The sequence below is a fragment of the Tachyglossus aculeatus genome, chromosome 27 (genome assembly GCF_015852505.1).
Source record: "Tachyglossus aculeatus isolate mTacAcu1 chromosome 27, mTacAcu1.pri, whole genome shotgun sequence".
Classification (NCBI taxonomy): Eukaryota; Metazoa; Chordata; class Mammalia; order Monotremata; family Tachyglossidae; genus Tachyglossus; species Tachyglossus aculeatus.
The window spans coordinates 1-124,045 of NC_052092.1; the positions used below are offsets into that span (position 1 = coordinate 1).

General features: G+C 46.8%; 2 protein-coding genes across 3 annotated transcripts; both read right to left on the reverse strand.

Moving 5' to 3' along the window:
* Positions 1-30,706: 30,706 nt before the first annotated feature.
* LOC119946558 lies at positions 30,707-64,500 on the reverse strand. Its single transcript, XM_038767948.1, is given in 15 exon segments — positions 30,707-30,880; positions 36,997-37,022; positions 37,564-37,665; positions 38,063-38,173; positions 38,496-38,566; positions 40,913-41,052; positions 47,891-48,011; positions 51,850-51,886; positions 53,057-53,186; positions 53,188-53,303; positions 55,245-55,346; positions 60,591-60,701; positions 62,920-62,993; positions 63,825-63,964; positions 64,405-64,500. Coding segments are annotated over 15 exon segments (1,380 nt in total). The 3' UTR covers positions 30,707-30,877.
* Positions 64,501-85,187: 20,687 nt separating this feature from the next.
* LOC119946639 (lipocalin-15-like) lies at positions 85,188-102,143 on the reverse strand. 2 transcript variants are annotated; one of them, XM_038768064.1, is made up of 7 exons: positions 102,007-102,143; positions 92,360-92,499; positions 89,612-89,685; positions 88,898-89,008; positions 85,927-86,028; positions 85,750-85,775; positions 85,310-85,351 (listed from the first exon to the last, which is right to left on the reverse strand). In XM_038768064.1, exons 1-6 carry the CDS (start codon positions 102,100-102,102, stop codon positions 85,750-85,752), a joined length of 549 nt encoding a protein of 182 aa, XP_038623992.1. In that variant the 5' UTR covers positions 102,103-102,143; the 3' UTR covers positions 85,310-85,351. The 2 variants fall into 2 exon arrangements, with proteins under 2 accessions (XP_038623991.1, XP_038623992.1); XM_038768063.1 differs by lacking the exon at positions 85,750-85,775 and having other exon boundaries at positions 85,188-85,351.
* Between the last annotated feature and the right edge of the window lie 21,902 nt (positions 102,144-124,045).

The following is a 124,045-nucleotide window of genomic DNA, read 5'->3' on the forward strand; positions in this document are numbered from 1 at the left end:
CAAACCATATATTCATTCTGTCACCAAATCTTGATTGTTCAACCTTCACAACATCACTAAAATCCATCCTTTCCTCCATCCAAACTACCCCCTCATTAATCCTATCCTATCCCTCCCTTGATTACTGCATCAGCCTCCTTGCTGACCTTCCATCCTCCTGTCTCTCCCCACTCCAGTCCATACGTGACTCTGCTGTCCAGATCATTCTCTACAAAACCGTTCTGGCCAGTTTCCACACACCTCAAGAACCTCCAGTGGCTGCCCATCCACCTCTGCATCAAACAGGAACTCTACACCATTGGCTTTTAAGCATGCAGTAACCTAGCCCCATCCTACCTCACCCCACTACTCTCCTACTACAACTCAGCCCACATACTTCTTTTTTTAATGGCATTTATTAAGCGCTTACTATGTGTAAAGCACTGTTCTAAGCGCTGGGGAGGTTACAAGATGATCAGGTTGTCCCACGTGGGGCTCACAGTCTTCATCCCCATTTTACAGATGAGGGAACTGAGGTCCAGGGAAGTTAAGGGACTTGCCCAAAGTCACACAGCTGACAATTGTTGGAGCTAGGTTACTTCAACCTAGTAACTGCACTTGAGTCTCATCTCATCACCAAACCCTCGTCTATGTCCTGTCTCTGGCCTGGAACTCCCTGTTCCTTCACATCTGACCAGTGATTACTTTTCCCACCTTCAAAGCCTTATTAAAAGCACGTCTCCTCCAAGAGGCCTTCCTCAACTAAGCCCTCATTTCCTCTTCTCCCACTCCCTTCTGCATCACCCTTGCATGTAGACTCACATCCTCTACTCACCCCACCCTCAGTGTATCCATAATTTATTTACTCATTAATGTCTGTCTCCCCCTCTAGACTGTAAGCTCCTTGTGGTCAGGGAACATGTCTACCAACTCTGTTATATTGTACTCTCCCAAGTGCTTAGTGCAGTGCTCTGCACACAGTAAGGGCTCAATAAATATGATTGATCGATTGACTACTGCTTTCCTTTTTCAAGACTTTCCACCCACTCACCCACAGCTCAGCTCATTGCCCAGCCTGCCAAGAGCTGGCCCAGGCCACCACATGGGACAGCCTCAAGGGCTTCTCATGCACCTGTGATATCCCAGAGCACCTGAGATTTCTGTCTCCCCATTGGAACCTCTCTCCTTTCTGGCACCAGCCCCATCTCCTGCCTAGTTTCCCAGGAGTTATTATGTTATGCAAGTAGGAAGCAGCAGCCGGCAGAATTGCAAATGAATTTCCTTACAAGACTTAAAATCAATATTATAGTCAGCTTGGAAATCTCTTTCAGATTTATCAAAAACTTTATGGGAATCACTGAAGCAACTAAGCAATCAAGTATAACTGGCACCGTAGGGGGTTCAGTACTATACTAAGCACTTGGCAGAGTGAAAAAGTAGCAAAAAAAATTCCCTGACCCTGAAGAGTTCACATTCTAATGAGGGAGACAGACAAAAATTATTTATCGATAGTGAAAGCTGGAGGAAGAACAATTATGAGTGGTAGGTAGACCGAGCACATCAGGAAAAAAACACCAAAGAAATAATTGAATGTACAGTTTCATACATAAATAAAGCTTTTTATTAGTAGTAGTAGTTGTGTAAGTTCTATAAGAACTGTAAGCTCATTGTGGGCAGGGAATGTGTTTACTGTGGTGTTGTACTCTCCAAAGCATTTAATACAGTAAGCACTCAACAAAAATGACTGAATTAATAATTATTTTATTCATTAAGTGCTGGGTTAGGTACAAGTTTATCAGGTTGGACACAGGTATCGAATCTCCATTTTACAAATAAGGAAATATAGGCACAGAGAAGTTAACTGATTTGCCCAACATCACACAGCAAGCAATTGGCAGAGCCAGGATTAGAATGAAGGTCCTATGACTCTCAGGCCCATGCTCTTTCTGATATGTCATGCTAGTTCTTCCATTTGTATATTTATATCACATATACCCAAAAGCAGAGGAAAGAAGAAATACACAGTGGGAGTTCCAGGCTGGGGAGAAGCATGAGTGAAGAGAGAATCAGTGCATCAAGAGTTAGAAGGAACAGTTTAGAAGGTGAGCTTGGGAGAAGTGAAGAGGGGAGAATATGGGAGTGTTCCATAATGTGTTGGCACATTTTGATCTATGAACATTATTCAAGTTAAATCTTTCAAAATCAAATGGACATTTGACATTTGACAAATGGACAAATGGACATTTTTTACTGTGCACTAATTGATCCATTTCATAGTTTGAATTGCTAGGTCACCTGATAGTCCAAGGAGGAGGAGGCTCTGGGGAAAAGGGAGGCAGAACTTTCCGTGAAGTTCCAGAGAAGGAAGGAACTAGTGTACGGAATGAACAGACTGGGGAAAGGAGTGCAGAGTTTCCTCCGAAATCTAAGCATGTGTAGGTGAACCCGGAGCTGACCCCTGTGGCAGGGCAGTGGGGATTCCTGGGGCTCTCCCAGCCAATCGTGGGGAGCTGCAGCTGCTACAACCACCACTGCCAGTCTATGGGTTGAGGGGACACAGCCTCACTTGGTTTTCACTGCTGGATCCGAAGATAGAGAAGCTGCTCCAGCAAGAGCAGGGCAGGGGCCTGGCTCCTGAGTTGTCAGCCTGGAATCTGGAATGGAGAAGTCCTTTTCCCTCTTCTCAAAGCAGGAAAGTGGAGCAAACTAAAGTAACTCCATCCCAGATCCACAGGAGGGGCCATGCTGCCTGAGATCCATCTCCCCATTTGTCTCGGAGCTTCCTCTCCAGATCCTGGACCTTCTGACCCTGGCCACAGACCAGGTGGAGAAGATGAAATGAGAAGCCTCATGTTTAATTTCTTTTTATTTAAAAAACTAACAAACAATAAATCCCCCTGGGCCAGCAGCAGTCTGAGGCACGTGACCCCAGACTGGGGAGCACTACAGCTACTGGCCGGCCCAGTGTGGTTGCGTGAGGTGGATAGGCACTAGGCTGGTCTCAGATAACATCATATGACTAGCAGGGGGAGGCGGTGCCATGTTTGATCGCAGTTCAACCCCTTTGTCTCAGGATTGGTAGAATCGATAGATCACCCAGACAAATTTTCTTGTGCAAACTGCACCTCCATCACAGACCTGGCAGATGAAGAGAGCCTAGAGGTCGATGGTCAGGGGTTTCTGCTCAATGCAGTTATAACACAAATGGTAGAGTCTGTCACTCCAGGGCAAACATGGCTATACAAAGTGGTCACACCTCCCTCCCTCCCACTCTTCCCTGGCCCCCATTCTGCCTTAGGCATATGTTCATGCCATCTGTTGCCTCCAATGAGCTAAGCTCCCTGAGAGCAGGGCTAAATCTTTACTTTCCTGTAAGTCTCCCAAGCACCTAGCTCGCCAGTCTGTGCAACTTGGCTTCTTGGGACCTCCTGCTGATGGAGCAATAACGAAGAAGATGATGTTGAGAGCCCAGCTGGACCCCATGCCACCTGTGTGCAGGTCCTCATAAGTGGCCATATTTGAAGGCTCACCTCCTCCAGGAGGCCTTCCCAAACTAAGCCCACCTTTTCCTCAACTCCCCCTCCCCTCCCCATTGTCCTAACTCGCTCCCTTTGCTCTACCCCCCCCAGCCCCACAGAATGTGTGTATATATATATATATATATATATATATATATGTACATATCTATAATTCTATTTACTTATATTAATGCCTGTTGACTCATTTTGATGCATATGCATCTGTAATTCTATTTATTTATATTGATCCTATTGATGACTGTTTGTTTGTTTTGATGTTGGTCTCCCCCCTTCTAGACTGTGAGCCTGCTGTGGGCAGGGATTGTCTCTCTTTATTGCTGACTTCTACTTTCCAAGCACTTAGTACAGTGCTCTGAACACAGTAAGTGCTCAGTAAATACGATGAATGAATGAATGAATGAAAACCAAAAAAATCAGTCCTGAATTTCACTATGGATAAGCAGATCATTCATTCATTCATTCAATCATATTTTTTGAGTGCTTACTTTGTGCAGAGCACTGTACTAAGCGCTTGGGAAGTACAAGTTGGCAACATATAGAGATGGTCCCTACTCAACAACGGGCTCACAGTCTAGAAGGGGGAGACAGACAACAAAACAAAACATGTGGACAGGTGTCAAGTCATCAGAATAAATAGAGATAAAGCTAGATGCACATCATTAACAAAATAAATAGAATAGTAAATATGTACAAGTAAAATGAATATAGTAATAAATCTGTACAAACATATATACAGGTAGGGCAGGGGGGGTGGGGAGGGGAAGAGGAAGGAGTGGGCTCAGTCTGGGAAGGCCTCCATCCACTTAGCAATCTGACAGCCCACTCACCTGAAACACCTGGGTGCTGGTCAAAGACTGGCTACACTGGAATGGGACCCTGAGGGTTTGTGGGACACTCAGCCTCTTAATTTCCAGCTAGGCCAGTCCATTCTTGGCCTTTCCACTCACCACCAGGAGAGATACACCCTGCCATCTATTCTTGGGCCTCAGTCAATCAGTCAGATCAATGGTATTTATTGAGCACTATAGCAATCACTTGGAAGAGTGCAACAGAGCTGGTAAACACACCCTCTTTCCATAAGGAACTTAGAGTCTAGGCATTACTTTTTCATTTTTAATTCCCCTTTAGATAAACATTCAGGCCATGTTTCTCCACTCCTCTAGAAACTCCAGTGGTTGCCCATCCACCTCCACATCAAACAAAGAGTCATCATAGGCTTTAAAGCACTAAATCACCTTGCCCACTTCTACCTTTGCCTAGCTAGTCTCCTATTAGAACACATTTCACTTGTCTAATGCTAACATTCTCACTGTACCTCCATCTCATCTATCTCACCACTGACCTCTCGCCCCCATCCTGCCTCTGGCCTGGAGTGCCCTCCTGCTTCATATCTGACAGACAAGAACTCTCCCACCACTTCAAAGCCTTATTGAGGGCACATCTCCTCCAAGAGGCCTTCCCTGACTAAACCCTCCTTTCCTCTTCTCCTACTCCCTTCTGCATTGACCTGATTTCTCCCAGTACTCATCCCCCCTCCCAGTCCCACAGCACTTATGTACATATTTATAATTTATTTATTTATATTAGTGTCTTCCCTTCCCCTAGACTGTTAGCTCTCTGTGGGCATGATATGTGCTTGTTTATTGATACATTGTACTTTCCCAAGTGCTTAATACAGAGCTTTGCACACAGGAAGAACTAAATAATTATGATAGACTGACTGACTAGATTGGTAGCTCCTTTTGGGCAGGAAACATGTCTACCAACTCTGTTGTACTGTACTCTCCCAAGTGATTACTATAGTTAGCTGCACATAATAAATGCTCAATAAATACCATTGACTGATTGATTGATTGATCGACCAATATTAAAACAAATTAGGGATATGTCCATAAGTGCTGGGGAGCTGAGGGTGGGGCTTAAGTGCTTAAAGTTACAGATCCACGTGTATATGTGACACAGAAGGGAGGGAAAGTAGGGATAATGAGGGATGTAGAACTATTTCTATACCAGAAAAAGACAGATGCTATTCCAACCACTACCCTTCCAATTTTTTAGTGGTATTTATTAAGTGCTTACTACGTGCTAAGTACTGTGAGAAGCACTGGGTAGATATTTGGTAATCAGATTGGACAAAGTCCGTGTCCCTCATGGGGATCACAGTCTAAGCAGGAGACTTTAATCCCCATATTTTTACAAATAAGAAATCTAAAGCACAGAAAAGTGAAGTGACTTGCCCAAGGTCATTCAGCAGACAAGTGACAGCCAGGATTACAACTCAGGTCCTCTGACTCCCAGGCTTGTGCTCTTTCCACTAGGCCACACTGCTCCTCAACAACAACTTCTGAACAATACTCACCTGGCTCAGCTCCTTGGCCTGTGAAGCCCAAGATTAAGCTTTCAACAGGGCAGGGAATATGTCTGTTATACTGTACTTTTCCAAGCACTTGGTCATTCGTCTGCTAAGTGACCTTGGGCAAGTCACTTCACTTCTCTGGGCCTCAGTTCCCTCATCTGCAAAATGGGAGTTAAGACTGTGAGCCCCATGTGGGACAGGGACTGTGTCCACCCCGATTTACTTGTATCTACCCCAGCATTTAGTACAGTGCCTGGCACATAGCAAGCACTTAACAAATACCGTAATTATCATAATTATTATTATTACAGGGCTCTGCACAAAGTAAGTGATCAATCAATCAATCAATCAATCAATCGTATTTATTGAGCGCTTACTATGTGCAGAGCACTGTACTAAGCGCTTGGGAAGTACAAATTGGCATCACATAGAGACAGTCCCTACCCGATAGTGGGCTCACAGTCTAAAAGGGGGAGACAGAGAACAGAACCAAACATACCAACAAAATAAAATAAGTAGGATAGAAATGTACAAGTAAAATAAATAAATAAATAAATAAACAGAGTAATAAATATGTACAACCATATATACATATATACAGGTGCTGTGGGGAGGGGAAGGCGGTAAGGCGGGGGGATGGAGGGGGGAGAGGGAGAGGAAGGAGGGGCTCAGTCTGGGAAAGCCTCCTGGAGGAGGTGAGCTCTCAGCAGGGCCTTGAAGGGAGGAAGAGAGCTAGCTTGGCGGATGGGCAGAGGGAGGGCATTCCAGGCCCGGGGGATGACGTGGGCCGGGGGTCGATGGCGGGACAGGCGAGAGCGAGGTACAGTGAGGAGATTAGTGGTGGAGGAGCGGAGGGTGCGGGCTGGGCAGTAGAAGGAGAGAAGGGAGGTGAGGTAGGAGGGGGCAAGGTGATGGACAGCCTTGAAGCCCAGGGTGAGGAGATTCTGCCTGATGCGCAGATTGATCGGTAGCCATTGGAGGTTTTTGAGGAGGGGAGTGATATGTCCAGAGCGTTTCTGGACAAAGATAATCCGGGCAGCAGCATGAAGTATGGATTGAAGTGGAGAGAGACACGAGGATGGGAGATCAGAGAGAAGGCTAGTGCAGTAGTCCAGACGGGATAGGATGAGAGCTTGAATTAGCAGGGTAGCGGTTTGGATGGAGAGGAAAGGGCGGATCTTGGCAATGTTGCGGAGCTGAGACCGGCAGGTTTTGGTGACGCCTTGGATGTGAGGGGTGAATGAGAGAGCGGAGTCGAGGATGACACCAAGGTTGCGGGCTTGTGAGACGGGAAGGATGGTAGTGCCGTCAACAGAGATGGGAAAGTCAGGGAGAGGACAAGGTTTGGGAGGGAAGACAAGGAGCTCAGTTTTCGACATATTGAGCTTCAGGTGGCGGGCGGCATCAATAAATGCAATTGATTGACTGAAGGCCTACAGGATCCTGGGAGTAACCATGGGCTAGGTGTCCAGCTGGGGACCACCTTCAGTATTAGGAATAGATCATTCAATACCACCAACTCTTCCCCCTCTATTCCCAATTCTCCTCCATGTAACTGAGCAGGGACCTTATAACATATCTATCTCTACCATCCCCAACCCTGAGTATCCCTTCAATTCCCCAGCATAAACCATCCAACATTCTGTCTCCATCCCCTATTCCACCCCCCTGGACCAGCACACACCATCCAATGCCCCTTTGCTCTCTGATTCTCTCCTCCCCCCATGCCCCTCCAAGTGATCCATCATAGACCATGGAATTATCCAAGTCCCCGTGGGACTTGCTGAGGTATTTCTGGACATACAACTTCCTAGGGGAATAGATTTGCAGTGCATATTTCCTGCTGGGGGAAGAAAGGTTTCTTGCTATTTGTACTGAATCCTCACCCCTCCAGCTCTAGTGGGGACCCCTTGCCTTAGTGGGGTGGGATTCAAGAAACAGCAATTCCATCTTTGACCTGTCCACATCCCCCCCTAGCTCTGAAAACTTCAATGCTCCCCCCACCTCTCAGTCTGTGTCTGTCCAGGCTCTGGTGAATTGGCCCAGGCCTTCTCCAGACTAGCAAGAAACTTTTCATTCATTCAATAATATTTATTGAGTGCGTATTGTGTGCAGAGCACTGTACTAGTAATTGGGAGAGTACATTATAACAATAAGCAGAACTATTCCCTGCCCACAACAAGCTTACAGTCTAGAGGAAGCTGTTGGAAGTGGTCTGGAATTCCTAGTTGCAAGTCGCAGAGCTACATAGTACCCGGGGGTTCTGACTCCAGGACTCAGTGGCTCCTCTCACTCACCATGACCAGACAAAAACTCCTTCATAAAGCTGTCTTTTCTTCAAGTAAATCTCTATACTGGGCACCTACAGTGTCATGACCACTGAACCAGGTGTCCACTGTTTGGAGGACACTGTATTGGACATCTACTGAGTGCAGAGCCCTCTACATGGTGTCTAGTGAAAAGATTGCTAGGCTGGACCCTGGAGAGAAGCAGCACTGCCTAGTGGGTAGATCTGGATTCTAATCCCAGCTCCATCATGCATCTGCTGTGTGAGCTTGGGCAATTCACTTCCCTTCTCTGTGCCTCAGTTCCCTCATCTGTAAAATGGGGATGAAGACCATGAGCTCCTCATGGGACAGGAACTGTGTCCAACCCAATTTGCTTGTATCCACCCCCAGCGTTTAGTACAGTGCCTTAATAATAATAATGATGGCATTTACTAAGCACTTACTATGTGCAAAGTGCTGTTATAAGCTCTGGAGAGGTTACAAGGTGATTGGGTTGTCCCACGGGGGGATCACAGTCTTAATCCCATTTTACAGATGAGGTAACTGAGGCACAGAGAAGTTAAGTGACTTGCCCAAAGTCACACAGCTGACAATTGGCAGAGCTGGGATTTGAACCCTTGACCTCTGCCTCCAAAGCCCGTGATCTTTCCACTGAGCCATGCTGCTTCTCTGAAAAGAGAAGCACGCCTTCCACATAGTAAGCACTTAACAAATACCACGATTATTATTATTACTATTATTGAGAGAGTAGAAATGGAGGGAGAAGACACAACTCCGGCTGAATCAATCAATCAATCAATCAATCGTATTTATTGAGCGCTTACTATGTGCAGAGCACTGTACTAAGCGCTTGGGAAGTACAAATTGGCAACAAATAGAGACAGTCCCTACCCAACAGTGGGCTCACAGTCTAAAAGGAGGAGACAGAGAACAGAACCAAACATACCAACAAAATAAAATAAATAGGATAGAAATGTACAAGTAAAATAAATAAATAAATAAATGAATGAATAAATAGAGTAATAAATATGTACAACCATATATACATATATACAGGTGCTGTGGGGAAGGGAAGGAGGTAAGATGGGGGGATGGAGAGGGGGACGAGGGGGACAGGAAAGAAGGGGCTCAGTCTGGGAAGGCCTCCTGGAGGAGGTGAGCTCTCAGCAGGGCCTTGAAGGGAGGAAGAGAGCTAGCTTGGCGGATGGGCAGAGGGAGGGCATTCCAGGCCCGGGGGATGACGTGGGCTGGGGGTCGATGGCGGGACAGGCGAGAACGAGGTACAGTGAGGAGATTAGTGGTGGAGGAGCGGAGGGTGCGGGCTGGGCAGTAGAAGGAGAGAAGGGAGGTGAAGTAGGAGGGGGCGAGGTGATGGAGAGCCTTGAAGCCCAGGGTGAGGAGATTCTGCCTGATGCGCAGATTGATCGGTAGCCATTGGAGGTTTTTGAGGAGGGGAGTAATATGCCCAGAGCGTTTCTGGACAAAGATAATCCGGGCAGCAGCATGAAGTATGGATTGAAGTGGAGAGAGACACGAGGATGGGAGATCAGAGAGAAGGCTGGTACAGTAGTCCAGACGGGATAGGATGAGAGCTTGAATGAGCAGGGTAGCAGTTTGGATGGAGAGGAAAGGGCGGATCTTGGCAATGTTGCGGAGCTGAGACCGGCAGGTTTTGGTCACGGCTTGGATGTGAGGGGTGAATGAGAGAGCGGAGTCGAGGATGACACCAAGGTTGCGGGCTTGTGAGACGGGAAGGATGGTAGTGCCGTCAACAGAGATGGGAAAGTTAGGGAGAGAACAAGGTTTGGGAGGGAAGACAAGGAGCTCAGTTTTCGACATGTTGAGCTTTAGGTGGCGGGCAGACATCCAGATGGAGATGTCCTGAAGGCAGGAGGAGATGCGAGCCTGGAGGGAGGGGGAGAGAGCAGGGGCAGAGATGTAGATCTGGGTGTCATCAGCGTAAGAGATGATAGTTGAAGCCGTGGGAGCGAATGAGGTCACCAAGGGAGTGAGTGTAGATTGAGAACAGAAGGGGACCAAGCACTGAACCTTGGGGAACCCCCGCAGTAAGAGGATGGGAGGGGGAGGAGGAGCCTGCAAAAGAGACTGAGAAAGAACGACCGGAGAGATAAGAGGAGAACCAGGAGAGGACGGAGTCTGTGAAGCCAAGGTCAGATAGCGTGTTGAGGAGAAGGGGGTGGTCCACAGTGTCAAAGGCAGCTGAGAGGTCGAGGAGGATTAGGACAGAGTATGAGCCATTGGATTTGGCAAGCAGGAGGTCATTGGTGACCTTTGAGAGCGCAGTTTCCGTGGAATGAAGGGGACGGAAGCCAGACTGGAGGGGGTCGAGGAGAGAGTTGTTGTTGAGGAATTCTAGGCAGCGCGTGTAGACAACTCGTTCAAGGAGTTTGGAAAGGAATGGTAGGAGGGATATGGGATGATAACTAGAAGGTGAGGTGGGGTCAAGAGAGGGTTTTTTTAGGATGGGAGAGACATGGGCATGTTTGAAGGCAGAGGGGAAGGAACCAGTGGAGAGTGAGTGGTTGAAGATGGAAGTTAAGGAGGGGAGAAGGGATGGGGCGAGAGATTTCATAAGATGAGAGGGAATGGGGTCAGAAGCACAGGTGGCCGGAGTAGCACTTGAGAGGAGGGAGGAGAGTTCCTCTGAGGATACCGCTGGGAAGGATGGGAGAGTAGCAGAGAGTGTTGAGAGCCGGGGGGTTGGAGAAAGGGGGGAAGAGACTTTGGGGAGGTCGGACCTGATGGATTTAATTTTGTTAATGAAGTAGGAGGCCAGATCGTTGGGGGTGAGGGAAGGAGGAGGGGGAGGAACCAGGGGCCTGAGAAGGGAGTTGAATGTACGGAAGAGCTGGCGGGGGTGATGGGCATGGGTGTCAATAACTAATTGACTCGTACCCACCCCAGCACTTAGAGCAGTTTTGATACTTAACAACCACCTAATAAGCAACATTAAATGAAGAAATGCAACTCCAGCCCCAGCTGCAAGCTACCTCATTTCTGTCATTCTGGAGCAGTTGATTAATCCAGTGCTTAGCAAAGAGCTCGGCACAGAGTAAATGTTTAACAGATACCACAATTATATTAGGCATTCATTCAATCGTATTTATTAAGAGCTTACTGTGTGCAGAGCACTGTACTAATTGACTTAACTCACTGCCACCAACTTCTCCCCAGTCCTCTAGCCCTGCACCCAAAGGCCTAATCCATTGTCTGGCTTCCTTTTCTCCTCCAGCTGAAGCAAGAACTTCCAGCCTGGCCCTCAATGCCCCGGGCAATGGCCTCCGGTCAGCTGCCATCTTTCCACCCTTGTTTCTGGCTCCTTATCTTCTCAGCCTCCAGTTATGACCTCTGAACCTTGCCCAAGCTTTGCCCAATCTAATAATCTTCTACTGTATCTACCCCTGAGTTCAGCTCAGTCTTTGAGACATGATAAGCACTTAAAAAAATACTGTAACTAACTCTACACAGTAGCTGCTCGATTCAGCATCCTGCACACAATAGGTGACTTGTACAAGGGTTCATGCATAGAAGGATCTACATTCAGTAGGCATCCAGTATGGTATTTTGCACCCAGCAGGCACCAAGTAGAGACATCGCCAAGGTCTGCCCTTTCCTCTCCATCCAAACCGCTTCTTTGCTGGTTCAATCTCTCATTTTATCCCAACTGGATTACTGCATCTGCCTCCTTTCTGATCTCCCATCCTCCTGTCTCTCCGCACTTCAGTCTATACTTCACTCTGCTGCCCAGATTATCTTTGTACAGAAACGATCTGGGCATCAATCAATCAATCAATCAATCGTATTTATTGAGCGCTTACTGTGTGCAGAGCACTGTACTAAGCGCTTGGGAAGTACAAGTTGGCAACATAGGGCATGTCACTCCCCTCCTCAAAAATCTCCAGTGGGTGCCTGTCAACCTTTGAATCAAGCAAAAACTCCTCACTCTTGGCTTCAAGGCTCTGCATCACCTCTCCCGCTCCTACCTCACCACCATTCTCTCCTTCTGCAGACCAGCCTGCACACTCTGCTCCTCTGCCTCTAACCTCCTCACTGCACCTCCGTCTTTCCTGTTCCACTATCAACCCCTGGCCCACATCCTATCTCTGGCCTGGAATGCCCTCCCTCCACACATCGGCCAAACTAGCTCTCTTCCTCTCTTCAAAGCCCTACTGAGAGGTCACCTCCTCCAGGAGGCCTTCCCAGACTGAGCCCCCCCTTTTTTCCTCTCCTCCTCCTCCCCTACCCATCGCCCCCCACCCTACCACCATCCCCACCCAACAGCACTTGTATATAATTGTACATATTTATTACTCTATTTATTTTATTTGTATATATTTACTACTCTATTTATTTTACTAATGATGTGTATATAGCTATAATTTTATTTATTCTGATGGTACTGACACCTGTCTACTTGGTTTTTTTGTTTTGTTTTGTTTTTTGTCTGTCTCCCCCTTCTGGACTGTGAGCCCATTGTTGGATAGGGGCCATCCCTAAATGTTGTTGATTTGTACTTCCCAAGCGCTTAGTACATTGATCTGCACACAGTAAGCGCTCAATAAATATGAATGAATGAATGAATGAATGAATGAATGAATGATTAAATCCTTCTGGATGCCCACCTCCTCACTTTCTACCTCTGGCCTGAAACTCCCTCCCCCTTCATGTTTGACAGACCACCACTCTCTCCACCTTCAAATCCTACTAAAATCACATCTCCTCTAAGAAGCCTTCCCTGACTATGCCAGTTGGCCCTACCTTCTGCATAACCAATGCACTTGGGGCTTTAACCCTTTAACCCTGCCTGTTCACTTGTTTTGATGTCTGTCTCCCCCCTTCTAGACTGTGAGCCCACTGTGGGCAGAGATTGTCTCTATTGGTTGCTAAACTGTACTTTTCAAGCACTTAGTACAGTGTTCTGCACACAGTAAGTGCTCAATCAATGTGACTGACTGAATGAATGAAACATTTTGATCTTCACCCACCCCACAACACTCACGTACTCATTCATTTTTAATTAATTTCAATGTCTCTCCCTCTAGTCTGTAAGCTCTTTGGGACAGGGAGCATATCTACCAACTCTATTGTATTGTACTCTCCTAAGTACTTAGTATGGTGTTCTGCACACAGTAAGGGCTCAACAAATACCATTGATTGATTGATTGATTGATTGAACATAAGGTCTAGAGGTGGCTGGTGGATTTATATGCCTTGGGATGCTAGGAATTAATTGAGGAAGGCATGTTGGAGCAGGTGGATTTTCAGGAGGGCCTTGAACATAGAGAGGACTATGATCTGTTGGATTTGGGGTAGAAGAATTTCTGAAGCAGAGGAATAGATTAGAAGAATATTAGAAACAGCGTGGTCTAGTGGAGGGGGCACGGGCCCAGGAATCAGAGGACCTGGGTTCTAATCCCAGCTTTGCACATTTCTGCTGGGTGACCTTAGGTGAGTCATTTAACTTCTTTGTGCCTCGGTTACCTTATCTTTAAAATGGAGCTTAAGACAGTGAGCTCTATGCGGGACAGGGGCTGTGTCCAACCCAATTATCTTGCGTCCACCCATAACTTAGTACAGTGCCTGACACATAGTAAATGCTTAACAAATGCCATACAAAGTAGAGTAAGCGAGGGGGTGGAGGTGGGAGAGTCGAGAGTGAGGTACAGCTAGAAGTTTGGCTGGCAAAAATGAAGACAGTGTGTTGGGGAGTGTTGGTGACAGCCACCCTCCAACCAGAACGTATCAGAGTCCTGGTAATAGAACTCCCGCCCAAAGCAACCATGGCTCCACTGCCCCAGCATCCTAACATAGTTACCCAAAGAGCAAGGCAATATGTCAGTAAACAGCCATTTATCGGAGATAGGTCTAAACCATGAATATTGTGCACTGAGCTGTGGCCAGTGAGCCCTCAACCTGGGGAAAGCAGGGAGATCAGCAACCCAGCACTGTCACCCAAGTCCCCCTTCTACCCTCACCAATGTCCCACACCCCTCCCCTGTTCCATCCCTGAAGGTGAGGCTCCTTGCCTCCAACATCATTTCCTGGAGGGTCCAGGGCATTTCTGTCATATCCTGTCGTGGGTCTGAATTATTTGCATTGTTCCTGGCTAAAGGGTGACATATAGTTGTCTGTCAAATCCTACAGACAATTACTCTCCCCTACTTCAAAGAGAGGACTTCCCTGACTAAGCCCTCTTTTCCTCTTCTCCCACTCCCTTTTGGGTCTCCCTGACTTGCTCCCTGTATTCATTCCCCTCCCAGCCCTACAGCACTTAGGTACAAATCTGTATTTTATTTCTTTCTATTAATGTCTGTCTCCCCTTCTAGACTGTAAACTCATTGTGTCCAGGAAAGTTGTCTGTTTATTGTTATATTGTACTTTCCCAAGAGCTTAGTAATAATAATAGTAAAGGCTTCAAGGCTCTCCATCACCTCGCCCCCTCCTACCTCACCTCCCTTCTCTTCTTCTACTGCCCAGCCCGCACCCTCCGCTCCTCCAACACTAATCTCCTCACTGTACCTCGCTCTCGCCTGTCCCGCCATCGACCCCCGGCCCACGTCATCCCCCGGGCCTGGAATGCCCTCCCTCTGCCCATCCGCCAAGCTAGCTCTCTTCCTCCCTTCAAGGCCCTGCTGAGAGCTCACCTCCTCCAGGAGGCCTTCCCAGACTGAGCCCCTTCTTTCCTCTCCCCCTCGTCCCCCTCTCCATCCCCCCGTCTTACCTCCTTCCCTTCCCCACAGCACCTGTATATATGTATATATGTTTGTACGTATTTGTTACTCTATTTATTTTACTTGTACCTATCTATTCTATTTATTTTATTTTGTTGGTATGTTTGGTTCTGTTCTCTGTCTCCCCCTTTTAGACTGTGAGCCCACTGTTGGGTAGGGACTGTCTCTATGTGATGCCAATTTGTACTTCCCAAGCGCTTAGTACAGTGCTCTGCACATAGTAAGCGCTCAATAAATACGATTGATTGATTGATTAATAGTAAGTGATAATTTTGGTGCTTGCTAAAGAGCTTACTATGGACTGTTTGAAGCACTGGGATAGACACAAAATACTCAGGTTGGACACTGTCCCTGTCCTACCCAGGGCTCACACTCTTAATCCCCAATTTACAGATGAGGTAACTGAGGCCCAGAGAAGTGTAGTGACTGCCCAAGATCACACAGCAGACATGTGGTTGAGCCAGGATTAGTACACGCAGGCCCATGCTATAGTCACTGAGCCGTGCTGCTTCCCTAATTTTACAGTGCTCCTTTAGAGTACAGTGCTCTGCCCACAGTAAGCACTCAATAAATATGAATGAATGCATAAATGAATAATAATAATAATGATGGCATTTATTAAATGCTTACTATGTGCAAAGCTCTGTTCTAAGCACTGGGGAGGTTGCAAGGTGATCAGGTTGTCCCACGGGGGGCTGATAGTCTTAATCCCTATTTTACAGATGAGGGAACTGAGGCCCAGAGAAGTGAAGTGACTTGCCCAAAGTCACACAGCTGACAATTGGCGGAGCCGGGATTTGAAACCCTGACCTCTGACTCCAAAACCCGTGCTCTTTCCACTGAGCCACGCTGCTTCTCATATATGAATGAATATAGGGGGGTGGAGAAGTGACCTCATACCCACCCCTTCTATATTCATTCATTCATTCATCTTGACCTGCCCCCATCCAGGTAAATTGTATACTGCTCTTCCCAAAGTTTGCCATTTGTTCAGCTGTCATGTGTGCAGGGACTCTTCTTACTTCAGCAACCAGGATGGGGTCAGGGCTTTCCCTGTCCTTCAGCTTCTTCACTGTCACTACTGTCACTAATCTCCGTTGTTTAAAGGTCACTCCTCACTGACTCTTTTGTGACTGAGATCCTGTTCAATTTCTTGAAGACACTTTAGGTGGCTCTGCCTTTCTTTGGCTCACAGTCTATTTTTCCCAGAAGCTAATCTCCTCTTCTTCCTTCACTGCTGACAGGAGCCCTCCCACCCCATCCTTCCTGTTCATCTTATATTTTGCTTCCTCTGAACATTAGAAAGAAACTACTACAACATCCCCTCATGCTTTCTTCTAGTTCTGACTTAGATAATCTCACTGAAGCAGCATGGCTCAGTGGAAAGAGCCCGGGCTTTGGAGTCAGAGGTTGTGGGTTCGAATCCCGCTCCGCCACATGTCCGCTGTGTGACCTTGGGCAAGTCACTTCACTTCTCTGAGCCTCAGTTACCTCATCTGTAAAATGGGGATTAAGACTGTGAGCCCCACGTGGGACAACTTGATCACCTTGTATCCCCCCCAGCGCTTAGAACAGTGCTTTCCACATAGTAAGTGCTTAACAAATGCCATCAACATCAACATCATTGATAGTTTCTAGTTCTTGGACTGTTAGACATTGACACAAACATTAACCCAGAAGGCCCACACACTAAGATGTCCAATCCCCTACATTCCATGGAATCTGCCCTCTCAAAGGTCACCAATGATCTCCTGCTTGCCAAATCCAACATCTTCTACTCTATCCGAATCCTCCTCGACCTCTCAGCTGCCTTCGACACTGTGGACCACCCCCTTCTCCTCAGCGCACTATCCAACCTTGGCTTCACAGATTCCTTCCTCTCCTGGTTCTCCTCTTATCTCTCCGGCCGTTCATTCTCAGTCTCTTTTGCAGGCTCCTCCTCCCCCTCCCATCCCCTTACTGTAGGGGTTCCTCAAGGTTCATTTCTTGGTCCCCTTCTGTTCTCGATCTACACTCACTCCCTTGGTGACCTCATTTGCTCCCACGGCTTCAACTATCATCTCTACACTGATGACACCCAAATCTACATCTCTGCCCCTGCTCTCTCTCCCTCCCTCCAGGCTCGCATCTCCTCCTTCCTTCGGAACATCTCCATCTGGATGTCTACCTGCCTCCTAAAACTCAACATGTCCAAGACTGAACTCGTTGTCTTCCCTCCCAAACCCTGCCCCCTTCCTGACTTTCCCGTCACTGTTGATGGCACTACCATCCTTCCCGTCTCACAAGCCCCCACCCTTGGTGTCATCCTCGACTCCGCTCTCTATTTCACCCCTCACATCCAAGCCGTCACCAAAACCTGCCGGTCTCACCTCCGCAACATTGCCAAGATCCGCCCTTTCCTCTCCATCCAAACTGCTACCCTGCTCATTCAAGCTCTCATCCTATCCCGTCTGGATTACTGTATCAGCCTCCTCTCCAATCTCCCATCCTCCTGTCTCTCCCCACTTCAATCCATACTTCACACCGCTCTCGGATTGTCTTTGTCCCGAAATGCTCTGGGCATGTTACTCTCCTCAAAAATCTCCAGTGGCTACCAATCAACCTACGGTTCAGGCAGAGAATTTTCACTCTTGGCTTCAAGGCTCTCCACCACCTCGCCCCGTCCTACCTCACCTCCCTTCTCTCCTTCTACAGCCCAGCCCACACCCTCTGCTCTTCTGCCACTAATCTCCTCACCGGGCCTCGTTCTTGCCTGTCCCACCATCGACCCCCAGCCCACGTCATCCCCCTGGCCTGGAATGCCCTCCCTCTCCCCATCCGCCAAGCTAGCTCTCTTCCTCCCTTCAAGGCCCTACTGAGAGCTCACCTCCTCCAGGAGGCCTTCCCAGACTGAGCCCCCTCCTTCCTCTCCCCCTTCTCCCCCCCCCTATCCCCCGCCTTACCTTCTTCCCCTCCCCACATCACCTGTATATATGTATATATGTTTGTACGTCTTTATTACTCTATTTATTTATTTATTTTATTTGTACATGTTTATTCTATTTATTTTATTTTGTTAATATGTTTGGTTTTGTTCTCTGTCTCCCCCTTCTAGACTGTGAGCCCACTGGTGGGTAGGGGCCATCTCTATATGTTGCCAACTTGTACTTCCCAAGTGCTTAGTACAGTGCTCTGCACACAGTAAGCGCTCAATAAATAGGACTGATTGAATGAATGAAAGAGTGAATCCCCACACATTCTGTCCGCAACCTCAGCCACTCTATTAACAATATTGCCAGTGATTTCCCCCAACTCTCAGGTGCAGAGTTGACCATGGGGCCTGCCCCAGCATTCCATGCCTGACTTCACCTGGGAGACTAAATTTCTGATTGCTAATCATAGTGGTATGTGTTAAGTGCTTAATCTGTGTCAAAAACAGCATTAAGGACTGGGGTTTATAATCAGTTCAGACACAGTCCCTGCCTGATATTGGACTCACCATCCCTGTAGGAAGGAGAACAGTTATTGAATCCCCATTTTACAGATGAGGAAATGGTGGTACAGAGAAGTCAGGTGAATTGTCCAAGATTCACTCAACAGGTATGTGGTGGAGCCGAAATTAGAATCCAGGGCTTCTTACTCCCAAGCCTGTGTTCTTTCCACTCAGCCACATGGCTACTGTGACTGTGGGTTTTTCCTTGAAATATCTGCTGTGTCCCCCCCAGCCTCCTCCTTCTGAGTAAAACACCCCTGCACTCCCACCACCCATGGAGGGGGTGGGGGGAAGGGGACAAGGTAGACATTAATATTGGTGCCAATCAACCATCCACCCCCTTGCTCTTCAGCTCAGTGACCCTTATCATTTTAAGAATTTTCTATTATCTGTCTAGTGAGTCCCCTCTCAGGATCGCACCTGGAGAGTTTCCAGTACTCTACCAGTCTCGGGTAATAATAATAATAATAATAATGGTATTTGTTAAGTACTTACTATGTGCAAAGCACTGTTCTAAACGCTGGGGAGGCTACAAGGTGATCAGGTTGTCCCACGGGGGCTCACAATTTTAATCCCCATTTTACAGATGAGGTAACTGAGGCCCAGAGAAGTTAAGTGACTTGCCCAGAGTCACACAGCTGACAGTTGGCAGAGCCGGAATTTGAACCCATGACCTCTGACTCCAAAGCCCGGGCTCTTTCCAATGAGCCACGCTGCTTCTCCAAGCAGGATATGGGAGGGAGAGTCAAACAGAGGCATACCCACTCCATTTCTAGCTTGGGCAGTGGCTAACAAGTGGGAAAGCAATCTGCTATGAGTCAAAACTCACCTGTGCTGGGCAGCAGTGGCATGGGAGAGAGTCGAGGGTGGAGACTCAAGTTTACTGTGCGGAAGGAGGCAGTGGCAAACCACTTCGGTATTTTTACCAAGAAAACCGTATAGCTATGCTACCAGAACGATTGCAGATGGAAGTGGGGCATTCTGGGAGAGATGTGTCCATGGAGTCGCTATGTTGGCAGAATAAGACAACGTTAGACTAATGAGTGGAAGGAAGAAAGATTAGGGCATTCTGTTCTCCTCTGAGCCATCTTGTGGAACAGCACTGGTTTAAATGTTTGAAATGTTCATGAGAACTTGCTTCTTGACTTGTCCCATCACAGTTAGTCAACTGTACCATCTTCTTCACTCATCTTCCTGCCTCCAGTTTCTCCCCTCTCCAGTCGATCCTTCTCTCTTTTCCAAGATCATTTTGCTAAAATGCACATCTCCCCACTCCTTAAAAATCTCTGATGTTCACCCATTTCCCACCCCATCAGGCAGAAACTCCTCACCTGTGGCTCTAAAGCAGTCAGGTCTCTTCCAGCTTAGTGGAAAATGCATGGGCTTGGGAGTCAGAGGATGAGGGCGTTAATCCTGGCTATGCCACTTGTCTGCTGGGTGACCTTGGCCAAGCCACTTAACTTCTCTGTGCCTCAGTTACCTCATCTGTAAAAGGGGGATTGAAACTGTGAGCCCCACGTGGGACAACCTGGTTACCTTGTATATAAAGGCCTGGTTACATCACAGTTAGTCCCTGGTTACCTTGTATATAAAGGCCTGTATATACAAGGCCTTTAATTTAGGTACAAGGTAATAATAATAATAATAATAATGGCATTTGTTAAGCACTTACTATGTGCAAAGCACAGTTCTAAGCACAGGGGGAATACAAGGTGATCAGGAAGTCCCACGTAGGTCTCACAGTCTTAATCCCCATTTTACAGATAAGGTAACTGAGGCTCAGAGAAGTTAAGTTAAGGTCACACAGCAGGTATGTGGCGGGGCTGGGTTTCGAACCCATGACCTTTGACTCCAAAGTCCGTGCTCTTTCCACTGAGCCACGCTGCTCTCTGTAGACTGGTGCTTGGCACATAGTAAGTGCTTAACAAATACCATTATTATTATTACTTATCCTTACTCCTTTCCCACTACAAATCAGCCCACACTCTTCATTCCTCTCAAGCTACTCACTGAGCCCCGATCTCGTCTCGCTTGCTGCCAATCTCTTGCTTATGTCCTCCCCTCTGCCTGAAAGTCCTTCCCCCTTCACATCCATCAGATCATAACTCTCCTCATCTTCAAAGCCCTACTAAAATCACATCTCTTTCCCTGATTAATTTCTTATCATGCCACTTTATATTCTCCAACTGCAGAATCCACATTTATGTACTACCTAAGCACTCAAGTACTAACAACGCCCAATAGCACCTAAGTACATATCAATCAATCAACCAATGGTATTTATAGAGCACTTATTATGTGCAGAGCACTGTACCAAGTGTTTGGGAGAAACACTTTATCAGGCAGAATCAGGCAGAAACTCCTTAACAGGCAGAAACTCCTCACCCTCGGCTTCAAGGTTGTCCATCACCTCGCCCCCTCCTACCTCACCTCCCTTCTCTCCTTCTACAGCCCAGCCCACACTCTCTGCTCCTCTGCCGCTAATCTCCTCACCGTGCCTTGTTCTCGCCTGTCCCGCCGTCGACCCCCAGCCCATGTCATCCCCCTGGCCTGGAATGCCCACCCTCTGCCCATCCACCAAGCTAGCTCTCTTCCTCCCTTCAAGGCCCTACTGAGAGCTCACTTCCTCCAGGAGGCTTTCCCAGAGTGAGCCCCCTTCTTCCTCTCTCCCTCCTCCCCCTCTCCATCCCCCCTGCCTTACCTCCTTCCTTTCCCCACAGCACCTGTATATATGTATATATGTTTGTACATATTTATTACTCTATTTATTTATTTTACTTGTACATATCTATTCTACTTAATTTATTTTGTTAATATGTTTTGTTTTGTTCTCTGTCTCCCCCTTCTAGACTGTGAGCCCACTGTTGGGTAAGGACTGTCTCTATATGTTGCCAACTTGTACTTCCCAAGTGCTTAGTACAGTGCTCTGCACATAGTAAGCGCTATATAAATATGATTGATTGATTGATTGATTGATTGATTGATTGGGAAAGCACAATGCAACAAAATTAGCAGAAACATTCACTGTCCATTTCAAGCTTACAATGTACCATCTATGCTATTACTTTCTCCTATGTAATTCAATTTTGTGTCTATCACCCAGATAGCCTGTGAGCTCACTGAAGGCAGAGATCATGTCTACTAACTTTATTGTACTCTCCCAGTGCTTAGCACAGTATTCTGCTCACAGTAAGTGCTCAATAAATGCTACTGATTGATTTTGTCCGTTTTTCCTGATATATTGTAAGTTACTTGAGGGCAGGGATCATGTCTACTAATTCTATTGTACTCTCTGGAGCACTGAGTGTAGTTCTCTACACACAGTAGGTGTTAATTACATACCGCTGATGAATTGATTGACTTATGAACTCTTCGTGGGAGAGACAGGCCTTTAATTTATTTTTATGTACTCTTCTATTCCCAAGCACCAAGCACAAAATTGCATCCACTAAATGATTTTGAAAAAGATGTATATTTTTTGGCATTTATTAAGCACTTACTATGTGCCAGGCACTGTTCTAAGCACTGGGGTAGATCGGTCAGACCCCACATGGGGCTTGCAGCCTTAATCCCCATTTTACGGAAAAGGTAACCGAAGCACAGAGAAGTGAAGTCACTTGCCCAAGGACACAGCAAACAAGTAGCAGAGCTAGGACTAGAATCCAGGTTCTTTGGATTACCAGGCCCATGTTCTGCTAGACCTTGCTGCTTCTCGTGCATATATGCTCATTATACTTATAATACTTATATTTCACATGATGATAGCCCAGTGTATGGGAATACATTAACAAAGCTAGTAAAAGGGGAGCAGATGAAGTTCTATGCATTAACAAAGCTTATAATGTACACTGAGCTTAAGGGGGAGTCAATATTCCAGCATCCTGTAAGGCTCCAATGAAGGACTATGGGCTTATAGTAGAAGGAAGGAGTGGCAGAATAGAACCTGTTGGCTTGTTTGAAACTTGCGGTGGCAATAAATAAGTGACCTTGTCTCAAGGCAGAAGTCAAGATGGGGAAGCAACACCCACTGGACTAAGGGAAAGGATCGGACACAAGGAAAGTGCAACGAACCAATTCATCATGGAAGGATACAGACGGCGTAGAGAACCAAGAGCAAATACCCCCAATCAATGAAGCTGAGGAAGGGTGGATGTAAGCAGGTAGATTGTAATTCTCAGGGGGACTTTTTGGCTTATGTTGTCCCTGAAGGAGCTCACCTATCGGATGGTGATCACTGTGACTCCCCTTCTTGATATATGAAAGAAATAAAGTTGCAGCCGGGTACCTTCTCTATGTGGTTTTGCAGCAAAAATTCTTGGGGGATAACATTTCACAGAGCCAACAGGTCAGACAAGCATGAAGCGAGGCAGCAGAGACAGAGTTAGAGAAAAAACTGAGGAACAGAGAAGTTAAGTGACTTACCCTAGGTTACCAGCAGGGAAGTGGCAGCGATGAGATTAAAACACAGGGCTCCTGACTCTGAGGTACCTGCTCTTTCTCCTAGGCCATGTTGCTTCTCCCGGTAATGAGCTACAGTTCTTTTTGTGGAAGCAGTGGTGGTGCTGCTGGTAATGGTGGTAATGGAGGTCTCTTTATATGTGTGTCTATTGCACTCCTAACCCCACAATTTTAGTCTATGTGGACACTGAAGGACCTCATTTGAATGGATATCTTGCAGTTCAGCTTCCACTCGCTCCATTCCGTGGACAAGGCTTCTACCAACCCTGGTGAAGGGAATATTATTCACTCATTCATTCATGCAATTGTATTTATTGAGCGCTTACTGTGTGCAAAGCACCATACTGTTTGGGAGAGTACAATATAACAACAAAAGGACGCATTGCCTGCCCACATCGAGCTCACAGTCTAGTGATTATTGCCATGCCGTGGCCCCTGGTCCCCTATGGCGAAGAAGAAGGAGCCTGGAACAGCATAGTGGCAGCTCATTTCCATTGGGCTGGCCACCCTACCTTCCGTAGGGTCTCCAAAGACTGTCATGAGATCATGCATGGATACATTTCCAGTTTTCCCAGCTCACCTCTCCTCCCAACCCTCCTTGGTCTGCAGCTCTCATCAAACCAGGGAGAAAGACAAAGGTCACCCCCAACTCTCTGTTCGAGAAAAGTATCCTTATGAAACCCTCTCGACTGTAATGTCATTGTGGGCAGGGAATATGTCTGCTAACTCTGTTTTACTCCCCCAAGTGCTTAGCATAGTACTCTGCATATAGTCAATGTTCAACAAATACCTTGGATTGACTGATTGATCCCATCAGAGTCTGAGGATACCCGTTGTGACCATGGATGGCCTCTGGAAGTTCAGGAAACATGGGAAGAAAGAGAATAAGGGAGACAGAACAGGACTTCAGTTCTCTCTTCTACAGAATGGGAATTCAATGCCTGTTGTCCCTCCTACTTAGACTATGAGCCCCATGTAGGATCTAACACTCATTCATTCAAACGTGTTTATTGAGTGCTTACTGTTTGTTAATAATATTTACTGAGCGCTTACTGTGTGCAGAGCTCTGGACTAGGCGCTTGGAAAGTACAATTTAGCAACAGCCCACAACGGGCTTAAGGTCTAGAAATGGGGAGACAGACAACAAAAGCAGTAAACAGGTATTAATGTAAATAAATAGAATTATATTTTTGTACCTATGTACACAAGTTCTGGGAGGTGGAGGTGTAGAGCAAAGGGAGCTAGCGAAGGGAGTATTGTGTGCAGCACTCATTGCGGTGCTTGACACACAATAAACACATAACAAATATGCCAATTATTATCTACCCCAGAGTTCAGTACAGTGCTTGGCACATAGTAAGTATTTAACAAATACAATTTTTTTTTAAATCTCTTTGAGAAAGAGAAGATACTGGTGGGGCTGGGTCAGGTAATTTTCCATATGATCACGAGGTGGCAGAAAAGGCACATTTTTCCAGGCCATGGCAGAAGTTTCTGTGTGACCCTGTTTCCTTCCAGGATGTTCCCAGTGTGCTTTGCCCCCGTTTTCTCCCCATATGCTTCTCGCCCCTCTCGCGGGGTTCATTTCAACTGTCATCTGTTCACCCCGGCAACTAAATCAGCAAACTTTCTGTTACCGTCTACGCCTCCGTAGAGAAGCATCTTGGCCTTGCGGAAAGAGCACTGGCCTGGGAGTCCGAGGACCTGGGTCCTAATCCCAGCTCCGCAACTGGTCTACTGTGGGACCTTGGGTGAGTCATCAAACTTCTCTGTGCCTCAGTAACCTCATCTGTAAAATGAGGGTTAAGACTGTGAGCCCAGCATGGACAGGAACTGTGTCCAACCCAATTTGCTTGTATCCACCCCTTTGCTTAGTATAGTGCCTGGCACATAGTAAGCAGTTAACAAATGCAATTATTATTATTAATAATAATATCAGATTCAAATTAATCAGATTGGACACCGTCCCTGTTCCAAAGGGGAAAGAAGCGTGGTTCAGTAGATGGAGAACAGCCCTGGGAGTCAGAAGGACCTGAGGTAGTCATTTATTTATTCATTCAATCAATCATATTTATGGAGCGCTTACTGTGTGCAGAGCACTGTACTAAGAGATTGGGAAGTAGAAGTTGGCAACATATAGAGATGGTCCCTACCCAACAATGGGCTCACAGTCTAGAAGGGGGAGACAGACAACAAAACAAAACATGTGATCAGGTGTCAAGTCATCAGGATAAATAGAAGTAAAGCTAGATGCACATCATTGACAAAATAAACAGAATAGTAAATATGTACAAGTAAAATGAATAGAGTAACAAATCTATACAAACATATATACAGGTGCTGTGGGGAGGGGAAGGAGGTAGGTTGGGGGGATGGGGAGGGGGAGAGGAAGGAGGGGGCTCAGTCTGGGAGGGCCTCCTGGGGGAGGTGAGCTCTCAGTAGCGCTTTGAAGGGAGGAAGAGAGCTAGCTTGGCAGATGTGTGGAGAGAGGGCATTACAGGCCAGGGGGAGGACGTGGGCTGGGGGTCGATGGCGGGACAGATGAGAACGAGGCAAAGTGAGGCGGTTAGAGGAGCGGAGGGTGTAGGCTGGGCTGTAGAAGGAAAGAAGGGAGGTGTGGTAGGAGGGGGCAAGGTGATGGAGAGCCTTCAAGCCGAGAGTGAGGAGTTTTTGCATGATGTGTAGGTTAACTGGTAGCCACTGGAGATTTTTGAGGAGGGGAGTAACATGCCCAGGGTGTTTCTGCACAAAGATGATTCGGGCAGCAGCGTGAAGTATAGACTGAAGTGGGAAGAGACAGGAGGATGGAAGATCCGAGAGGAGGCTGACGCAGTAATCCTGTTGGGATAGGATGAGAGATTGAATCAGCAGGGTAGCGGTTAGGATGGAGAGGAAAGGGCTGATCTTGGCGATGTTGCGGAGGTGAGACTGGCAGTTTTTGGTGACAGATTGGATGTGAGGGGTGAACGAGAGTGGAGTTGAGGATGACACCAAGTTTGCAGGCTTGTGAGACGGGAAGGATGGTAGTGACGTCAACAGTGATGGGAAAGTCAGGGAGAGGGCAGGGTTTGGGAGGGAAGATAAGGAGTTCAGTCCTGGACATGTTGAGTTTTAGATGGTGAGCAGACATCCAGATGGAGATGTCCTGAAGGCAGGAGGAGATATGATCCTGGAGGGAGGGAGGGAGAGCAGGGGCAGAGATGTAGATTTGGGTGTCATCAGCATAGAGATGATAGTTGAAGCCATGGGAGCAAATGAGTTCATCAAGGGAGTTAGTGTAGATAGAGAACAGAAGGGGACCAAGAACTGACCCTTGAGGAACCCCTACAGTAAGGGGATGGGAGGGGGAGGAGGAGCCTGCAAAGGAGACTGAGAATGAATGGCCCGAGAGATAAGAGGAGAACCAGGAGAGGATGGAGTCTGTGAAGCCAAAGTTGGATAGTGTGTTGAGGAGAAGGGGGTGATCCACAGTGTCAAAGGCAGCTGAGAGGTCGAGGAGGATTAGGAGAGAGTAGGAGCCATTGGAATTAGAGTTCTAATTCTGGCTCTGTCACTTGTATGCTGGTGACCATGGGCAAGCCACTTAACTGCTCTGTGCCTCAGTTACCTCATCTGTAAAATTGGGATTAAGAGTGTGAGCCCCATGTGGGTTGGACTGTGTCCAACCTGATTAACTTGCATCTACCCCAGTGCTTAGAAATTACTATTTCTCCCTCTCCTTCTCTTCCTCAGCCCCTTTACTTACAGTTTCTTCATGTGAAGTGATCATTCATGAAAAATCTAGAATTCCCATCCTCGCTTTTCATTGTGATGCCACAGGCATCTTCTGTAGTGAAGCGGATCAGGTTTGGGGAGAGCAAAGCCAGAGCTGAGTGAGGGGGCTATTAGGAGGTGAGGACCTAGGGACAAAGTGAGCCCTCAATAAATGCCACTGATAGTAACACTCCCTCCCCTTTTATTCTGATTCACTGCTGACTCCCTCTTAATTTTTCCTGCAGTTTCCTGTGACCCTTTGTGCAACCTCATCAGGAGCCTGCCCATAGTGGGTCAGAAACAGTCAATCGATCGATGTCACCACTATTGATTAAACATTTACTGTGTGCACAGCACTGTACTATTAATAAATGTGGTATTTGTTAAGAATTTCTACATAGTGGGCACTGTACTAAGTGCTGGAGTGGATGCAAGCTAATCAGGTTGGACATATTCCCTGTACCACATAGGAGTCAACTCCCACCTACTTAGACTTGACGAACAAATGAGGAAACTGAATCCCAGAGTAGTAAAATGACTTGCCCAAGATCACAGAGCCAGAAGGTGGCAAAGCTGGAATGAGAACCAAGTCCTTGGAATCCCAGGACCATGCTCTTTCCACTAGGCCAGGCTGCTTCATGGTACTAAGAGTTTGGGAGAGTACAATACTGGGGATAAGGCGTAAGGGACCTAGCAACAGCTTGGAGAGGATCCATTATGGTGCAGGTCCTATGGTTCTGACACCTTGAGTTTTCCGGTCACTCAAGAGAACTTGGGGTACAATACACACCTTAAGGGGATGCTCATCCTGTCATGCAGCCCAGCACTCCTGCAGCAGTCATATGATTGAATTCAAGGATGCTGCTTATCAGGGTTAAAGAGAATGTGACCTCACCCCCACCTCCCAATCTCTTATAGGTAACAAAAGATGATATTCAGGATTTTCCTGCCCAATGAGGGATCCTCACAAGACCCCAATATACTACCAATCACCCTAGTCCACGGGACACTGTCTAGATGCTTTAAGACTTTCTGCCCCCTGGGGATTCTTCATCAGCATATCCAGTCCAGTCTTATAGGTAAACCCATAAACTGAGCCTCCCCAATTAGAGAGACTGAAACCGTAGAGCCCAAAGGGGGTTCACTCCAAAACTAACATAAGAAAAAGCATCACAGTGGGGCTGAGGTGGCTGAGGAAGCCAGGCATAAATGGTGGAACCCAGAGCCAAAACTAATATGGGAAAGAGCATCACAACACGGGCAGAGAAAACCAGGCATAAAAGGCAGGATGCAGACCCATTTGGTGTCAATCTGTCAGGGGGAGGCAAGCTGTCGCAACATTTGTGCATGGTGCTGTGAGTCAGAGCCTTATTACCAGTTGAAAGCTTGGTGATAGGCCCTAATAAACATTTGTTATAATTTAATCCTGTGACCCTGATTCATTATTATTAGGTGTGGCACCTGCTCAGCTGGGCAACATATAATAAAACAGAATTGGTAGACCTGTGCCCTGGCCACAAGGAGCTGACAGTCTACAAGCAGCATTGTCTAGTGGATAGAGCATGGGTCTGGGGGGGTCAGAAGGACCTGTGTTCTAATACTGGATCTGCTGCTTGTCTGCTGTGTGAACTTGGGCAAGTCACTTCACTTCTCTGGGCCTCAGTTACCTCATCTGTAAAATGGGGATTAAGATTGTGAGCCCCATGTGGGACAGGGACTGTGTCCACCCTGATTAGCTTGGACCAACCCAGACCTTAGAACAGTGTTTGACACATAGTAAGCTCTTAATAAATACCATCATCATCAGTATTATTGTTATTATTATTACTATTATTATAGAAGCACTCGCTGAACTAGTCTTGAGTATGTCACCTTCTGTGCAGAGTGGAAGTGGTGTTAGTGTCCTTAGTGCCTGCACAAGAGCTCTGCCAGCCAAGCTCCTGTTTCTGTCCAGGGTAAATGGGTTCCAGAAAAGCTCAGGCCCAGGATGTCACACTTCAGACCTAGAGGGGGTTGAAATAGGTATTCCCACCTGGCCATCCACTGCCCAATCAATCAATCAATCAATCAGTGCTATTTATTGAGTGCTTACTGTGTGCGGAGTACAATACTAAGTGTTGGGAAAGTTCAGAGAACCAGAATGAGGCTCTGACCTCCTGCTTGTCCTTGGCCTAGACATGGATGTCTTCCCCTCGGGTAGTACCACGCCAAACTTCCACACCTCTATGCTTCCAGCCATTTCCCCAAGTCAGGTTTTCAGGCAACCACATGGCTGAAAACCTTAGTGTCTGATTTCTGTTAATCAGCTTGTTAACTTGGCCCTTGCAGCTTTGAACTTCAGCGTTGCTAAATATTATCCTACAAACCTCGGCTTTGATATTTTCTTTCATTATCTCGCCCGGTTAGTGGTGCTGATTAAATCCGGACTTGGGTCATTATCTGTTTTGGAAATCTGGTTCAGCCAAGAGTCTCTGGGGTTTTCACAGAGCTCTCAGCTGAGTCCTGGCTGGGGCTTTTAATTTGATATTTTTTTCCTTGGATCACCTTGAACATGGGATAAACAGGAAGTTTAGTCCTAATTTGATGATATATTTGTCAAGCAAATGTTTCTAATTCTAATAGGCTGTGGGCAGGGTTATCAGCCACAGTGGCTTTAATCCCCAAGAAGGTAGATGAGGCTAAGGAAACTGCAAATCACACCTGAAATCACAGTGTCCTATGGAGGTTGGCCCTCTCCTCCAGCAGGAAATGATCAGTGAGCTTGATAGGGCCAGGAAAGTATGGCCTGTACCCTGAAGTCTAGCGGACAATCACTTTCCCGAGCCTGATGAGATACAAATCAATTGAAATGAAGGTAGATGAGATCGAAGTACAGTGAGTAGGTTGGCACTAGAAGAGTATTAGTAGGCTGTAGACTGTAATCTCATTATGGGCAGGGAATGTGACTGCTAATTCTGTTGAGTTGTAGTCTCCTAAGAGCTTTGTAAAATGCTCTACATATAGTAAGCGCTCAATAAATACCACTGATTGAGGGACTGAGGTTATTGGGTGATTGGAAGTCATTGCTAAGAAGTGTTCGGGGTCACGTAACACAGAGTAATCAGTCAATCAACCACTGGTATATTTTGAGTGCTTACTGTGAGCAGAGACTACTCTACTAAGTGCTTGGAAGAATCCAAGAATCATTTCCTTTTTTCCCACTCCCTTCAGAATCACCCTGATTTTCTCCCTTCATTCACCCTCAGCCCCAAGATACTCATATATACATTCATAATTCATTTATTTATATTAACGTCTATCATCCCCTCTAAACTGTAAGCTCATTGTGGACAGGGAATGTGTCTGTTATAATGTTATACTGTACTCTTCCAAGGGCTTAATATAGTGTTCTGCTTCCAACAAATAAGCACTCAATAAATATGACTGATTAATTAATCCAATACAATAAAGTTGATAGATGTGATCCCTGCCCCTCAAGGAGCTTACAGTTTAGGGAGAAGCATCATGGTCTAGTAGATAGAGCAGGGGACTGAGAGTCAGAATACCAGCTCCGTCACTTGTCTGGGTGACCTTGGGCAAGTCACTTAACTTCTCTGTGCCTCAGTTACCTCATCTGTAAAATGGAGAGTAATCCTGCAAGCCCTATGTGGAACAGAGCTCAGTTGTGTCCAACTCAATTATCTTGTATCTACTCCAGTGCTTAGTACAGTGTCTGACACGTTGTAAGTACTTAACAAATACCATAAAAAAGAGGATCTAACAATCCAGTGGGGGATCCTACAATCTAGTAGCACTATATCAAATCCAGCTGACTTTGCCTGAACCTCCACATATAGAGTGGCACCCCTGATCTGGCCCTTTGCACCAGACATGATGCATCCCTCTCCTTGGTCCCTTTGATCGCAAGTGCTTCTAGCAGAGGGAGGCTGACCTTAACACAGATCTTTCAGTGCCTGTTCCGCAGTGCATTCTGCATTCCAAATCAGCCAGCTTTCCACAAACACTGACTCTTTGTGACTCAGCATTCAGGAGTCCATTTTCATTTGGAATGTGGCCCAGACCCTCTCCACTGGAGGGTTTCACCCACACAAGCAAATGAGGCAGAGAAAGGCATTGAATCTATTTATTGAGCACAAAAAAGAGGAAAGCAGGGAGGCCCAAAGTGTCCCCAGACCTATGAAACAGGATGGAGAGCTGTGTGGGGAGCAGAAGCCAAGCTGGGTGTCTGGTTCTCTGGTCCTGGTGTAGGAGAGTCTCCCTGGGGCACAGATGATCTGCTGTCACTGGAAAACAAACACAATGCAAGGACTTAGACAGGGATGCACTGGCTGATGACAGAACAGTGTCATGTGATGGGACATTAGCCACCAGTGATGAAAGCAGATTCCTCATGGGCAAACTCAAGGGGCTGTTTCCAAAATGGGCCTGATAATACGAAGATAAGGCCCAGGCATAAGGTCTGGCGAAGACAGCAGAGTGGGTGATGGTTTCCCCAGTCCACCCCAGATCTGAGCAGCTCCTGTTCCCAAGTCAGCCTAAAATTGTCCCTGACCTCCCCAGGGCTCCAGATCTGGGCCAATCACATATTCTGGAGGCCTTCATGAATAATCTCTCATCTCTCTATGTCCACGCCGACCAAAGTCCTTGTTTGCTCATTCCCACCCCACACACTCCCTAGTAGCACTTTATGTGCAGATCTTTAAACTCTTTTCTTCTCCCACCTGTAATTTATTTTAGTGTCTGCCTCCCTCATTACGCTGTGAGAACCTTGTGGACAGGATTTATGCCTATTACCACTATTGTACTCTCTCAAGTACTTAGTATAGAGCTCAGCACAGAATAAGTGCTCCATCCATACTCTTGATTTATTGACAATTCAGGCATATCTGTTGCTCCTAGGCACTGACACCCCATGTACACATAGAAACACACATGCACACTCACACACATTTTCCTGTCACCAGAAGAGCAATGGTGACTGAGTCTTTTGTCTTCCATTTCTGGCCTATTCCAAGTCTAACACTGACACCCCTGACTGGGACCGGATTGGTGTGGCTTGGGGAGAACGCTTCCTGATTCAATCCATCAATCAGGCTCACGGGTCCCTTCTGAATAACGTGGTCCTTAGATGAGCTTAGGGAAGCAGCGTGGCTCAGCGGAAAGAGCCCGGGCTTTGAAGTCACGGGTCATTGGTTCAAATCCCGGCTCTGCCACTTCATCATCATCATCAATCGTATTTATTGAGTGCTTACTGTGTGCAGCTGTGTGACTTTGGGCAAGTCACTTCACTTCTCTGGGCCTGAGTTACCTCCTCTGTAAAATGGGGATTAAGACTGTGAGCCCCGCGTGGGACAACCTGATCACCTTGTAAATTCCCCAGTGCTTAGAACAGTGCTTTGCACATAGTAAGCACTTAATAAATGCCATCATTATTATTATTATGAGCTGAGCATTGCTACTTTATTCCAACGTGGTCTTTCTTGCAGGGATTTTCCTTGTTTCTTTGGCAGCCTGGAATGAGCCATGTTTGTACAGATCTTATGCTGAGCCCACGCACGCCTTTGTTTCTACTCAGTAAAGCAAAGGGGAGGGATATGAGGTGGGTCTGATTGAGACCAGGGGGTTCGGGAGCTTGGCTCTCTGTGGGCAGTAATGGTGTCTACCAATTCTATTGTAATTCTACTTTGTCAAGCGTTTAGTACACACAGCAAGGGCTCAATAAATACCACTGACTGATTAATTGAATGAAACCCTGTGGCTGTGTCATATTTTTCATCCTTAACTTTTTTTTTCTTATTTCTTTAGAACGAAAATCGTGGTATTTTTTAAGTGCTTACTATGTGTCAAGCACAGACTAAGCTCTGAAGTAGTTACAAGATCATCTGCCTGGTATAAGGGAAGCAGCCAGGTATAGTGCATAGAGCATGGGCTTGGGAGTCAGCAGGTCATGGGTTCTAATCCCAGCTCTGCCACTTGTCTGCTGTGTGACCTGGACAAATCACTTTACTTCTCTGTGCCTCATGTCCCTCATCTGTAAAATGGGAACTGTGAACCCAATGTGGGACAGGGACTGTATCCAACCCGATTTGACTGTATCTACCCCTGTGCTTACTACAGTGTCTGGCATATAGAGGGCACTTAACAAATACCATTATTATTATTATTATTATTATTATTATTATTATTATTATTATTATTATTATTATTATTATCAAGTCCAGCATGGAGCTCACAGTTTAGATAGAAGGGGGCAAAGGTACAGAATCCCCACTTTGCAGATGAGGGAGCTGAGGCACAGAGAAACTAAGTGACTGCCTTAGGCCTCCAAACTGACAAGTGGTAGAGCCAGGATTAGAACCCAGGTCCTCTGACTCCGAAGCCCCTGCCCTTTCTACTAGGCCATGCTGCTTCGCTATTCATTCAATCATATTTATTGAGCGCTTATAGTGTGCAGAGCAGAGAAGCAGCATGGCTCAGTGAGAAGAGCCCGGGCTTGGGAGTTAGAGGTCATGGGTTCTAATCCCAGCCCCGCCACTTGTCAGCTATGTGACTTTGGGCAAGTCACTTCACTTCTCTGGGCCTCAGTGACCTCATCTGGAAAATGGGGATTAAAAGTGTGACCCCATGTGGGACAACCTGACTACCTTGTACCCCGCCCCCCTCCGCCAGTGCTCCGAACAGTGCTTGGCACATAGTAAGTGCTTCACAAATGTCATCATCATCATAATCCGCACTGTACTAATCACTTGGGAAGTATACAGGTCGGCAACATATAGAGATGGTCCCTGTCCAACAACGGGATCACAGTCTCAAAGGGGGAGACAAAAAAAAAACCCAAAACATGTAGACAGGTGTCAAAATCGTCAGAACAAATAGAATTAAAGCTATATGCATTTCACTAACAAAATAAATAGAATAGTAAATATGTACAAGTAAAATAGAGTAGTAAATCTGTACAAATATATACAAGTGCTGAGGGGAAAGGAAGGAGGTAGGGTGGGGGAATAGGGAGGAGGAGAGGAAAAAGGGGGCTTAATCTGGGAAGGCCTCCTGGAGGAGGTGAGCTCTCAGTAAGTCTTTGAAGGGAGGAAGAGAGCTAGCTTGGCGGATGTGCAGAGGGAGAGCATTCCAGGCCAGGGGGAGGACGTAGGCTGGGGGTTGACAGCAGGACAGGCGAGAACAAGGCACAGTGAGGAGGTTAGCGGCAGAGGAGCGGAGGGTGCGGGCTGAGCAATATAGAAGGAAAGAAGGGAGGTGAGGTAGGAGGGGGCGAGGTGATGGAGAGCCTTGAAACCGAGAGTGAGGAGTTTTTGCTTGATTCATAGGTTGACAGGCAGCCACTGGAGATTTTTGAGGAGGGGAGTAACATGCCCAGAGCATTTCTGTACAAAGATAATCCGGACAGCAGAGTGAAGTATAGACTGAAGTCGGGAGAGACAGGAGGATGGGAGATCTGAGAGGAGGCTGATGCAGTAATCCAGTCGGGATAGGATGAGAGATTGAAACAGCAAGGTAGTGGTTTGGATGGAGAGGAAAGAGTGGATTTTGGCGATGTTGTGGAGGTAAGACCAGCAGGTTTTAGTGACCGATTGGATGTGTGGGGTGAACGAGAGAGCGGGGTCGAGGATGACACCAAGGTTGCGGGCTTGTGAGACGGGAAGGATGGTAGTGCCATCTACAGTGATGGGAAAGTAAGGGAGAGGACAGGGTTTGGGAGGGAAGATAAGGAGCTCAGTCTTGGACATGTTGAGTTTTATATAGTGGGCAGACATCCATATGGAGATGTTCTGAAGGCAAGGAGAGATGAGCCTGGAGGGAGGTAGAGAGAACAGGGGTGGAGATGTAGATTTGGGTGTCATCAATGTAGAGATGATAGTTGAAGATGTGGGAGTGAATGAGTTCACGAAGGGAGTGAGTATAGATAGAGAACTGAAGGGGGCCAAGAACTGACCCTTGAGAAACCCCTACTGTAAGGGGATGGGAGGGGGAGGAGGAGCCCACAGAAGAGACTGAGAATGAATGGCTGGAGAGATAAGAGGAGAACCGGGAGAGGACAGCATCTGTGAAGCCAAGGTTGGATAGCGTGTTGAGGAGAAGGGGGTGATCCATTCATTCATTCATTCAATCGTATTTATTGAGTGCTTACTGTGTGCAGAGTACTGTACTAAGCGCTTGGAACGTACAAGTTGGCAACATATAGAGATGGTCCCTACCCAACAACGGGCTCACAGTCTAGAGGGGGGAGACAGGCAACAAAACAAAACATGTGGGCAGATGTCAAGTCATCAGGATAAATAGAAATAAAGCTAGATGCACATCATTAACAAAATAAATAGAATAGAAAATATGTACAAGTAAAATAAATAGAGTAATAAATCTGTACAAACATATATACAAGTGCTGTGGGGAGGGGAAGGAGGTAGGGCAGGGGGAGGAGAGGAGGAGAGGAAAAAGGAGGCTCAGTCTAGGAAGGCCTCCTGGAGGAGGTGAGCTCTCAGTAGGGCTTTGAAGGGAGGAAGAGAGCTAGCTTGGCGGATGTGTGGAGGGAGGGCATTCCAGGCCAGGGGGAAGACGTGGGCCAGGGTTCGACGGGGGATGGGCGAGAACAAGGCACAGTGAGGAGATTAGCAGTAGAGGAGCGGAGGGTCCGGGCTGGGCTGTAGAAGGAGAGAAGGGAGGTGAGGTAGGAGGGGGCAAGGTGATAGAGAGCCTTGAAGCCAAGAGTGAGTAGTTTTTGCTTGATACATAGGTTGACTGGCTGCCATTGAAGATTTTTGAGGAGGGGAGTAACATGCCCAGAGCGTTTCTGCACAAAGAAACTCTCTCCCTACTGGAGGACTGTGCCACCCATGGCTCTATCTTGACCGCAGGGCAGGTCTGGGCGTTGTCCTCTTTCCACATTAGAAAGATGAGCTTCAAGGTTGGAGAGATTCATTGAGCAGTTTTTTTTAAATGAGTAGTAGTTAGATTCTGCCCTCGGCCATTCTGCCCTGAGCTGTGTGATGCCAGGGGGCTGTGGCTGTAGGGCTTCGAGCAGAGTGGACATGCAATTGTGGGAGCGGGGGTCCTCAGGACACACTCAGGCCTCCTCTGGGGATGGACAGAAGAACCTTGGTGTCATAGGAGCAAAGTGGCACTGGAGCTTTTCCTCTGGTCCCAGGCCATGGACATTTAGAGCTCTGGACTCTCTTCAGGTTTTGAGGTACCTAAATTAGCGATCCTAAGGGTCCAATCGGGACACCCACGTCAGAAGTGTTTCAAAGGAGTATGGCCCCCCTCAGCATGCCATCCTGGTTCAAGTCTTAGGTGATACACAGTGTTGAAGGCAGGCGAGAAGTCGAGGAGGATTGATAGCGTAGGAGCCACTGGATTTGGCAAAAAGGAAGTCATTGGTGACCCTTGAGAGGGCAGTTTCGGTGGAGTGTAGGATGCAAGCCAGATTGGAGGGGGTCAAGGAGAGAGTTGGCGTTGAGGAATTCGAGGCAGCGAGTGTAGACGACTCATTCTAGGAGTTTGGAAAGGAAGGGTAGGAGGGAGATAGGGAGATAACTAGAAGGGGAGGTGGGATCAAGAGAGGGGTTTTTGCGACTGGGGAGACATGGGCATGTTTGAAGGCAGAGGGGAAGGAACCAGTAGAGAGTGAGCGGTTGAAGATGGAAGTTAAGGAGGGGAGGTGGTCGAGATATTTCATAAGATGAGAGGGAATGGGGTCTGAAGCAACTGATGGATGGGGGAGCACTTGAGAGGATGGAGGAGATCTTATCTGAAGATACTGCTGGGAAGGATGGGAGAGTAGTGGAGAGGGTTGAGAGTGGGAGGGATGGAGAAGGGGGAGGGGTGACTTTGGGGAGCTCAGACCTGTTGGGGTTAATTTTACTAATGAACTGGGAGGCCAGATCGTTGGAGGTGAGGGATGGAGGAGGGGGAGGAACAGGGGGCCTGAGAAGGGAGTTAAATGTACGGAACAGCTGATGGGGATGATGGGCATGGGTGTCAATAAGGAAGGGAGAAATAGTTTTGCCTGGCAGAGGAGAGGGCAGCGTTAAGACAGGAAAGGGTAAACTATGTGTTTGTTGCTATATGTTTGTCACTAACCCCTTTCGCCCTCCTTACTCTTAGACTGTGAGCTCACCAATGTACTTCTTTCCCAGCACTTAGTGCAGTGCTTTGCACATGGTTGGCACTGAATAACTACTATTACTCCTGCTGCTGCCACTAAGTGGCTAGGAAACATATACTCCTCCTGGCACTAAGATTTCCCTCTCCCTCATCCTATCTCCAATTTGGGGGCCTCATTGCAGTCTGTTCTTTGCCACCTCTGGGGTCCAGTTACATTCCTTGGTCACCAGAAGAAGGGGGTGATGGGTGCAAAGGTTGACACCACGAAGTATGGACTCACCTCTAAAAGTTCTTTGCCACAAGCATCTGTGGAAAGAAATCAATACATCAATCAGTGGTTTTTACTGAGTTCTTGCTCTGCGCAGAGCACTGGACTATGTGCTTGGGAGGGCACAATATAACAGAGTGGGTTGACACATTCCCTGCCCATGACAAGATCGCAGTATAGAAGGGGAGATAGACATTAATATAAATGAATGAATTATCGAACTGGACTGAAGTGTCCTAGGGTGGAAGGAAGGGTGAATAAAGGGTTCAAATCCAAGTGCAAGGGTGATGCAGAAAAGAGAGGGAGAAGAAGGGAGCCTGAGGTACTCCCCTTCTTTGAGAAAATCTTCATCTTGGTGTGGTGCGTTACAGGGGTGACCTTGCATGGAGACAGAGGGCTGGCCAAAATGACTTCCCAGGGTCCCTTCCCACCCCATTATTCCCGAGAGCTGGGAGATAACCCTGGGGCCTCGGAAAGAATGAGCTGTCTGAGCAACATGGACCCGATTCATCAATGATGGCTGCCCTTCTCAGCTCCTGATTGGAAAGGGGCAGTCACAGTCAGGATTGGGCCACAGACCTGATTTGGGAAGCATGACCATCATGTCATCGCTGAGCCCCACGGTGGGGTAGAATTCTTTGAATTTCTTCAGACCTTCGGGGCTCACATCTTGCGTCCGACCTGCAGGCAGAAGGAAGGTTGACCTTGGGCAGTGACTTATCATTTCTACTTTCATCAGAGGGAGCAGGTACAGGCCTGGGACAGAAAGTAGCAGGGAACAGGGAGAGAAAAGGCAGGATGGCCTCCTCCCTTGCAGGGGAGGTTGGGGTTCACGCCACATCCAACTGTATCCCACCCCCAGCCCCTCTTCCCAGCAGTTTGCATGAATTTCTGGGCCTTGAGGTCTTCAAAGACCAAGCAGTGACTCCTACCAAGTGTGAATCAGCTACCTACCAGGAAATTCAGGCTTCCCCCAATACACTTTGGCCTCGGTTAGCCAGAAATATCAGGCAAGGGGCTACCGGGGCCCAGTTCCCGAGTCTCAACCCTCACACGTTGATCTCCACTCCCCACTTACTGTACAGTTGGATATTGGTGCTGGTAATGCCTTTCACATCGCTGAAAGCATAGAGAATACTGAAGTTCACATAGTCAGTCGCTACTACCCTCACGTCCTTCTGGGCCAGGGCTGGAAGGAAAAACAGAGGAGTCCTCAATCAGTCAGTGGTATTGAGTGCTTACTGATGCAGACAGCACTGGACTAAATACTTGGGAGAGCAGGACACAGTAGAGTTGGTAGACATGATTCCTGCCCTCAACTAATTTACGATCTAGAGGGTGCTTGGAGCCCAAACTTTCATCATCCCAAAGCACGGAGTTGGTCCACTCTGGTCCCACCCTATACCTCCATAAGGAGACACAACCAGTATGTGCTGAAACTGATCCCCCAGCCTCTGCTCCTCATTGTTCTTTGTTCCCACCTAGAATCAAAGCACCGAAAGCAAACTCACCGAGATTCGAGTAATGACCGTCTTGGGACTCCTTGATTAAGGTCGCCTCCATTTTTTTACATCCTTCTGGCCTGGAAGAGCAGCAAAACCCATCACCCCCTGCTTGCTGACTCTGCCAACACTCCCAACCAGGGAAAACAAATCTTCAGTGTGGAAGGAGCCTTGGCTCTACCGAAGCATCATTCTGGCTTCTGGCTGGCTCCACCTTCAGAAAGATCTAGGAGCTTAGTCCAGTAGACCAGATGTGCTTCCCTGGAGCTCTAACCCAAACCCCCTATTCTGGGATTCCAGATCAGTTTTCACCCCCTGCCCTTCCCCAGCCTCCAGTCCCCATGGAATCCTGGCCTGACCCTTTTACCAATTTTCCCATCCACAGGCAGATGTCTTTTTCTTTCTTCTCTGGCTTTCTCTGTCAGTAGATTCCCACTCTTCTCCTTTGGGATCCCATAAAACCCAACTATACCAACCTCATTAATAATAGTGTTGGTATTTATTAAGTGCTTACTATGTGCCAAGAACTGTTCAAAATGCTGGGGGAGATACAAGGTAATCAAGGTTGCCCACATGGGGCTCACAGTCTTAGAGAAGCAGCATGGCTCAGTGGAAAGAGCCTGGGCTTTGGAGTCAGAGGTCATAGGTTCAAACCCCGGCTCCACCAATTGTCAGCTGTGTGACTTTGGGCAAATCACTTAACTTCTCTGGGCCTCAGCTACCTCATCTGTAAAATGGGGATTAAGACTGTGAGCCCCCCGTGGGACAACCTGATCACCTTGTAACCTCCCCAGTGCTTAGAACTGTGCTTTGCACATAGCAAGTGCTTAATAAATGCTATTATTATTATTATTAATCCCCATTTTTTACAGATGGGGGAACCGAGGCCCAGAGAAGTGGAGTGACTTCCCAAAGTCACACAGCTGACAAGTGGCAGAACCAGGATTAGAACCCACGACCCCTGTCTCCCAAGCCCGTAACGCTGCTTCTCTTCTCATTCCATTTCTGCCCACACCAGGATCAGGTTGCAGCTTCCAGGGTGACCTTTCACCTGTGTCCCCAACTCAAATGCCAAGATGGATCAGAGAAGTACAGTGAACTGTATTGCATGAATTCATTGGTTTATCTGGGCACCCTTGGACTTAGGACGTAGTGACTGTGAGCCCCGTATGGGACAGGGAACCATGTCCAGCTTGATTATCATTTATCTACCACAATGCCTAGTGTATTACTTGGCACACAATGAGCATTTAGCAAATACCACGGTTTTTATGATTTTACTGAACTTTCTATGCCAGGTGCTTAGTTCAGTGCCTGGCACATTGGAAGTGCTTAACAAATACCATAATTATTACTATGAATATATAAATAGTATTAAATTAGTGGGTCACATCGAGAAAGCAGTGTGGCTTGATGGAAAGACCACTGGCTTGGGAGTCAGAGCATGTGGGTTCTAATCCCAGCTCTGCACTTGTTTGCTGTGTGACCTTGGGCAAGCCACTTAACTTCTCTGTACCTCAGTTACCTCATCTGTAAAATGGGGATTATGACTGTGAGTCCCACGTGGGACAACCTGATTAGCTTGTATCTACCCCAGCAGTTAGAACAGTGCTTGGCACATAGGAAGCCCTTAACAAATAGATTAATTATTACTATTATCATTAACAATGCACTGTAGCCCAATGACTTGCCCAAAGTCATGAAGTAGGCAAATGGCAGTACAGGGATAAGAACCCAGGTCCTCTGACCTGCAGGCCTGTGCTTCTTTTGTTTTTTGTTTGTTTTTTAAATGGCATTTGTTAAGCGCTTACTATGTGCCAGAAAGTGTTTTAAGCACTGGGGTCGATATAAGATAATCAGGTTGGATAAAGTCCCTGTTCCACATAGGGCTCCCAGTCTTAATCCCCATTTTACAGATAAGGTAACTGAGACACAGAGAAGTTAAGTGACTTGCCCAAGGTGACACAACAGACAAGTGAAGGAGCCAAGATTAGAACCCAGATCCACTGACCCCCAGGACTATCCTCTTTCTATTGGGCTTCCACTTTTCCTCTCCCCAGACGAGTTCTGGGACCCTCTGGGAGGTAGGGTCAATGGTGACCCTTGCTTGGCACATAGTAATTATAATGTTGGTAGTTGTTAAGCGCTTATTATGTGCCAAGCACCGTTCTAAGCACTGGGGGAGATACAAGGTAATCAGGTTGTCCCACGTGGGGCTCACGGTCTTCATCCCCATTTGACAGATGAGGTCACTTGAGGTACTGAGAAATTAAGTGACTTGCCCAAGGTCACATGGCAGACAAGTGGAGGAGCCAGGATTAGAACCCACGACCTCTGACTCCCAAGTCCGGGCTCTTGCCATAACACTTAACAAATACCATAATTATTATTATTATGTTCAGTCCACTCTGAGGTGTCACACTTACCCAAGTAAACTCATTTTGATATTCAGGTTCCCACCATCCAGAGCCTTGATGACAGCAATTGACATCTTCAGCATGTCCTTGGTGCTCAGAAAGTGCTTTTCGTCTGATACCACGGCCACCAAGTACCAGTACCCTGAATACTGGAGAGAGTATCCTCTAAGTGGGTCTCTTGATTCTTTTCCCTCTACCAGCATCTAAGGCCAGGCCACCTATAAGTTCTCCATCCTCCATTTACCGTGAGCCCCATGCAGGGCAGGGACTGTGTCTAACAATTCATTTGTACCTTCCCCAGTGTTTAAAAAAGCATTTGACACATAGCAAGCGTTTAAACAAACCTTCTTCATATGCTGTCAAGTCATTTCAGAGTCATAGCTGCTCTATGGACATACCCTCTTCAGAACGTACCATCTTCTACGGCAGTTCTGGCTTGGGAGTCAGAGCTCATGGGTTCTAATCCTGACATTTGTTCATTCTCCTGGGGGTTTGGTAGTGTCCGGCCGCCTCACTGGGCCCACGGACTGGGCCTGAGGCTGTTCTTGGAGGAAAAGAAGCCACGTGGCCTATTTGATAGCCCGTTGTTAGGTAGGGACCGTCTCTATATGTTGCCAACTTGTACTTCCCAACCGCTTAGTACAGTGCTCTGCACACAGTAAGCACTCAATAAATATAATTGAATGAATGAATGAATGAATGACTCTGCCGCTTGACTGCTGTGTGACCTCGGGCAGGTTATTTAACTTCTTTGTGCTTCAGTTACCTCATCTGTAAAGTGGGGATCAGGACTGTGAGCCCCATGAGGGACAACGACTGTGTCCAACCTGATTTCCTTGTATCTACTCCAGCACTTAGTTACTTGGCACATAGTTACTGCTTAACAAATACTCCAATCATTCTGGTGTGTGTATCTGTGGAGTTTCTCAGTAACAATACAGAATTGGTTTATCATTGCCTTCTTCTGCACAGTAAAAACTTGAATCTCTGCTATTGTCTTTAATCAATGTTTTGATCACTTGGTCATCCTCCTTTGAATCTTTCCCATGCCGCTGCTGCCCAGCACAGGTGAATCAACGTCGTCTGATGCTTTGGCTTAGATCTTTCCATTATGAGTAGCACTATATGACATAGCTCTAAGCTTCATCAGTGTATGCAAACTCTCTGCCATGATAAGATGTCGATTTAAAATATCTTCTCTCTGTCTGTGTCTACAGAATACTGGGGTTACCAGGATAGCTGTGTTGACACCCCCGATCTCTGTTCTTTCTCCTGTATCCAACATCGCCTTCATTGTGAACAACTCCCACAAGAAACTCCCAAGTCATTTCTAGGGCACATAATCTGATGTCACAATTCTGCTCCTTTTAGCCACAAGCTATGATTACTCCCTCTGTCCCAATTGCCACTGCTTCCAGATTTAATAACCCCTTGCCTGGACCACTGCAGGCTTTCCTTCAATGCCCACTTCTCCCTGCCCTCTACTGCCTTCTGTACCGTTCATTCGTTCATTCATTCAATTGCATTTATTGAGCGCTTACTGTGTGCAGAGCACTGTACTAAGCGCTTTGCTGGCCCTATCCCAGCCAGCCCCAATTTCTACTTCTACACCTTCTCCTACGTCTGCAACAAATATCTGAGATGCTATTCTGTAGACTGCCAAGCTCTCACCTGTCCTTTAATTAAATAACCCCAGAAAACCTTCCCCCCCTCTTCCAGGAAGGCTCCCTTGATTAGTTGAAAGAGAAATGCCAGTCTTTACCCCTACCATCTCACCCAGCCTCTCTGTGCAATTTAGTCATGCAAATTCCCTCTAAAATCACCCCATTAAATAGATTTCACCTCTGAGAGGCAGGACCTTAAGAGAGTAAGGCATGCAACTCTACTGAATTTCAGAAAAAGAGTCATTTGGGGAAGGAGTCTCTCTCTTTCTCTCTCTCTGTCTCTTTCTGAGGGAGCACCTCTGAGGGAGCAGAAGCCACAGGCCCTCAGGAGTAGAGGCAGGTCATTGCTTGTGCTGTGGCCCAGTATGGTCCTTAGGGTACCAGGACTTCACCATGAATACCCCTACCTGACCCTCTACTCACCACTTCCTGGCCTTCTTTCTCAGCGCCCTCCTCAAACCTCCCATCACACCCAGGATTGCATCCCATCAGCTCACTTCCAACCAACCCATCCCCTCTCCAGTTCCCCACCCCAGTGAGCCCTGTGGAAGCCCCGCTCTGTCAGGGGCAAAGTCACCTTCATCCTCGATCTGTTCCTGGCCAAGTCACTGCTCCTCCTAATAATGAATAATAATTTGTTAAGCTCTTTCTATGTGCCAGACACTGTACTAAGCTCTGGGATGGATACAAGCAAATCAGGTTAGACACAGTCCCTGTCCCACATGGGGCTCACAGTCTTAATCCCCCCTTTTACAGATGAGGTAACTGAGGCACAGAGAAGTGAAGTGACTTGCCCAAGGTCACACAGTAGACAAGTGGTGGAGCCGGGATTAGAACCCATGACCTTTGGACTTCCAGGTTTGTGCTCTATCCTCTAGATCATGCTGCTTCTTAAGACACACAGCAGGCAAGTGGCGGGGCTGTGACTGGAACCTATGATCTTCTGATTTCCAGGCTCCTCGCTGTCATGGGGGCCTGGCTCACTCCAGAAGAAATTCTCTCCATTGCTGCTCTCTTTCCCAAGGGGGATTGTTATTGTTAGTAATGTTATCATCATCATCATCATCATCATCATCATTATTATTGTATTTGAAAGCCCTGTTTTAAGTGCTGGGCTAGACACAAGTTAATCAGACTGGACAGAGACATTGTCCCATATGGGGCTCTGAATCTAAGTAGAAGGGAGAACAGGTATTCACTTTTCCCCACCCCCCAGGGCTCAAGAGGAAAGTAAGAGGAGCTGCCCAGCTTCTTGTCACCCACTGCTGCTTTCACAACATCCCACACCCTCCATTCCCCCCTTTCTCTTGCTGTAAAACCCTGACATCCCTCTCAATTGCCAATCACTGCAATTACTAGTTACCATCAGTTATCACCTCTACTTCCCTACTTCCAATATCCTGAATTTTAATACTTTTCTCACCTTCCTTCTCTCATCATCCACCCCTATATTTATCCTTAGGGGCTTCAATATCCCTGTAGAATTTCCTGAGGATCCCCCAGATGCCCGTTTCCTCTCATTCCTCAACCTCAGCGACCTCCTACTCCACCCCACCTCACCCTTTCACCAACTCAGACCAAGAAGCATCACTAGTTCTGACTCAGCCACCTGCCGGCTGTGTGACCTTGGCCAAGTCATGTAACTTCTCTGTGACTCAGTTTCTTCAGCTAAAGTAATGGGGATAAAACACCTGTGCTCCTGCCCTCTTACACTGTGGGGACCATGTGGGACAGGCACTGTGCCTGTTCTGATTGTAGTGTTTTCACACCCGTCTTAGTACAGTGTTTGGCACATGGTAAGCACTAAACAAATAATAATGCTATTACTATTATCAGTATTAGAAGCAGCATAGCCTAGTTGAAAGAACACAGGACTGGGAGTCAGGAGACATGGGTTCTAATCCTGGCTCTACCACTTGCTTACTGAGTGATCTTTTAACCTCTTTGTGCCTCAGTTTCCTCATCTGTTAAATGGGGATTAAATACCTGGTCTCCCTCCCTTTTAAGGTACTAGCCCCAGGTGGGATAGCAACTGTGTCTGATCTGATTGCTTTGTGCCAGGAACTGAACTAACCACTGGGGTAGATACAAGCTAATCAGTTTGGACACAGTCGATGTCCCATATGGGATTGAGAGTCTTAATCCTCATTTTACAGTTGAGAGAACTGAGGACCAGTGAAGGAAAGTGACTTGCCCAAGATCACACACAGCAAATGTAGGCAGAGTCAGGATTAGAACCCAGGTCCTTCTGATTCCCAGGCCCATGTTCTACCCAGTAGGTTAAGCTGCTTCACTTAGTAGAGTTCTCTGCACACAGTAAGCACTCGGTTTATGCCGCTGATTGATTGATTGAGGAAGGCACATTCAAGTTCATCACAATGATGGAATCTGGGATTACATATGTTCCGTGGGAGGATTTGAGGTAGTTCCATCCTTCAAAGAAATTCCAGGTGAGGTGACTGGAAAGGATCAAAGAACGAGTCTGGAGAAGACACTCCAGTGACAGAGTGTGGGTAGGACAGTTGGCAACAAGGGATTTCGAAAAACGCAGCACTAGAAGTCCCTGCTAAAATGCATCTGGCTGCTTTGGTTACCAGTTCCTGACACCGCAGTGCAGACCAAAAACTGATAGACTAGCTATCAGCCAAGATAATTAATCAGTAGTATTTCTTGTGTGTCTCCTCTGGATTCAGAAGCTGTACTAAGTATTTGGGAGACTTAAAATAGACGGAAAAGATAAGATCCCTTGGCCTGTGTCTATGGTCTAAAGGAAAGACAGACACTCAGTAATTTACAGATAGGAGGAAGAAGTGTTTATGGAACTAATGTGTACAAAAGTGTCATAGGAGGTGTGAGTGTGGAAGTGCTAAGTTGGTACAAAAAGGCTGAGATGATAGTTGAGGGGACGTAACTTGGGGAAAAGAAAAGTTAAATGAGGAAAGCCTTCTGGAGGAGGTGGGGTTTCAGAAGGCTTTTGAAGATGGGTAGAGGTGTAGTTTGTTGGATTTGAAAGGAAAGGGATTCCAAGCAGGAGGAAGAGTGAGAGACTGGGGTCTGAGGTGGGAAAGTTGAGAATGATTCACAGTGCGCTAGGTGAGCTTGGGAGGAACTGCGAGAGTGAGGTGGGGTGTAGTGGGAAAAGAATGGATAGGTAAGAGGGACAAAGTTATTGCACTGTCTTAAAGCCGATGGTCAGGAGTTTCAGCTTGTTGTGGAGAGGAATAGGTAAGATGGGGAGATTTTAAAGTAGTGGGGAGACTTGTACAGAATGGAATTTTGAAGCGATGATCCAAGCAGACGATAGAAGTAAAAATGGGAAAAGGTAGAGGCTGAAGACAGGGAGACCAGTGAGGAGGCTGATTCTGTAGATTAGGTGAGATATAACAAGGGCCTTAGATTAGAGTAGTGTCCGTTTGGATAGAAACGAAGGGGTCGATCTGAGAAATGTTGTGGATGAAAAACCAAAAGGAGATCACATCCTGAGTCAATCGATCAGTCAATCAGTGGTACCTATTGAGCACTTACTGTAATAGTCACTTGGTAAATACAGTGCTCTGCACATAGTAAGCGCTCAATAAATATGATTGATTGATCCCCGATATCAAGGAGCTTACAGTCTAATGGAGGATCTGACTGAATGTAAGAGTTGAAAGAGAGCCAGGAGTCAAGAACAGGGCCAGGGTATGGCTTCTGGAGGCAGGGAGGATGTTTGGTAGTTGACTAATAATTAAAAACTTAATACTCTTTTACTTAACTTGAAAAGACTTTCCTATCACTTTCTCCCACGATCAGAGCTGCTGAGCTCCAGGTTCATCTGGGATCATCTGAGTTTCCTCAGCGTTGGAACCAATAATCTCTGGCAGCCCAGCTCTGAAAGTAGGTGATATGAGCTAAATAGGCCCATCTTCTCTTCCTGGAGCCTGGAGTCCAGCAAGGGAACATGTTAAGCTTGTGGCGGTTATAGGCCAGTAGAGGATTCTGGGAGCAGTAAGTGGTGTGGCAGCAACAAGGTCATGGTTGGTGACTTGGGAAATACTATAGGATAGACGTAAGGAACACTTTCAGGAATGAAGGGAAGTGGCTTAGTGGAAAGAGCCTTGGGCCTGGGAGTCATACCATGCCGCTACCTTGCTGGTTCAGTCTCTCATCTTATCCCGACCGGATTACAGCATTAGGCTCCTCTCTGATCTCCCATCCTCCTGTCTCTCCCCACTTCAGTCCATACTGCATGCTGCTGCCTGGATCATCTTTGTGCAGAAACGCTCTGGGCATGTTATTCCCCTCCTCAAAAATCTCCAGTGGCTGCCAGTCAACCTACGCATCGAGCGAAACCTCCTCACTCTCGGCTTCAAGGCTCTCCATCACGTCGCCCCCTCCTACCTCACCTCCCTTCTCTCCTTCTTCAGCCCAGCCCGCACCCCCCACTCCTCTGCCACTAACCTCCTCACCGTACCTCGCTCTCACCTGTCCTGCCGTCGACCCCCGGCCCACGTCCTCCCCCTGGCCTGGAATGCCCTCCCTCCACACACCCACCAAGCTAGCTCTCTTCCTTCAAAGCCCTACTGAGAGCTCTCCTCCAAGAGGCCTTCCCAGACTGAGCCCCCTTTTTCCTCTCCTCCTCCCCATCCCCCACGCCCTACCTCCTTCCCCTCCCCACAGCACCTGTATATATGTTTGTACAGATTTATTGCTCTATTTATTTTACTTGTACATATTTACTATTCTATTTATTTTATTAATGATGTGTATGTAGCTATAATTCTATTTATTCTGATGGTATTGACACCTGTCTACTTGTTTTGCTAAGTTGTTTGTCTCCCCCCTTCTAGACTATGAGCCCGTTGTTGGGTAGGGACGGTCTCTACATATTGCCAACTTGTACTTCCCAAGCGCTTAGTACAGTTCTCTGCACACAGGAAGTGCTCAATAAATACAATTGAATGAATGAGTCAGAAGACCTGGGTTCTAATCCTACTCTGCCACTGGTCTGCTATGTGACCTTGGGCAAGTCACCTCATTTCTCTGTGCCTCAGTACCACATCTGTAAAATGGAGATTAATAATGATTATAATAAGCACTGTTCTAAGGCCTAGGGTAGATTCAAGGTAATCCCCATGTAGGACATGGCCTGTGGCTAACCTGATCACTTTGTATCTACCCCCAGCACTTGTTTTGTGCCTGACACATAGAAAGTGTTTTTTAAAAATCTCCTGCCCTCAATCTTGGAAGTTTCTCTTTCTCTGTGGACAGTTCTCCACCCTTTAAGCTCACTACCCTGTGCCAAACCACCAGAGCCATATCAATGAAGAATCTTGAGTCATACCTGTTTCACATCAAGTCCAGGTTGCACAGGGACCTCTGCCTGGGCCCGGAGACCCCAGACCAGCCCCAGAACAGCACTCAACAACACAAGCTTCATCTTCCCAGTTATCTGTACCGTACACCTTCAGACAACAGTGTCAGCTCAGAGCGGAAGATGGTCCCAGCCACTTCACAACCTGTGTATTTATATCCTCCCACACTATCCGGGAGGTGATAGCCTGTCAGTGAAAATGACAACAAAATCTCCCATTCATCTGGCTTTTCTTTATGTAATCAGTTGCACAAGAGCTGAAGAGCCTGTTTGGGGTATAAATTGGAGGTTGGTGTCAAGGTTTCTCCAGATGTGGCACATGATAAAGTGTTTCCCAAGAGCACGGGAGAAGAGGTGTTTTGTCTCTTGAGGAAACACAAGTGTTGGATTTCAGAGGACTGGGAGGCTCAATTGTATTTGTTACGGCATGTGTTAAGCTCTATGTGCCAGGTACTGTGCAAAGCACTGGGGTAAATGCAAGATAATCAGATTAGATACAATCCCTGTCCCACATGGAGCTCACAGTCTTAATCCAGATTTTACAGATGAGTTAACTGAGGCAAAGAGAAGTAAAGTGACTTACCCAAGGTCACACAGCAGACAAGTTGTGGAGCCGGATTTAGAATTCAGGTCCTCCTACTCCCAGGCCCGTGCTCTTTCCTCTAGGCCATGCTGCTTCCCTATTAAGGGAGAGATAAGAGTTTACATCTCCTCTTGGAGTTTTGAGGGTGATGTGGCAAGGATCCTATAGAGACATCTTTTCATTTCTTAAGTTACATCTTTGGTAACATTCTTCTATTTTATTCACTACACTGGAAATGGACAGCTTTATGGGCAAATATAGGAAGGCCACTTGAAATAGGCCCGACTTTTCCACTCTCCTAAGCCCTGGCTGAGGGCCCTCAAGATGAGGCAAACATTAGGGAAGTCCCTCCATACCTCTACCCAGAGGGTAAAACACAGTTGATGTTTGTGATCATGGAGATGGAAATAAGGGTAGAGATGATGGTGAGGGAGACTGGAGTTGATGATGATGATTTTAGAATTTGATTCCCTTGAGGACCAGGAACCATGTCTAATTCTGACCCTTTTATTCTTTCTCAGCACTTAGTGCAGTGCTCAACTTACTGCACACATTTAAATACTATTATTAATAATGATAATAATTGTGGTATTTGTTAAGCACTTACCTTGTTCCAGGCACTTTACTGAGCTCTGGAGCAAATTGGGTTGGACACCGTCCCTGTCTCACATAGGGCTCACCATCTCAATCCCTCTTTTACGGGTGAGGTAACTGAGTCCCAAAGAAGTGAAGTGACTTGTTCAAGGTCACACAGCAGACACGGGGTGAAGTCAGGATTAGAATCCATGACCTTCTGACTCCCAGGCCTGTGGTCTATCCACTACACGATGCTGCTGCTATTGAAAATAATAATGACAATAATAATGGTACTTTTTACATGCTTAATATGTGTCAGGCATTGTTCTAAGCACTGGGAGTAGATACAGGCTAATCAGGTTGGACACAGTCCACGTCCCACATGGGGCTGACAGTCTTAGTCCCCATTTTACAGACGAGGTAACTGAGGTCCAGAGAAGTGAAGTGATTTGCCCAAGGTCACACAGCAGACATGTGGCTGAGCCAGGATTAGGACCCAGATCCTCCTGATTCCCAGACCCGTGCTCTATCCACTAAACCACGCTGCTGCTGCTGCTCCTGCGACTGCTAATACTATTACTACGACTACAATAATGACAATTAGGCTGGGTTGAGTGATAGCAATGAAAATGCTGATAGCGGGGAGGGTGATGATGATTATGGTTATGATAATTTTATTTGTTAAGTGCTTACTATGTGTCAAGCATTGTTGTAAGTGCTAGGATAGATCAGCAGGTAGGACACAGTCCCTTGGAGTTTTGAGCAGCTGTCTCTGCTTCTTCCTGTCCCATTCTCCTGCCCTCAGAGAGTTGACCCTTCCTCATTTTTTGTGGTATTTATTAAGTGCTTACTAAATGCCAGACACTGTTCTAAGCACTGGGAGTAAATACAGGCTAGTCAGGTTGAACACAGTCCATGTCCCACAAGAGAAGCAGCATGGCTCAGTGGAAAGGGCCTGGGCTCTGGAGTCGGGGTCGTGGGTTCAAATCCCGGCTCTGCCAATTGTCAGCTGTGTGACTTTGGTCACGTCACTTTACTTCTCTGTGCCTCAGTTCCCTCATCTGTAAAATGGGGACTAAGACTGTGTGCCCCCCCCGTGGGACAACCTGATCTCCTTGTAACCTCCCCAGTGCTTAGAACAGTGCTTTGCAATCAATCAATCAATCAATCAATCATATTTATTGAGCGCTTATTGTGTGCAGAACACTGTACTAAGCGCTTGGGAAGTACAAGTCGGCAACACATAGAGACAGTCCCTACGCAACAGCGGGCTCACAGTTTAGAAGGGGGAGACAGAGAACAAAACCAAACATACTAACAAAATAAAATAAATAGAATAGATATATACAAGATAAATAAATAGAGTAATGAATATGTACAAACATATATCCATATATACAGGTGCTGTGGGCAAGGGAAGGAGGTAAGATGGGGGGAGGGAGACGGAGACGAGGGGGAGAGGAAGGAAGGGGCTCAGTCTGGAAAGGCCTCCTGGAGGAGGTGAGCTCTCAGTAGGGCCTTGAAGGGAGGAAGAAAGCTAGCTTGGCGGATGGGCAGAGGGAGGGCATTCCAGGCCCCGGGGATGACGTGGGCCAGGGGTCGATGGCGGGACAGGCGAGAACGAGGCATGGTGAGGAGATTAGCGGCGGAGGAGCGGAGGGTGCGGGCTGGGCTGGAGAAGGAGAGAAGGGAGGTGAGGTAGGAGGGGGCGAGGTGATGGGGAGCCTTGAAGCCGAGGGTGAAGAGTTTCTGCCTGATGCACAGATTGATTGGTAGCCACTGGAGATTTTTGAGGAGGGGAGTAACATGCCCAGAGCATTTCTAGACAAAGACAATCCGGGCAGCAGCATGAAGTATGGATTGAAGTGGAGAGAGACACAAGGAGTAAGCGCTTAATAAATGCCATTATTATTGTTATGGGGCTCACACTCAATCCCCATTTTACAGATGAGGAAACTGAGGTCCAGAAAAGTGAAGCTCAAGGTCACACAGCAGACATGTAGCAGAGCCAGGATTAGAATCTGGGTCCTTCTAACTCCTAGGTCCATCCTCTGTCCACTAAGCCATGCTGCTTCTCTGATTCTCCCAATTATTATATGGATGAATCTGTTCAGAGCCCACAATATTTTTGAAAGGGTGTTTCAAGTGGAAATAGCTACTTAATATCCAAAACTGATTGCCAGAAAAACCAGTAATCCACCTCTCCAACGAGGCTCAGTGGAAAGAGCCCGGGCTTTGGAGTCAGAGGTCATGGGTTCGAATCCTCGCTCCACCACGTGTCTGCTGTGTGACCTTGGGCAAGTCACTTAACTTCTTGGAGCCTCAGTTACCTCATCTGCAAAATGGGGGTGATAACTGTGAGCCCCATGCGGGACAACCGGATCACCTTGTATCCCCCCCAGGGCTTAGAACAGTGCTTTGCACATAGTAAGTGCTTAATAAATGCCATTATTATTATTATTATTATTATTATTATTATTATTATTATTATTACCCCCTCAGGCAAAGATTTGAAACCATGTAGTCCTAGTGCAATGGAGTTAAAGTAGTAGCAGGATTTATTAGGTAGTGGGAATTAGAAATGGTCCCTGTTCAATGAAGAGCTCACAACCTACGTGCCCCAAGTCCTGTCTCTAATCTTGCCTCTATGTACTCAGATTTTACCCAACTCCTTGCTATAAAGCAGAATTTCCTCCTCACCCCAGCCTTGTCTTATTTCTCTACATCCACGAGGAGGCCTTCCCTCTCCCTAGCAGGCTCCGGCACTTACATGGCTGTAATTTCAAAATTATAAATCCTCACTAATGCTTTAAAGATAAGGAAAGGACGTGGCTGAAACTTAACACCGGAGCCTTCTAGATGATCGCTGAGTATCACCAGTGTCTCTGGGCAGCAACAGTGTAGACTCCGATTTCATTGTTCACCTCCTCCAGGAGGCCTTACCAGACTAATCCCCTTTTTCCTCTTTTCCCCCCCATCTCCCCGGCCCTACCTCCTTCCCCTCCCCACAGCACTTGTATATATATTTGCACAGATTTATTACTCTATTCATTTTCCTTGTACATATTTATTATTCTATTTATTTTGTTAATGATGTGCATCTAGCTTTAATTCTATTTAATTCTATTTGTTCTGACGACTTTGACACGTGTCTACATGATTTGTTTTGTTGTCTGTCTCCCCCTTGTAGACTATGAGCCCGTTTTTGGGTAGGGACCATCTTTATATGTTGCCAACTTGTACTTCCCAATCGCTTAGTATAGTGCTGTGCACACAGTAAGCGCTCAATAAATACGATTGAATGAATGAATGGAGTGATTTAAAAAAAAAAACACTTTCAGCTGGTCTTTATTAAATGGGTAATTCTGATAAAACTCCCATGATGAATCTCCCAATGTCAATGATATGCAAGAATGTTCCTTTTAGGGTACAAGTTGATTTGGGAATCTTTTTGCAAAGAGACATTTGCTTTTACAGATTGGGATGGGTGTAGAAAACCGCAAATTTTCTGGCACTCTAGAGTGTAAGCTTGTTGTGGGCAGGGAACATGTCTATCAACTCTGTTATATTGTTCTATTGTACTCTCCCAAGGGCTTAGTACAGTGCTCTGCATACAGTAAGCACTCAATAAATACAGTTGATTGGTTGATTGATTGATTGATTGATTCAGAAATAGCATGAGATGGTGGATAAGTTTGTGATTAGGGATGCTTACCCAAGGAGATAGACCGAATAACCCCTTCTAAGATCATTATGGTCAGGGAACCTACCTACCAACTCTCTTGTATTGTCCTCTCCCAAGTACTTAGTACAGTGCTCGGCACATGGTAATAATTAGCACTGATTGATTTGTTGATAACAACCTTCTGTCCTCATTATCTTGGTCATAGCTGTCAATATCATAATGATCCATAGACTCATAATTATCCCGTGTTCATTGGGGCCCTGAGGCCGATTCACCCTGCCCAGCCACTGACCTCCCCACTTCTGAAGGGGACATTCCCCAAAATGATCCAGAGTCCAGTGAGGAGCTTCGAGCCTGGGTTTATTTCCCCTTGAGAGGGCAATTCCAAAAGAAAGCAGGCAGGATCCCAAACCCCGGGGTGGAGAGAGAACTGGGCTGGGGAGGGGGCGGAGATCCAGAAGGAGACGAGGAGAGAAGCCAGGGTTGATTCTGGCAGGATCCATCAGCGGTTTCCAGGAGAGAGATGAAGGTGACCATCACTGCAAAACAGGAAAGGGCCAGTCACTGACTAGAAATCCACATAGATGGCCACTTGGCTGGCACCAGAAATCCTGGGTTGCCTTGTGGCAAAGGGCATCTGCCTGTGAAGTAACCACTGAGTCATCACTCAGTCATATTTATTGAGTGCTTACTGTACGCAGAGCACTGTACTAAGCCCTTGGGAGAGTACAATGTAACAATAAACACATACAGTCCCTGCCCACAATGAGCTTACAGTCTAGAGGGGGAGAGACCATTTGTCTGACAATGATGAGGATGATGCTCGTACTTGTTAAGTGCTTACTATGTGCCAAGCACTGTTCAGATTGTCCCACTTGGGGCTCACGGTCTTAATTCCCATCTACAGATGAGGTAACTGGGGCACAGAGAAGTTAAGTGACTTGCCCAAAGTCACACAGCTGACAAGTGGTGGAATCAGGATTAGAACTCATGACCTCTGACTCCCAAGCCCGTTCTCTTTCCACTAAGATATGCTGCTCCTATTCAGTCTGGTTTATACTGGACAGTCTGGCTTTAAGCCAGCCTGTCTCCTGTTCTACGTAGGGCACCTTTATGTCTGACACAACTCTTTTAAGCTCCCAGTTTCCTTCCACCTCTCTCCTGATAATAATAATTAATAACTGTGGTATTTGTTAAGTGTTAACTATGTGCCAAACACTTCACTAAGCCCTGGGGTAAGTACAAGGCATTCAGGTCAGACACAGTCCCTGTCCTAACCAGTGCTCACATTCTAAGTAGGAGGGAGAACAAGATATTGAATCTCCACTTTACAGAAGAAAACTGAAGCACAGAAAAGTTAAGTGACTTGCCCGGGGCCATACAGGAGACATAAGGTGGAGCTGGGATTAGAACCCAGGTCCTCTGACTTCCAGGATTGTGTTCTTTTCTCTAGGCCATGCTGCTTCTTTGTAGCTGAGCCCTGCAGCTCTAGAGCAAATGTGAGGGATTAGGGGCTTTCCCAAACACTTTGGGTTTGGACAGACTTCCGTTAAATAGCATATAACATTATTTCGCTAAACACATGTTCAGCTTAGTGCTCATAGAGTCAAGTGCATCTGGTCATGGGCCACCCTAGCTTTCTGGCATCCCATGGCTCTCGGGTCTGGCTGGAAGCCCGGACTGGGTGGCCAGAGCCACTGAGGAAGGTATATCCAAAGACAAGAGTTTGGAGAAATAGTGACCTCGGCCAGGTCTGAAGGGAACACGAGGCCAGTTCTCCCCCGACCAGATCCCCACATCCAAAATCAGGGGCAGAACTGGAGCCATTTTCTGGGTAACTATGGCCAACACTCCTTGCCCCTACTATCATTCATTCATTCAATCATATTTATTGAGCGCTTACTGTGTGCAGAGCACTGTACTAAGCACTTAGGAAGTACAAGTTGGCAACATATAGAGACGGTCCCTACCCAACAGCGGGCTCAGAGTCTAGAAGGGGGAGACAGACAACAAAGCAAAACATATTAATAAAAGAAAATAAATAGAATAAATATGTACAAAGAAAATAAATAGAGTAATACGTACAAACATATATACATATATACAGGTGCTGTGGGGAGGGGAAGGAGGTAAGGCAGAGGGGATGGGGAGGGGAAGGAGGGGGAGAGGAAGGAGGGGGCTCAGTCTGGGAAGGCCTCCTGGAGGAGGCCCCCCCCCCCCGCCCTGCCCCTCAGCTCCTTCACTTCCCCACCAGACTCTGGAGTGGTGGATGCTCTATATCTACACCTGGCACTTACCTGAGTAAGAGCGTTGATGCACACATCTGTGGAGACAGAGAAACCCCATTAGCAGCTAGGAATGGCTCTAGGCCCAACCCTGGCAGCCCTGGGGGAGGAGAGGGATTCTGGGGCCCATCACTGGAGTCACCCATTTCCGAGGACGGAGAGAGAGGAGGCAGTCTGGGGCTCAGAGACCTTTACCTGTCTTGGGGAGCAAGCGTCCCTGATGAGGATAGAGCTTCAGTTTGGGCCCCATCATCTGCATTTTCAGGACAGCTTCTGCAACCAGGTCCTTGCCTCGGGCTGCAGGGTAAGAGATGGGATCAGAACTTTCTGTCAGGCTGGAAGACGGCTATCTGGAAAAGAAGGAAGTGTTGGGAAGGAGTGGACCCTGATGAGGGGAAAGGGCAGATTTACAAATGTCGATAGCACTGTCCTTGGTGTTTAGAGCTCGGAGTCCGCTGAGGCAGGTCACGGACATGAATGCTGTCCTCAGACTGGCCATGGCTAGAAGTGGCAATAAGGAAGAGGGAGTCAATCACCAGTATTTATTGAGTGGCTCCTGTGTGTATCATAATAATAATAATAATAATGACATTGAGAAGCAGCGTGGCCTAGTGGTTAGAGCACAGACCTGGGAGTCAGAAGGACCTGGGTTCTAGTACCAGCTCTGCCACCTGTCTGCTGTGCAACCTTGGGTAAGTCACTTCACTTCTCTGGACCTCAGTTGCCTCCTTTGTAAAATGGCGACTAAAACTGGGAGCCCCATGTGGGACAGGGACTGTGTCCAACCTGATTAGATTGTATCTACCTAAGTGCTTAGTAGATTGCTTGGCACATAGTAAATGCTAAACGAATACATAAATAATAATAATAATAATAATAATAATAATGGCATTTGTTAAACACTGTCTATGTGTCAGCACTTGGGTCAATACAAAATAGTCGTCACACCCACTTGTATCTACCCAAGTGCTTAGTAGATTGCTTGGCACATAGTAAATGCTAAACAAATACATAAATAATAATAATAATGGCATTTGTTAAACACTGTCTATGTGTCAGCACTTGGGTCAATACAAAATAGTCAAGTCACACCCACTCTCTGTTCCACACTGGGCTCCCAATCTAAGGAGGAGGGAGAACAAGTATTGAATCCATATTTTAAAGAGGTGGAAACTGAAGCACAGAGAAGTTGAGTGACTTATTTCCTGTCACACAGCACCCAAGTAGGGGAGCCGAGATTAAAATCCGGCACCTATGACTCCGAGGCCTGGGCTCTTTCTAACTAGGCCATCTGCTTTCCAGAACACAGCACTATACCACGCTCTTGCGGAGCATAGAGTACAACCAGGAGATATGGTCTCTGTCCTTGAAGGAGAAATGAACTTGGGCAAGGCTGGTTCTAGGTAGTTCCGAACCCGAGACTAAATTGAATCAGCCCCATTCCAGTGCGCAACCTCCACCTCCTGCTCTTCACTAGGGCTAGGGCAGTTTAAACCTGTCAGTGGTGCAACTGAGGCCTCAGAGTCAATCTTTGTTCCTGTTTTCTCTCCTCCTCCATTCCACTCTTTCTTGATCTTGACCACACTTCCAGACAGGCCTTCCAGAGAGGGCCTTGTTCCCCAAAGGGGATATGGAAGGAACAATGAAATCTAAAATGTTTCCGTCAGTTACAAGTCAGCTCAAATGTGCTTTGGCTCCCCAGGGGCTGCATCCGGAGACCTGGGTTCTAAGCCTGGCTCTGCCACTTGCTTAATAATAATAATAATAATAATAATGGCATTTATTAAGTACTTACTATGTGCAAAGCACTGTTCTAAGCACTGGGGAGGTTACAAGGTGATCAGGTTGTCCCACGGGGGGCTCACAGTCTTCATCCCCATTTAACAGATGAGGGAATTGAGGCCCAGAGAAGTTAAGTGACTTGCCCAAAGTCACACAGCTGACAATTGGCGGAGCCGGGATTTGAAGCCATGACCTCTGACTTCAAAGCCCATGTTCTTTCCACTGAGCTTCGGACAAGTCACTTAACGTCTTTAAAACGGTGTTCAATCCCTGTTGTCCCTCCCTCCTTAGACTAGAAGCCGGTGTGGGACATGGACTGTGCCCAGCCCGATCATCTTGTATCTGACTCAGCACTTAGCACAGTGCTTAGTGCGTAGTAAGTGCTTAACAAATATCTTTCTGGACTCTCTGTCGCTGTGGGTTTTTGAGGTTCCCAGCAGCAGCAGCCCAGTGGCACTGCCCTGGGCGTGCTCAGTCCGACCTCCCTCTCACTCTACTCAATGTGCTCACAAGGTGGAATCGAGCACTTGAAGGGCTGTCTGTGTGGCATTGGATTTGTCCTAGCCATAGCAAAAAAGGCAGGGTTATCTCTCCGCCAGTGTCTCCCCCCTCTAGACTGTAAACTCACTTTTGGCAGGGAATGTGTCTATTATATTTTTGTCTTGTGCTCTCCCAAGTGTTTAGTACAGTGCTGTGCACACAGTGAGCACTCCGTAAATACGATCGACTGACTGACTGACAGTTGGCACCTGAGCAAGTGAGGCAAGGAACGAGCTTTTGCTCTCGGACCCTGCACTGGTTTCCCCCATCCATGTTAATAATAATAATTGTGGTGTTTGCTAAGCACTTACTATGTGCCAAGCACTGTTCTAGGCGCTGAAGTAGATACAAGGTAAACACGTTGTTCCACATGGTGCTCACAATCAATCCCCATTTTACAGATGAAGTAACTGAGGCACAGTAACTGGGGCACAGAGAAGTTAAGTGGTTTGCCTGAGGTCACACGGTAGAGAAGTGGCAGCGCTGGGATTAGAACCCACGTCCTCAAGTCAAGTGACTTGTCCAAGGTCACACAGCAGACAAGTGGCAGAGCTGGGATTAGAACTCGTGGCCCTCTGACTCCCAGGTGTATCCACTACACTACGCTGCTGGAAGCCCGCCTCAGCGTTCTGTAGCCTTGCAAAACATCCAACTGTGGGGAGCACAGGTCACAGTTTCCCCTGTCACATTCCTGGGCTTCCAAGTTCTGATCCCTTGGCTCTGGTTATGGCTGCAGGGCCTCTCTCTGCTAGCTATGGGATAGGCGTGGATGGATGGTTGACCATGGAAAAGTGATTCCTTGAAAGGGCAGAGATGTGGTTTCTATAAAAGAGTGCAAACCCCTGACTTAGGTGGTGAGAAGTAGGGCGTTGAAAGTTGGGGCCCACCTCAGTCCGAGGCAAGGGGGACAGTGGGCATTCTCAGGAGTGGGGTGAGGGAGACAAATGGTCTCGGGATTGGAGCTGCTGGGGGAAAATGTAGAGCCAGCTCAGGACGAGAACAGCCATCATAGCCGGACATTAGGCAGGGTACTGAGCGCTGGGGTGGATTCAAGCAAATTGGGTTGGACATAGTCCCTGACCTACATGGAGCTCGCAGTCTTCATTCCCATTTTACAGATAAGGTTAACTGAGGCACAGAGAAGGGAAGCGACTTGCCCAAGGTCACACTGAAGACGAGTGGCGGAGCCAGGATTAGAACCCAGGAGAGAGGCCCCTAGTCACATCTCCCAGGGTCAGGGCCTGCTGGAGACCCAGTGCTTTACTTAACCTCCCTAGGCAGCGATGGATTAATGATGTGGCTCGTGGGGCTACAGTGCAGGGATGGATTAACATAAGGGCTCATGGGACTGAAGCTCAGGGACAGACTATCACAGGGGCTCAAAGGACTGAAATCCAGGGACAGATTAACCCAGGGACTCATGGGGTCAAAACCTCCAGCTAAAGAGCCCACTGGAACTCAGAAGCCCATCCCTCAATGTTACTGCCATAGGAAAATCACGTTAAAGTACTGCACGTGTGGTGCCATTATTATTATAATAATTGTTATTACATTTATTAAGGGCTTTCTGTATGTCAAGCACTCTTCTAAGCATTGGAGTAGATACATACAAGTTAATCAGGTCAAAGGGGTCTCACGGTCTACCATGCCAACTTTCAATGCCACCGCCCGCCTTCTCTTCCAACTCTCCACCATGACCTGCCGTCTTCTGCCCCACTTTGTCACTGCCACAGGTCCCGAGGTGACCACTGCTATTACATCCACCAGAGTTCCCCATCCCCATGGCTGAGAATGTCGCTGCCACCAGCTGCGGTCTGGAGAGATCCCCGTGTCCCAGTGCTGCTGCCATCACCACAAAAGTACATAGAGCCATGAAAGGGTGTGTGTGTGTGTGGTGTGTGTGTGGTGTGTGTGTGTGTGTGTGTGCATGCGTGCGTGCAAGCGTACACATTTCAGAAGGGGAAACTGGGGAGATCTGCGGTCTGGGGAATTTTCAGGAGGAGGAAGATACAGTCTGGTGATGAGACAGGATTTGAACCCGTGACCTCTGACTCCAAAGTCCGGGTTCTGTCCACTGAGCCACGCTGTTTCTCAGTAGTGTATTGTACTGAGCCCAAGCGTTTAGTACAGTGCTGTGCACAAAGGGCTCAATAAATATGATTGATTAATCAACTGATTGGTCCTCCTGCCTGCCACGCTGCTTCTCAGTAGAGCCCGGGCCTGGGAGTTAGAAAGACCCGGCTTCTAATCGCAACTCTGCCATTTGGGCAGGACCCTTCTCTGGGCCTCAATTAACCTCATCCATAAAATGGCGATGAAGACTATGAGCCCCAATGTGAGACATGGACCACGTCCACCCTGATTATCTACCCAGCGCTTAGAATAGTGTCTGGCACATAGTAAGTGCTAAAAAATTGCCATTTTTTGAGAGGAGCGTGACTCAGTGGAAAGAGCCTGGGCTTTGGAAGCAGGGGTTGTGGGTTCGAATCCCGCCCACCACATGTCTGCTGTGTGACCTTGGGCAAGTCACTTAACTTCTCTGTGCCTCAGTTACCTCATCTGTAAAATGGGGATTAAGACTGTGAGCCCCAAGTGGAACAACTTGATCACCTTGTAACCGCCCCCAGCGCTTAGAACAGTGCTCTGCACATTGTAAGCGCTTAACAAATGCCATCATCATCATCATCATCATGCTGCACTTCATGTGATGTCACCATGCAATAGAGGAAAAGACACTGTCTCTGGCGTAGGATACATGGGAGCCCCACAAGACATAAGAGCCCTGAGCCTGAGCCTTCATAAACACAGTCCTGTCCCCACATGCAAAGTGCTCAGTAAAGTGCCCTGCAAACAGTAACTGCTCAATAATACTGCCTTCAAAGCTCTCTGAGAATGGGTGTGTGGTTGGTTGAGTGCAGCAGAGACAGCGAATAGGCTGGGTTAGGAGGCTGTCTAGGCTTCCTCATGCTGGGGTGGAACCTTGGCCTATGGAACTAGGATCTGGTCACCAACTGAAGAAGCCAGGTTATTCCCCGCCACCAACTTGACCACCCCCGCCACCCCGCTGCCAGGCTGCAAGACCTAAAAACTAGGGATGGAAGTCAGCCAAGACGGCAGACCCTTCCATTCAGCCACATTGGCTGTGGACCGGCCCTTTCCCTGGCCCCCGGCCCAGGCCCTCTGCTCCACAGACTGCTGGGAGTGACGCCCAACACTTACTGTAAAGCTGCAGCATGTTGCTGGTCACACCATCCCTTTCCACCTGCATGTACAGGATAGCGTAGCGTTTGTAGTCAGTCTTGACCACATGGATTTTCTTCTGGTTAAAGTCTGAAATGAGAGCAGAGCCCCTGGGCCTAGATCAGCCCTTCCTCGTCTCGGCTTGAGGCTTCTCCCAACCCTTGGTTGGCTGTTAGTTTCCAGTGGCTCCTGGACAGTGGGGATGATGTAGGATGATTTACTGCATCAGCCTCCTCTCCTAGCTCCCATCCTCCTGTCTCTCCCCACTTCAATCCATACTTCCCGCCGCTGCCCGGATCGTCTTTGTGCAGAAACACTCTGGGCATGTTACTCCCCTCCTCGAAAATCTCCAGTGGCTACCAATCAACCTATGTATGCATCAGGCAAAAACTCCTCACCCTCGGCTTCAAGGCTCTCCATCACCTCGCCCCCTCCTACCTCACCTCCCCTGTCTCCTTCTACAGCCCAGCCCGCACCCTCTGCTCCTCTGCCACTAATCTCCTCACTGTACCTCATTCTCGCCTGTCCCACTGTCGACCCCCAGCCCACGTCATTCATTTATTCATTCATTCATTCAATCATATTTATTGAGGGCTTACTGTGTGCAGAGCACTGTACCAAGCACTTGGGAAGTACAAGTTGGCAACATATAGAGACGGTCCCTACCCAACAGTGGGCTCACAGTCTAGAAGGGGGAGACAGAGAACAAAACAAAACATATTAACAAAATAAAATAAATAGAATATGTACAAATAAAATAAATAGAGTAATAAATGAGTATAAACATATATACATATATACAGGTGCTGTGGGGAGGGGAAGGAGGTAAGGTGGGGGGGATGGGGAGAGGGAGGAGGGGGAGACGAAGGCGGGGGCTCTGTGTGGGAAGGCCTCCTGGAGGAGGTGAGCTCTCAGTAGGGCTTTGAAGGGAGGAAGAGAGCTAGCTTGGCGGATGTGCGGAGGGAGGGCATTCCAGGCCAGGGGGATGACGTGGGCTGGTGGTTGATGGCGGGACAGGCAAGAATGAGGCACGGTGAGGAGATTAGCGGCAGAGGAGTGGAGGGTGCGGGCTGGGCTGTGGAAGGAGATCCCCCTGGCCTGGAATGCACTCCCTCTGCACATCCGCCAAGCTAGCTCTCTTCCTCCCTTCAAAGCCCTACTGAGAGCTCACCTCCTCCAGGAGGCCTTCCCACACTGAGCCTCCTCCTTCCTCTCCCCCTCCTCCCCCCACCCCCCCGCCTTACCTCCTTCCCCTCCCCACAGCACATGTATATATGTATATATGTTTGTACATATTTATTACTCTATTTATTTATTTTACTTGTACATATTTATTCTATTTATTGTGTTTTGTTAATATGTTTTGTTTTGTTGTCTGTCTCCCCCTTCTAGACTGTGAGCCCACTGTTGGGTAGGGACCGTCTCTATATGTTGTCAACTTGCACTTCCCAAGCACTTAGTACAGTGCTCTGCACACAGTAAGCACTCAATAAATACGATTGAATGAATGACTGAATGTAGGAGATCCCATCCAAAGCTAAGGGATGATAGCAACTAGCACAATGCAAATGAAAATGTCGGTTCATAGGAAGTCAAGAATCCCGGAATTTTAAGGGATAAGGAACACCAAAAAATTCGACCGGCTCCTTTCCCTGGCCACAAAGATAAATAAATGTCTCTATCAATTTTCAAGATCTTTCTCAGTCCCCGAATAGTATTACTGAGCAGTTACTGTTTGCAGAGCACTTTACTAAGTGCTTGGGAGAGCATGACACAAAAGAGTCACCATATCACATCTATCTCACTTCTGAACCCCTGCCCACATCTTGCCTCTGGCCTGGAACGCCCTTCCTCCTCATATCCAACAATGACTCTCTCCTCCTTCAAAGCCTTACTGAATTCCCCTCTCCTCCAAGAGACCTCCCCTAACTAAGCCCTCCTTTCCTCTTCTCCCACTCCCTTCTGCATCAGCCTGACTTGCTCTCTTTATTCATCCTCCCTGCCAGCCTCACAGCACTTACGTGCATATCTGTCTGTAATTCATTTACTTATAGTAATGTCTGTCTCCCCCTCTAGACTGTAAGCTCCTTTTGGGCAGGAAATGTGTCTATTATTCTATTGTACTCTCCCAAGTGCTCTGCATGCACTAAGCGCTCAAGAAATACGATTGAATGAATAAATGAATATCAGGGTTTCAAAGTTGTCACCACTGACATTATAGTGCATTCCCATGTGCCCCCCAAGGGATGACACCATCAGCATCTGGGTGACAAACTATGCCCTCACTGGAGATGGCTTTGGCCCTTACCGGCATCGCTGAACTGCCCAGGCACCGCCCCTTTGACGAAGACTGAGTCCATGATTTGGCATCCTCCTTCAGGACTGCAAAGCAACAAGGTAAACTCACCCTCCCTACTGCTTACTCCCCGACTTGGGCTAGCCAGGAGGGTTGGGTCCCGCAGAACCTCCGACATGAGAAGCAGCATGGCCTAGTGGATAGAGCCCGGGCTTTGGAGTCAGAGTGCATGGGTTCAAATCCCGGCTCTGCCAACTGTCAGCTGTGTGACTTTGGGCAAGTCACTTCACTTCTCTGTGCCTCAGTTCCCTCATCTGTAAAATGAGGATTAAGACTATGAGCCGATTTGCTTGTATCTACCCCAGCACTTAAGAACAGTGCTCGGCACGTAGTAAGTGCTTAACAAATACCCTAATTATTACCGTTATTATTATTAGGGATGTCAATCCATTAAACCATCAGTAGATCAACCAGGCATTGATCAAGTATCCCTGTTGGGTGGGGCACTGCACAAAGTCTGACCCGCCCCCATGGTGACCCAGGCAATGAGGAAGCCCTCAGGTAGAAGTGGCAAAAAAGCTCATCCTCTGAATCAGCATAAGAAGCAGCACTACCTAAGTGGCAAGACCACGGGCCTGAAAATCAGAAGGATCTGGGTTTTAATCCTGGCTCCACCACTTGGGCAGGTCACTTCACTTCTCTGTTCCTCAGTAATCTCATCTGCAAAATGGGGATTAAGACTGTGAGCCCAAAGTAAGACAGGGACTGTGTCCAAACCAATTTGATTGTATCCACCCCAGTGCTTAGTAATAATAACGATGGCATTTATTAAGTGCTTCTATGTGCAAAGCACTGTTCTAAGCACACTGCCTGGTACAGAGTAAGCTCTTAATAAATATAAAAAAAATAACACTTACTTGGGGAAACCAAACTTGATGTTCAGGTCACCATTGGAAGCGGGTGCTACGATAGCAGTAGCCATCTTCATGGAATCCTTCTTGGACAGGAATACCTTGTCATTTGATCCCATTACAATGATGTTCCACATCCCGGAGAACTGGGGGAGGGTTTGGAAAGGCACCGTCTAAGCAAGAACTCAACTTTCTCTCTGGGGACCCCGTCCATTACCCCTACTCAAGGCTGGGAACCCTGAACTGCAGGAATGGGGTTCTTGGCCTTGCTCCTCCTAATTGGGAAATTTCGAGAATGCTGCCGGAGTTCACTGGACAAGCACCCAGGAGGGTTCTGAAATCTTTCCCTTGACATTCCCCCTCCAGCCCCGTCCCCTTGGGCCCGTGGCTTTTCATTCAGTCAGCTTCCATAGCCCCTCGCCCAGCTTAGGGGTAACTCATCCTGAATGGCACTAGTGCCCCTTAGCAAAACTTCTCTGACCTAGTCTCCTCCCTGCTCCTTCCCAACAGTTGCTCCGATGCCTCTCCCTCCCCACCACCCGCCTATCACCCCGCTGGTGAAATCACAAAAACCCTCTGCCATTACCTTGCTCGAATCAAAGTTTGGCTGGGTGCCAACTTCTGCTCTAACCCGGAGCCTCCAGTTCAACCCCAGTACAGCACTCAGCAGTAAAATCTTCATCCTCATCCTTTGTGTCCCAGCCTGGCTTCAGGAATCCCTAAATTTTCAGGGGGATTTATATTCCTGACTCCTTTGTGGCCCCTGAATTTATACCCCCTGGAAAATCCCGAAAAGGAGGCTGGGTGAGCACAGAGACAATAGCATCCTCTATCTGCCTGGCATTCAGTGGCTTGTTACTCCACCCCGATAGGGTTTTTGGTTCAGCTTGTTTAGGGAATTAGTCCGCAGCATTAGCTGGTGTCACATCCAGGTGAAAGGGATCACCCAATTCCAGACGTGTTTCCTCCTGGACAGGGAGAAGGACAAACTTTGCAGAAGCATAGAGATGTGGTGGATTGGGTTCTGTGAACAGTTGGGGCAGCAAAATGGAAAGGAGGAGGAAGAGAAAACGGACGGTTTGAAAGACCTCAAAGTCAAGCACACAGAGCTGTAACCCGGGGTAGAAATTGTAGCTGTAATAGTATTTATTAAGTGTCTACAGTCTGCAGAGCACTGTACTAATTGCAAGGGGAAAAATACCCGGGTGAGAATGTGACACGGTCCCTGGCCATCCAGGGACTCACAAATCTGAAAAATCAGAGGAGAAGGGTTTGGCCCCAGACACGTTAAGAAAGATGAGATAGTAATGTACGAAAGCAACATGAAAGGCAAAGTTCAGATTCTGACAGGTGGGCAGGAAAGAGCACCCAAGGGGACCACGGAGTACTGCCACCCGGTCATCGAGAATCTGATCAAAATCAAACCTTCTCAAATTTCTAGAATTTGTAGCACTCTTGCACTGCTGCTGCTTGACTCTCCACAGTCCAGCATGCACTGGACTAGAGGGCATGGGGGCCCAGGGTGGTGTGGAGGGAAGGTAGCAGGGAATCCAATCTGGCTTCCGTCCCCTACACTCCACCGAAACTGCCCTCTCAAAGGTCACCAATGACCTCCTTCTTGCCAAATCCAACAGCTCCTACTCTATCCTAATCCTCCTCCACCTCTCAGCTGCCTTCCATACTGTGGACCACCCCCTTCTCCTCAACATGATATCCAACCTTGGCTTCACAGACTCCGTTCTCTCCTTGTTCTCCTCTTATCTTTCCGGCCGTTCATTCTCAGTCTCCTTTGCAGGCTCCTCCTCCCCCTCCCATCCCCTTACTGTAGGGGTTCCTCAAGGTTCATTTCTTGGTCCCCTTCTGTTCTCTATCTACACTCACTCCCTTGGTGAACTCATTTGCTCCCATGGCTTTAGCTATCATCTCTACGCTGACGACACCCAAATATACATCTCTGCCCCCGCTCTCTCTCCCTCCCTTCAGTTTCGTGTCTCCTCCTGCCTCCAGGACATCTCCATCTGGATGTCTGCCCGCCATCTAAAACTCAATATGTCCAAGACGAACTCCTTATCTTCCCTCCCAAACTCTGTCCCCTCCCTGTCTTTCCTGTCACTGTAGACGGCACTGCCATCCTTCCCATCTCACAAGCCCGCAACCTTGGTGTCATCCTCAACTCTGCTCTCTCGTTCACCCCTCACATCCAATCCATCACCAAAACCTGCCGGTCTCACCTCCACAACATCGCCAAGATCCACCCTTTCCTCTCCATCCAAACTGCTACCTTGCTGGTTCAATCTCTAATCTCATCCCGACTGGATTACTGCATCAGCCTCCTCTCTGATCTCCCATCCTCCTGTCTCTCCTGACTTCAGTCTATACTTCACACTGCTGCCCGGATCATCTCTGTGCAAAAATGCTCTGGGCATGTTACTCCCTTCCTCAAAAATCTCCAGTGGCTGCCTGTCAACTTCCGCATCAAGCAAAAACTCCTCACTCTCGGTTTCAAGGCTGTCCATCACCTCACCCCCTCCTACCTCACCTCCCTTCTCTCCTTCTACAGCCCAGCACACACCCTCCGCTCCTCTGCCGCTAACCTGCTCCCAGTGCCTCGTTCTCGCCCGTCCCGCCGTCGACCCCCCGGCCCACATCCTCCCCCGGCCTGGAATGCCCTCCCTCCGCACATTCATTCATTCAATTGTATTTATTGAGTGCTCTCCATCCCCCCCATCTTACCTCCTTCCCTTCCCCACAGCACCTGTATATATGTATATATGTTTGTATATATTTATTACTCTATTTATTTATTTAACTTGTACATATCTATTCTATTTATTTTATTTTGTTAGTATGTTTGGTTTTGTTCTCTGTCTCCCCCTTTCAGACTGTGAGCCCTCTGTTGGGTAGGGACTGTCTCTATATGTTGCCAACTTGTACTTCCCAAGCGCTTAGTACAGTGCTCTGCACACAGTAAGTGATCAATAAATACAGTTGATGATGATGATGATGATGCAAAGCACTGTACTAAGCACTTGGGAAGTACAAGTTGGCAACATATACAGACGGTCCCTACCCAACAGCGGACTCACAGTCTAGAAGAGGGAGACAGACAACAAAACAAAACATATTAACAAAATAAAATAAATAGAATAAATATGTATAAATAAAATAAATAAATAGAGTAATAAATACGTACAAACATATATACAGGTGGTGTGGGGAGGGGGAGGAGGGGGAGAGGAAGGAGGGGGCTCAGTCTGGGGAGGCCTCCTGGAGGAGGTCTGCTCTCAGTAGGGCCTTGAAGGGAGGAAGAGAGCTAGCTTGGAGGATGGGCGGAGGGAGGGCATTCCAGGCCCGGGGGAGGACGTGGGCCGGGGGTCCAGCTCGCAGGCGGCCGCTGCCACCGCCCCAGACCTCAACAGCAGCAGCAGCAGGAGGAGGAGGAGGAGGAGGTGGAAGAGGCGGGGCAGGGCGGGCCCACCGCAGCCTCTGGGCCGCGATCATTGTGGCCAGGAAGGACCACGCGCCTCCGCCGCCCCTAATCCCGCCTCCGCCACTTGTCTGCTGTGTGCTCAAGTCGCTTCACTTTGCCTCAGTTTGGCAGATGAAGAATCACATCCACATCTCCTCTCCGTTAGGCCTCGTTCTCGCCTGTCCCGCCATCGACCCCCGGCCCACGTTATCCCCCGGGCCTGGAATGCCCTCCCTCTGCCCATCCGCCAAGCTAACTCTCTTCCTCCCTTCAAGGCTGTCCTTCCTCCCTTCACCTCCTCCAGGAGGCCTTCCCAGACTGAGCCACTTCCTTCCTCTCCCCCTCATCTCCCTCTCCATCCCCCCATCTTACCTCCTTCCCTTCCCCACAGCACCTGTATATATGTATATATGTTTGTACATATTTGTTACTCTATTTTACTTGTACATATCTATTCTATTTATTTTATTTTGTTAGTATGTTTGGTTTTGTTCTCTGTCTCCCCCTTTTAGACTGTGAGCCCACTGTTGGGTAGGGACTGTCTCTATATGTTGCCAACTTGTACTTCCCAAGCGCTTAGTACAGTGCTCTGCACACAGTATAGCGCTCAATAAATATGATTGATTGATTGATTGATCCGCCAAGCTAGCTCTCTTCCTCCCTTCAAAGCCCTACTGAGAGCTCACCTCCTCCAAGAGGCCTTCCCATACTAAGCCCCCTTTTTCCTCTCCTCCCGATACCCCCACCCTATGTCCTTCCCCTCCCCACAGCACCTGTATGTGTGTATGTACAGATTTATTACTCTATTTATTTTACTTGTACATATTTACTATTCTATTTTTTTTTGTTAATGATGTGCATTTAGCTTTAATTCTATTTATTCTGATGACTTGACACCTGTCCACATGTTTTGTTTTGTTGTCTGTCTCCCCCTTCTAGACTGTGAAGCCATTGTTGGGTAGAGACCGTCTCTGTATGTCACCAACTTGTACTTCCCAAGTGCTTAGTACAGTGCTCTGCACACAGTGAGTACTCAATAAATATGATTGATTGAATGAATGAACGAAATCCAGGTGGGTGGTCCACTGGGAAGAGAGGCCTGCAGCTGAAGGAGAAAGAGGGAATTGGACATGAAGTGTTGAGAAAAGCCTGAGGGCAAGAGGGACTTGGAGTGGCAGTAGAAGATGAGCTGAAGCGCTTAGAACAGTGCTTGGCACATAGTAAGTGCTTAACAAATACAATTCTTCTTCTTCTGAAGGGCAGTAAAGGCGGAAAGAAGGTCTGCCCAATGGTCAAGGACTGGCTAAGAAAGTAAGGTCAGTGTTGAAGCAGAGCCTGCCAACTATTAGCCATTCTGAGGAATAATAATCATGGTACTTGTTAAGCACTATTATGTGCCAAGCACATAGAGGTTAGTAGAAGAATAGAGTCAGAGGAGAGAGTCTGGAATTCTGTAGGGACACCCTTTAGGAAGCGATGGGAAAGGACATATCGTGACAGAAGGGCCCTGGACAGGCCGAACTTTCCTGGACCAATCAGAACTGACTGTGGTTCCAGCCCTACCTTTGGCCAATCAAGACATCCATCAATCCATCAGTGGAATTTGTTGAGTGATTACTGTGTTCCAGTAACACTAATAATAATAATAATTATTATAGTATTTGTTAAGCACTTACTATGTGCCAAGCACTGTACTAAGCGCTTGAATGGATACAAGCAAATTGGGTTGGACACAGTCCCTTGTCCCACATGGGGCTCACAATCCCATTTTACAGATGAGGTAACCGAGGCACAGGAAAGTTAAGTGATTCACCCAAGGTTACACAGCAGATAAGTGGCGGAAGCTGGGATTAGAACCCATGACCTTCTAATAATAGTATTTGTTAAGCACTTACTCTGTGTCAAGTACTGTTCTAAGCAATGAGATAGATACAAGCTAATCAGGTTGGACATAGGCCCTGTCCCACATGGAGCTCATAATCTTAATTCCCATTTTACAGATGAAGTAACTAAGACCCAGAGAAGTTAAGTTACTTGACAAGGTCACACAGAAGACAAATGCAGAGCCGGGATTAGAACCCACGTCCTTCTGAGTCCCAGGTCTGTGCTCAAGTGTTTTGGAGAGTATAATGGAGTTAGTAGTCCTCAAGGAGTTTACAATCCAGTGGAGGAGAAAGAAGTTAAAATAAATTACAGGTAACAGAAACAACTATGTACATAAGGACTGTGTTGGGGGTGGAGGGGTGTGGGGGGAGGACAGACAACAAAACAAAACATATTAATAAAATAAAATAGATACAATAGATAAGTACAAGTAAAATAAATAAATAAATAGAGTAATAAATATGTACAAGCATATATACATATATACAGGTGCTGTGGGGAAGGGAAGGAGGTAAGACGGGGGGGATGGAGAGGGGGACGAGGGGGCGAGGAAAGAGGGGAGCTAGCTGATTGCCCAAGCTGCATTGGTGCTGTGAGAAGGAAGGAGACAACATGGTCCCTGTTTTAAAATATTATGGAGGCCTCTGGGCGGATCATAAAGCATGAACACAAGTGCCTAAGAAAACACACACTTAAGGGAGAGAAATGATTTGAGGCATTTGTAGATGGGACTAGAACTATGCAGAAACAATCTGGAAAGCTTCATAGAAGTGGATGTTAGGCAGAGATTTGAAAAAAATGAACTGGGTGAAGAGGAATGAGGAGAGTATTATAAGCAGGGGAGTGGAGGTGGGAGAGTCGTATATGGAGAAGGAAGAGAGCGGGTTAGTTTGGCTGGAGCAGAGGGCTCAAATGGGGTGATAGGATGGATAGATAGGGAGTCGAAGTTTGCTGGATTCGATGCAATTGGAGGAAGGAAAATACTGAAAGCAGAGGACGTGTGAACTGAGAGATGCCAATGGAAGAAATTCAGGCATAGCTGAGATAGTTTGGGGCTGAAATGTTTCCCCTAGTATTAGTCAATCAGTCATTCAATACAGTCTTTATTGAATGTTTCCTCTGTGCAGAGCAGGGCTTTGGAGAGCATAATAAAGTTAGGAGACATGTTCCCTGCCCTCAAGGAGCTTACCACCCAGCAAGAACTATGACCAATTCCAGATATGACCAATTCCAGATAATATGGAGCACTTTCTAATAGCTTCATAAACTAGATATTCCCAAGGGGCAAATTCTTCTCATAGTGGGATGCCTGATAAGTCCCTCTCCTGCTTTGGATCTCAGTTTCCTTGATTCCTCTTGGGAAAGAAACAAGGCCACCTGGCAGGGAGATTGTGGTACTAAATTGGTCAGTTGATCAAGGAGAGGAGGTAGAGGCTGTAATCTAATGGATACAGCATGGGGCTGGGAGTCGGGAGACCTGGGTTCATTCACTCATTCATTCTATCATATTTACTGAGCGCTTACTGTGTGCAGTAAATATCAAAAATCTCCAGTGGCTACCAATCAACCTGCACATCAGGCAGAAACTCCTCACCCTCAGCTTCAAGGCTCTCCATCACCTCACCCCCTCCTACCTCACCTCCCTTCTCTCCTTCTACAGCCCACCCCGCACCCTCCGCTCCTCTGCCGCTAATCTCCTCACCGTACCTCATTCTCGCCTGTCCCGCCATCGACCCCCGGCCCACGTCATCCCCCGGGCCTGGAATGCCCTCCCTCTGCCCATCCACCAAACTAGCTCTCTTCCTCCCTTCAAGGCCCTACTGAGAGCTCACCTCCTCCAGGAGGCCTTCCCAGACTGAGCCCCTTCCTTCCTCTCCCCCTCGTCCCCCTCTCCATCCCCTCATCTTACCTCCTTCCCTTCCCCACAGCACCTGTATATATGTATATATGTTTGTACATATTTATTACTCTATTTATTTATTTATTTATTTATTTATTTATTTATTTTACCTGTACATATCTATTCTATTTATTTTATTTTGTTAGTGTGTTTGGTTTTGTTCTCTGTCTCCCCCTTTTAGACTGTGAGCCCACTGTTGGGTAGGGACCGTCTCTATATGTTGCCAACTTGTACTTCCCAAGTGCTTAGTACAGTGCTCTGCACAGAGTAAGCGCTCAATAAATACGATTGATTGATTGCAGTGCACTGTATTAAGTGCTTGGAAAGTACAATTCAGTAATAAAGAGGGACAAATCCTGCCCATTCCGTGTTCTGATTCCAACTCCCCGACTTGACTGTTGCATGACTTTTGGCAAGTCTGTGCTTCTCTGTGCTTCAATTTCCTCATCTGTCAAATGAGGATTGAGTGTCTGTTCTCCCTCCCTCTTAATAATTATAGTACCTGTTAGGTACTTTCTATGTGCCAAGCACCAAGTACTAGGGTAGATACAAATTAATCAGGTTAGACAAGGTCCCTGTACCACTCTCAATCCCCATCTTTCATATGTGATAACTGAGGCACAGAGAAGTGTAGTGACTTGCCCAAGGTCACAGAGCAGCCATGTGGCAGAGACAGGATTAGAACCTATATATGACCATCTGACTCCCAAGCCTGTGCTTTCTTCATTCATTTGGGTATCATCTGCATAGAGGTGGTAGTGGAAGCCTTGAGAGTGAATGAGTTCTCCAAGGGAGTGGGTGTAGAGGAAGATTAGAAGGGGACCCAGAATTGAACCTTGAGGAACCCTCATGCTTAGGGGGTTGGAGGCAGAGGAGGAGCCCACGAAGGCAACTGAGAATGAATGGCCAGAGAGATAAGAGGAGAACCAGGAGAAGACAGAGCCAGTGAAGCCAAGGTTGGTTAAAGTTTCCAGGAGAAGGTGGTGGTTCACAAGGTCGAAGGTGGCTGAGAGGTTGAGGAGGATTAGGATGGAGCAGAGGCCATTGGATTTGGCAAGGATATCATTGGTGACCTTTAAGAGGATGGTTTCTGTGGAGTGAAGGGGATGGAAACCAGATTGGAGGGGGTCAAGGAGAGAACTGGAAGAGAGGAATTTGAGACAGCAATGTAGACAACTTGTTCAAGGAGTTTGGAGCAGAACGGTAGGAGGGAGATGGAGGGATAACTGTAGGGAGCCGTGGGTCCAGAGAGGATTTTTTTTAGGATAGGGGAGACTTGGGCATGTTTGAAAGCAGTGAGGAAGAAGAAAATGGAGACCAAACAGTTGATAATGGCTGTTAAGGAGGGCAGAAGGGAAGGGGAGAGAGTTTTAATAAAGTACCAAGGAGTGGGATTGGATGTGAAGGTGGAGGGGGTGGCTTTTGAGAGGAGGCTGGAGATCCCCTCTAAAGGAGGATGGGAGAGTTGAAAAGGAGGCTAGAAGGGGGAGGGACTCAGGAAGGGCAGGGATGATTTTAGGAAGCCCACACCTGACAGTGTCTATTTTCTTAATAAAATGGGTGGTCAGGTCATTGAGGGCAAGAGATGGGGGAGATGGGGGGACAGGGGGCCTGCGGGGGAAGTTAAATGTCTGGAGCAACTGGTGAGGGCGATGGGCATGATTGTCAATAAGGGTGGAGAAATAGTTTTGCCGGGCAGAGGAGAGGGAAGAGTTGAAGCATGCAAGGATAAACTTGAAGTGGACAAAGTCAGCCTGATGTTCACCTTCCCTGCCCACAAGTAGCTTGCAGACTGAGGGAAGCAGCATGGCCTAGTTAATAGAGCACAGGTCTGTGCGTTAGAAGGACCTGGGTTCTAATCCCAGTTCTGCCAGTTAATAATTATGGCACTTGTTAAGCACTTACTATGTGCCAAGCACTGTTCTAAGCACTTGGGTAAATAAAAGGTAATCGGGTTGTCCCACATGGGGCTCACAGTCTCAATCCCCATTTTACAGATGAGGTAACTGAGGCAAAGAGAAGTGAAGTGGCTTGCCCAAGGCCACACAGTGGACAGGTGGCAGAGCTGAGATTAGAACCCATGACCTCTGACTCCCAAGCCTGGGCTCTTTCCACTGAGCCACGCTGCTTCTCACTTGTCTGCTGTGTGTCCTTGGGCAAGTCACTTAATTTATCTGTGCTTCAGTTACCTCATCTGTAAAATGGATAGTAAGACTGTGAGCCCCATGTGGGATAGGGAGTGTGTCAAACCCTATTAACTTATGTCTATCCCAGCACTTAGCACAATGCTTGACACAAGGTAAGTGCTTAACAAATACTATTATTATTATTATTATTATTATCATTATTACAGGATGACCACCCAGATCACAGTCCTTCATCTTCCCAGCCTCCCAGGAAATGACTCCCCCAGCTCTTTGCTCCACTCTGTAGGGCTCCAACTGGTTTCCTGTGTTTCCTGGGCCCAGCCTTCTATCTTCCCTCCCTGTAAGAGGAAGAGATAGGACGAAAGGGGGTGGGAGGGAAGCAGGCAGTGAAGGGGGTTTGCTCAGCAGAACTAATCTCCTCCATTATCTAAATCCCTTTCTTCTTCCATAAATCCTTATCAACAAGAGATCTAAATCCTTGAATCCCTGCTCTGGTACCTGCCCTGCCCAACAGAAGCAAAGCAGTTCCTTGGTCCATTTCTCCATAGTGGGAAAGAGAGAGAGGGGTCTTAGGGGGCCTCAGGACTTGGGACTGGACTTAGCCCAGGGCCAAGTTATCTCTTAGCAACCCTCACCCTCCCATGATACCCTCCAACCCAGCATTAAGGCCTAAGGGGACAGAGGTGGGAATTCACATTCTGAGCTAGCCCTCTCTTATAGTTTTATTATGGACCTCAATAATAATAATAATAATTGTATTTGTTAAGCACTTACTGTGTGCCAAACACTGTGCTAAGCAGTGGGGTGTAGACAAGCAAATCGGGTTGGACACAGTACATGTCCCACCTGGGGCTCACAGTCTTAATCCCCATTTTACATATGAGGTAACTGAGGGTCAGAGAAGTGAAGTGACTTGCCCAAGGTCATCCAGCGGACAAGTGGTCCGGCATTAGAACCCAGGTCCTTCTGAATCCCAGGTCCATGCTCTCTCCATTAGGCCACGCTGCTTCTCTGTAGTATATATAATACTATATATAATAATATATAATAATATATTATATATAGCTATATAATATTATCATAATTGTGGTATTTGTTCAGTGTTTACTATGTGCCAAGCACTGTACTAAGTAGTGAATAAGTATAAACTAATCAGATTGGACACAATCCATGACCCACACAGGGTCTCACAGTCTATGGAGGAGGGTGAAAAGGTGTTTAATTTTATAAGGAAACTGAGGTACAGAGAAGGGTTTTTGTTTCTTTTTAAATGTTTTTTTATTAAGTCCTTACTACGTGCCACAGTACATGAGTCCCACGTGGGGCTCACTGTCCTAATCCCCATTTTACAGACGAGGTAAATGAGGCTCAGAGAGGTGATGTGGCTTGCCCAAGATCACACAGCAGACAAGTAACAAAACGAGGATTAGAACTCAGGTCCTCTGACTCCAGCTACTGTTCTTTCCACTAGGCCTCACTGCACCTCGAGTTAAATGACTTACCGAAGGTCACACTGTGGGTAGTGTCTTCTGGTTCCAAGCATCCCTGGGCCTCCAGGTTGGGTCAGGATGGTGTTTGGAAGTCAGACTTCTATGCCCCATATGGGGGCCTGACCCTCTTCCTTCTCCCTCTGGTCTTGTTTTCCTCAGACACGAAGTGGATTCACTCTTCCACTCTCAGGAGCTGGGCAAGAAACAATTGAATCAAGTCCCTCAGGGAAGAGACCATCTGTCATGCTCCTTCCTCACAGCCTTGAGACACCTTTGGAAGGAGGTAAAATTAAATGGGGTAAGAACATTTTGCCTCAACTGTGCAGAGGCTACTAGCTCCATACTCCACAACACTTCTTAGGTAAATTGGGAGATTGGGAAAGTCTGGCTCCTATCCTACTGCTGTCGGATGGGGTGGCTCGAAGGTGATTCCCAGAGAACAGTTATCATGGTCAAGGGGAGGATCCAGAAAGCAGAAGTCAGAATGATGAAAAGTTCGGAAAATAGAGCCTAAGAGGAAAGGTTTCAAGAAAGTAGGGTTATCCAGCCTAGAAAAGAAAAGTTGAAGAGCTGACCATGATGATGCTGGGCTTTCCTGTTAAGGAAGATTGAGCCTAGGTCCAGTCACAAAGACTTTGGGATGAAGAAGCTGGAGGCAGGAATTGTGGATAGGGCTGATAAGCACAGCACCACTCTGTTACACCTTCCAACCACTGAGACAGGGGGATCAGTTAATGAAAAAGAGGCAGGGGAGTAGCACGTTACAAAGTGCGTGCAAAAATTTGGTGTACAAAACATTTTTACGGCCAAAGTGATCACAGCATAATAGCAGTAACAATAGTAATGATAGTAATAGTAATAATATTTGGTGCTCACTACATGCCGAGCACTGTGCTAAGCACCGTTGGAGGGACTACCATCCTTCCCGTCTCACAAGCCCGCAACCTTGGTGTCATCCTCGACTCCGCTCTCTCAGTCACTCCTCACATCCAAGCCATCACCCAAACCAGCCGGTCTCAGCTCCGCAACATTGCCAAGATCCGCCCTTTCGTCTCCATCCAAACCACTACCCTACTCGTTCAAGCTCTCATCCCATCCCGTCTGGATTACTGTATCAGCCTCCTCTCCGATCTCCCATCCTCATGTCTCTCCCCACTTCAATCCATACTTCATGCTGCTGCCGGATTGTCTTTGTCCAGAAACGCTCTGGGCATGTTACTCCCCTCCTCAAAAATCTCCAGTGGCTACCAATCAATCTGCGCATCAGGAAGAAACTCCTCACCCTGGGCTTCAAGGCTCTCCATCACCTCGCCCCCTCCTACCTCACCTCCCTTCTCTCCTCCAGCCCAGCCCGCACCCTCCGCTCCTCTGCCGCTAATCTCCTCACCGTGCCTTGTTCTCGCCTGTCCCGCCATTGACCCCCGGCCCACGTCATCCCCCTGGCCTGGAATGCCCTCCCTCTGCCCATCTGCCAAGCTAGCTCTCTTCCTCCCTTCAAGGCCCTACTGAGAGCTCACCTCCTCCAGGAGGCCTTCCCAGACTGAGCCCCTTCCTTCCTCTCCCCCCTAGTCCCTCTCTCCATCCCCCCCATCTTACCTCCTTTCCTTCCCCACAGCACCTGTATATATGTATATATGTTTGTACATATTTATTACTCTATTTATTTATTTATTTATTTTGTACATATCTATTCTATTTATTTTATTTTGTTAGTATGTTTGGTTTTGTTCTCTGTCTCCCCCTTTTAGACTGTGAGCCAACTGTTGGGTAGGGACTGTCTCTATATGTTGCTAACTTGTACTTCTCAAGCGCTTAGTACAGTGTTCTGCACACAGTAAGCGCTCAATAAATACGATTGATTGATTGATTGACGACAGGTATTTCTTCCCCATTTTTCAGATCAGGAGACAGACACAGAGAAGTTGTGGCACAGGGCTGATGCTGTGCAATAGCATCATAGATCAGCACATGGTTGCCAGGGTGGACCACCCTATAAGCCACCATGTTCTATGCCACCCATCTTAGCCAACTGGTTTTTAGACTTAGTAACTGTCAATCAATCAATCAATTGATAATATTAATTGGGTATCTACTGCATGCAGACCACTGTACTAAGTGCTTAGGGGAATACAACAGAGGTAGTGGCAACAAGCTGTCTTCAAGGAGCTTACAGTCTAGTGGAAGAGACAGGCATTCAAATAAATTATAAATAGGAGGAAGTGATAGATTTGAAAGATAATGAGTAAGGAATGGCTAAATGGGCAATGCTGCAGTAGCGAGATTGGTGGGAATCCCTAAAGGCTTAGGTGATTCTGAAGTGCTTCATTGGCAGTAGTAAGCTATAGAGAGGGAAGATGCAAAATCAATCTGGGAAGACTTCCTGGAAGAAATATGATTTCAGAAGAGTTTTGAAGATGGGGAGAAAAGTGGTCTTCTGAATTTCAAGGAGGTGGGGGCTGTGGCCAGAGAGAAGAGTTGGGGAGAGTTCCAGCCAGGAGGACAACAAGAGGTCAGCAACAAAAGACAGGAGAATGAGGCAGGGTGAAGAGATTGGTTTAAGAGGAATGAAGCATACAATCCAGAGGTTCCATGGGTGTGTGTTATATTAATTAATTAATTAATAATGGTATTTAGTAAGCGCTTACTATGTGCAAAGCACTGTTCTAAGCGCTGGGAAGGTTACAAGGTGATCAGGTTGTCCCACGGGGGACTCACAGTCTTAATCCCCATTTTACAGATGAGGGAACTGAGGCACAGAGAAGTTAAGTGACTTGCCCAAAGTCACACAGCTGACAATTGGCAGAGCCGGGTCTTGAACCCATGACCTCTGACTCCAAAGCCTGTGCTCATTCCACTGAGCCACACTGGTTCTAAGCAGCCTTATATATTTCTGCCTTCAGGAATATGAAGATTTTACAGGGAGGGAATGCTGACCAGGTGTCCTGTTGATTCCGCTGAGGACTAAATAAGAGGAAAAGAGCTTAAATTAAAGCAGGATAAATGTTGATTGGACATAAGAAAGAACTAGAGATAAAATATGTAACTAGGGTATGCAAGGAGGACGTTCAGTCTCCATTCCAGAGGATTTCTGAGAAGAAGCAACTTTTGTGTTCAGAAGTGAGAAGCAGCATGGTGTAGTGGAAAGAACCCAGGCCTGGGAATCAGAAGACTTAACTTTTCTGGGTGTCACTTAAGTCACTTAACTTCTCTGTGCCTCAGTTACCTCATCTGAAAATGAGGATTAAATCCTACTCCTAACTTCTTGGACTCTGAACCCCAAGTAGGACAGGTTAACTTGTATCTTCCCCAGAGCTTAGAACAGTGCTCAGCACATAGTAAGCATTTAAGAAGTACTTCCCAAGTGCTTAGTACAGTGCTCTGCACATAGTAAGCGCTCAATAAATATGATTGAATGAATGAATGAACAAGTACCATTATTATTATTATTATTATTATTATTATTATTATTATTATTATTATTATATTATTTTACTGACCATGAGGCCTTTTCCATGCCTATGACTCTGGCTGAGGATATCGATGAGAAGATCGACACACCCTTACTTAATTGTTAAATTAAGTAAGGATTGGTCATGGTTGTAATTCTGGTATACGTTAAGAGCTTACTATACACCAAGCACTATACTAAGCCATGGTTTTGTCTTGGTTTTATACAGTGTATTCAGATAGAGTCCCTGTCTCGCATGGTTGAGAAACAGTGTGGCTTAGTGGAAAGAGCCTGGACTCGGGAGTCAGAGGTTGTGGGTTCCGATCACTTATCTGCTTTGTGACTTTGGGAAAGTCACTCAACTTCTCTGTGCCTAAATTACCTCATCTGTCAAATGGGGATTAAGACTGTGAGCCCCACCTGGGACAACCTGATTTCCTTGTATGCACCCCAGCGTTTAGAACAGTGCTTGGCACATAGTAAACTCTTAACAAATACCATCATCATCATTATTATATTGTAGTATTTAATCCCCATTTTTACAGATGAGAGAAAGAGGTACAGAGAAGTTAAGTGACTTGCCCAAGATCACCCCACAGGTAAGTGGGAGAGCCAGGACGAGAACCCAGGTCTCCTGACTCCCAATCCTGTGCTATTTCCACTAGGCCAGGCTTTATCTCAGCATAATACAGATTATGCTAGTGGCTTTGTCCCAAATCAAACCTATCTCTGTTTTCATCTCTGACTCCTTAAATGCCAATTTTTATGAAGCTTTTCTCGAGGACCTGGGTTCTAATTCCAGCTCTGCCACTTATGTGCTGTGACCTTGGGCAAGTCATTTAACTCCTCTGTGCCTCAATTACCTCAAGAGGATGGGGTGAGCCATTTGTAGGATATGGACAGTGATAACTTATTCTGATACCATGCGCTTAGTACAGTGCTCTGCACATAGTTAGCACTCAATAAATATGATTGAATAAATGAATGAGTTGGCACCTGTCCACATGTTTTGTTTTGTTGCCTGTCTCCCCCTTCTAGTCTGTGAGCCCATTGTTGGGTAGGGACCATCTCTATATGTTGCCAACTTGTACTTCCCAAGCGTTTAATACAGTGCTCTGCACACAGTAAGTGCTCAATACATACGATTGAATGAATGAATGACAGTGTCCAACCTGTTTAGCTTGTAAGAGAAGCAGCGTGGCTCAAAGGACAGAGCCTGGGCTTGGGAGTCAGAGGTCATGGGTTCTATCCCCAGCTCTGCCACTTGTCAACTGTGTGACTTTGGGCAAGTCACTTAACTTCTCTGTGCCTCAGTTCCCTCACCTGGAAAATGGGGATTAAGACTGTGAGTCCCATGAGGGATAACCTGATTACCTTGTAGTCCCCCACAGCGCTTAGAACAGTGCTTGGCACATAGCTTAAAGTGCTATGTGCTTATAGTGCTTAAAAAATGCCATCATTATTATTTTTATTATTATTACCCCAGCACTTAAGCCCTTTTCCAAATACCATTTAAAAAACAAATAGCAGTCCTTTGCCTAATTTCTTCCACTAAGGATGTTCTGTCTCTTTCCTCTGCCTCACTGTAAAAACATGATGAAGAATAGTCTCAAAATTCCATGACCATTGGGAACAAAGAGGCCATCATCTATTCTTGACCAGCTGACCTAAAGCAGGGGCAGCAGAGCCCAGTTGGAAGAGCTCGGGACTGGGAAATTGGACATCCATAATTTTAATCCCAGCTCTGCCACCGGCCTCCTGGGGACAATCCATCAGTGGTATTTATTGAGGCTTACTGGGCACAAAGCCCTGTACAAAGCTCCTGGGAGAGTCAATAGGGTAAGTAGACATGATAAGTCACTAAATCGCTCTGTGCTTCAGTTTCTTCATCTGTAAAATAGGAGTCTGCTCATCCTGTTTCTTAGACTGTGAGTCCCGTGTAGGATAGAGGCTGTGTCTGATCTGATTATAATAATAATAATGATGGCATTTGTTAAGCCCTTACTATGTGTGAAGCACTTGAATAATCTTTCGTCTACCCCAGAACTAAATAAAAGTCATTCTTGTTTCCGGATAATCTTGTGTCTATCCCAGAACTAGATAAAAGTCATTCTTGTTTCCTCTTGGAATTCCTTCCAGCTCTAAGTTCCAAGGGAGGATTTCGGGGCCAGAGCTGATATTGTGTCTGATCTTTTCCTCCATACAGAAATCCATTCTATAGAGCCATATTGCGGCACTTTCAAGTTTCCGGACATCTCCCAGTGATTGTAACAACTCTACACTGGGCTGACCAGCTGACCTTAGGTAGTTAGAAGGTCAATCATTAATAATACTAATGGTGGTATTTGTTAAGCACCTACTATGTGCAAAGCACTGTTCTAGGCGCTGGGGGGGGGAATACAAGATGATCAGCTCGTCCCACGTGGGGCTCGTGGTCTTAATCCCCATTTTACGGATGAGGTTACTGAGGTACAGAGAAGTTAAGTGGCTTACCCAAGGTCACACAGCGGACAGGTGGCTGAGCCAGGATTCGAACCCAGGACCTCTGACTCCCAAGCCCATGCTCTTTCCACTGAGCCACGCTGCAAGGCCTACTTCCTTGAACTGGTTCCAGAGGACACCTTCCTCCAGCCAGGTACTGTCAGAGAGGGGAGTCAGGGACCTTCAGGGGTTTGACAGAGTTTGGACAGAATCACTGAGGCCTCCACGTACCTTCCCATACCTGGGAAGCAGGATGGTGTATTTGATAGGTTCACGGGCTTGGGAGTCAGAATAATAATAATAATAATAATAATAATAAATTATTGTTTCTAATAATAATGAAAATAATGATGGCATTTATTAAGTGCTTACTATGTTCAAAACACTGTTCTAAGCGCTGGGGAGGTTACAAGGTGATCAGGTTGTCCCACGAGGGACTCACAGTCTTAATCCTCATTTTACCGATGAGGTAACTGAGGCACAGAGAAGTTAAGTGACTTGCCCAAAGTCACACAGCTGACAAAAGCTCACCTCCTCCAGGAGGCCTTCCCAGACTGAGCCCCCATTTTCCTCTCCCCCTCCCTATCCTCCCCACCTCCTTCCCCTCCCCACAGCACCTGTATATATGTTGGTACAGATTTATTACTCTATTTTACTTGTACATATTTACTATTCTATTTATTTTGTTAATGATATGCATCTAGCTTTACTTCTATTTATTCTGATGACTTGACAGCTGTCCACATGTTTTGTTTCGTTGTCTGTCTCCCCCTTCTAGACTGTGAGCCCATTGTTGGGTAGGGACCGTCTCTATATGTTGCCAACTTGGACTTCCCAAGCGCTTAGTCCAGTGCTCTGCACACAGTAAGCACTCAATAAATACAGTTGAATGAATGAATGAATGAATGAATGAAGTGGTGGAGCTGGGATTTGAACCCATGACCTCTGACTCCAAAGCTCGGGCTCTTTCCACTGAGTCACGCTGCTTCTCATGGGTCACGGGTTCTAATCCCAGCTCCACCACATGTCTGCTGTGAGACCTTAAGCAAGTCATTTCAATTCTCTGTGTCTCTTCTACCTCATCTGAAAAATGGGGATTGATACTGTGAACCCCACATGTGACAGGGATTGGGTTCAACTCTATTTGCGTGTATCCACCCCAGCGCTGCTTGAGAAGCAGCATGGCTTATTGGAAAGAGCCCGGGATTTGGAGTCAGAGGTCATGGGTTCAAATCCCCACACCACCAATTGTCAGCTGTGTGACTTTGGGCAAGTCACTTCACTTCTCTGTGACTCAGTTCCCTCATCTGTAAAATGGGGATTAAGACTGTGAGCCCCCCGTGGGACAACCTGATCACCTTGTAACCTCCCCAGCGCTTAGAACAGTGCTTTGCACATAGTAAACACTTAATAAATGCCATTATTATTATTATTACATTATTACAGTACCTGGCACAGAGTAAGTACTTAGCAAATATCATCATCATAATTATCATTATTTCCTCTTTAGCCTGGAAGTCATATCCCCTGACCGGGGCCTAAGACCTGATCGGGTCCTTATCCAGCTCTTTTCGGGTGGTTTTCTTAAATGCTCTGGCAACTGCTGGAGGCCAATCCAGCTTTACAGAAGTGGAATTGAAGCTTCTGAATTGAGCTGAATTTAGAGAAGCTGAACCTGATCACCTTGTATCCTCCCCAGCGCTTAGAACAGTGCTTTGGACATAGTAAGTGCTTAACAAATGCCATCATTATTATTATTACTATTCACAGAGCAATTCCTGGCCACTTGTTGCTCTTTTTAACCTTATAGTAACAGTGATGGTGTTTGGAAGCAGCATAGTGAGTAGATAGAGCACGAGCCTGGGAGTCAGAAGGTCATGTGTTCTAATCCCCGTTCCACCACTTCTTTGCTGTGTGACCTTGGACAAGTCACTTTACTTCTCTGTCCTCGGTTGCGTCATCTGTAAAATGGGGATTGAGACTGTAAGCCCCAGGCTGAGCCCCCCTTTTCCTCTCCTCCTCCCCATCCCCCCCGCCCTACCTCCTTCCCCTCCCCACAGCGCTTGTATATATATTTGTACAGATTTATTACTCTATTTATTTTACTTGTACATGTTTACTATTCCATTTATTTTGTTAATGATGTGCATATAGCTTTAATTCTATTTGTTCTGAAGATTTTGACGCCTGTCTCCATGTTTTGTTTTGTTGTATGTCTCCCCCTTCTAGACTGTGAGCCCATCGTTGGGTAGGGACCGTCTCTATCTGTTGCCAACTTGTACTTGCCAAGCGCTTAGTACAGTGCTCTGGACACAGTAGCACTCAATAAATATGATTGAATGAATGAACGATAGGAACTATATCCAACCCGATCTATATGGTATTTACCTAACAAATACCATAATTATTATTACTATTACTATGTGCTGAGCTATATTCAAGAGAATCAGACCGGACACAGTCTCTGCTGTCCCTCATGGGCTCACAGTCTAAGGGAGAGGGAGAACAGGCATTGAATCCCCATTGTACAGATGAGGAAACTGAGGCACAGAGCAGTTGAGAGGCTTGCCCAACATCATGCAGCAGGCAGGTTTCAGGGTCAGGAATAGCACCCAGGCTCTCCGTCTCCCAGTCCTACATTTTTCCCGTAAGGCCATGCTGCTTCACGCTCTCTGGAATGTGTCTATCAACTGTGTGGCTCAGTGGAAAGAGCAGGGGCTTTGGAGTCAGAGGTCAGGGGTTCAAATCCTGGCTCTGCTATTTGTCAGCTGTGTGACTTTGGGGAAGTCACTTAACTTCTCTGTGCCTCAGTTACCTCATCTGTAAAAAATGGGGATCTAGACTGTGAGCCCCCCGTGGGACAACCTGATCACCTTGTAACCTCCCCAGTGCTAAAAGCAGTGCTTTGCACATAGTAAGCACTTAATAAATGTCATTATTATTATTATTGTTATTACTATTCTTTCCCAAGTGCTTAGTACAGTGCTCTTTCCACAGTAAGTGCTTAATAAATACCACCGATCGACCGATATCTCCACCAACCGCTTTCCTTTCTCCACATGCGCAGCTGAAATTAACTGGATCGTAGCTCTGATAGAGCAATCTGATAAAGTAATCTGATCTCCCGCTAGGTGTTTTTAAGTTATCACCAGCATCTCAGGGCTACTGCTATGAGCCAATAAGTCATAATAATAATAATTATGTGTCCCACGGGGGGCTCACAGTTTAAACCCTGGACGACAGGAGCCTTACCTGAGAGAGGATTGTCACCAGACAAGGAAGTTGGTTAGGACTGTAGAAGGTTTTTAAGATTATTTGTTTAAGGTGCCCAATCAGTTTTGTCCCTACTTCCTGTCCTTGCTCCTCTCCCATTACATCTCAGTTCTCACGCTTTGCTCCTTTAACTCCAACCTATTGATTGCACCTCTTCCTCAACAATCTTACCATCCTCCTCTTGCTCCTGTCCTCCCTCGTACCTGGGGCTCACTCTCCCTTCACATCCAAGAGATCACTACTCTCCCCTTTTTCTCCCCTAAAATCACATCTCCTGGAAGCTTTCCCTGACTAAGCTCGTATAGCCCCATCTTATTCTCCCACTCTTCTGCATCACTTGAACACCTAAGTCTGTACTTAAGACACAGCGTGGCTCAGTAGAAGGAGCCTGCGCTTGGGAGTCAGAGGTCATGGGTTCTAATCCCGGCTCTGCAACTTGTCAGCTGTGTGACTTTAGGCAAGTCACTTTACTTCTCTGTGCCTCAGTGACCTCATCTGTAAAATGGGGATTAAGACTGTGACCCAAGGTGGGACCACCTGATTACCTTGTATCTACCCCAGTGCTTAGAATAGTGCTTGGCACATAGTAAGTGCTTAACAAATACCATCATTTTTATTATTATTACCCCCTGCACATTTTGACACTCATCCCAGCCCTCAACACTTACGTACATATCCTTATACTCTGTTATTTCCCTTACCTGTAATTTATTTTCTTCCCTAACTAGATTCTAAGTTCCTTGAGGACAGGGATCATGTCTTCCTATCCTACTGTACCCTCCCAAGCTCTTAGTTTAGTACTCTGCACTTCGCAAATACTATGGTTGAACTGACTAATTAAAACCTAAAATCCTTCCAGATCGCCATCCCCTTCTTTGAAAATGAAACTTCAAATGGCTTCCCTCCTTCAATTTATTTTAATCCTTTTTCCCTTATCACCTCCACATTGTGGATTTGGGGATTCTTTTTTACTTTAAAATGTGTTTTGCCCCATGTAGATTTGGTGTGTGACTCTCTGAGGAGCGATTTTCTGGTTTTGATGCGTTACTATGTGGTGTCAGCAGTGGTTATTATTTCATTCGAGGGCTCTCTGGGAGGAACATCAGGAGCCCGCTTCCAGCATCTCCAGTCCTAATCAACAGCTTCATTTTCTTTCTACAGAGCTGCCAAAGACTCAGCACCAGGCCCTCATCTCTCATTTCTCACCTGCCACTTCTGACCGTGAGGCCCCACGAATAGCACAGGCTCCATGGGGGAATATTAAGCTTGGGTTTATTTCATCTTGAGAGGAAAACTCCAACAGAAATCAGGCAAGATCCCAAACCCCCCGGGGGAAGAGAGAACTTGGGGGGGAATCCAGAAGGAGACGAGGAGAGAAGCCTGGGTTGATTCTGGCAGGATCCAGCAGCGCTTCCCAGGCGAGAGATGAAGATGGACGTCACTGCAAAACAGGGAAGGGGCTAGTCACTGACCAGGAGTCCACAGGACTAGCTTCTTCGCTGGCATCAGAAACAATGAGGCCCTCTTTGGCGGTCAGCCAGTGAGACAGCATGGCTCTTGGGCCTTACTGGCAGCCCGAGTTGGGTGTCCAGAGCAACTGAGGAAGATAAATCTGAAGCGGGAGTTCAGAGGAAATGGTGACCTCAGCCAGGGCCCAAGGGAACCCAGAGGCCAGGCCTTCTCCTGGCCAGATCCCTGCAACCAAAATGGCAGCAGAATTGTAGCCATTTTCTGGGTTACTATGGCCAACACTCCTCATCCTGACTACCCCACTGGCTACTGAACTTCCCCACTGGACTTCGGGGTGGCAGAGACTCTGTAACTCCACCTGGTACTTACCTAGGCAAGGGCTTTGATGCACACATCTGTGGAGACAGAGAAATCCCATTATCAGCTGGGAGATGGCTCTAAGCCCAACCCTAGCAGCCGTGGGGGAGGAGAGGGATTCGGGGGCCGGTCTCTGGAGTCGCTCCTTTCCCAGAACGGGGAGGGAGGTGGCAGTCTGGGAAGTCTTACCTGTCTTGGGGAACAAGCGTCCCTGATGGGGATAGAGCTTCAGTTTGGGAGCCATCAACTGCATTTTGAGGGCCACATCTGGAATCAGGGATTTGCCTCGGGCTGAGAGAAGGTTGGGGGGTGGGGGTGGGGGAACGAGAACGTGTCAAAAACGATTACAACCACACTGCAAAGATAAAAAGATGCTGTAAACACCAAAAATAGAAAGAGGGTGAGGCCAGGGCTCAAAAATATGTGTGGACATAATACAGTGCATACTATAGCTCCACATGTTACTATGCGTTTGGAAGGGGACAGTAGAATAGAGTTGGTAGCCATGTTCCCTGCCCACAAGGAACTTCCAATGAGATATCGGTATTCAGTGGTCCCCTCCTGGGATGATTCAAAACTGGCAATGAATGGTGATCTCTATCTGGAGGCAATCAGGGAGCAGGGAACTCACCACAGTTTCAGAGAAGAACAAATTGGGCAGACCAAGAACACAACTGCCTCCAAGTAGTTCTGAACCCATGACTTGGTTGGACTGGCCACAGATGTATCTACCCTAGTACTTCACAAACACGTAAGTGCTTAATAAATACCATTAAAAAAAATTCAGCAGCATGCACCCCCTCACCTCCACAGCTCAGAGTAGTTTAAACTTTTCAGTGGAGCTATTGAATTGTTCCCATGTTCAATAATCCAGGGCTGGCCCTCCCTTCCTTTTCTCCTCCCATGCCATCTAGTATTATTATTATTGGAATTGTGGTACTTGTTAAGCACTTACTCTGTGCCAAGCACTGGGTAGATAGAAGGTAATCAGGTTGGACACAGTCTCTGTCCCTCCTGGGGCTCACACTCTTAATCCCCATTTTACAGGTGAGGTAACCGAGGTCCAGAGAAGTGAAGGTACTTGCCCAAGGTCAAACAGCAGACAAGGGATGATGACAATGATGGCATTTAAGTGCTTACTATGTGTCAAGCACTGTTCTAAGCATTGGGGAAGCAGCATGGCTCAGTGGACAGAGCATGGGCTTTGGAGTCAGAGGTCATGGGTTCAAATCCCAGCTCTGCCAATTGTCAGCTGTGTGACTTTGGACAAGTCACTTAACTTTTCTGTGCCTCAGTTATCTGTCAAATGGGGATTAAGACTGTGAGCCCCCCCATGGGACGACCTGATCACCTTGTAACCTCCCCAGTGCTTAGAACAGTGCTTTGTACATACTAAGCACTTAATAAATGCCATCATCATCATTATTATTATTATTATTATTATTATTATTATTGTTATTATTATTACAAGGTAATCAAGTTGGACATGGTCCCTGTCCCCCATAGGGATTCACAGTATTCATCCCCATTTTACAAATTAGGTAACTGAGGCCCAGAGAAGTGAAATGACTTGCCCAAGGTCACAGAGCAGACAAGTGGTGGAGCTGGGATTCAAACCCAGGTCCCTCTGACTCCTAGGCCACTGCTTGCCTTTGAAGGAGCACTTTACAGAGAAAAGGTGGAAGAGATGAGCTAAGCAGTGGAGATGGGAGCCCAGAAGCACAGTGCATCATCAGACCAGCCCTGAGGTGAAGGTTGAAAGCCTTGTCTCTTAAAGGGCACTAGGCTTCCAATTCCTGAGTCCTCCCTCATATCCCCAGGGCCAAAGAGGATAGCCATCAGAGCTCCCAGAGCCTGTACAGGAGGGTCATTGATTAGGATTTTTATTATTGGTGTTGTAATGATGGTATTTAAGTGCTTACTATGTGTTTTAAGTGCTGGGTAAATACAAGTTAAGTTGGATACAGTTCCCGTCCCACATTAGCCTCACAACCTAAGGAGGAGGGAGAACAGGTATTGAAGTCCCAATTTGCAGATGAGAGAACTGAGGCACAGAGCAGTGGCGTTTTCCAAGGTCATTCAGCAGATGAGTGGCAGAACGGGATTAAAACCTTGGTCCTCTGCCTCCCAGTTCTTTGCTCTTTCATTTAGGACTCACTGTTCCTCTGGACGATGGTAGGGGGAAGCTTAGTCTCCTTCAGGCCAAGGTGAGACCCTGGTCTGAAGAACTGGGATCTGGTCTTTGTCCAGATTGTCTTTGTCCAGAAACACTCTGGGCATGTTACTCCCCTCCTCAAATATCTCCAGTGGCTACCAATCAATCTGCGCATCAGGCAGAAACTCCTCACCTTTGGCTTCAAGGCTCTCCATCACCTCACCTCCCTTCTCTCCTTCTACAGCCCACCCCGCACCCTCCACTCCCCTGCTGCTGATCTCCTCACCGTGCCTCATTCTCGCCTGTCCCGCCATCGACCCCCGGCCCACATCCTCCCCCGGGCCTGGAATGCCCTCCCTCTGCCCATCCACCAAGCTAGCTCTCTTCCTCCCTTCAAGGCCCTACTGAGAGCTCACCTCCTCCAGGAGGCCTTCCCAGACTGAGCCCCTTCCTTCCTCTCCCCCTCATCCCCCTCTCCATCCCCCCATTTTACCTCCTTCTGTTCCCCACAGCACCTGTATATATGTATATATGTTTGTACATATTTACTACTCTATTTATTTATTTATTTATTTATTTATTTATTTTACTTGTACATATTTATTCTATTTATTTTATTTTGTTAGTATGTTTGGTGTTGTTCTCTGTCTCCCCCTTTTAGACTGTGAGCCCACTGTTGGGTAGGGACTGTCTCTAGATGTTGCCAACTTGGACTTCCCAAGCGCTTATTACAGTGCTCTGCACACAGTAAGTGCTCAATAAATACGATTGATTGATTGATTGGTCATCAGATGAAGAAGCCGGAGGAAGGCCGCCTCTCCTCCCTCCCCCTAGGACTCCCCTCCTCCCGTGCCCTGCCCCACTCCTGGGCTGCAGGTCTTAGTAGCCTGAGGTGGAACTCAGCCAGGACGCTGGAAGATCCGACGTGTCCCGACCACCATGTTTCCTGGCCCCAACCTGGGGCCTCTGCCCCACAGACTGCTGTGAGCGACACCCAACACCTACTATAGAGCTGCAGCATGTTGCTGGTCACGCCATCCCTTTCCACCTGCATGTACATGATGGCGTAGCGTTTGTAGTCGGTCTTGACCACGTGGATTTTCTTCTGGTTAAAGTCTGAAACGAGAGCAGAGTCCCTGGGTCTGAGTCAGTCCTGGCCTGTCTTGGGGCACCGAGTATGCAACCAGTCCTCCTGTAGGTCACGCAAGGAGAGGAATGTCACCCCTGACCCAGAAGTGCTGGGGCCCCAGTGTTGGGCTATCAAAAACACTCAGGGCCACCACAGAGTTTGGATCAGTGTTAGGACCCCCTGGGAGAAACAGCCCACCACCATTCCTTTCCCTCTTTGGGGGATGCTTGAGGTGTGAGTTGGCTGAGCGAAATGGGGATGGGCCCATGCCTGATCCGTAATCCTGGCATTGCTGACCCCTGTGACCACTCCAAAAGAGTAGCACTAGCATCTCCAAGAACTCGGCCCAGTGGTGAATTAGTGACTCAGACGTCTCTCTTGGGGGTTTGTGTCTGCTCCCCTACGTTGCATAGAGCACATTATTTGTGCCATCATCATCGTCATCAGTGGTATTTATTGAGCGCTTACTGTGTGCAGAGCTCTGTTCTAAGCTCTTGGGAGAGGATAATGCAACAGAGTTAATAGACACATTCCCTGCCCACAGTGAGCTTACAGACTAGAGGGGGAGCCCATTACTACCTCGTCAGTACCTGCATCGCTGAACTGGCCGGGCACAGATCCCTTGACGAAAACCGTGTCCATAATCTGGCAGCCACCATCAACCCTGCAGAATTATTATTATTATAATTATTATTATTATTATTATTATCATCATCATCATCATCATCATTATATTTGTTAAGCACTTACTATGTGCCAGGCAAATCAGGTCGGGGTGGACAGTCCCTGTCCCATGTGGGGCTCACAGTCTCAATACCCACTTTACAGATGAGGTAACTGAGCCACAGAGAAGTGACTTGCCCAAGGTCACACAGCACACAAGTGGAGGAGCCTGGATTCGAGCCCATGACCTTCTGACTCCCAGGACCGTGCTCTATTCACTCTCACTCGCCCCACAGCTGATTCCCCCACAAATTTAGTAGTTTCAGGAGACCAAACTCTTCAGAACTCTTACTCCGTGCCTCAGTTCTCTCCTTTGTAAAATGAGGATTAAAACCTGTTCTCACTCACCCTTTGATTGTGATCCCCATGTGGGACAGAGACCACCTCCTACCTGATTGTCTTGTATCTAGACCGCAGTGCTTGGCACATAGTAAGCACTTGACAGATATCACAATTATTAAGCACTTACTCTGTGCTAAACTCTGGAGTAGATATAATGCTGTGAGACAAACATAATTCCTCATGATTGATATCATGACTGATATCATCACCATTTTACAAATGAGAAAACAGAGGCTCTGAAAACTGAGGCTCTGACTTGCCCAAGGACACACAGAAAGTCAGAGACAGAGCTAGGGTCTTCCAACTTCCAGCCCTGTGTTCTTTCTGCTGGGTCACCTATTTCCATCCCCAGCCCGAAATAATAATAATGGCATTTGTTAAGCGCTAACTATCTGCAAAGCTCTGTTCTAAGCACTGGGGAGGTTACAAAGTGATAAGGTTGTCCCATAGGGGGCTCATAGTCTTAATCCCCATTTTACAGATGAGGTAACTGAGGCCCAGTGAAGTGACTTGCCCAAAGTCACATAGCTGACAATTGGCAAAGCTGGGATTTGAACCCATGACCACTGACTCCAAAGCCCGTGCTCTTTCCACTGAGCCACGCCGCTTCTACAGGCAACATAGCTTCTAAAGGAATACATAGCCCTACCCACCCATCCACTTCCTCTAGTTCTCCCCGACTGAGGCTTCTTTGATGGTGTAAGTGTCCGCTTTCTTTCTACTGATTCTATTTTCCTTCTTTCCTATCTCTCCAGTTCCCCAAATACAATCATTCCTTGAATTCCTTGACATTTCCCCAATTTTCACATCAGTTAGCTCACATCCTTCCTAGTGGCAGGAAATATTCTCCTCATTTACACACAGAGAAGGTGGAGCTCAGAGAAGATAAGAAACTTGCCCAAGTCACCCAGTAGATGAGAGGTAGACCAAGTGCTTTGCACATAGTAAGTACTTAATAAATGCCATTATTATTATTATTATTATTGTTATTGTTATTATTATTATTAGAACTCAAGACCCCTGGACTCAACTCTATGCTCTTTCCACTAGGCAAAATTGCCTTTATTTGAAAACTGTGCCCTCCTACTCCCTGTCTCCTCTCTTCTGCCAGCCCATCCCCATGAAAGAGCTTTTTAGACTTCACTCAAGGTGCTACTCTGTCATGGATTTTGCAGCAATTCCACAATGAGGCCCAATGGAACAAAGATCTAATAACTCCGTCAACCAATATTTCCATCGAACACCCACAGAAACACTCTGAACATGTCACCCCCACACAAAAAAAATATCCAGTGGTTACCTATCAACCTTTGTATCGAGCAAAGACCCCTCACTATTAGCTTCAAAGCTCTCCATCACTTTGGCCCCTCCTACCTCACCTCCCTTCTCTCCTTCTCCAGCCCAGCCCTCACACTCCGCTCCTCTGCCGCTAACCTCCTCACTGGGCCTCATTCTCGCCTGTCCCACCATCAATCCCTGGCCCACATCCTACCTCTGGCCTGGAATGCCCTTTCTCCTCACACCTGCCAAACCAGGACCTCCTAGCTCACCAAGCTCACCTCCTCCAGGAGGCCTTCCCAGACTTCCTCTGCTCCTCCTCCCCTCCTCACCACCCGAACTCCCTCCCTCCTCTCTCTCCCCCTCCCTGCCCCACAGCACTTGTGTATATAGGTCCGTATTCATTATTCTTTTTATTTTATTAATGATGTGTCCTTCCCTACCCCAAAACACCTGTATATATGTATATATGTTTGTACATATTTATTACTCTATTTATTTATTTATTTATTTTACTTGTACATATCTATTCTATTTATTTTATTTTGTTGGTATGTTTGGTTTTGTTCTCTGTCTCCCCTTTTAGACTGTGAGCCCACTGTTGGGTAGGGACTGTCTCTATATATTGCCAATTTGTACTTCCCAAGCGCTTAGTACAGTGCTCTGCACATAGTAAGCGCTCAATAAATACGATTGATGATGATGATGTGTATAGATCTATAACTATGTATTTATATTGATGCTATTGATATCTGTCTACTTGTTTTGTTTTGTCATCTCTCTCCCCCCTTCCAGACTGTGAGCCCACTGTTGGGTAGGGATTGTCTCTGTTGCCAAATTGTACTTTTCAAGCGCTTATTACGGTGCTCTACACACAGTAAACACTCAACAAATACGATTGAATGAATTAAATCCTGAGGTGGGTTTGGCTCTCATCCCAGGAGGTATCACAGCAAGGAAGTTTCCTGAAACTTTCCCATCCATGTCTCACTTACTTGGGGAATCCAAATTTGACATTCAGATCACCGTTGGCTGCAGGAGTCACAACGGCGGTCGGCATCTTCATGGAGTCCTTCTTGGAAAGAAACACCTTGTCGTTTGAGGCTGCGGCAATAATGTTCCAGAGCCCAGCAAACTGGAGAAAGTATTTGGAAAGAAACTGCTTAACTCTTTCCTGCCACCCCACCCCTTAATATAGGCTTTCCCTCCCTCCCAAAATATGCATTCAACTAAGAGGAAAGCACGATGGGGATTTCGGGAAGGATACAGGCCCATGGAAAATGGTATGTCTCCCAACTCTGTTGAGCCATCCTTAGCTTTTGATTTAGCGCGTGTCTTTTCTCAAATTATTTACTCTCCATTTCCCTTAGGAAGGGCCTCACCTTAGTCTCTACGATTCTGGGAGAAAGGTTGGGAAAGTAATCCAATCATTTTTACCTCAAACCATTTCTTTGGGTCCCACTTCTGGTGGGAAATCCATACCATTGCTCTCTGCTCCACTTATAATAATAATAATAATAATAATAATAATAATAATAATAATAATGGCATTTATTAAGCACTTACTATGTGCAAAACACTGTTCTAAGCCCTGGGGAGGTTACAAGGTGATCAGGTTGTCCCACAGGGGGCTCACAGTCTTAATCCCCTTAATCCCCTTTTAAATTAATCCACTTTTAAATTAGGCCCTGCTACCAGGAGTAGGAAACCAGTCACACACTGGAGATTTCCACATTCTCTCTCCCCTGCTGGGTTTCGAGCCAGATTGAGGTTCTTTTCACCTCTAGCCCAGGTAGAATCATTGACACCTGTCCACGTGTTTTGTTTTGTTGTCTGTCTCCCCCTTCTAGACCGAGAGCCCGTTGTTGGGTAGGGACTGTCTTTATATGTTGCCGACTTGTACTTCCCAAGTGCTTAGTCCAGTGCTCTGCACACAGTAAATGCTCAATAAATACGACTGAATGAATGAATGAAAGTAATAGCAGTACTATTACTGTAGTAATAGTAGTAGCATTAGTAGTAATGGTGCTTTTTAAAAGCTCTTAGTTTGTGCAGAGCACTGTTCTAAGCACCGGGAAAAAAACACAAGTGAAAATTAGACATAATAATAATAATAATAATGATAGCATTTGTTAAGTGCTTACTATGTGCAAAGCACTGTTCTAAGTGCTGGGAACTGTTCTAAGTGCTGGACCCTGGCCCTCAAATAATTCATAATCTAAGAATAAGGAAGGGAAGAGGGGATAGATAACAGACACTTAAAGACAAAAATGCAAAAACAATGAGAAAATGAGTTGGGCAGAGCCACTCTGCCCCTGAAGCTCCTTTATTTGGTCAGAAGAGGGTTGTGTTCTCAGTCCAGCCTGGAAGGCTGACAGAGGCTCAGGTGGTAAACAGAGGGTCTGTCTTATCTCCATTCAGACCAGGCAGCTTGGTGTGGCCCCCAGGGTCTCCTCTTACACTGGCCCAGCCGCAGATGTTGGCAGCAGATAATAATAATAATGGTATTTGTTCATTCATTCATTCAATCATATTTATTGAGCTCTTACTGTGTGCAGAGCACTGTACTAAGCGCTCACTTGGGAAGTACAAGTTGTTAAGCACTCACTATGTGCCAAGCTCTGGGGTAGATACAAGGCGATCAGGTCTTCAAGAGAAGCAGCGTGGTGCAGTGGAAAGAGCTTGGGCTTTGGAGTCAGAGGCCATGGGTTCATATCTTGGCTTCACCAATTGTCAGCTGTGTGACTTTGGGCAAGTCACTTCACTTCTCTGGGCCTCAGTTACTGCATCTGTAAAATGGGGATTAAGACTGTGAGCCCCTCCATTGGGACAACCTGATCACCTTGTAACCTCCCCAGCGCTTAGTACAGTGCTTTGCACATAGTAAGCGCTTAATAAATAAATGCCATCATTACTATCAGGTCATCCCACGTGGGGCTCGCAGTTTTAATCCCCATTTTACAGATGAGGTCACTGAGGCACAGAGGAGTTAAGTGACTTGCCCGAAGTCACACAGCTGACAAGTGGTGGAGCCGGGATGAGAACCCGTGACCTCTGACTCCCAAGCCCGGGCTCTTTCCACTAAGATCCCACTCTTATTGCCCCTGCTGAAATCTAGAACTGTCACCCTTCTAGACTGTGAGCCCGTTGTTGGGTAGGGACCATCTCTATATGTTGCTAACTTGTACATCCCAAGCGCTTAGTACAGTCCTCTGCACACAGTAAGCGCTCAATAAATATGATTGAGTGAATGAATGAATGAATGAATGAAAGGAAGATTCCCTTCCATCAACCCAGCTCAGGAGACTAGCAGGATTTCCAAGGGTCCTGCCCTCTGATGGGCTTCGCTGTTTGTGAGCACTCTTTGTGCCCCCCCAGACCCTAGCACGGGCCTCTCTTGTTGGATTCTAGACTGTAAACGTGTTATGGGCAGGGAATATGTATGTTCACTGTTGTATTGTACTCTCCCAGGTGCTTAGTAACAATAACAATAACAATGATGGTATTTGTTAAGCGCTTACTATGTGCAAAGCACTGTTCTAAGCGCTGGGGACGTTACAAGGTGATCAGATTGTCCCTCGTAGGGCTCACGGTCTTAATTCCCATTTTACAGATGAGGTAACCGAGGCCCAGAGAAGTGAAGTGACTTGCCCAAAGTCACACAGCTGACAAGCGGCGGAGCCGGGATTTGAACCCATGACCTCTGACTCCAAAGCCCGGGCTCTTTCCACTGAGCCACGCTGCTTCTCTACTCTTAGTACAGTGTTTTGCACACAGTAAGCACTCATTAAATACAATTGAATGAATAAATGAACTCTAAAGCCAGCCTGGAGCTTTGCGCCCCCAAACCACAGTAATAATAATAATAATAATTGTGGCATTTGTAAGGCATTTACTAAGTGCAAAGAGAAAATAGTGTCGCCTAGAGAACTCCCGGCCAGGGATCTCACCTGGAGAGTTTCCAGTACTGTACCAGTCTCAGCTACAAGACGGGGAGTCCGGCAGAGACCTATCTATTCCAATCCTACCTTGGATAATGGCTAGAGAGCGAAAAACAATCTGCTACAAGTTAAAACTCACCTGTGCTGGGCAGCAGCGTCATGGGAGAGAGTAGAGGGCGGGGACTCAAGTTTACTACACAGAAGAAGGCAATGGTAAACTAATTACGGATTTTGACCAAGAAAACTCCACTACCAGATGATGATGATGGCATTTGTTGAGCGCTTTCTATGTGCAAAGCACTGTTCTAAGCGCTGGGGGGGATACAAGGTGATCAGTTTGTCCCACGTGGGGCTCACAGTCTTCATCCCCATTTTACAGATGAGGTAACTGAGGCTCAGAGAAGCTAAGTGACTTGCCCAAGGTCACACAGCAGACATGTACCAGATCCACTATGAGAAGTAGCGTGGCTTAGTGGAAAGAGCACGGGCTCGGGAGTCAGAGGTCGTGGGTTCTAGCTTAGCTGTGTGACTTTGGGTAGGTCACTTAACTTCTCTGGGCCTCAGTTACCTCATCTGTAAAATGGGGATGAAGAATGTGAGCCCCATGTGGGACAACCTGATTACCTTGTATCTACCCCAGTGCTTAGAACAGTGCTTGGCACATAGTAAGCATTTAACAAATACCATTATTATTATTATTATTATTATTATTATTATTATTATTATTATTATTATTATTATCCACTACCAGAACAATTGCAGAGGGAGGTGGGGTGTTCTGGGAGAGATGTGTGCATGGAGTCGCCATGGGTTGGAGACAAGACAAATGGGTAGAGCAAGGCCCTGGGAATCAGAGGACCTGGGTTCTAATCTTGGGTCTGCCGCTTGTCTGCTGTGAGAAGCTGGGCAACTTCTCTGCGCCTCAGTTACCTCATCCATATAATGGAGATTAAAGACTCCGAGCCCCATGTGGGACATGGATTGTGTCCAACCTGATTATCTTGTACCCACTCAAATGCTTAGCATAGTGCCTGGCACATAGTAAGCACTTAACAGCATGGCTCAGTGGAAGGAGCCCGGGCTTTGGAGTCAGAGGTCATGGGTTCAAATCCCAGCTCCGTCAATTGTCAGCTGTGTGACTTTGGGCAAGTCACTTAGCTTCTCTGTGCCTGTGACCACTTCTGTAAAATGGGGATTGAAACTGTGAACCCCCCGTGGGACAACCTGATTACCTTGTAACTTCCCCAGCGCTTAGAACAGCGCTTTGCACATAGTAAGTGCTTAACAAATGCCATTATTATTATTATTATTATTATCATTATTAAATCATACCATAAAAACACTGTACTAAGTTTTGGGGAAAATACTTAATAATCAGGTTGGATCCATTCATTCATTCATTCAATCGTATTTATTGAGCGCTTACTGTGTACAGAGCACTGTACTAAGCGCTTGGGAAGTACAAGTTGGCAACCCACAGAGATGGTCCCTACCCAACAGTGGGCTTACAGTCTAGAAGGGGGAGACAGAGAACAAAACAAAACATATTAACAGAATAAAATAAAGAGAATAAATGTGTACAAGTAAAATAGAGTAATAAATGCATACAAACATATATACAGGTGCTGTGGGGAAGGGAAGGAAGTAAGGTGGGGGGGGGAGAGGAAGGAGGGGGCTCAGTCTGGGAAGGCCTCCTGGAGGAGGTGAGCTCTCAGTAGGACATTTATTAAGCGCTTACCATGTGCAAAGCACTGTTCTAAGCGCTAGGGAAGATACAAGGTGATCAGGTTGTCCCACGGGGGGCTCATGGTCTTAATCCCCATTTTCCAGATGAGGGAACTGAGGCCCAGAGAAGTGAAGTGACTTGCCCAAAGTCACACAGCTGACAATTGGTGGAGCCGGGATTAGAACTCATGACCTGTGACTCCAAAGCCCATGCTCTTTCCACTAAGCCACGCTGCTTCCCTGCAAGTCACTTGGTAAGTTCACTAAATAGGCCATTTCCCCCAGTCACCCTCCCTTCTTCATCAGCTGTCCCACTAAACTCAAGCACTTAGTACAGTGCTTTGCACACAGTAAGCACTCAAGAAATAGGATTAAATGAAAGGGGTTCACAATCTAGGAGAGAGAACAGCTTCTGAATCCCCATTTAACAGATGAGGAAACTGAGGCATAGTTTAAGCTCCTTGTGGGAAGGGACCCCGTCTGCCTACTCTATTATATTGTACTTTCCCAAGTGCTTAGCACAGTGTCCTACACACAGTGAAGGCTCAATAAATACCACTCACTTCTAGGCCTAAGCTTGAGAAGCAGCATGGCTCAGTGGAAAGAGCCCTGGCTTTGGAGTGAGAGATCATGGGTTCAAATCCCAGCTCTTCCAGTTGTCAGCTGTGTGACTTTGGGCAAGTCACTTCACTTCTCTGTGCCTCAGTTACCTCATCTGTAAAATGGGGATGAAACCTGTGAGCCCCCCGTCAGAGTCAGAGGTCATGGGTTCAAATCCTGGCTCCGCCAATTGTCAGCTGTGTGACTTTGGGCAAGTTACTTCACTTCTCTGTGCCTCAGTTACCTCATCTGTAAAATGGGGATGAAGCCTGTGAGGCCCCCGTGGGACAACCTGATCACCTTGTATCTACTCAGCACTTAGAACAGTGCTTTGCACATAGTAAGAGCTTAACAAATGCCATCATCATCATTAGACCATGATGCTTCTATCTCCAGATCAGTAGCATTTCTCAGCTTCACCTGGCTTTGGGGATGCCCTAGATCTTTTTGCATCTCCCCTGGATAATAAAATAGGTGTAAGTGCACAAAGGCGGAAGGGAAGGGATTTTAAAATGTCTTCAGCAACAGGAATAAGTGCCATTGACAAGGAGGATGGAGACCACCTTGGCACCCAGCTTCATCAAAACTCCACCCCAAGGTTACATATGAAACGTGAGTATGCCTGACTCCTGTGGAAACAATCCCAAACTGGGCAGCATGTTCATTCATGCATTCATTCAATCGTATTTATTGAGCGCTTACTGTGTGCAGAACACTGTATTAAGCACTTGGGAAGTACAAGTTGGCAACATATAGAGACGGTCCCTACCCAACAATGGGCTCACAGTCTAGAGCACACAAATCTGCTCTCACACTGTATTTCAGTGTCTTAACCTGACTGCAAATGGGTTTCAATCTCTGTGAAACTCTAGAAAAGGCCCTATCAGTGTAATCAATTCCGAGACTTGGACATTCATTCATTCACTCATTCAGTTGTATTTATTGAGCGCTTACTCTGTGCAGAGCACTGTACTAAGCGCTTGGGAAGTACAAGTCAGCAACATAACATTGATCAATATGTAGTAGAGTATTGTCAGAGTCAATCAAATAAAGGCAGGGTCCTGCTTCTGTAATAATAATTATAATAATGGCATTTGTTAAGCACTTACTATGTGCAAAGCACTGTTCTAAGCACTGGGGAGGATACAAGGTGATCAGGTTGTCCCACGTGGGGCTCACAGTCTTAATCCCCATTTTACAGATGAGGGAACTGAGGCACAGGGAAGTTAAGTGACTTGCCCAAAGTCATACAGCTGACAATTGGCAGAGCCAGGATTTGAACCCATGACCTCTGACTCCAAAGCCCGTGCTCTTTCCACTGAGCCACACTTGTAACTGATCTCCATCTGCCCTTTGGAGATAAGGTTGGTTTAATGAGACTGGAACATGCCGGCTAGAATTTCTTTTAGATAATGAGGGCGTGTATGATGTTATCTTTTCCCAATGAGACTCTAAATGAGCCCACCTTTCAAAGTCCCATCCCCCCACAGAGCCGGACATTCGAACGGAACCTGGTTTGGTGAATCCATGGGATTTTCCCAGAAGCACCAAGAATATCACCAAGGTTATCTGGGTTCCCTGGCTCTGATCTCCGCCTTCAAGTAAGGAATCACCTTGGAGAATTTCTGGAGATTGTAATGTGTCCGGGCAGAGAAGCTTTGGCCAATTTCTGATCCCCAGTGTCAATCAATGGTATTTATTGAGAAAATACTGCAAGAACAGCACTCTACTAAGCACTTGGGAGAGTATAATATGACAGTTGGTAGACATGTTCCCTGCCCACGGTGAGCTTACATTCTAGAAGGGGGAGTTGAAAAGGGGCAGCTAAACAGAGGCTGCTTAGGGACCAGGCTATTGAGCTAAACACCTGTTGACTCTTCACTGAGTTGCTAGAAAAACCACCCTACAGGAGCTGAGTTGGGCATTAATTAGCACATCCTGCCCCAGGGCTCCCATTTTCCTAAATCCAAGGCTCAGGTCAATCAATCAGTAATTCAGTGGTATTTACTGAGCGCTTTCTATGTGCAGGGAACTGTACTGAGTGCTCGGGAAAGTACAATATAACAGAGTTGGTAGTCACGTTCCCTGCCTGCAAGGAATTTGGGTGAGGCCAGGACCACCAAAGAGCAACAGTGAATTTCTGCTTCGCTCTGTTACTAATTTTGCTCAGAGGGAGAAGTGAAAGAAAGAACACTGCAGCAGGAGATGCCTCAAACCAAGGACAAGAGGGGGATAATAATTATTATTATTATGTACTTGTTAAGCGCTTTACTATGGCCAAGCACTCTGCTAAGCACTGGGGTAGATTCAAGGAGTCAGGTTGGATGCAGTCCCTGTCCCACATAGGGCTCACGCTCTTAATCCCCATTTTACAGATGAGGTAACCGAGGCCCAGAGAAGTGAAATGACTCGACCGAGGTCACACAGCCGACATGCGGCGGAGCTGGGTTTAGGACCCCTGAACTTTGGATTCCCAGGCCCGTGCTCTATCCACTAAGTCAGGCTGCTTCTAGTTCCACTGGTTCTTTGCTAATCACAGGAGATCTCCAGCGTTGGGTGAAGTCTAAAGGTAGCAGCATTGGAGGGTGGGGAGGGGGATGCTTTGGCCGCCAGCAGAAAATGTCTCTCCCAAGTTGAGATGTGCCTGGGACCCATGGTGTCAACAGAGCCTTCTGATGAGCAGAGATGTGGAACAATCAATCTATCAATTTATGGTATTTGGTGCTTATTTTTTAACAGTATTTATTAAGCTCTTATTATTTGTCAAGCACCTTTCTAAGCGTCGGGGTAGATGTACGCTAATTAGGCCAGATACAGTCTCTGTCCCACCTGGGGCTCACGATCTGAGTAGGTGGGAGAACAGGCAGCATGGCCTAGTGGAAAGAGCCAGGCCTGGGAGTTAGAGGACTTGGGTTCTAATCCCGGCTCTGCGAATTGCTCGCTGTGTGACCTTGGGCAAGTCACTTAACCTCTCTGTGCCTCTGTTTCCTTAAGTGTGAAATGGGAATTCAATACCTGCTCACCTTCCTACTGAAGACTGTGAGGCCTCATGTGGGACGGGGAGAGTGTCTGACCTAATTAATTGGTACCTACCCCAGGCTTAGAACAGTGTTTGACACACAGTAAGCGCTTAATAAGTACCATAAAACCAACCAACAAACGGGTATTGAATCCCCATTTTTCAGCTGAAGAAACTGAAGTACCGAGAAGTTAAGTGACTTGACCGAGGTCATACAGTAGGCAAGCGGCAGAGTCAGGATTAGAACCCAGGTCCCCTCTGGCTCCCAGGACCAGGCTCTTTCCATTAGGCCATGCTGCTTCATTCATTCAATTGTATTTATTGAGTGCTTACCGTGTGCAGAGCACTGTACTAGGCGCTTGGTAGAGTCCAATTCCCGTAAATCTAATAAGCACACCTTCTCTATGAGGCCTTCCCTGAGTAGGCCCTCATTTCTCCTTCTCCTAAACCCTTCTACTTTGCCCTCACACTACTATCTGCACTCTTTATTCACCCCTCCCTCAGCCCCACAGCACTTATGTACCTATCCGTAATTTATTTATTGATTTAAATTAATGTCTGTCTCCCCCTCTAGACTGTAAGCTCATTGTGGGCAGGGAATGTGTCTGTTACAGTGTTATATTGTACTCTCCCAAGCGCTTAGTACAGTGCTCTGCACACAATAAGTGCTCAACAAATATGATGTGTTTGAGTGATTGATTGAATAAATATGATTGGGTTTTTTTGATGGCATTTGTTAAGCACTTGCTATGTGCAAATCACTGTTCTAAGCGCTGGGGGCATACAAGGTGATCAGGTTGTCCCACGGGGGGCTCACAGTCTTAATCCCCATTTTACAGATGAGGTAACTGAGGCTCCGATAAGTGAAGTGACTTGCCCAAGGTCACACAGCAGACGTGTGGTGGAGCTGGGATTCGAACCTATGACCTCTGACTCCAGAGCCCATGCTCTTTCCACTGAGCCATGCTGCTTCTCTGATTGATTGATACATTCGAGTTGGTAGACACAATCTCTGCCCGCAAAGAGCTTCAAGTCTCGAGTGGCAGGGGCAGAATTGTTACTCAGTGTGGGGCGTCGACCCTCTTAACTGGAAGATCGGGAGAGCTCGGAGAACATTGTTCTGACGGAGCCCCATGGCAAATCCACTCAGGCTGGACCTGGGAGTTCTCCTGGGCTTCTGGCCCAACTCAAACAATCAGTCTTCCTTCAGCAAGCATAAGAGCTACTCACCCTTGGTGGCACTGGGAGCCCTGTCGCAAAACTACACCAACCAGAGTCTCTCTCTGCCCCTTACCATCAGGAGCCCTGATGCCTTCCCCGCTCCACTGGTGAGGACACGAAAACCCTCTGCCATTACCTTGTTCGGATCAAAGTTCGGTTGGGTGCCGACTTCCGCTCCCACCCGGAGCCCCAAGACCAGACCCAGCACGGCACTCAGCAGGAAAGTCTTCATCCTCAGTCCTTCCTCACCTGCCGGGTTGCAGGAAGCTGTGAGCGGTCACGGGGCCGTAGAGCCCTGAGCCCTCCAGGGCCCGTGGATTTATATCCCCCTCGAGCGTCCCGAGAGGGAGGCTGGGGGAGCCCAGGGACAATAGCATCCTCTATCTGCCTGACGTCTGGGGGTCGGTTACGCCACCTCGACAGGGATGCGGTTCGGCTTGTTTAGGTTATTAGTCCACAGCATTAGCGGGTTTCACGTCTAGGTAAAAGGTGTCACCCAATTCCAGACGTCTTTCCTCCTGGCCGGGGAGAAGGGTGAACTCCGCCGAACCAGAGAGGTGGGGTGGATTGGGTTTCGTGTGAGATGGGATGGCAAGGAGCAAAACCCCCAGATCGTATCTCTGACTGGATCGTTTGTCCTCCTGACGGCCTGGAGGCCAGTGATCCTTGACAGAATCGGAAATATAATCATCCGCTTGACCCCAGTTCCACATTTGCTCTGATTGAACCAAAGAGGAAATAGAAACCCGCCTTGGAAACGAGTCAGGCCCCAAATCCCTGAGCCTGGGAGAACTGTCCAAAACAGTGTCACTTGGGAGGTTGGCTTACCAAGCCTCTGCCCTCCATCTCAGCCCATTCAGGTCGGCGATGGGCCATGTCACAGTGCCAGGCATCAATCATCTGCAAACTCTCCAGCCTCTTATTCTCCCCCGTGAGGAGCCAAGAACGCTTTGGAAGCTCAGACACTGTAAGCTCATTTTGGGCTGGGAATATGTCAGTTTATCGTTGTATTGCGCTCTCCCGAGCCCTTAGTATGGTGCTCTGCACACAGTAAACGTTCAATAAATATGATTGACTGACTAAATGAAGCAACACAACCTAGTAGAAGAGAAGCAGGAAGAAGAAGAAGAAGAAGAAGAAGAAGAAGAAGAAGAAGAAGAAGAAGAAGAAGAAGGAGAAGGAGGAGAAGGAGAAGGAGAAGAAGAAGAAGAAGAAGAAGAAGAAGAAGAAGAAGAAGAAGAGAAGCAGTGTGGCTCAGTGGAAAGAGCAACTTGCTGTGGAGTCAGAGGTCATGGGTTCAAATGCTGGCTTCGCCAATTGTCAGCTGTGTGACTTTTGTCACTTCACTTCTCTGGGCCTCATTTACCTCACCTGTAAAATGGGGATTAAGACTGTGAGCCCCCTGTGGGACAGCCTGATCACCTTGTAACCTCCCCAGCGCTTAGAACAGTGCTTTGCACTTAGTAAGCACTTAATAAATGCCATAAAAAAGTCACTTGACTTCTCTGGGTCTGGGTTCCGTCATCTGTATTCAATAACTGTTCTCCCTCCCACTTCGTGGGACATGCGCCCAATTTTCATTCATTCATTCAATCGTATTTATTGAGCACTTACTGTGTGCAGAGCACTGTACTAAGCACTTGGGAAGTACAAGTTGATTGTGCTGTTTCTAGCCCAGTGTTTGGCACATGGTAAATGCTCAACACACACTATTATTGTTATTATTATTGTTGATAATAATAATAGTAATGACACCGCTAAACTCTTACTATGTGCCAAGCACTGTTCTAAGCTCTGGGAGAAATAAAAAATAATTGGTTTGGACTCAGTCCCTGTCCCACAGGGGGCTCACAGTCTTAACACACATTTTACAGATGAGGTAACCGAGGCACTGAGAAGTGAAGTGACTTGCCCAAGGTCACACAGCAGGCATGTGGCTGAGCTGGGATTAGAACCTAGAACCTCTGAGTCCTAGGCCCGGCTCTTTTCAGTAGGCTACGCTGCTTCATTATCGTTATCATTATTACTATCATTATCATTCTTGGTGGTTACAAAGAGTTTGCTACGGGGTTCAGTGCCCAAGAAATAGCCCCCTAAGACTAAATGCCAGAGAACTGTCTCTTTCTCCACAGTTTGAGGTGCAAGCATATTGGGATTAATGCAGGGGCTTTGGGAGTTACTGAAGTCCCTGGCTTTGGGCGAAAGGGAGTAATCCCAGATCCCACACAGTATGGCCTCCAGGCATGTAAACTGCCTCTGCAGCCCCCAGAAATCAGGACAGGATCAAGCGGGTTTTCCCCCCGACCCGTCACTCTCTATCAGTCTCCTTCTGTCTTTGGATGCTTCCTGAGATTCCTCTCCAGGTGTCCTGCCATCCTTCATCATCATCATCATCAATCGTATTTATTGAGTGCTTACTATGTGCAGAGCACTGTACTAAGCGCTTGGGAAGTACAAATTGGCAACATATAGAGACAGTCCCTACCCAACAGTGGGCTCACAGTCTAAAAGGGGGAGACAGAGAACAAAACCAAACGTACTAACAAAATAAAATAAATAGGATAGATATGTACAGGTAAAATAAATAAATAAATAAATAAATAAATAAATAGAGTAATAAATATGTACAAACATATATACATATATACAGGTGCTGTGGGGAAGGGAAGGAGGTAAAATGGGGGGGATGGAGAGGGGGATGAGGGGGAGAGGAAGGAAGGGGCTCAGTCTGGGAAGGCCTCCTGGAGGAGGTGAGCTCTCAGCAGGGCCTTGAAGGGAGGAAGAGAGCTAGCTTGGCGAATGTTGGGAGGGAGGGCATTCCAGGCCCGGGGGATGACGTGGGATGGGGGTCGATGGTGGGACAGGTGAGAACAAGGTACGGTGAGGAGATTAGCGGCGGAGGAGCGGAGGGTGCGGGCTAGTGAAATAGCCGCTGTGGAAGTTGAATGGGAATAAGCCTGGGCCAGGGGGATGGAGAGGAGGACTGGGTGAATGAATGTTCAGGAAACCTTGTGGGAGTCACTGAGAAATTGCCTGGGCACCCTGTGACCGTTCCAATCCACGGCCCCCCTGGCCTACTGGTCAGGCCTGGGTGCCTGTCAGCCTGGCCTGTGGTTGTGGAGGACTGAATCCCTGGTCTGGCTTGAGTTTGTATTTTGTTGCTTTAAAGCACCCATGAGAAGCAGCATGGCTCTGAGAAGCAGCATGGCTCAGTGGAAAGAGCGTGGGCTTTGGAGTCAGAGGTCATGGGTTCAAATCCCAACTCCTTCAATTGTCAGCTGGGTGACTTTGGGCAAGTCACTTAACTTCTCTGGGCCTCAGTTCCCTCATCTGTAAAATGGGGATTAAGACTGTGAGCCCCTCGTGGGACAACCGGATCACTTTGTAACCTCCCCAGTGCTTAGACCAGTGCTTTGCACATAGTAGGGACCGTCTCTATATGTTGCCAACTTGTACTTCCCAAGCGCTTAATACAGTGCTGTGCACACAGTAAGCACTCAATAAATACGATTGAATGAATGAATGAATAGTAAGTGCTTAATAAATGCCATCATCATTATTACTTCTTCCTCTTCCTCCTTCTCCTCCTATTTCTCTTCCCACCGTTGCTGTCTTCTCTTCCTCCTTGTCCTTCCCACCCTCCTCTTCCTTTCCCTCTTTCTCTCCCTCTTCTTCCCCCTCCTCGTTCTTCTCCTCTCTTCTTCCTCCTCTCTTTACTCCTCCTCTTTCTCCCCGCTTTTTCTCCCTTCTCCTCCTCTGCGAGGCATGCAATCAACTCTCTCTTTCTTACCTTGCCTTGCTGATCTACTACAACCAGTTAGTCAACCAGTCAACCGAATTTATTGAGCTCTTGCTGTGTGCAGAGCACTGTAGTAAGCACTTGGGAGAGTACAATACCAAAATAAACAGACACATTCCCTGCCCACACGAGCTTACAGTCTAGAGGAGGAGACAGAAATTAATATAAATAAATATTAAATAAATGTCAGATCTGGACACAAGTGCTGTGGGGCTGGGAGGAGGGATGGATAAAGGGGGCCAGCCAGGATGACGCAGAAGGGATTGGGAGAAGAGGAAAGGAGGGCTTAGTCAGGGAAGACCTCTTGGAGGAGACCTGCCTTCATTAAGTCTTTGAAGGGGAAGAGAATAATTGTCAAATATGAGGAGGGAGGGTAACATATGCTTCATTCCCCTAACACCTTCCGCCTGAGCATGGCTCAGTGAGAAGAGCGCGGGCTTGGGAGTCGAATCTCGGCTCCACCATTTGTCCGCTGTGTGACCTTGGGTGGGCCATTTAACTTCTCTGGGCCTCAGTTACCTCATCTGTAAAATGGGGATTAAGAGCCCCACATGGGACAGCCTGATCACCTTGTATCCCCCCAGAGCTTTGAACAGTGCTTCGCACAGAGTAAGTGCTTAACAAATACCACCATTATTATTATTATTACTCACTGTCCCTTGATCTTATCAGTCTCACCACCAACGCCTCATCCACATTATCCCTCTGGCCAAGAACTTCCCCTTCATATCCAACAGATTTCACCCTCAAGGCCCTCCTCAAATTACATCTCCAAAAGACCTTCCCTGACTATACCGTAATTTTTCCTCCCCGTCCTCCCCTCACCTATCCATCTGAATCTCCATCTTGATATTCATCCCACCTCCATTCACAGCACTTATGTATATGTAATTTCACCCTACCATGTCCCCTGTCTGTAATTTCTTATAATGTCAGGCCCCCACTCTGGACTGAAAGCTCCTTTTGGGCAGGGATTGCGTCTCTCCTAAGTGCATGGTGCTCTGCACACAGTAAGCACTGGTAATTATCATTGATTGATTGATTGATTCTCCTGGTCCTCCTCCTCCTCCCCACTCCAGCCAGCCTGGCCTCTGAGCCATGCAGAGCCAGAGGGTCTCCCCACTTGGGCAGCGGGATGGGATCAGGAGAGCCAGTGGGCCCTAGAGAGATCTGCCATGTCTACCAGATCCCCACTTTTCCTATCCTGTGGGGGCCTGAAGAGAGATGGAACAAAGCCAGGAGAACAGCCTCAGGCATCAGCGTGGGCACAGAGAGCCTTCTCACTGGGCACATACTTTGGAGTGCCACAATTGCACCATGCCCTCTCTACCCACCAGGCTAGGCTGTGACCTCTGGGTGGGAATGGGACTGGGGAGATAATAATAATAATAATAATGTCATTTATTAAGCACTCACTATGTACCAGGCACTGTTCTAAGCACTGGGGAGGTTACAAGGTGACCAGATTGTCCCACGGGGGGCTCACAGTCTTCATCCCCATTTTCCAGATGAGGGAACTGAGGCACAGAGAAGCGAAGTGACTTGCCCAAAATCACACAGCTGACAAGTGGTGGAGCTGGGATTTGAACCCATGATCTCTGATTCCAAAACCCGGGCTCTTTTCCACTGAGCCACACTGCTCCTGTTATGCACAGCATACTATTCTACTTATTTTATTTTGTTAATATATTTTGTTTTGTTGTCTGTCTCCCCCTTCTAGACTGTGAGTCCGTTGTTGGGTAGGGACTGTCTCTATATGTTGCCAACTTGTACTTCCCAAGCGCTTAGTACAGTGCTCTGCACACAGTAAGCGCTCAATAAATACAATTGAATGAATGAATGAATGACATCACGTTGCACCACACTTTGACAAAATGGCATCATTCATTCAATTGTATTTATTGAGCGCTTACTGTGTGCACAGCACTGTACTAAGCATTAGATGGAGGGCCTGCAAGATGGATCAGACCCAGGGCCCATGGAAGGGAGAATTTGATGTTGGGAACAGGCTACCATCATCAGTGGTATTTATTGAGCATTTGCTGTGTGTACAGCACCGGAGAACACATTGGAATAGGTAGACAGATGCCTGCCCTCAAGGATCTTCAGGAAGATAATTTACAGGTGGGGGAAGAGTTGAAAGAAGTGACTACTGATTGCATCGGGAAATGAGATAGTGTTTCATGATGAGGAGACAAAATCCAGTCAATGTGGGTAATGCTGGGTCAGAAATCAGCACGGAGCCTCGTGTTTCCCTGTGGTTGAGGCACACGTTGACAACATCCACTTCTAGAAAGCAACAGAGATCCAAATGGGAAGGAAAATGAAAAGGAGACCTGGAACAGTGGTTTCACTTCACAAATCTTAGTACCTGGAAGTCTCTGAAAGAGGACTGTGCCAGGGATGTCACCCTGCCCTGCCTCTCTCCCCCAGCCCCTTCTCTGCCTGACAGCTTCATTTATTTTACTCATGTACTCCTGAGTATTTTCCCAAGTCTTTCCAGGACCCAAAGACAAACTTCTTCCTCCTGCTTCTCAGGTCTGGCCCCCTCTCAGGGTCACACCTGGAGAGTTCCCAGTACTCTACCAGTCTCAATTATGGGAGGAAGAGTCAGGCAGAGGCCTACCCGTTCCATCCCTAGCTTGGGCAGTGGATAGTGAGTGGAAGGCCATCTACTACAAGGTAAAACTCACCCTTGCTGGGCAGCAGCAGCATGAGAGATAATCAAGGGTGAAAACTCAAGTTGATTGTGCGGAAGGGGGCAATGGTAAACCGTTTCCATATTTTTACCAAGAAAACTCTACGGTTGCTCTACTGGAATGATTGCAGGTGGAAGTGAGGCATCCTGGGAGAGATATGTCCACGGCATCGCTATGGGTCGAAGACGACTCGACAGCGTAAGACAAGACTGAGGCCTGGAGTTCGCTCTGGGATCTTCTATTGTATCTCCCAAATGTTTAGTTCAGCGCTCTGCACACAATCAACACTAATAGTAGAAATAATAGCAGAAGTAGTAGAAGTGGTAATAGTAGTAACAGAGTGATAGTACTAATAGCAGTTCTTGTTATAGTAGTAGTAATAATAATAATGATGGTGTTGGTTGTCTTACTATGTGCCAAGCACAGTTCTAAGAGCTGGGGTAGATACAAGGTAATCAGGTTGTCCCATGTGGGGCTCACAGTCTTAATCCCCATTTTACAGATGAGGGAACTGAGGCACAGAGGAGTGAAGTGACTTGCCCAAGGTCACAAGGGAAACAAGACCTCTCCCCCTTCTAGACTGTGAGCCCATTGTAGGGACCGTCTCTATATGTTGCCAACGTGTACTTCCCAAGCGCTTAGTACAGTGCTCTGCACACAGTAAGCGCTCAATAAATATGATTGAATTAATGAATGAATGAATGTAGTGGCAGAGATGGGATTAGAACCCATGACCTTCTGACTCCCAGGCTACACCATGTTCCTTCTCCTGTCTTCTCAGTGGCTGAAGAATATCAATGCTTGACACAGAGTAAGCACTAAACAAATATCACAGTTATTACTATTCTGATTATTATCGTTGCGGTTGTTGTCATTCCTCCCTGGAGTTCTCTCTGTCTTCTGCTCACTGAGCTGCTCTGAATCTCCATTTCTCCAGAAGCCCCTGTGAAGGAAGCATGGCCATCTAGTTGAGAGGCTAGAAGCAACTGTTAGGAAAATCAAAGGTCTGGAGGAGGCGGCCCTCTTTTAAAGGAGGTGACACCCAAATCCCCGCCACTATGAATTCCATATGCTGAATTCAACAGGGACCAAATAGCCCCCAAAACACACTTTGGAGATAGATCCAGATCAATGCTTCACCCCCTCTCATTGACACCTTGAGCCCAGGCCAATATTCATTCATTCAATCGTATTTATTGAGTGCTTACTGTGTGCAGGGCACTGTACTCAGCTCTTGGGAAGTAAAAGTTGACAACATATAGAGACGGTCCCTACCCAATAGCGGGCTCACAGTCTAGAAGGGGGAGACAGACAACAAAGCAAAACATATTAACAAAATAAAATAAATAGAATACATATGTACAAGTAAAATAAATAAATAAATAGAGTAATAAATATGTACAAGCATATATACACATGTATATTCACTACTCACCTCTGATCCCCTACCAGAACAATCAATCGACTGGTGATTAATAAGTTTCTCCCTAGGGCAGAACACTGACCTAAACCCATGGGAAAGTACAATAGAGGTAGAAGACACAATCCCTGCCTTCAGAGAGCTTACGTTCTAACCAAGGAGACAAAGACAAAATGATTTATAAGTAGGAGAAAGAAGAATGGAAAGATGAACGTGGAAATAAGTGCTTAAATAGTAGACTGTGTAAGTGTTATGGGCTGGCAGTGAGTGTGAAAGGGCTGAGGGGGTAGTAAGGAAGGTCTGACCTGTGGAGTAGAAAAATTGAGATGGGGAAAGTCTCCATGGGGAGGAAGAATTTCAAGAGGACTTTGAAGATGAGGCAAGTGACAGTCTTGATGACCAAGCAAAGGAAATAGAGCATCACCTTCTAAAAGCGTCCCAGGACATTCTTCTATCAATAAAAATGGTATTTGTTGAGTCCTTAGCACTTTGCTAAGTGCTTTGGACAGAATAGTAAAGTTTATAGACATGATCCCTGCCCTCAGGGAGTTAAGTGGGTCTAGTAGTGGAGTAGTTTGGAAAGACCTGGCCAGAGGGCTTCCCTCCACATCTGTGAGGAAGGACTGGATCAGAATAACTATCCCCCAACTTTGCAAAGCCAGAGTTACAAGCCAGGAAATAACTCCATTCACCTCATGTCTAGGGACAAGTCCTGAAGAGGTGATTATAGCTACTCCCAACATTGCAACCACTAAGGGCAGAAGAGGACTCCGGAGAAGCAGGGTGGCTCAGTGGAAAGAGCCCGGGGGGCTTTGGAGTCAGAGTCATGGGTTCAAATCCTAGCTCGGCCAATTGTCAGCTGTGTGACATTGGGCAAGTCACTTCACTTCTCTGTGCCTTAGTTCCCTCATCTGGAAAATGGGGATGAAGACTGTGAGCCCCCGTTGGGACAACCTGATCACCTTGTAACCTCCCCAGCACTTAGAACAGTGCTTTGTACATAGTAAGCGCTTAATAAATTCCATTATTATTATTATTATTATTATTATTATTATTATCCACTAGGTGCCAATCACTGTCTGTTCCCACCATTCCCAGCATGCTCCATGGTCCTGCCCCTATCCATGTCAGGGCTTTGCAAATGGTAAGTGCTCAAAAATGAATGATTAATGAATATTTCAACAAAAGAATGAATGAATATATGCTTCATGGGAAACAGTTGTTCACACACGCACACTCATAAATACACATATACACTCTTCCTCTCTCTCTCCCTCCCTCTCTCTCTCTCTCTCTCTCTCTCTCTCTCTCTCTCTCTCGTCCTCTGAGAGTTCTCTTGGCTCTAGGCCTTAGAGTGAATGACAGGGAGGTGGACGAGGCAGGAAGTGAATAAATTTTTTCTAATTTAATCCCTCCTGTAATATAAATCCTTCTCTCTTTAGATAAGCCTTATCCGTGTGCCATTCAAATATTCTAATCCTCACTTCAATCCCTCCTCTTGGCCCCTCCAGAGAGACCAGTTCCAAGATCTGGGTCTCCTGTCAGTGGCATTGAGGCCCAGAAGGGCAGAAGAGGACTCTAGAAACTACTGACATCTTTCCATGGGGCTGCCAGAGTCTCCTGGGCCAGCCTTACCCCTGTCAAGAAGGCGGCAACCATGGCTGGTGGGGCCCAGGAAACTTATTTGAAAACGCCTGAAGGCCGAGCCCAAGAGAATGGTTCCACAAAGGTAGCGTCCTGCCAGATAGCAAGCCCTGAGAGTGATAGAGTGGCTAGAACTCGATTATTATTATTAATCATATTTATTTAGCGCTTTCTGTGTGCAAAGCACTGTACTAAGCTCTTGGGAGAGTGCAATGTAACATCAAATACATTCTCCCCTAGTCTAGAGGGGGATTCACAGTCTAAGTACTCTGCTTTGGACCCTGTCGGCCGCCCACCCCAGAGATTCCACGTCCAAGGGCCGACCATCCAAATCACACGGAGAGCCAGGACAGAACCCGGGAGTCCCAATTCCCAGCTCCAGGTCTGGCTCTGGTCCCGGAGGCCTCTGGATGAAGAGGGTTGGAAAGAGAAAAGTTACATGGTTCTCTCTTGGAGTCACCCAACCACACCATGAGAAGGAAGGAATGGAACAGCCCACAGAGGAGTAGAGATACCATAACATGGAGGTGAGTGGGTTACAGCCAGGAGTACTGTTTCTAGGAAAATGACAGGATTATATGATAAATGCATGACCAGTTCATTAGCATTGCAAAGGGCACCAATAGCAATTATTTACAATTGTCCAAAGCAGAACTCCTCATCTGTCCTCCCCTTGTCTTCCCCATCACTGTAGCCGAGCCCACTATCCTCCCTGTGGATTATCCTTGACTCATCTCTCTCATCCATATTCAATCTCTTTCCTAATACAGTCCATTCAACTTTCACATCGCTAAAATCCTCCCTTTCCTCTCCATCCAAACTGCTACTACACTGATCCAAGCACTTATAATATCCCACCTTGACCACTGCATTAGCTAGCTTCCTCACTGAGCTCCCAGCCTCCTCTCCCCACTGTAATTCATACTTCACTCTACTACCTGGATCATTTTTCTAAAAAAACACTCAGTTCACATCTCCCCATGCTTCAAGAAACTCCAGGGGTTGCCCATCCAACTCTGCATCCATCAGAAACTCCTTACTACCGGGTTTAAAGCATTTAAAAAAACTCACCCCTTCTTTTTTTACCTCGCTGATTTCCAACTGTAGCCCAGCCCACACACTTGTTTGCTGTGCTTCAATTCAGTGGAAAGAGCCCGGGCTTTGGAGTCAGAGGTCATGAGTTCAAATCCCGGCTCCGCCACTTGTCAGCTGGGTGACTTTGGGCAAGTCACTTCACTTCTCTGGGCCTCAGTTCCCTCATCTGGAAAATGGGGATGAAGACTGTGAGCCCCCTTGGGACAACCTGATCACCTTGTAACCTCCCCAGCACTTAGAACAGTGCTTTGCACATAGTAAGCGCTTAATAAATACCATTATAAAAAAAAAACCCTTGCCCAGGTCCTCCGTCTGACCTTGAACTCTCTCCCCATCCATATATGCAGACCACTTCTCTCCCCACTTCAAAGCCTTATTAAAATCACAGCTGCTCCAAGAGGCCTTCCTCGATTAAACCCTCATTTCTCCTATTATGTTCAGGGTACTGTACTAAGTGCTTGGGAGAGTATATCATAATAATATAACAGAAACATTTCCTGACCACAGTGAGATTACAGTCTAGACAGATTAGTGTAAGAAAATGTCAAAGTTGCAAGTGAAGTACAGGTTCTAATCTGGCTCTGCCACTTGTCTGCTGTGGACCTTGGGCAAGTCACTTCAATTCTCTTGGTGTTGGTTACCTCATCTGTAAAATGGGGATTGAGACTGTGAGCCCCACGTGGGACAGGGACTGTGTCCAGCCTGATTTGCTCTGCACATAGTAAGCGCTCAATAAATACGATTGATGATGATGATGATGATTTTCTTGTATCCACCCCAATGTTTAGTAAAGTGCCTGAGACATAGTAAGCCATGTGGCTCAGCGGAAAGAGCTTGGGCTTGGGAGTCAGAGGTTATGGGTTCTAATCCCACTCCACCACTTGTCAGCTGTGTGACTTTGGGAAAGTCAGTTAACTTCTCTGTGCCTCAGTTACCTCATCTGTAAAATGGGGATTAAGACTGTGAGCCCCACGTGGGACAACCTGATCACCAGTGCTTAGAACAGTGCTTTGCACATAGTAAAAGTGCTTAATACCATCATTATTATTTTTAAGTGCCATAATTATTTTTCCTTATTATTATTATTATTCACATTATAGCCTTATAAAGCATGAAACAACTCTTTTATAGGGCTTTTCATCATCCACAACCCCTATGAGTTTTACCTAGAGTGATGAAAGCCAGGTATCGTTTCAATTGTAGCCAGGTACCATTTCAATTGTTTTAGAACTTTCTTCTCCTTCCCTAACCCCTTATTTCCCATTTAACATCTGTTGACACAACACAAGGTTTTTGATACTCCAGAAGTTTGCAGGAATGGAACTATTGTATCGTAAGAGGAATGGAGGTACAATAATCTGGATCATTGAATCCCCAAAGGGATCTACCCTTGCTGATAATTTCGGTTCTTGTCACCCCTGCCTCCTTCTAACGCAAACCACGGTTATCAGGAGCAGAAAAGAGTTAGCAGTAACAGTGTGTTTGTGTGCATGTGGGTAGATAGCATTCAAAGCTGACTCATTGGCATGGAAAGTCAGTTGTCAGCAGATGATCCCTTCCGAGCTCACTTGTTGCATTGGCTCTGTGTTTCCTATTCTGTCTCCCCGAGCCCCTGCTCTAAAAAGCCCCTTATGAGAAGGAGTGGGGCATAGTAAAGAAGTCAAGAGTCAAGAACCTCTTTTCTAATCCCAGCTCCACCACTTAGTTTTTCTAAGCCTCAGCTTCCTCACCTGAAAAATAGGGATAAAAAACCTGCTCTCCTTCCCCCTTACTTTGTGAGGCCCTTGAAGGAAAGGGACTGTATATTACCTGATTGAATTTGTATTTTCCCAAGCGCTTGGCACAGAGTAGCATTTAGCAAATACCACCATCATTAGTATTATTCCTGACTGGAGCAAACTGAGGTGTCTCTCTACCCTTGTTGTATTTCCCAATAGTCCCCAGTTGTGGCATACCATGAAGGTTGACCATTCAAAAGATAGCACCAACACATCTCCTGGGTTCACATATGGGCCAGATGTATACTGCACAGTATGGCAGGAGGCAGACAGCATAATATACAGTCAAATCCAACATGGCAGACCCAAGATGGCCAGGAGAAATGGAGATCTCCCTAGGGCACACGAATGCACTGGGGTCCTTTCGCCTGTCCTGCCATCGACCCCCGGCCCACATCCTCCCTCTGGCCTGGAATGCCCTCCCTCCGCACATCCGCCAAGCTAGCTCTCTTCCTCCCTTCAAAGCCCTACTGAGAGCTCACCTCCTCCAGGAGGCCTTCCCAGACTGAGCCCCCTTTTTCCTCTCCTCCTCCCCATCCCCCCCACCCTACCTCCTTCCCCTCCCCACAGCACCTGGAAATATGTTTGTACAGATTTATTACTCTATTTTACTTGTACATATTTACTATTCTATTCATTTTGTTAATGATGTGCATCTAGCTTTATTTCTATTTATTCTGATGACCTGACACCTGTCCACATGTTTTGTTTTGTTGTCTGTCTCCCCCTTCTAGATTGTGAGCCTGTTGTTGGGTAGGGACCATCTCTATATGTTGCTGACTTGTACTTCCCAAGTGCTTAGTACAGTGCCCTGCACACAGTAAGTGCTCAATAAATACAGTTGAATGAATGAATGAATGAATGAAGTACTGGAGGGAAGCAAGGTGAAGCGGGTTGTCATCCAACTGTGCCTAATAGTCTATTCCCTCAGATTCAGGTCAAAAATTCTTCTTACATAAATAAGTCCCTGTCCACTGCTTTCAAAATCCTTCCCCACCACTGTCTCCCTCTTATTTCTCTCCTCTCCTCTCCGGTTGCATTCTTCACGCCTTCCACTCTTAAATTGAGAGATTCTTGAGGACCAGGGATCATGTCTAATTCTTGCCTGTGTATTCTTTCACAGTATTTAGCATAGTGCTGGGCACAGAGTAAAAACACAATGCTCAAAAAATACTATTCCTACTACTAAGCTAGCCTAACCTCAGTTATAATAATATTAATGGCCTTTGTGGAGTGCTTACTATGTGCCAAGCATGGTAACATCACTGGGGAAGGTACAAGATAATTAGGTCCCACTAGGGGCTCGCAGTCTAAGAAGAAGGAGGGACAAGAGGCATTGAATCCCCACTTTGCAGTTGAGGGAACTGAGGCACAAAGTGGTCACACAGCAGATAAGTGGCAGAGTCTGAATTAGAGCCCCGATTCTCTGACTCCCAGGCGAATAGGCCATGCTGCTTATCATCTCTTCCAACTCTAGTTAATTGCACATACCTGTCCCCTGAGGTGGTACTTTCTCCCTCCCCATTCACAAAGCCTGGGGAAACCTCCATCTTCCATTCCACCCTAAACTATTATGTATAATCAAAGAAATTTACTTATTTTTTATGGTATTTGTTAAGCACTTACTATGTGCCAAGCACTACGCAAGATAATCGGATTGAATTCAGTACCTATCCCACGTATGGCTCCCAGCCTTAATCCCCATTTTCCAGATGAGGTAACTGAAGCACAGAGAAGTGAAGTGACTGGCCCAAGGTCACACAGCAGTCAAGCAGTGGAGCTGGGATTAGAACTCAGGTCCTTCTGACTCCCAGATTTGTGCTCTATCCAACAGGGAATGATGCTTCTCAAATAGAATGCAAGTATTTCATTTTGTTTTTATCTTTCTAAAAAATAATAATCATAATAGTATTTGTTAAGCACTTACTATGTGCCAAGCACTGTTCTAAGGACTGGGGAAGATACAAGATAATCAGGTTGTCCCACGTGGGGCTCAGAGTCTTTATCCCCATTTTACAGATGAGGTAGCTGAAGCACAGAGAAGTTAAGTGACTTGCCCAAAGTCACACAGCTGATAAGTGGTGGCAACAGGACTAGAACCCACAGCCTCTGACTCTCAAACCTGTGCTCTTTCCACTGAGCCCTGCTGCTTCTCCTATCAGGAGCCTCTGATAAGCACTGTGGCCTATGGAAAGCACACAGTCCTCCAAGTCAGGGAATATTGGTTCTAATTCCAACTTCTGCCACTGGCCTGCTGTGTAACCTTGTATAAGTCATTTAACTTCTTGTTGTCTCAATTTCCTCATCTGTAAAGTGGGAATTAAATATCCTATCTCCCTCTCCCTTAGACTTTGAGCCCTGTGAGTGTCAGACACTGTGCCTGATCTGATTGTATTTATCTAAACACTTAACACAGTTCTTGGTCCCTGGTGAGAATTTAACAAATGCCATAAAGGGTATAACTTTTCTCTTATTTTTCGACCAAGTGATTTAATAATAATAATAACGATGATGGCATTTATTAAGCGCTTACTATGTGCTTAATATACACATAGTATATACTATGTGTATTGCACATAGTAAGCGCTTAATAAATGCCATCATTATTATTATTATTATGTGCAAAGCACTGTTCTAAGCGCTGGGGAGGTTACAAGGTTATCAGGCTGTCCCCGGAGGGCTCACAGTCTTAATCCCCATTTTACAGATGAGGTAAATGAGGCATAGAGAAGTGAAGTGGCTTGCCCAAAGTCACACAGCTGACAACTGGCAGATCTGGGATTTGAACTCATGACCCATGATTTGTGTTTGTTTGCCTCATCCATTCAACGATAAACTCTTCAGGGTTTATCACTGAAGCAGGGTTTATCAGAGAAGCAGCATGGCTCAGTGGAAAGAGCCCGGGCTTTGGAGTCAGAGGTCATGGGTTCAAAACCCGGCTCTGCCAATTATTAGCTGGGTGACTTTGGGCAAGTCACTTAACTTCTCTGGACCTCAGTTACCTCATCTGTAAAATGGGGATTAAGACTGTGAGCCCCACGTGGGACAACCTGATCACCGTGTATTCCCCCAGAGCTTAGAACAGTGCTTTGCACATAGTAAGTGCTTAATAAATGCCAGTATTATTATTATTCAGGAGCAGAGATCCTGTTCATGCCCTTCCTCGGGAACTCCTTTAAAATCCATCACACTAAATTTTCCAGTCTTCAAAGTTCAGGAGGCTTTCTCCCACTAATTCCTGCCACTCCAGGTCGGTGGTTATGCTCTTAATTAATTTCCTATTATGTGTTGAGCACTGTGCTAAGCACTGGGGGAGGTACACTCTCATTAGATCAGACATCTCTGGCCCTCCAGAACTCATCCATCCAACACCTGTCATTAGCATTAAGTGGAAAGGGATGGGCCAGGGAGACAGAGGACCTGAGTTGATGATGGTGATGATGATTGCATTTGTTAAGCACTTACTATGTGCAAAGCACTGTTCTAAGTTCTGGGGAGGATACAAGGTGATCAGGTTGTCCCATGTGGGGCTCACAGTCTTAATGCCCATTTTACACATGAGGTAATTGAGGCCCAGAGAAGTTAAGTGTCTTGCCCAAAGTCACACAGCTGACAAGTGGCTGAGCTGAGTTCAAATCCTGACTCAGCCACTTGCCTGCCCTGTGACCTTAGCCAAGTCACTTAATGTCTCTGTGCCTCACTTTTCTCATCTGTAGAATGGGGATCTGGTACCTGTTCTTCCTCTCCATTAGAATGTGAGCCCTGTATTGGGTAGGGACTGTCATACTTAAATTACTTGTATTCAGTGTTCAGTACAGGGCTTGACACAAAGTAAGCACCTCTTAAACACCATAGTGATTATTATTATCGTCTCTGCATCCCACTGCACCAAGTTATTGCCTCACAGCTCTGCGCTCATTCCACTCTAAGCTCCTCAAATCAACTAATCTATCGATCAATATATTTACTGAGTGTTTACAGTGTGTGGAGGGTACTGTTCTAAGTGCTTGGTAGAACACTGCAATAGAGTCAGTAGACACATTCCTTGCCCACGTGGAGTTTATAGCCTAGAGGGGGAAACAGACATTAATAAAAATAAATAAATTGTGTGTCTGTACATAAGTGCTGTAGGGCTCTGGGGTGTATAGCAAGTGCTTAAAGGGTACAGATCCAACTGCAAAGGAGAAACAGAAGGGAGAGATGAAGGCATAGTTGAGGAAGGGCTCTTGGAGGAGATGTGATTTTATTAAGACTTGGAAGATAGTCTCCCCAGAGAGGGGGATCTGTCATATATAAATGGGGAGGGAGTTTCAGGCCAGAGACAGGATATGGGCAAGGGGTTAGTGTCGAGACAGGTGAGATCGAGTTACAGAGAGTACATTTGGTATTAAGGTAAGGTAGAAGGGGTTTCCCTGGAGAGTTTCCAGCCCTCTACCAGTCTTGGCTACGGGAGGGAGAGTCAAGCAGAGGCCTACCCATTCCATTCCTAGCTTGGCCAGTGGCTACTGAGTGGAAGGCAACCTGCTACAAGTCAAAACCCACCCATGCTGGGCCGCAGCAGCACAAGAGAAAGTCGAGGTTGGGGACTCAAGTTTACTGCATGGAAGGCGGCAGTGGAAAATCACTTCCATGTGTCTACTAAGAAAACTCTATCGATCCACTACCAAAACGACTGCAGATAGAGAGTGGGGCGTTCTGGGAGAGATGTGTCCGTGATGCTGCCGTGGGTCGGAAACAACTCGACAGCATTAGGCAAGACAAGACAAGGAGGTGTTGAGCTGATTGTTTTAAAACTGATGGTAAGGAGTTTCTGTTTAATGGGGAGTTGGAAGGGCAACCACTGGAAGTTCTTGAGGAGTGGAGAGCCATGGACAGAACCTTTTCTAGAAACATTATCTGGGTAATCATCAGTCAATCAATTTTACTCTATTTATTTATTTATTTATTTAATTTATTTGTACATATCTATTCTATTTATTTTATTTTGTTAGTATGTTTGGTTTTGTTCTCTGTCTCCCCCTTTTAGACTGTGAGCCCACTGTTGGGTAGGGACTGTCTCTATATGTTGCCAATTTGTACTTCCCAAGCGCTTAGTACAGTGCTCTGCACATAGTAAGCGCTCAATAAATACGATTGATGATGATGATGATTGAGGGCTTACTCTGTGCAGAGAACTGTATTGAGCACTTGGGAGGGAAAAATATAATAGAGCTGGTAGTCCTGTTTCCTGACCACAGCGAGTTTTAGTCTGGAGGGGTAAAGAGTGAAGTAGAGTAAAACAGAGAAGCAGCGTGGCTCAGTGGAAAGAGCCCGGGCTTCGGAGTCAGAGGTCATGGGTTCAAATTCCGGCTCTGCCAACTGTCAGCTGTGTGACTTTTGGCAAGTCACTTCACTTCTCTGGGCTTCAGTTCCCTCATCTGTAAAATGGGGATTAAGACTGTGAGCCCCCCGTGGGACAATCTGATCACTTTGTAACCTCCCCAGCACTTAGAACAGTGTTTTGCACATAGTAAGCACTTAAAAATGCCATTATTATTATTAAAGCAGAGTGAAGAACAGGCTGGAGTGGGGAGAGAGAGGATGCAGGGAGTTCAGCAAGGAGGTTGTCATCAAGGTGGAATAGGTTAAGTGCTTGGATCATACATGTCTGCTGTGTGACCTTGGGCAAGTCACTTAACTTCTCTGAGCCTCAGTTACCTCATCTGTAAAATGGGGATTACGACTGTGAGCCCCACGTGGGACAACCTGATCACCTCGTATCCCCCCAGTGCTTAGAACATAGTAAGTGCTTAACAAATGCCATTATTATTATTATTATTATTACCATGGAAACAGATATAAGAGACAGAGATAAAAGGGTAGATTTTATTAATGTTGTTAAAGTAGAACAGACTGGATTTGGTGACAGATTGAATATGTGGGTTGAATGAAAGAGATAAGTCAAGGATAACTCCAAGGTTATGGGCTTGAGAGGGAAGAAGGATAGTGGCATTGTCTACAGGGATGGGAAAGATAGTGGGAGAGCAAGGTTTGGTTGGGAAGATAAGGAGTTCTGTTTTGGACACGTTAACCTTGAGGTGTGGATAAGACATCTAAGTAAAGGTGTTCTGAAGGCAGGAGAAAATACGATACTGCAGGGAAGGAGAAACAGTGTTGTCTAGTGGAAAAAGCATGGTTCTGGGCATCAGAAAACCAGGTTTTAATCCTGGCTATGCCACTTGACTTCTGTGTGACCTTGATCAAGCCCCTTAATTTTCCTCAATTACCTCATCTGTAAAATGGGGATTCACACTTGGGACGTGGACTGTGTCCAAACAGATTGATTTGAATCCACCCCAGCCCTTAGTACGTTGCTTGATACATTTAATGGTGCAGATACCATTAAAAAAAAGAGAAAGGCCAAGGCTGGAGAGGTCGATTTGGAAATCATCCGTGTAGAGATAATAGTTAAAGACATGTGAGCCTATGAGTTTGCCAAGGGAGTGGGTGTAGATGGAGAAAAGAAGAGGATCCAGAACTGAGGCTTGAGGGTCTCCCACAGTTAGATGGCAGGAGCAAAGGAGGAGCCTTCAATAGAGACTGAAAAGGAGCTGTCCGAGAGATAGGAGGAGAACCGGGAGAGGACAGTGCTAGTGAAGCCAAGGTTAGATAGTGTTTCCAGGAGAAGGGGGTGGTCCAGAGAAGAGCAGGATGTGGTAGAGGGGATGGGATTTGGCAAGAGGAAGGTCATGGCGACCCTAAAGAAGGCAGTTCCGTGGAGAAAGGAGGTAGAATTCAGATTGGAGGAGGGTCGAGGAGAGAATTGGAGGAGAAGAAGTGACAGCAACACATTTAGACAACTCATGCAAGGAGTTTGGAAAGGAATGGTAGGAGGGAGATAGGGCGATGGCCTGGGGGACCAGTGGCATTGAGGGAGGTTTCTTTAGAAGAGTGGAGACATGATCATGTTTGAAAGCAATGGAGAGGAAGTCACTGGAAGGTGAATGGTTAAAAATGGTGATTACGGAGAGAAGAAGAGAGATGGTGATTGCTTTAATAAGGTGTGAAGGAATTGTGAAGGGGGTGACTGTGAGAAAGCCGGAGATTGCCTCTTGAACTACTGCTGGAAGAGATGGGAGAGGAGAAGAAGGGGCAGGAGGAGGAAGAAATGGAGAGGAACAGGGAACATTTTAGGGAAATCAAGCCTAATGGATTCAATTTTATCAATAATGTGACCAGATCATTAGGGGTAAAATGTGGTTGGGTAGCGGGGAAGAGAGATTTGAGGTGGAAGTTAGACATCTGAAACAAGCTGGCCCAAGCCAAAGGTAAGGGAGTCAATAAAGATGGAGAAATAATGTCAGTCCAAGAAGGCAGAATTAGAGCAGGTGAGGATGAAATTCACCAGGACAGCCTGGCATCTGAATTCCCACCAGTAGCATTCCACAGCTGGAGTGCAGGAGCAGAGGAAACATGTGCTCATTGACTCACTTGTGCTGATGCCCTACTGTAAATCGCTGGATGTTTTCACTGTTGGAGGTTCAGGTGATGAAGCGGTAACCAACAGTGCCTGGGAAACTTTCCAAAGATACCGATATTTGGAGAACAGCAGGAGTGTGGTGAAACCCCCTATGATGGATGTATGCTAGAACATTATTTTTAGCGTTTCTGCACTGTTGCACTGAACAGGTTTGGGTAAGTACAACTCAGTGCATTTGCTAACTTGGCTGAAAAACAGTGGTCTGCACACAGTAAGCGCTCAATAAATATGGTTGAATGAATGAATGAGAGAAGAGTTGCTGTTCATGTCCTTGTGGCTAGTTCTTTCTCTAAAGAGAAGCAATGTGGCTCCGTGGAAAGAGCCCGGGCTTTGGAGTCAGAGGTCATGGGTTCAAATCCCAGCTCCGCCACTTGTCAGCTGTGGGACTTTGGGCAAGTCACTTAACTTCTCTCTGCCTCAGTTACCTCGTCTGTAAAATGGGGATTAAGACTGTGAGCCCCTGTGGGACAACCTGATCTCCTTGTAACCTACCCAGCACTTAGAACAGTGCTTTGCACATAGTAAGCGCTTAATAAATGTCATTATTATTATTATTATTATTATCATCATCATCAATCGTATTTATTGAGCGCTTACTATGTGCAGAGCACTGTACTAAGCGCTTGGGAAGTACAAATTGGCAACATATAGAGACAGTCCCTACCCAACAGTGGGCTCACAGTCTAAAAGGGGGAGACAGAGAACAAAACCAAACATTCTCCGAGCCTCAGTCATCGCACCTGTAAAATGGGGATTAAGATTGTGAGCCCCACATGGGACAACCTGATCACCTTGTATCCCCCCAGCACTTAGAATGGTGCTCTGCACATAGTAAGTGCTTAACAAATGCCATCATTATTATTATTATTATACTGTGGAGGTGATCCAAGGCTGTAGGTTAATGGTATGAGATTGATGGAGGGACGGGGGATAGAGGGACTGTATCAGCCTCCTCTCTGATCTCCCATCCTCGTGTCTCTCCCCTCTTCAATCCATACTTCATGCTGCTGCCTGGATTGTCTTTGTCCAGAAATGCTCTGGGCATGTTACTCCCCTCCTCAAAAATCTCCAGTGGCTACCAATCAACCTACGCATCAGGCAGAAACTCCTCACCCTCAGCTTCAAGGCTGTCCATCCATCCCCTGGCCCCCTCCTACCTCACCTCCCTTCTCTCCTTCTACAGCCCAGCCTGCACCCTCCGCTCCTCTGCCACTAATCTCCTCACCGTGCCTCATTCTCGCCTGTCCCGCCATCGACCCCCGGCCCACGTCATCCCCCGGGCCTGGAATGCCCTCCCTCTGCCCATCCGCCAAGCTAGCTCTCTTCCTCCCTTCAAGGCCCTACTGAGAGCTCACCTCCTCCAGGAGGCCTTCCCAGACTGAGCCCCCTCCTTCCTCTCCCCCTCCTCCCCCTCTTCATCCTCCTGCCTTGCCTCCTTCCCCTCCCCACTGCACCTATATATATGTATATGTGTTTGTATGTATTTATTACTCTATTTATTTATTTTATTTGTACATATTTATTCTATTTATTTTATTTTGTTAATGTGTTTTATTTTGTTCTCTGTCTCCCCCTTCTAGACTGTGAGCCCACTGTTGGGTAGGGACCGTCTCTATATGTTGCCAACTTGTACTTCCCAAGCGCTTAGTACAATGCTCTGCACACAGTAAGTGCTCAATAAATACGATTGAATGAATGAATGCAGAGCACTGTACTAAGCGCTTGCATCGTCAGCTGTGTGACTTGGGGCAAGTCACTTAACTTCTGTGCCTCAGTTACCTCATCTGTAAAATGGGGATTAAGACTGTGAGCCCCCCGTGGGACAACCTGATCACCTTGTAACCTCCTCAGCACTTAGAACAGTGCTTTGCATGTAGTAAGTGCTTAATAAATGCCATTATTATTATTATTATTATTACTAAACACTTGGGAAAGTTCATTAGTAGAGAGTTGGTGGCACATTCTCTGCCCCCAGGAACAGCCAGAGACAAACATTAGGGACCTGTATATAAGTGCTAGGGGACTGAGAAGCAGTGGCGTGTCCCCTGGAAACATGATCTCTACTTGGTTTTACCAACATGATCTACTCCGGGCTCTCTTACCACTTCTCAATCTCTGTCACTGCTCCTACAATACCAATCACCCCTTAATAATAATGATAATAATAATGATGGCATTTATTAAGTGCTTACTATGTGCAAAGCACTGTTCTTTGGTTACA

What these genes read in the sequence shown, in the direction of transcription:
- LOC119946639 (XM_038768063.1), bottom strand. Translation starts at nt 102,102, where the DNA reads ATGAAGACTTTCCTGCTGAGTGCCGTGCTGGGTCTGGTCTTGGGGCTC. An exon ending in CAACATGCTGCAGCTCTATA is followed by an intron (nt 86,029 to 88,897) that starts GTAGGTGTTGGG and finishes ACCTTCTCTCAG; the next exon opens with CCCGAGGCAAATCCCTGATT. An exon ending in ACGCTTGTTCCCCAAGACAG is followed by an intron (nt 85,352 to 85,926) that starts GTAAGACTTCCC and finishes CCTGTTTTGCAG; the next exon opens with TGACGTCCATCTTCATCTCT.